Source organism: Glycine soja, chromosome 5, assembly GCF_004193775.1.
Source record: "Glycine soja cultivar W05 chromosome 5, ASM419377v2, whole genome shotgun sequence".
NCBI lineage: Eukaryota > Viridiplantae > Streptophyta > Magnoliopsida > Fabales > Fabaceae > Glycine > Glycine soja.
Window position 1 is genome coordinate 22,151,225 of NC_041006.1, and position 144,179 is coordinate 22,295,403.

The following is a 144,179-nucleotide window of genomic DNA, read 5'->3' on the forward strand; positions in this document are numbered from 1 at the left end:
TGATAACAAATAAGATAATAGATAGAATAACAGATAAGATAACAAATATGACAAGTAAACTTCAAATGCTCATAACTTTTGCTACGGGTTTGAGGCCCACTTTATATCAAAATGCTCAGAATTCAGAGGAGAATCTAGATAAGGGATTTGGTACACGATTTTTTGCCAAAAAAAAAAGCCTCTAACTGCCTCAATTTCGTGTTCAAAGATCAAACACCCACTTTCTCTTTTTTCTCTTTCTTCTTTTCTTCTCTTTTTTTTTCAAAATTTCTGCAACTTTTTTTTTTACTTGAAATAGAACCCAAACAATTTTTTTTTATGACACAGTCTGAAAGACACTAGAAACAAGAACAACAACAAGAACACAAACGTGACAAGAACAAGAACGAAACAAAGACACAAACAAGAACGCAACAAGACGCAAACAAGAAAACAAATAACAGAACAAGGAAAAACACGAACCTAGACAAATTACGAAGAAAAAAAAAAGGATAGGATAGAACCTGTATCAAGAGCCGAAGCTATGATACCAGATGATGTGAACCTTACGGGGTGGATCGTTTGATACAGGCTACGAAGGTTTGGATGACGCCACTTCCGGAGAAGGAAAATGCCAAAAGTTTTCTTTATTGAAAATAAAAACCAATACTTATAGTGTATCTGAACAAAAAGATAAAAATAGACATGGGCCTTCTAAATAGGTTGGGCCAAAACTACAATAAATAAAAATTATAACTAAAAACATATTTAACATGGGCCTTCAAATTAGTTTGGGCCTTCAGCAACAATTAATTGTCTTGATAGTGTCTCTGCCTCTGGGCCTTCATCCATCTACACTTGAGCCTTCATCCTTCTCCACTCGGGGGCTTTGTCCTTCTCCACTTACGCCTTCGTCCTTCTCCACTTGGGCCTTTAACCTGTATTTGGCTAGATTCATGATTCTCATCATCGGGGCTATTTAACGACCAATGTCCGCTATTGTTTTTTTGCCGAGTCAGGCCAATGTTTTTCTAGCCGAGTAAATGAGAACATGCCAGTGTCGGCCGAAACACAACTTCGGTTCCGCTCGAACGAAAAGTCAACACCGACCTACATTGTAAGTTTTGTAGGCGACACCGAACAATAAAACTTCCTATACCGTAAAAAAATATTATCGGCCAGTGTTTGGAAATGAAATTCCGCAATGTCGACAGAAAAATATCAGTCGGGGCTATTTAACGACCGATGTCGGGTATTTTTTTTTTTCAATTCAATCCCTCAATAATATTTGGATGATGTCGATGAGGAAATGTTCGATCGGCGTCGTCAGGTGATTCTTTCTATTTTAGACCTAGATCGGTTGTGTTTGCTGGCCGACATCGACTATCATTTTTTTTATCAGTATCGGTGAATAATGTTTTTTTGCCGAGGTGGGGTGATGTTTTTCAAGCATAGTAAATGAGAACATGCCAGTGTCGGCCGAAACACAACTTCGGTTGAGCTCGCACGAAAAAACAACGCCGACCTATATTGTAAGTTTTGTAGGCGACACCGAACAACAAAACTTCTTATACCGTAAAAAAATATTATCAGCCAGCGTTTGGAAATGAAATTCCACAATGTCGACAGAAAAATATTAGTCAGGGCTATTTAACGACCAATGTCCGCTATTGTTTTTTTGTCGAGTCAGGCCAATGTTTTTCTAGCCGAGTAAATGAGAACATGCCAGTGTCGGCCGAAACACAACTTCGGTTCCGCTCGCACGAAAAGACAACGCCGACCTACATTGTAAGTTTTGTAGGCGACACCGAACAACAAAATTTCCTATACTGTAAAAAAATATTATCGGCCAGCGTTTGGAAATGAAATTCCACAATGTCGACAGAAAAATATTAGTCGGGGTTATTTAACGACCAATGTCCGCTATTGTTTTTTTGCCGAGTCAGGCCAATGTTTTTCTAGCCGAGTAAATGAAAACATGCCAGTGTCGGCCGAAACACAACTTCGGTTCCGCTCGCACAAATAAACAACGCCGACCTACATTGTAAGTTTTGTAGGCGACACCGAAAAACAAAACTACCTATACCGTAAAAAAATATTATCGGCCAGCGTTTGGAAATGATATTCCGCAATGTCGACAGAAAAATATCAGTCGGGGCTATTTAACGACCGATGTCGGGTATTTTTTTTAAAATTCAATCCTTCAATAATATTTGGATGATGTCGATGAGGAAATGTTCGATCGGCGTCGTCAGGTGATTCTTTCTATTTTGGACCTGGATCGGTCATCTTTCCTGGCCGACATCGACTATTATTTTTTTTATCAGTATCGGTGAATAATGTTTTTTTGCCGAGGTGGACCGATGTTTTTCTAGCGGAGTAAATGAGAACATGCCAGTGTCGGCCGAAACACAACTTCGGTTGAGCTCACACGAAAAAACAACGCCGACCTATATTATAAGTTTTGTAGGCGACACCGAACAACAAAACTTCCTATACCGTAAAAAAATATTATCGGCCAGCGTTTGGAAATGAAATTCCACAAAGTCGACAGGACAATATTAGTCGGGGCTATTTAACGACCAGTGTTCGCTATTATTTTTTTGCCGAGTCAGGCCAATGTTTTTCTAGCCGAGTAAATGAGAACATGTCAGTGTCGGCCGAAACACAACTTCGGTTCCGCTCGCACGAAAAGACAACGCCGTCCTACATTGTAAGTTTTGTAGGCGAATCCGAACAACAAAACTTCCTATACCGTAAAAATATATTATCGGCCAGCGTTTGGAAATGAAATTCCGCAATGTCGACAGAAAAATATCAGTCGGGGCTATTTAACGACCGATGTCGGGTATTTTTTTTTCAATTCAATCCCTCAATAATATATGGATGATGTCGATGAAGAAATGTTCGATCGGCGTCGTCAGGTGATTCTTTCTATTTTAGACCTGGATCGGTCATCTTTCTTTGCCGACATCGACTATTATTTATTTTATCAGTATCGGTGAATAATGTTTTTTTGCCGCGGTGGGGTGATGTTTTTCTAGCGGAGTAAATGAGAACATGCCAGTGTCGGCCGAAACACAACTTCGGTTGAGCTCGCACGAAAAAACAACGCCGACCTATATTGTAAGTTCTGTAGGCGACACCGAACAACAAAACTTCCTATACGGTAAAAAAATATTACCGGCCAGCGTTTGGAAATGAAATTCCACAATGTCGATAGAAAAATATCAGTCGGGTATTTTTTTTTCAATTCAATCCCTCAATAATATATGGATGATGTCGATGAAGAAATGTTCGATCGGCGTCGTCAGGTGATTCTTTTTATTTTAGACCTGGATCGGTCATCTTTCTTTGCCGACATCGACTATTATTTATTTTATCAGTATCGGTGAATAATGTTTTTTTGCCGAGGTGGGGTGATGTTTTTCTAGCGGAGTAGATGAGAACATGCCAGTGTCGGCCGAAACACAACTTCGGTTGAGCTCGCACGAAAAAACAACGCCGACCTATATTGTAAGTTCTGTAGGCGACACCGAACAACAAAACTTCCTATACGGTAAAAAAATATTATCGGCCAGCGTTTGGAAATGAAATTCCACAATGTCGACAGAAAAATATCAGTCGGGTATTTTTTTTTCAATTCAATCCCTCAATAATATTTGGATGATGTCGATGAGGAAATGTTCGATCAGCGTCGTCAGGTGATTCTTTCTATTTTAGACCTGGATCGGTCATCTTTGCTGGCCGACATCGACTATCATTTTTTTTATCAGTATCGGTGAATAATGTTTTTTTGCCGAGGTGGGGTGATGTTTTTAAAGCGGAGTAAATGAGAACATGTCAGTGTCGGCCGAAACAGAACTTCGGTTGAGCTCGCACGAAAAGACAACGCCGACCTACATTGTAAGTTTTGTAGGCGACACCGAACAACAAAACTTCCTATGCCGTAAAAAAATATTATCGGCCAGCATTTGGAAATGAAATTCCACAATGTCGATAGAAAAATATTAGTCGGGGCTATTTAACGACCAATGTCCGCTATTGTTTTTTTGCGGAGTCAGGCCAATGTTTTCCTAGCCGAGTAAATGAGAACATGCCAGCGTCGGCCGAAACACAACTTCGGTTCCGCTCGCACGAAAAGGCAACGCCGACCGACATTGTACGTTTTGTAGGCGACACCGAACAACAAAACTTCCTATACCGTAAAAAAATATTATCGGCCAGCGTTTGGAAATTAAATTCCACAATGTCGACAGAAAAATATCAGTCGGGGCTATTTAGCGACCGATGTCGGGTATTTTTTTTAAAATTCAATCCTTCAATAATATTTGGATGATGTCGATGTCATAGGTCCTCCAAGTCCTTCAAGTGGATCCTTGCCCTTGCTCTTGGTCATGTCCTCATCAGATCTATTTTGTAAGTTTTGTAGGCGACACCGAACAACAAAACTTCCTATACCGTAAAAAAATATTATCGGACAGCATTTGGAAATGAAATTCCACAATGTCGACAGAAAAATATTAGTCGGGGCAATTTAACGACCAATGTCCGCTATAGTTTTTTTGCCGAGTCAGGCCAATGTTTTTCTAGCCGAGTAAATGAGAAAATGTCAGTGTCGGCCGAAACACAACTTCGGTTCCGCTCGAACGAAAAGACAACGCAGACCTCCATTGTAAGTTTTGTAGGCGACACCGAACAACAAAACTTCCTATACCGTAAAAAAATATTATCGGCCAGCTTTTGGAAATGAAATTCCGCAATGTCGACAGAAAAATATCAGTCGGGGCTATTTAACGACCGATGTCGGGTATTTTTTTTTTCAATTCAATCCCTCAATAATATTTGGATGATGTCGATGAGGAAATCTTCGATCGGCGTCGTCAGGTGATTCTTTCTATTTTAGACCAGGATCGGTCATCTTTCCTGGCCAACATCGACCATCATTTATTTTATCAGTATCGGTGAATAATGTTTTTTTGCCGAGGTGGGATGATGTTTTTCTAGCGGAGTAAATGAGAACATGACAGTGTCGGCCGAAACACAACTTCGGTTGAGCTCGCACGAAAAAACAACGCCGATCTATTTTGTAAGTTTTGTAGGCGACACCGAACAACAAAACTTCCTATACCGTAAAAAAATATTATCGGCCAGTGTTTGGAAATGCAATTCCGCAATGTCGACAGAAAAATATCAGTCGGGGCTATTTAACGACCGATGTCGGGTATTTTTTTTTCAATTCAATCCCTCAATAATATTTGGATGATGTCGATGAGGAAATGTTCGATCGGCGTCGTCAGGTGATTCTTTCTATTTTAGATCTGGATTGGTCATCTTTGCTGGCCGACATCGACTATCATTTTTTTTATCAGTATCGGTGAATAATGTTTTTTTGCCGAGGTTGACCGATGTTTTTCTAGCGGAGTAAATGAGAACATGCATGTGTCGGCCGAAACACAACTTCGGTTGAGCTCGCACGAAAAAACAACGCCGACCTATATTGTAAGTTCTGTAGGCGACACCGATAAACAAAACTTCCTATATGGTAAAAAAATATTATCGGCCAGCGTTTGGAAATGAAATTCCACAATGTCGACAGAAAATATCAGTCGGGGCTATTTAACGACCGATGTCGGGTAATTTTTTTTTAAATTCAATCCCTCAATAATATTTGGATGATGTTGATGAGAAAATGTTCGATCGGCGTCGTCAGGTGATTCTTACTATTTTAGACCTGGATCGGTCATCTTTCCTGGCCGACATCGACCATCATTTATTTTATCAATATCGGTGAATAATGTTTTTTTGCCGAGGTGGGGTGATGTTTTTCTAGTGGACTAAATGAGAAAATGCCAGTGTCGGCCGAAACACAACTTCGGTTGAGCTCGCACGAAAAAACAGCGCCGACCTATATTGTAAGTTTTGTAGGCGACACCGATCAACAAAACTTCCTATACCGTAAAAAAATATTATCGGCCAGCGTTTGGAAATGAAATTCCACAATGTCGACAGAAAAATATTAGTCGGGGCTATTTAAAGATGAATGTCCGCTATTGTTTTTTTGTCGAGTCAGACCAATGTTTTTCTAGCCGAGTAAATGAGAACATGCCAGTGTCGGCCGAAACACAACTTCGGTTCCGCTCGCACGAAAAGACAAGGCCGACCTACATTGTAAGTTTTGTAGGCGACACCGAACAACAAAACTTCCTATACCGTAAAAAAATATTATCGGCCAGCGTTTGGAAATGAAATTCCACAATGTCGATAGAAAAATATCAGTCGGGGCTATTTAACGACCGATGTTGGGTATTTTTTTTTTTCAATTCAATCCCTCAATAATATTTGGATGATGTCGATGAGGAAATGTTCGATCGGCGTCGTCAGGTGATTCTTTCTATTTTAGACCTAGATCGGTCATCTTTCCTGGCCGACATCGACTATCATTTTTTTTTTATCAGTATTTGTGAATAACGTTTTTTTGCCGAGGTGGGGTGATGTTTTTCAAGCGGAGTAAATGAGAACATGCCAGTGTCGGCCGAAACGCAACTTCGGTTGAGCTCGCACGAAAAAACAGCGCCGACCTATAATGTAAGTTTTGTAGGCGACACCGAACAACAAAACTTCCTATTCCGTAAAAAAATATTATCGGCCAGCGTTTGGAAATGAAATTCCACAATGTCGACAGAAAAATATTAGTCGGGCCTACTTAACGACCAATGTCCTTTATTGTTTTTTTGCCGAGTCAGGCCAATGTTTTTCTAGCAGAGTAAATGAGAACTTGCCAGTGTCGGCCGAAACACAACTTCGGTTCCGCTCGCACGAAAAGACAACGCCGACATACATTGTAAGTTTTGTAGGCGACATCGAACAACAAAACTTCCTATACCGTAAAAAAATATTATCGGCCAGTGTTTGGAAATGAAATTCCGCAATGTCGACAGAAAAATATCAGTCGGGGCTATTTAACGACCGATGTCGGGTATTTTTTTTTTCAATTCAATCCCTCTATAATATTTGGATGATGTCGATGAGGAAATGTTCGATCGGCGTTGTCAGGTGATTCTTTCTATTTTAGACCTCGATCGGTCATCTTTCCTGGCCGACATCGACTATCATTTTTTTTTTATCAGTATCGGTGAATAACGTTTTTTTGCCGAGGTGGGGTGATGTTTTTCAAGCGGAGTAAATGAGAACATGCCAGTGTCGGCCGAAACGCAACTTCGGTTGAGCTCGCACGAAAAAACAGCGCCGACCTATAATGTAAGTTTTGTAGGCGACACCGAACAACAAAACTTCCTATTCCGTAAAAAAATATTATCGGCCAGCGTTTGGAAATGAAATTCCACAATGTCGACAGAAAAATATTAGTCGGGGCTACTTAACTGATATGAACCCTCATGGCACAAGGGCTGACTTAGGATCGTCTAGGATTAAACCTTGATGGAAAATGCGGAAATTGATTAAGGAAATGATGCAAAATAAGGTGGCTAATTTCGTGGGTCTTAATAAGGTGGTTCTTGGCATAAAATGGATGAATGGGATGGTAAAACGTAGGTTAAGTGGTGGCTGGACAGAAATATAGAAATGGCAATAACTGAAGCTACAGGGCTCCAAATAAGGTGATTCCAAAACGAGGTGAAAGGTCTCGTTTTGAAATTCAATTTAGGCTCAAGAATAACTTAATTTGAGTGCGTAAAATGGGAGTTATGGCCACGAGATAATTCTGGGCAGAGGTGGATTTTCTGGAATTGTGGTTTGAAAGAACAAGGGTGATGATGAAAGGAAGGAAAGAATCACTCTTTCCAGCGAGGGCAACACACAAAGGTTGTGAAAGTCCTTTGATACAGCCAAGGTGTTCTTGAATCACTCAAGAATTTAGGAGAATCACTCTCACTAAGATAAAAGAGATAAACTCTAATTTTCTGAATAAAACTCAACTTGTGTTTATTGATAAAATGGTTCAGCTTATATAGAAGCTTTACAGCAGATTTTAGTAATGACCCACTAACCTAGAATTAAAATAACTTAATGCCATTAACCTAGGGAATTAAAACAAACTAAATGACTGAGTGTAACTGAAATTGTTGGCAACCAAAAGTCACCCCCAACAGCCAACAAGTCAGCCACCATTTGGTCTCCCAAAAGGCTGATGCCTAGGTTGCCAATTGGGCCCTTATTACAACTTGAACTAAAGCCCTTTTAGTTGATTAACCCAAAACATATTTTTAGTCAGCCAACTTTACAAGGATTGGGCCATTATTTAGACAAACTAAACACTCTAAAATTGAAATAAAGTGGTGTCATTTAGTCCTCCATTTGGGCCATGATACAACTCACAACCTTGGACTTTTCTCCTTGAAACTTGGGCTTGTATTCAAATAGTATGGACAGCACTTGTTGAAGAGCTTCCTTGGCTTTCCTTGCTCTAGCCCTTGTCATAGGTCCTCCAAGTCCTTCAAGTGGATCCTTGCCCTTGCTCTTGGTCATGTCCTCATCAATAGGTCCTCCAAGTCCTTCAAGTGGATCCTTGCCCTTGCTCTTGGTCATGTCCTCATCATTAACGCCCAATGTCCTTTATTGTTTTTTTGCCGAGTCAGGCCAATGTTTTTCTAGCAGAGTAAATGAGAACTTGCCAGTGTCGGCCGAAACACAACTTCGGTTCCGCTCGCACGAAAAGACAACGCCGACATACATTGTAAGTTTTGTAGGCGACATCGAACAACAAAACTTCCTATACCGTAAAAAAATATTATCGACCAGTGTTTGGAAATGAAATTCCGCAATGTCGACAGAAAAATATAAGTCGGGGCTATTTAACGACCGATGTCGGGTATTTTTTTTTTTTCAATTCAATCCCTCAATAATATTTGGATGATGTCGATGAGGAAATGTTCGATCGGCGTCGTCAGGTGATTCTTTCTCTTTTAGACTTGGATCAGTCATCTTTGTTGGCCGACATCGACTATCATTTTTTTTATCAGTATCGGTGAATAATGTTTTCTTGCCGAGGTGGGGTGATGTTTTTCAAGCAGAGTAAATGAGAACATGCCAGTGTCGGCCGAAACACAACTTCGGTTGAGCTCGAAGGAAAAAACAGCGCCGACCTATATTGTAAGATTTTTTGGCGACACCGAACAACAAAACTTCCTATACCGTAAAAAAATATTATCGGCCAGCGTTTGGAAATGAAATTCCACAATGTCGACAGAAAAATATTAGTCGGGGCTATTTTACGACCAATGTCCGCTATTGTTTTTTTGCCGAGTCAGGCCAATGTTTTTCTAGCCGAGTAAATGAGAACATGCCAGTGTCGGCCGAAACACAACTTCGGTTCCGCTCGCACGAAAAGACAACGCCGACCGACATTGTAAGTTTTGTAGGCGACACCGAACAACAAAACTTCCTATACCGTAAAAAAATATTATCGGCCAGCGTTTGGAAATGAAATTCCACAATGTCAACAGAAAAATATTAGTCGGGGATAAATAACGACTAATGTCCGCTATTGTTTTTTTGTCGAGTCAGGCCAATGTTTTTCTAGCGGAGTAAATGAGAACATGCCAGTGTCGGCCGAAACACAACTTCGGTTCCGCTCGCACGAAAAGACAACGCCGACCTACATTGTAAGTTTTGTAGGCGACACCGAAAAACAAAACTTCCTATACTGTAAAAAAATATTATCGGCCAGCGTTTGGAAATGAAATTCCACAATGTCGATAGAAAAATATTAGTCGGGGCTCTTTAACGACCAATGTCCGCTATTGTTTTTTTGCGGAGTCAGGCCAATGTTTTTCTAGCCGAGTAAATGAGAACATGCCAGTGTCTGCCAAAACACAAATTCGGTTCCGCTCGCACGAAAAGACAACGCTGACTTACATTGTAAGTTTTGTAGGCGACACCGAACAACAAAACTTCCTATACCGTAAAAAAATATTATCGGCCAGCTTTTGGAAATGAAATTCCGCAATGTCGACAGAAAAATATCAGTCGGGGCTATTTAACGACCGATGTCGGGTATTTTTTTTTCAATTCAATCCCTCAATAATATTTGGATGATGTCGATGAGGAAATCTTCGATCGGCGTCATCAGGTGATTCTTTCTATTTTAGACCTGGATCGGTCATCTTTCCTGGCCAACGTCGACCATCATTTATTTTATCAGTATCGGTGAATAATGTTTTTTTGCCGAGATGGGGTGATGTTTTTCTAGCGGAGTAAATGAGAACATGACAGTGTCCGCCGAAACACAACTTCGGTTGAGCTCGCACGAAAAAACAACGCTGATCTATTTTGTAAGTTTTGTAGGCGACACCGAACAACAAAACTTACTATACTGTAAAAAAATATTATCGGCCAGCGTTTGGAAATGAAATTCCGCAATGTCGACAGAAAAATATCAGTCGGGGCTATTTAACGACCGATGTCGGGTATTTTTTTTTCAATTCAATCCCTCAATAATATTTGGATGATGTCGATGAGGAAATGTTGGATCCGCGTCGTCAGGTGATTCTTTCTATTTTAGACCTGGATCGGTGATCTTTCCTGGCCGACGTCGACCATCATTTATTTTATCAGTATCGGTGAATAATGTTTTTTTGCCGAGATGGGGTGATGTTTTTCTAGCGGAGTAAATGAGAACATGACAGTGTCCGCCGAAACACAACTTCGGTTGAGCTCGCACGAAAAAACAACGCCGATCTATTTTGTAAGTTTTGTAGGCGACACCGAACAACAAAACTTACTATACTGTAAAAAAATATTATCGGCCAGCGTTTGGAAATGAAATTCCGCAATGTCGACAGAAAAATATCAGTCGGGGCTATTTAACGACCGATGTCGGGTATTTTTTTTTCAATTCAATCCCTCAATAATATTTGGATGATGTCGATGAGGAAATGTTCGATCGGCGTCGTCAGGTGATTCTTTCTATTTTAGACCTGGATCGGTCATCTTTCCTGGCCGACATCGACCATCATTTATTTTATCAGTATCGGGGAATAATGTTTTTTTGCCGAGGTGGGGTGATGTTTTTCTAGCGGAGTAAATGAGAACATGACAGTGTCGGTGGAAACACAACTTCGGTTGAGCTCGCACGAAAAAACAACGCCGACCTATATTGTAAGTTTTGTAGGCGACACCAAACAACAAAACTTCCTATACCGTACAAAATTATTATCGGCCAGCGTTTGGAAATGAAATTCCACAATGTCGACAGAAAAATATTTGTCGGGGCTATTTAACGACCAATGTCCGCTATTGTTTTTTTGCCGAGTCAGGCCAATGTTTTTCTAGCCGAGTAAATGAGAACATGCCAGTGTCGGCCGAAACACAACTTCGGTTCCCCTCGCACGAAAAGACAACGCGGACTTACATTGTAAGTTTTGTAGGCGACACCGAACAACAAAACTTCCTATACCGTAAAAAAATATTATCGGTCAGCGTTTGGAAATGAAATTCCGCAATGTCGACAGAAAAATATCAGTCGGGGCTATTTAACGACCGATGTCGGGTATTTTTTTTTCAATTCAATCCCTCAATAATATTTGGATGATGTCGATGAGGAAATGTTCGATCGACGTCGTCAGGTGATTCTTTCTATTTTAGACCTGGATCGGTGATCTTTCCTGGCCGACGTCGACCATCATTTATTTTATCAGTATCGGTGAATAATGTTTTTTTGCCGAGATGGGGTGATGTTTTTCTAGCGGAGTAAATTAGAACATGACAGTGTCCGCTGAAACACAACTTCGGTTGAGCTCGCACGAAAAAACAACGCCGATCTATTTTGTAAGTTTTGTAGGCGACACCGAACAACAAAACTTACTATACTGTAAAAAAATATTATCGGCCAGCGTTTGGAAATGAAATTCCGCAATGTCGACAGAAAAATATCAGTCGGGGCTATTTAACGACCGATGTCGGGTATTTTTTTTTCAATTCAATCCCTCAATAATATTTGGATGATGTCGATGAGGAAATGTTGGATCGGCGTCGTCAGGTGATTCTTTCTATTTTAGACCTGGATCGGTGATCTTTCCTGGCCAACGTCGACCATCATTTATTTTATCAGTATCGGTGAATAATGTTTTTTTGCCGAGATGGGGTGATGTTTTTCTAGCGGAGTAAATGAGAACATGACAGTGTCCGCCGAAACACAACTTCGGTTGAGCTCTCACGAAAAAACAATGCTGATCTATTTTGTAAGTTTTGTAGGCGACACCGAACAACAAAACTTACTATACTGTAAAAAAATATTATCGGCCAGCGTTTGGAAATGAAATTCCGCAATGTCGACAGAAAAATATCAGTCGGGGCTATTTAACGACCTATGTCGGGTATTTTTTTTTCAATTCAATCCCTCAATAATATTTGGATGATGTCGATGAGGAAATGTTGGATCGGCGTCGTCAGGTGATTCTTTCTATTTTAGACCTGGATCGGTGATCTTTCCTGGCCGACGTCGACCATCATTTATTTTATCAGTATCGGTGAATAATGTTTTTTTGCCGAGATGGGGTGATGTTTTTCTAGCGGAGTAAATGAGAACATGACAGTGTCCGCCGAAACACAACTTCGGTTGAGCTCGCACGAAAAAACAACGCCGATCTATTTTGTAAGTTTTGTAGGCGACACCGAACAACAAAACTTACTATACTGTAAAAAAATATTATCGGCCAGCGTTTGGAAATGAAATTCCGCAATGTCGACAGAAAAATATCAGTCGGGGCTATTTAACGACCGATGTCGGGTATTTTTTTTTCAATTCAATCCCTCAATAATATTTGGATGATGTCGATGAGGAAATGTTCGATCGGCGTCGTCAGGTGATTCTTTCTATTTTAGACCTGGATCGGTCATCTTTCCTGGCCGACATCGACCATCATTTATTTTATCAGTATCGGGGAATAATGTTTTTTTGCCGAGGTGGGGTGATGTTTTTCTAGCGGAGTAAATGAGAACATGACAGTGTCGGTGGAAACACAACTTCGGTTGAGCTCGCACGAAAAAACAACGCCGACCTATATTGTAAGTTTTGTAGGCGACACCGAACAACAAAACTTCCTATACCGTAAAAAATTATTATCGGTCAGCGTTTGGAAATGAAATTCCGCAATGTCGACAGAAAAATATCAGTCGGGGCTATTTAACGACCGATGTCTTGTATTTTTTTTTCAATTCAATCCCTCAATAATATTTGGATGATGTCGATGAGGAAATGTTCGATCGACGTCGTCAGGTGATTCTTTCTATTTTAGACCTGGATCGGTGATCTTTCCTGGCCGACGTCGACCATCATTTATTTTATCAGTATCGGTGAATAATGTTTTTTTGCCGAAATGGGGTGATGTTTTTCTAGCGGAGTAAATGAGAACATGACAGTGTCCGCCGAAACACAACTTCGGTTGAGCTCGCACGAAAAAACAACGCTGATCTATTTTGTAAGTTTTGTAGGCGACACCGAACAACAAAACTTACTATACTGTAAAAAAATATTATCGGCCAGCGTTTGGAAATGAAATTCCGCAATGTCGACAGAAAAATATCAGTCGGGGCTATTTAACGACCGATGTCGGGTATTTTTTTTTCAATTCAATCCCTCAATAATATTTGGATGATGTCGATGAGGAAATGTTCGATCGGCGTCGTCAGGTGATTCTTTCTATTTTAGACCTGGATCGGTGATCTTTCCTGGCCGACGTCGACCATCATTTATTTTATCAGTGATGAGAATCATGAAACTGGCCAAATACAGGCTAAAGGCCCAAGTGGAGAAGGACGAAGGCCCAAGTGGAGAAGCACAAAGCCCCCAAGTGGAGAAGGATGAAGGCTCAAGTGGAGAAGGATGAAGGCCCAGAGGCAGAGACACTATCAAGACAATTAATTGTTGTTGAAGGCCCAAACTAATTTGAAGGCCCAAGTTAAATATGTTTTTTAGTTATAATTTTTATTTATTGTAATTTTGGCCCAACCTGTTTAGAAGGCCCATGTCTATTTTTATCTTTTTGTTCAGATACACTATAAGTATTGGTTTTTGTTTTGAATAAAAAAAACTTTTGGCATTTGACAAAATTGGGTGAGAGTTTCTCTCTGGGTTCCTTGTTGAACCAATTATCAGACTTATCAAGGTAATCCTTGTGGCGTCTAGCCAGACTTATCTTCCTTCATTGGAAGTGGCGTCTACCCAGACTTATCTTCCTTAACCGGAAGTGGCGTCTACCCAGACTTATCTTCCTTCACCGGAAGTGGCGTCTACCCGGACTTATCTTCCTTCATTGGAAGTGGCGTCTACCCAGACTTATCTTCCTTCACCGGAAGTGGCGTCTATCCTGACTTATCTTCCTTCACTGGAAGTGGCGTCATCCAAAACCTCCGTAGCCTGTATCAAACAATCCGCCCCGTAAGATTCACATCATCTGGTATCAGAGCTTCGGCTCTTGATACAGGTTCTATCTTATCCTATTATTTTTCTTTGTAATTTTTCTAGGTTCGTGTTTTGTCCTTGTTCTGTTATTTGTTTTCTTGTTTGCGTCTTGTTGCGTTCTTGTTTGTGTCTTTGTTTCGTTCTTGTTCTTGTCACGTTTGTGTTCTTGTTGTTGTTCTTGTTTCTAGTGTCTTTCAGACTTTGTGTCAAAAAAAAAATTGTTTCAGTTCTGTTTCAAGTAAAAAAAAAAGTTACAGAAATTTTGAAAAAAAAAAGAGAAGAAAAGAGGAAAGAGAAAAAAGAGAAAGTGGGTGTTTGATCTTTGAACACGAAATTGAGGCAGTTAGAGGCTTTTTTTTTTTTGGCAGAAAATCGTGTACCAAATCCCCTTATCTGGATTCTCTTCTGAATTCTGAGCGTTTTGATATATAGTGGGCCTCAAACAGACAATCGTAGCAAAAGTTATGAGCATTTGAAGTTTACTTGTCATATCTGTTATCTTATCTGCTATGCTATCTATTATCTTATTTGTTATCATATCTGTTATCCAAATTAAATCTAATTTGTTATCCAAATCTGATCTGTTATCCAAATCAAATCAAAATTTGTTATCCAAATCAAATCAAGTCTAATCTGTTATCCAAATCAAATCCAATATGCTATCCAAATCAAATCTAAATCCAAATCAAGTCTAATCTGTAAACCAAAGTCAAATCTGATTTGTTATCCAAATTAAATCTGCTACACAGTCTGTGATAATTAAACTGTCTTTCCTGTTATATACCTTGTGTGTCTAATTTGATTCATCCAGGAACTTAAGAGGGAGTGAGTGGTAAAAGGCAAGAGTGAAAACATCACACAAAAGCCTATATTGAGAGCATCAAACACGAGTGAACTACCATTAAAGAGAGAAACACGTGAGTAGAGTGTGGTGAGGTCCTAAATTTTTTTTAATTTACTGCAAAATTCTTTGTTCCTTAATCATGGCAAGAGCTGGTGACAATGGTGGTGTATATCATCAACTGGACGAATCTCAACGCTTATTTCTGGACGCGTGGACTACACAAATGCAACGTTTGTTGAACCGTAACAAAGAAAAGCCCTACAGACGAATAGCCAAATCCTCCTCATTTACTCTTAAACCTCTATCCCCTAGAGAAGTGTGTGATGACCAAATCAGAATTGGAGAAAAGAGAGAACAAGAGAAAGAAAATAGTGAGGCACCACAAAGGAATATGAAAAAGAAGAGTGATACACATGAGAGAAAATTTAATTATTTTGCAGAGGCGAGTGAAGTGAGGAAAGTGTTACCTGCTCATGAACCACTCAATCTACAGTATTGCAAAGACAGTAAAATTTCTACTGATAATTCTAATGAGTTTACTATTTCTATTTCTCCTAGTGTTCAACCATTATTGCAAGAATTTAAAAATGTCTTTCCTAAGGAGATTCCTCATGGACTACCACCTTCAAGAGGCATAGAACATCAAGTTGATCTCCTCCCCGGAGCTTCATTGCCTAACAGGCCAACTTACAAAAGCAATCCCCAAGAGACTCAACGTAAGGATGCACATGCCAAAGTTGAGTATGTGAAAAGATTGTATGACCAAGTGAAGGTGCAAATTGCAAAGAAGAATGAAAGCTATGTCAAGCAAGCCCACAAGAAAAGGAAGGAAGTGGTACTTGAACACGGTGATGATCCTGAACATTTGAGGACAAATGTTTTCCAAGAAGGAGGGAATGATGAGAATCATGAAACTGGCCAAATACAGGCTAAAGGCCCAAGTGGAGAAGGACGAAGGCCCAAGTGGAGAAGGACAAAGCCCCCAAGTGGAGAAGGATGAAGGCTCAAGTGGAGAAGGATGAAGGCCCAGAGGCAGAGACACTATCAAGACAATTAATTGTTGTTGAAGGCCCAAGTTAAATATGTTTTTTAGTTATAATTTTTATTTATTGTAATTTTGGCCCAACCTGTTTAGAAGGCCCATGTCTATTTTTATCGTTTTGTTCAGATACACTATAAGTATTGGTTTTTGTTTTGAATAAAAAAAACTTTTGCCATTTGACAAAATTGGGGGAGAGTTTCTCTCTGGGTTCCTTGTTGAACCAATTATCAGACTTATCAAGGTAATCCTTGTGGCGTCTACCCAGACTTATCTTCCTTCATTGGAAGTGGCGTCTACCCAGACTTATCTTCCTTAACCGGAAGTGGCGTCTACCCAGACTTATCTTCCTTCACTGGAAGTGGCGTCTACCCTGACATATCTTCCTTCACTGGAAGTGGCGTCATCCAAACCTTCGTAGCCTGTATCAAACGATCCACTCCTACTCAGGTTCACATCACATCATTTGGTATCATAAAAATAGACATGGGCCTTCTAAACAGGTTGGGCCAAAATTACAATAAATAAAAATTATAACTAAAAAACATATTTAACTTGGGCCTTCAAATTAGTTTGGGCCTTCAACAACAATTAATAGTCTTGATAGTGTCTCTGCCTCTGGGCCTTCATCCTTCTCCACTTGAGCCTTCATCCTTCTCCACTTGGGGGCTTTGTCCTTCTCCACTTGGGCCTTCGTCCTTCTCCACTTGGGCCTTTAGCCTGTATTTGGCCAGTTTCATGATTCTCATCAATCAGTATCGGTGAATAATGTTTTTTTGCCGAGATGGGGTGATGTTTTTCTAGCGGAGTAAATGAGAACATGACAGTGTCCGCCGAAACACAACTTCGGTTGAGCTCGCACGAAAAAACAACGCCGATCTATTTTGTAAGTTTTGTAGGCGACACCGAACAACAAAACTTACTATACTGTAAAAAAATATTATCGGCCAGCGTTTGGAAATGAAATTCCGCAATGTCGACAGAAAAATATCAGTCGGGGCTATTTAACGACCGATGTCGGGTATTTTTTTTTCAATTCAATCCCTCAATAATATTTGGATGATGTCGATGAGGAAATGTTCGATCGGCGTCGTCAGGTGATTCTTTCTATTTTAGACCTGGATCGGTCATCTTTCCTGGCCGACATCGACCATCATTTATTTTATCAGTATCGGGGAATAATGTTTTTTTGCCAAGGTGGGGTGATGTTTTTCTAGCGGAGTAAATGAGAACATGACAGTGTCGGTGGAAACACAACTTCGGTTGAGCTCGCACGAAAAAACAACGCCGACCTATATTGTAAGTTTTGTAGGCGACACCGAACAACAAAACTTCCTATACCGTAAAAAATTATTATCGGCCAGCGTTTGGAAATGAAATTCCACAATGTCGACAGAAAAATATTAGTCGGGGCTATTTAACGACCAATGTCCGCTATTGTTTATTTGCCGAGTCAGGCCAATGTTTTTCTAGCCGAGTAAATGAGAACATGCCAGTGCCGGCCGAAACACAACTTCGGTTCCCCTCGCACGAAATGACAACGCGGACTTACATTGTAAGTTTTGTAGGCGACACCGAACAACAAAACTTCCTATACTGTAAAAAAATAGTATCGGTCAGCGTTTGGAAATGAAATTCCGCAATGTCGACAGAAAAATATCAGTCAGGGCTATTTAACGACCGATGTCGGGTATTTTTTTTTTCAATTCAATCCCTCAATAATATTTGGATGATGTCGATGAGGAAATGTTCGATCGGCGTCGTCAGGTGATTCTTTCTATTTTAGACCTGGATCGGTGATCTTTCCTGGCCGACGTCGACCATCATTTATTTTATCAGTATCGGTGAATAATGTTTTTTTGCCGAGATGGGGTGATTTTTTTCTAGCGGAGTAAATGAGAACATGACAGTGTCCGCCGAAACACAACTTCGGTTGAGCTCGCACGAAAAAACAACGCCGATCTATTTTGTAAGTTTTGTAGGCGACACCGAACAACAAAACTTACTATACTGTAAAAAAATATTATCGGCCAGCGTTTGGAAATGAAATTCCGCAATGTCGACAGAAAAATATCAGTCGGGGCTATTTAACGACCGATGTCGGGTATTTTTTTTTCAATTCAATCCCTCAATAATATTTGGATGATGTCGATGAGGAAATGTTCGATAGGCGTCGTCAGGTGATTCTTTCTATTTTAGACCTGGATCGGTCATCTTTCCTGGCCGACATCGACCATCATTTATTTTATCAGTATCGGGGAATAATGTTTTTTTGCCGAGGTGGGGTGATGTTTTTCTAGCGGAGTAAATGAGAACATGACAGTGTCGGCGGAAACACAACTTCGGTTGAGCTCGCACGAAAAAACAACGCCGACCTATTTTGTAAGTTTGTAGGCGACACCGAACAACAAAACTTCCTATACTGTAAACAAATGTTATCGGCCAGCGTTTGGAAATGAAATTCCGCAATGTCGACAGAAAAATATCAGTCGGGGCTATTTAACGACCGATGTCGGGTATTTTTTTTTCAATTCAATCCCTCAATAATATTTGGATAATGTCGATGAGGAAATGTTCGATCGGCGTCGTCAGGTGATTCTTTCTCTATTAGACTTGGATCAGTCATCTTTGCTGGCCGACATCGACTATCATTTTTTTTATCAGTATCGGTGAATAATGTTTTTTTGCCGAGGTGGGCTGATGTTTTTCTAGCGGAGTAAATGAGAACATGCAAGTGTCGGCCGAAACACAACTTCGGTTGAGCTCGCACGAAAAAACAACGCCGACCTATATTGTAAGTTTTGTAGGCGACACCGAACAACAAAACTTCCTATACCGTAAAAAAATATTATCGGCCAGCGTTTGGAAATGAAATTCCACAATGTCGACAGAAAAATATTAGTCGGGGTTATTTAACGACCAATGTCCGCTTTTGTTTTTATGCCGAGTCAGGCCAATGTTTTCTAGCCGAGTAAATGAGAACATGCCAGTGTCAGCCGAAACACAACTTCGGTTGAGCTCGCACGAAAAAACAAAGCCGACCTACATTGTAAGTTTTGTAGGTGACACCGAACAACAAAACTTCCTATACTGTAAAAAAATATTATCGGCCAACGTTTGGAAATGAAATTCGGCAATGTCGACAGAAAAATATCAGTCGGGTCTATTTAACGACCGATGTCGGGTATTTTTTTTTTCAATTCAATCCCTCAATAAAATTTGGATGATGTTGATGAGGAAATGTTCGATCGGTGTCGTCAGGTGATTCTTTCTATTTTAGACCTGGATCGGTCATCTTTCTTGGCCGACATCGACTATCAATATTTTTATCAGTATCGGTGAATAATGTTTTTTTGCCGAGGTGGGGTGGTGTTTTTCTAGCGGAGTAAATGAGAACATGCCAGTGTCGGCCGAAACACAACTTCGGTTGAGCTCGCACGAAAAAACAACGCCGACCTATATTGTAAGTTTTGTAGGCGACACCGAACAACAAAACTTCCTATACTGTAAAAAAATATTATCGGCCAGCGTTTGGAAATGAAATTCCACAATGTCGACAGAAAAATATTAGTCGGGGTTATTTAACGACCAATGTCCGCTTTTGTTTTTTTGCCGAGTCATGCCAATGTTTTCTAGCTGAGTAAATGAGAACATGCCAGTGTCGGCCGAAACACAACTTCGGTTCCGCTCGCACGAAAAGACAACGTCGACCTACATTGTAAGTTTTGTAGGCGACACCGAACAACAAAACTTCCTATACCGTAAAAAAATATTATCAGCCAGCGTTAGGAAATGATATTCCACAATGTCGACAGAAAAATATCAATCGGGGCTATTTAACGACCGATGTCGGGTATATTTTTTTTCAATTCAATCCCTCAATAATATTTGGATGATGTCGATGAAGAAATGTTCAATCGGCGTCGTCAGGTGATTCTTTCTATTTTAGACCTGGATCGGTCATCTTTCTTGGCCGACATCGACTATCATTTTTTTATCAGTATCGGTGAATAATTTTTTTTTGCCGAGGTGGGGTGGTGTTTTTCTAGCGGAGTAAATGAAAACACGCCAGTGTCGGCCGAAACTCAACTTCGGTTGAGCTCGCAGGAAAAAACAACGCCGACCTACATTGTAAGGTTTGTAGACGACACCGAACAACAAAACTTCCTATACCGTAAAAAAATATTATCGGCCAGCGTTTGGAAATGAAATTCCACAATGTCGACAGAAAAATATTAGTCGGGGTTATTTAACGACCAATGTCCGCTTTTGTTTTTTTGCCGAGTCATGCCAATGTTTTCTAGCTGAGTAAATGAGAACATGCCAGTGTCGGCCGAAACACAACTTCGGTTCCGCTTGCACGAAAAGACAACGTCGACCTACATTGTAAGTTTTGTAGGCAACACCGAACAACAAAACTTCCTATACCATAAAAAAATATTATCAGCCAGCGTTAGGAAATGATATTCCACAATGTCGACAGAAAAATATCAATCGGGGCTATTTAACGACCGATGTCGGGTATATTTTTTTTCAATTCAATCCCTCAATAAAATTTGGATGATGTCGATGAGGAAATGTTCGATCGGCGTCGTCAGGTGATTCTTTCTATTTTAGACCTGGATCGGTCATCTTTCTTGGCCGACATCGACTATCATTTTTTTTATCAGTATCGGTGAATAATTTTTTTTTGCCGAGGTGGGGTGGTGTTTTTCTAGCGGAGTAAATGAGAACATGCCAGTGTCGGCCGAAACACAACTTCGGTTGAGCTCGCACGAAAAAACAACGCCGACCTATATTGTAAGTTTTGTAGGCGACACCGAACAACAAAACTTCCTATACCGTAAAAAAATATTATCGGCCAGCGTTTGGAAATGAAATTCCACAATGTCGACAGAAAAATATTAGTCGGGGTTATTTAACGACCAATGTCCGCTTTTGTTTTTATGCCGAGTCAGGCCAATGTTTTCTAGCCGAGTAAATGAGAACATGCCAGTGTCGGCCGAAACACAACTTCGGTTCCGCTCGCACGAAAAGACAATGTCGACCTACATTGTAAGTTTTGTAGGCGACACCGAACAACTAAACTTCCTATACCGTAAAAAAATATTATCGGCCAGCTTTTGGAAATGAAATTCCACAATGTCGACAGAAAAATATTAGTCGGGGTTATTTAACGACCAATGTCCGCTTTTGTTTTTTTGCCGAGTCAGGCCAATGTTTTCTAGCCGAGTAAATGAGAACATGCCAGTGTCGGCCGAAACAAAACTTCGGTTCCGCTCGCACGAAAAGACAACGTCGACCTACATTGTAAGTTTTGTAGGCGACACCGAACAACAAAACTTCCTATACCGTAAAAAAATATTATCGGCCAGCGTTTTGAAATGAAATTCCACAATGTCGACAGAAAAATATCAGTCGGGGCTATTTAATGACCGATGTCGGGTATTTTTTTTTTCAATTCTAACCCTCAATAATATTTGGATGATGTCGATGAGGAAATGTTCGATCGGCGTCGTCAGGTGATTCTTTCTATTTTAGACCTGGATCGGTCATCTTTCTTGGCCGACATCGACTATAATTTTTTTTTATCAGTATCGGTGAATAATGTTTTTTTGCCGAGGTGGAGTGGTGTTTTTCAAGCGGAGTAAATGAGAACATGCCAGTGTCGGCCGAAACACAACTTCGGTTGAGGTCGCACGAAAAAACAACGCCGACCTACATTGTAAGTTTTCTAGGCGACACCGAACAACAAAACTTCCTATACCTTAAAAAAATATTATCGGCCAGCGTTTGGAAATGAAATTCCACAATGTCGACAAAAAATATTAGTCGGGGTTATTTAACGACCAATGTCCGCAATTGTTTTTTTGCCGGGTCAGGCCAATGTTTTTCTAGCCGAGTAAACAAAAGCATGCCAGTGTCGGCCGAAACACAACTTCGGTTCCGCTCGCACGAAAAGACAACGCCCACCTACATTGTAACTTTTGTAGGCGACACCGAACAACAAAACTTCCTATACCGTAAAAAAATATTATCGGCCAGCGTTTGGAAATGAAATTCCACAATGTCGACAGAAAAATATTAGTCGGGGCTATTTAACGACCAATGTCCGTTATTGTTTTTTTGTTGAGTCAGGCCAATGTTTTTCTAGCCGAGTAAATGTGAACATGCCAGTGTCGGCCGAAACACAACTTCGGTTCCACTCGCACGAAAAGACAACGCCGACCTACATTGTAAGTTTTGTAGGCGACACCGAACAACAAAACTTCCTATACTGTAAAAAAATATTATCGGCCAGCGTTTGGAATTGAAATTCCACAATGTCGACAGAAAAATATTAGTCGGGGTTATTTGACGAACAATGTCCGCTTTTGTTTTTTTGCCGAGTCAGGCCAATGTTTTTCTAGCCGAGTAAATGAGAACATGCCAGTGTCGGCCGAAACAAAACTTCGGTTCCGCTCGCACGAAAAGACAACGTCGACCTACATTGTAAGTTTTGTAGGCGACACCGAACAACAAAACTTCCTATACCGTAAAAAAATATTATCGGCCAGCGTTTTGAAATGAAATTCCACAATGTCGACAGAAAAATATCAGTCGGGGCTATTTAACGACCGATGTCGGGTATTTTTTTTTTCAATTCTAACCCTCAATAATATTTGGATGATGTCGATGAGGAAATGTTCGATCGGCGTCGTCAGGTGATTCTTTCTATTTTAGACCTGGATCGGTCATCTTTCTTGGCCGACATCGACTATAATTTTTTTTTATCAGTATCGGTGAATAATGTTTTTTTGCCGAGGTGGAGTGGTGTTTTTCAAGCGGAGTAAATGAGAACATGCCAGTGTCGGCCGAAACACAACTTCGGTTGAGGTCGCACGAAAAAACAACGCCGACCTACATTGTAAGTTTTCTAGGCGACACCGAACAACAAAACTTCCTATACCTTAAAAAAATATTATCGGCCAGCGTTTGGAAATGAAATTCCACAATGTCGACAAAAAATATTAGTCGGGGTTATTTAACGACCAATGTCCGCAATTGTTTTTTTGCCGGGTCAGGCCAATGTTTTTCTAGCCGAGTAAACAAAAACATGCCAGTGTCGGCCGAAACACAACTTCGGTTCCGCTCGCACGAAAAGACAACGCCCACCTACATTGTAACTTTTGTAGGCGACACCGAACAACAAAACTTCCTATACCGTAAAAAAATATTATCGGCCAGCGTTTGGAAATGAAATTCCACAATGTCGACAGAAAAATATTAGTCGGGGCTATTTAACGACCAATGTCCGTTATTGTTTTTTTGTTGAGTCAGGCCAATGTTTTTCTAGCCGAGTAAATGTGAACATGCCAGTGTCGGCCGAAACACAACTTCGGTTCCACTCGCACGAAAAGACAACGCCGACCTACATTGTAAGTTTTGTAGGCGACACCGAACAACAAAACTTCCTATACTGTAAAAAAATATTATCGGCCAGCGTTTGGAATTGAAATTCCACAATGTCGACAGAAAAATATTAGTCGGGGTTATTTGACGAACAATGTCCGCTTTTGTTTTTTTGCCGAGTCAGGCCAATGTTTTTCTAGCCGAGTAAATGAGAACATGCCAGTGTCGGCCGAAACACAACTTCGGTTCCGCTCGCACGAAAAAACAACGCCGACCTACATTGTAAGTTTTGTAGGCGACACCGAACAACAAAACTACTTATACTGTAAAAAAATATTATCGGCCAGCGTTTGGAAATGAAATTCCACAATGTCGACAGAAAAATATTAGTCGGGGTTATTTGACGACCAATGTCCGCTTTTGTTTTTTTGCCGAGTCAGGCCAATGTTTTTCTAGCCGAGTAAATGAGAAAATGCCAGTGTCGGCCGAAACACAACTTCGGTTCCGCTCGCACGGGTGATGTTTTTCAAGCGGAGTAAATGAGAACATGCCAGTGTCGGCCGAAACACAACTTCGGTTGAGCTCGCACAGAAAAACAACGCCGACCTATATTGTAAGTTTTGTAGGCGACACCGAACAACAAAACTTCCTATACTGTAAAAAAATATTATCGGCCAGCGTTTGGAATTGAAATTCCACAATGTCGACAGAAAAATATTAGTCGGGGTTATTTGACGAACAATGTGATGAGAATCATGAAACTGGCCAAATACAGGCTAAAGGCCCAAGTGGAGAAGGGCAAAGGCCCAAGTGGAGAAGGATAAAGCCCCCGAGTGGAGAAGGATGAAGGCCCAAGTGGAGAAGGATGAAGGCCCAGAGGCAGAGACACTATCAAGACTATTAGTTGTTGCTGAAGGCCCAAACTAATTTGAAGGCCCAAGTTAAATAAGTTTTTAGTTATAATTTATTTTTATTGTAATTTTGGCCCAAACTGTTTAAAAGGCCCATGTCTATTTTTATCTTTTTGTTCAGCTACACTATAAGTATGGGTTTTTGTTTTGAATAAAAAAACTTTTGACATTTGATAAAATTGGGTGAGAGTTTCTCTTTGGGTTCCTTGTTGAACCAATATCAGACTTATCAAGGTAATCCTTGTGGCGTCTATCCTGACTTATCTTCCTTCACCGGAAGTGGCGTCTACCCTGACTTATCTTCCTTCACCGGAAGTGGCGTCTACCCAGACTTATCTTCCTTCACCGGAAGTGGCGTCTACCCTGACTTATCTTCCTTCACCGGAAGTGGCGTCATCAAAACCTTCGTAGCCTGTATCAAACAATCCGCTCCTACTCAGGTTCACATCATTTGGTATCAGAGCTTCGGCTCTTGATACAGGTTCTATCGTATCCTATCCTATTTTTTTTTTCTTCGTAATTTGTCTAGGTTCGTGTTTTTGTCCTTGTTCTGTTATTTGCGTTCTTGTTCTTGTTCTTGTTCTTGTCACGTTCTTGTTCTTGTTTCTTGTGTCTTTCAAACTTTGTGTCAAAAAATAAAATTGCAAAAAAAATTTGAAAAAAAAAAGTGGGTGTTTGATCTTTGAACACGAAATTGAGGCATTTAGAGGTGTTTTTTTTGAAAGAAAATCGTGGAACAAATCCCCTTATCTAGATTCTCCTCTGAATTCTGAGCGTTTTGATATATAGTGGGCCTCAAACGGACAACCGTAGCAAAAGTTATGAGCATTTGAAGTTTACTGGTCATATCTGTTATCTTATCTGTTATCCTATCTGTTATCTTATTTGTTATCATATCTGTTATCCAAATTAAATCTAATTTGTTATCCAAATCTGATCTATTATCCAAATCAAATCAAATCAAAATTTTTATCCAAATCAGATTTGTTATCCAAATCAAATCAAATCTAATCTGTTATCCAAATCAAATCCAATCTGCTATCCAAATCAAGTCCAAGTTGTTATCCCAAATCAAATCTGTTACTCTGATAATTATATTGTCTTTCCTTTTATTTTATATTACCTTGTGTGTCTAATTCGGTCCATCTAGGAACTTAAGAAGGAGCACGAGTGGTAAAAGGCTAGAGGGAATACATTACACAAAAGCCTATATTGAGAGCATCAAACACGAGTGAACTACCATCCAAGAGAGAAACATGTGAGTAGAGTGTGGTGAGGTCCTGAATTTAATTTTTTTTAATTTACTGCAAAATTCTTTGTTCCTTAATCATGGCAAGAGCTGGTGACAATGGGGGTGTATATCATCAATTGGACGAATCTCAGCGCTTATTTCTGGACGCGTGGACTACACAAATGCAACGTTTGTTGAACCGTAACAAAGAAGAGCCCTATAGACGAATAGCCAAATCTTCCTCGTTTACTCTTAAACGTCTATCCCCTAGAAAAGTGTGTGATGACCAAATCAGAATGAGAGAAAAGAGAGAACAAAAGAAAGAAAATAGTGAGGCACCACAAAGGAATATGAAAAAGAAGAGTGATACACCCAAGGAAAAGAGTGATACACAAGAGAGAGAGAGTGATAATTCTAATCAGTTAACTATTTATGTTTCTCCTAGTGTTCAACCCTTATTGCAGGAATTTAAAGATGTCTTTCCCAAGGAGATTCCTCATGGACTGCCACCTTCAAGAAGCATAGAACATCAAGTTGATCTCCTTCTAGAAGCTTCATTGCCTAACAAGCCAACTTACAACAGCAAGCCCCAAGAGACTCAACATAAGGATGCACAGGTCAAAGTTGAGTATGAGAAAAGATTGTATGACCAAGTGAAGGTGCAAATTGCAAAGAAGAATGAAAGCTATGCCAAGCAAGCCAACAAGAAAAGGAAGGAAGTGGTAGTTGAACCCGGTGATGATCCTGGACATTTGAGGACAAATGTTTTCCAAGAAGGAGGGAATGATGAGAATCCTGAAATTGGCCAAATACAGGCTAAAGGCCCAAGTGGAGAAGGGCAAAGGCCCAAGTGGAGAAGGCTAAAGCCCCCGAGTGGAGAAGGATGAAGGCCCAAGTGGAGAAGGATGAAGGCCCAGAGGCAGAGACACTATCAAGACTATTAATTGTTGCTGAAGGCCCAAACTAATTTGAAGGCCCAAGTTAAATAAGTTTTTAGTTATAATTTATTTTTATTGTAATTTTGGCCCAAACTGTTTAAAAGGCCCATGTCTATTTTTATCTTTTTGTTCAGCTACACTATAAGTATGGGTTTTTGTTTTGAATAAAAAAACTTTTGACATTTGATAAAATTGGGTGAGAGTTTCTCTTTGGGTTCCTTGTTGAACCAATATCAGACTTATCAAGGTAATCCTTGTGGCGTCTATCCTGACTTATCTTCCTTCACCGGAAGTGGCGTCTACCCTGACTTATCTTCCTTCACCGGAAGTGGCGTCTACCCAGACTTATCTTCCTTCACCGGAAGTGGCGTCTACCCTGACTTATCTTCCTTCACCGGAAGTGGCGTCTACCCAGACTTATCTTCCTTCACCGGAAGTGGCGTCTACCCTGACTTATCTTCCTTCACCGGAAGTGGCGTCATCAAAACCTTCGTAGCCTGTATCAAACAATCCGCTCCTACTCAGGTTCACATCACAATGTCCGCTTTTGTTTTTTTGCCGAGTCAGGCCAATGTTTTTCTAGCCGAGTAAATGAGAACATGCCAGTGTCGGCCGAAACACAACTTCGGTTCCGCTCGCACGAAAAAACAACGCCGACCTACATTGTAAGTTTTGTAGGCGACACCGAACAACAAAACTTCCTATACCGTAAAAAAATATTATCGGCCAGCGTTTTGAAATGAAATTCCACAATGTCGACAGAAAAATATCAGTCGGGGCTATTTAACGACCGATGTCGGGTATTTTTTTTTTCAATTCAAACCCTCAATAATATTTGGATGATGTCGATGAGGAAATGTTCGATCGGCGTCGTCAGGTGATTCTTTCTATTTTAGACCTGGATCGGTCATCTTTCTTGGCCGACATCGACTATCATTTTTTTTATCAGTATCGGTGAATAATGTTTTTTTTGCCGAGATGGGCTGATGTTTTTCTAGCGGAGTAAATGAGAACATGCAAGTGTCGGCCGAAACACAACTTCGGTTGAGCTCGCACAAAAAAAACACGCCGACCTTTATTGTAAGTTTTCTAGGCGACACCGAACAACAAAACTTCCTATACCTTAAAAAAATATTATCGGCCAGCGTTTGGAAATGAAATTCCACAATGTCGACAAAAAATATTAGTCGGGGCTATTTAACGACCAATGTCCGCAATTGTTTTTTTGCCGGGTCAGGCCAATGTTTTTCTAGCCGAGTAAACAAAAACATGCCAGTGTCGGCCGAAACACAACTTCGGTTCCGCTCGCACGAAAAGACAACGCCCACCTACATTGTAACTTTTGTAGGCGACACCGAACAACAAAACTTCCTAAACCGTAAAAAAATATTATCGGCCAGCGTTTGGAAATGAAATTCCACAATGTCGATAGAAAAATATTAGTCGGGGCTATTTAACGACCAATGTCCACTATTTTTTTTTTGCCGGGTCAGGCCAACGTTTTTCCAGCCGAGTAAATAAAAACATGCCAGTGTCGGCCGAAACACAACTTCGGTTCCGCTCGCACGAAAAGACAACGCCGACCTATATTGTAAGTTTTGTAGGCGACACCGAACAACAAAACTTCCTATACCGTAAAAAAATATTATCGGCCAGCAATTTGGAAATGAAATTCCACAATGTCGACAGAAAAATATTAGTCGGGGCTATTTAACGACCAATGTCCGTTATTGTTTTTTTGTTGAGTCAGGCCAATGTTTTTCTAGCCGAGTAAATGAGAACATGCCAGTGTCGGCCGAAACACAACTTCGGTTCCGCTCGCACGAAAAGACAACGCCGACCTACATTGTAAGTTTTGTAGGCGACACCGAACAACAAAACTTCCTATACTGTAAAAAAATATTTGCGGCCAGCGTTTGGAATTGAAATTCCACAATGTCGACAGTAAAATATTAGTCGGGGTTATTTGACGAACAATGTCCGCTTTTGTTTTTTTGCCGAGTCAGGCCAATGTTTTTCTAGCCGAGTAAATGAGAACATGCCAGTATCGGCCGAAACACAACTTCGGTTCCGCTCGCACGAAAAAACAACGCCGACCTACATTGTAAGTTTTGTAGGCGACACCGAACAACAAAACTACCTATACTGTAAAAGAATATTATCGGCCAGCGTTTGGAAATGAAATTCCACAATGTCGACAGAAAAATATTAGTCGGGGTTATTTGACGACCAATGTCCGCTTTTGTTTTTTTGCCGAGTCAGGCCAATGTTTTTCTAGCCGAGTAAATGAGAACATGCCAGTGTCGGCCGAAACACAACTTCGGTTCCGCTCGCACGAAATGCCAACGCCGACCTATATTGTGAGTTTTGTAGGCGACACCGAACAACAAAACTTCCTATACTGTAAAAAAATATTATCGGACAGCGTTTGGAATTGAAATTCCACAATGTCGACAGAAAAATATTAGTCGGGGTTATTTGACGACCAATGTCCGCTTTTGTTTTTTTGCCGAGTCAGGCCAATGTTTTTCTAGCCGAGTAAATGAGAACATGCCAGTGTCGGCCGAAACACAACTTCGGTTCCGCTCGCACGGGTGATGTTTTTCAAGCGGAGTAAATGAGAACATGCCAGTGTCGGCCGAAACACAACTTCGGTTGAGCTCGCACGAAAAAACAACGCCGACCTATATTGTAAGTTTTGTAGGCGACACCGAACAACAAAACTTCTTATACTGTAAAAAAATATTATCGGCCAGCGTTTCGAAATGAAATTCCGCAATGTCGACAGAAAAATATCATTCGAGGCTATTTAACGACCAATGTCCGCTATTGTTTTTTTGTCGAGTCAGGCCAATGTTTTTCTAGCCGAGTAAATGAGAACATGCCAGTGTCGGCCGAAACACAACTTCGGTTCCGCTCGCACGAAATGACAACGCCGACCTACATTGTAAGTTTTGTTGGCGACACCGAACAACAAAACTTCCTATACTGTAAAAAAATATTATCGGCCAGCGTTTGGAAATGAAATTCCACAAAGTCGACAGAAAAATATTAGTCGGGGTTATTTGACGAACAATGTCCGCTTTTGTTTTTTTGCCGAGTCAGGCCAATGTTTTTCTAGCCGAGTAAATGAGAACATGCCAGTGTCGGCCGAAACACAACTTCGGTTCCGCTCGCACGAAAAAACAACGCCGACCTACATTGTAAGTTTTGTAGGCGACACCGAACAACAAAACTACCTATACTGTAAAAAAATATTATCGGCCAGCATTTGGAAATGAAATTCCACAATGTCGACAGAAAAATATTAATCGGGGTTATTTGACGACCAATGTCCGCTTTTGTTTTTTTGCCGCGTCAGGCCAATGTTTTTCTAGCCGAGTAAATGAGAAAATGCCAGTGTCGGCCGAAACACAACTTCGGTTCCGCTCGCACGGGTGATGTTTTTCAAGCGGAGTAAATGAGAACATGCCAGTGTCGGCCGAAACACAACTTCGGTTGAGCTCGCACGAAAAAACAACGCAGACCTATATTGTAAGTTTTGTAGGCGACACCGAACAACAAAACTTCTTATACTGTAAAAAAATATTATCGGCCAGCGTTTCGAAATGAAATTCCGCAATGTCGACAGAAAAATATCATTCGAGGCTATTTAACGACCAATGTCCGCTATTGTTTTTTTGTCGAGTCAGGCCAATGTTTTTCTAGCCAAGTAAATGAGAACATGCCAGTGTCGGCCGAAACACAACTTCGGTTCCGCTCGCACGAAATGACAACGCCGACCTACATTGTAAGTTTTGTTGGCGACACCGAACAACAAAACTTCCTATACTGTAAAAAAATATTATCGGCCAGCGTTTGGAAATGAAATTCCACAAAGTCGACAGAAAAATATTAGTCGGGGTTATTTGACGAACAATGTCCGCTTTTGTTTTTTTGCCGAGTCAGGCCAATGTTTTTCTAGCCGAGTAAATGAGAACATGCCAGTGTCGGCCGAAACACAACTTCGGTTCCGCTCGCACGAAAAAACAACGCCGACCTACATTGTAAGTTTTGTAGGCGACACCGAACAACAAAACTACCTATACTGTAAAAGAATATTATCGGCCAGCGTTTGGAAATGAAATTCCACAATGTCGACAGAAAAATATTAGTCGGGGTTATTTGACGACCAATGTCCGCTTTTGTTTTTTTGCCGAGTCAGGCCAATGTTTTTCTAGCCGAGTAAATGAGAACATGCCAGTGTCGGCCGAAACACAACTTCGGTTCCGCTCGCACGAAAAAACAACGCCGACCTACATTGTAAGTTTTGTAGGTGACACCGAACAACAAAACTACCTATACTGTAAAAAAATATTATCGGCCAGCGTTTGGAAATGAAATTCCACAATGTCGACAGAAACATATTAGTCGGGGTTATTTGACGACCAATGTCCGCTTTTGTTTTTTTGCCGAGTCAGGCCAATGTTTTTCTAGCCGAGTAAATGAGAACATGCCAGTGTCGGCCGAAACACAACTTCGGTTCCGCTCACACGGGTGATGTTTTTCAAGCGGAGTAAATGAGAACATGCCAATGTCGGCCGAAACACAACTTCGGTTGAGCTCGCACGAAAAAACAACGCAGACCTATATTGTAAGTTTTGTAGGCGACACCGAACAACAAAACTTCTTATACTGTAAAAAAATATTATCGGCCAGCGTTTCGAAATGAAATTCCGCAATGTCGACAGAAAAATATCATTCGAGGCTATTTAACGACCAATGTCCGCTATTGTTTTTTTGTCGAGTCAGGCCAATGTTTTTCTAGCCGAGTAAATGAGAACATGCCAGTGTCGGCCGAAACACAACTTCGGTTCCGCTCGCACGAAATGACAACGCCGACCTACATTGTAAGTTTTGTTGGCGACACCGAACAACAAAACTTCCTATACTGTAAAAAAATATTATCGGCCAGCGTTTGGAAATGAAATTCCACAAAGTCGACAGAAAAATATTAGTCGGGGTTATTTGACGAACAATGTCCGCTTTTGTTTTTTTGCCGAGTCAGGCCAATGTTTTTCTAGCCGAGTAAATGAGAACATGCCAGTGTCGGCCGAAACACAACTTCGGTTCCGCTCGCACGAAAACACAACGCCGACCGACATTGTAAGTTTTGTAGGCGACACCGAACAACAAAACTTCGTATACCGTAAAAAAATTTTATCGGCCAGCGTTTGGAAATGAAATTCCACAATGTCGACAGAAAAATATTAGTCGGGGTTATTTAACGACCAATGTCCGCTTTTGTTTTTATGCCGAGTCAGGCCAATGTTTTCTAGCCGAGTAAATGAGAACATGCCAGTGTCGGCCGAAACACAACTTCGGTTCCGCTCGCACGAAAAGACAACGTCGACCTACATTTTAAGTTTTGTAGGCGACACCGAACAACAAAACTTCCTATACCGTAAAAAAATATTATCGGCCAGCGTTTGGAAATGAAATTCCACAATGTCGACAGAAAAATATTAGTCGGAGCTATTTAACGACCAATGTTCGCTATTGTTTTTTTGCCGAGTCAGGCCAATGTTTTTCTAGCCGAGTAAATGAGAACATGCCAGTGTCGGCCGAAACAGAACTTCGGTTGAGCTCGCACGAAAAAACAACGCCGACCTATATTGTAAGTTTTCTAGGCGACACCGAACAACAAAACTTCTTATACTGTAAAAAAATATTATCGGCCAGCGTTTCGAAATGAAATTCCGCAATGTCGACAGAAAAATATCATTCGAGGCTATTTAACGACCAATGTCCGCTATTGTTTTTTTGTCGAGTCAGGCCAATGTTTTTCTAGGCGAGTAAATGAGAACATGCCAGTGTCGGCCGAAACACAACTTCGGTTCCGCTCGCACGAAATGACAACGCCGACCTACATTGTAAGTTTTTTTGGCGACACCGAACAACAAAACTTCCTATACTGTAAAAAAATATTATCGGCCAGCGTTTGGAAATGAAATTCCACAATGTCGACAGAAAAATATTCGTCGGGGTTATTTAACGACCAATGTCCGCTTATGTTTTTTTGCCGAGTCAGGCCAATGTTTTTCTAGCCGAGTAAATGAGAACATCCCAGTGTCGGCCGAAACACAACTTCGGTTCCGCTCGCACGAAAAGACAACGCCCACCGACATTGTAAGTTTTGTAGGCGACACCGAACAACAAAACTTCCTATACCGTATAAAAATATTATCGGCCAGCGTTTGGAAATGAAATTCCACAATGTAGACAGAAAAATATTAGTCGGGGCTATTTAACGACCAATGTCCGCTATTGTTTTTTTGTCGAGTCAGGCCAATGTTTGTCTAGCCGAGTAAATCAGAACATGCCAGTGTCGGCCGAAACACAACTTCGGTCCCGCTCGCACGAAAAGACAACGCCGACCTACATTGTAAGTTTTGTAGGCGACACCGAACAACAAAACTTCCTATACGGTAAAAAAATATTATCGGCCAGCGTTTGGAAATGAAATTCCACAATGTCGACAGAAAAATATTAGTCGGGGTTATTTAACGACCAATGTCCGCTTTTGTTTTTTTGCGGAGTCAGGCCAATGTTTTTCTAGCCGAGTAAATGAGAACATGCCAGTGTCGGCCGAAACACAACTTCGGTTCCGCTCGCACGGGTGATGTTTTTCAAGCGGAGTAAATGAGAACATGCCAGTGACGGCCGAAACACAACTTCGGTTGAGCTCGCACGAAAAGACAACGCCGACCTACATTGTAAGTTTTGTAGGCGACACCGAACAACAAAACTTCATATACCGTAAAAAAATATTATCAGCCAGCGTTTGGACATGAAATTCCACAATGTCGATAGATAAATATTAGTCGGGACTATTTAACGACCAAGGTCCGCTATTGTTTTATTGCGGAGTCAGGCCAATGTTTTTCTAGTCGAGTAAATGAGAATATGCCAGTGTCGGCCGAAACACAACTTCGGTTCCCCTCGCACGGGTGATGTTTTTCAAGCGGAGTAAATGAGAACATGCCAGTGACGGCCGAAACACAACTTCGGTTGAGCTCGCACGAAAAGACAACGCCGACCTATATTGTAAGTTTTGTAGGCGACACCGAACAACAAAACTTCTTATACTGTAAAAAAATATTCTCGGCCAGCGTTTCGAAATGAAATTCCGCAATGTCGACAGAAAAATATCATTCGAGGCTATTTAACGACCAATGTCCGCTATTGTTTTTTTGTCGAGTCAGGCCAATGTTTTTCTAGCCGAGTAAATGAGAACATGCCAGTGTCGGCCGAAACACAACTTCGGTTCCGCTCGCACGAAAAGACAACGTCGACCTACATTTTAAGTTTTATAGGCGACACCGAACAACAAAACTTCCTATACCGTAAAAAAATATTATCGGCCAGCGTTTGGAAATGAAATTCCACAATGTCGACAGAAAAATATTAGTCGGAGCTATTTAACGACCAATGTTCGCTATTGTTTTTTTGCGGAGTCAGGCCAATGTTTTTCTAGCCGAGTAAATGAGAACATGCCAGTGTCGGCCGAAACAGAACTTCGGTTGAGCTCGCACGAAAAAACAACGCCGACCTATATTGTAAGTTTTCTAGGCGACACCGAACAACAAAACTTCTTATACTGTAAAAAAATATTATCGGCCAGCGTTTCGAAATGAAATTCCGCAATGTCGACAGAAAAATATCATTCGAGGCTATTTAACGACCAATGTCCGCTATTGTTTTTTTGTCGAGTCAGGCCAATGTTTTTCTAGGCGAGTAAATGAGAACATGCCAGTGTCGGCCGAAACACAACTTCGGTTCCGCTCGCACGAAATGACAACGCCGACCTACATTGTAAGTTTTGTTGGCGACACCGAACAACAAAACTTCCTATACTGTAAAAAAATATTATCGGCCAGCGTTTGGAAATGAAATTAAACAAAGTCGACAGAAAAATATTAGTCGGGGTTATTTGACGAACAATGTCCGCTTTTGTTTTTTTGCCGAGTCAGGCCAATGTTTTTCTAGCCGAGTAAATGAGAACATGCCAGTGTCGGCCGAAACACAACTTCGGTTCCGCTCGCACGAAAAGACAACGCCGACCGACATTGTAAGTTTTGTAAGCGACACCGAACAACAAAACTTCCTATACCGTAAAAAAATATTATCGGCCAGCGTTTGGAAATGAAATTCCACAATGTCGACAGAAAAATATTAGTCGGGGCTATTTAACGACCAATGTCCGCTATTGTTTTTTTGTCGAGTCAGGCCAATGTTTGTCTAGCCGAGTAAATCAGAACATGCCAGTGTCGGCCGAAACACAACTTCGGTCCCGCTCGCACGAAAAGACAACGCCGACCTACATTGTAAGTTTTGTAGGCGACACCGAACAACAAAACTTCCTATACGGTAAAAAAATGTTATCGGCCAGCGTTTGGAAATGAAATTCCACAATGTCGACAGAAAAATATTAGTCGGGGTTATTTAACGACCAATGTCCGCTTTTGTTTTTTTGCGGAGTCAGGCCAATGTTTTTCTAGCCGAGTAAATGAGAACATGCCAGTGTCGGCCGAAACACAACTTCGGTTCCGCTCGCACGGGTGATGTTTTTCAAGCGGAGTAAATGAGAACATGCCAGTGACGGCCGAAACACAACTTCGGTTGAGCTCGCACGAAAAGACAACGCCGACCTACATTGTAACTTTTGTAGGCGACACCGAACAACAAAACTTCCTATACCGTAAAAAAATATTATCAGCCAGCGTTTGGACATGAAATTCCACAATGTCGATAGATAAATATTAGTCGGGACTATTTAACGACCAATGTCCGCTATTGTTTTATTGCGGAGTCAGGCCAATGTTTTTCTAGCCGAGTAAATGAGAATATGCCAGTGTCGGCCGAAACACAACTTCGGTTCCGCTCGCACGGGTGATGTTTTTCAAGCGGAGTAAATGAGAACATGCCAGTGACGGCCGAAACACAACTTCGGTTGAGCTCGCACGAAAAGACAACGCCGACCTATATTGTAAGTTTTGTAGGCGACACCGAACAACAAAACTTCTTATACTGTAAAAAAATATTCTCGGCCAGCGTTTCGAAATGAAATTCCGCAATGTCGACAGAAAAATATCATTCGAGGCTATTTAACGACCAATGTCCGCTATTGTTTTTTTGTCGAGTCAGGCCAATGTTTTTCTAGCCGAGTAAATGAGAACATGCCAGTGTCGGCCGAAACACAACTTCGGTTCCGCTCGCACGAAATGACAACACCGACCTACATTGTAAGTTTTGTTGGCGACACCGAACAACAAAACTTCCTATACTGTAAAAAAATATTATCGGCCAGCGTTTGGAAATGAAATTAAACAAAGTCGACAGAAAAATATTAGTCGGGGTTATTTGACGAACAATGTCCGCTTTTGTTTTTTTGCCGAGTCAGGCCAATGTTTTTCTAGCCGAGTAAATGAGAACATGCCAGTGTCGGCCGAAACACAACTTCGGTTCCGCTCGCACGAAAACACAACGCCGACCGACATTGTAAGTTTTGTAGGCGACACCGAACAACAAAACTTCGTATACCGTAAAAAAATTTTATCGGCCAGCGTTTGGAAATGAAATTCCACAATGTCGACAGAAAAATATTAGTCGGGGTTATTTAACGACCAATGTCCGCTTTTGTTTTTATGCCGAGTCAGGCCAATGTTTTCTAGCCGAGTAAATGAGAACATGCCAGTGTCGGCCGAAACACAACTTCGGTTCCGCTCGCACGAAAAGACAACGTCAACCTACATTGTAAGTTTTGTAGGCGACACCGAACAACAAAACTTCCTATACCGTAAAAAAATATTATCGGCCAGCGTTTGGAAATGAAATTCCACAATGTCGACAGAAAAATATTAGTCGGAGCTATTTAACGACCAATGTTCGCTATTGTTTTTTTGCCGAGTCAGGCCAATGTTTTTCTAGCCGAGTAAATGAGAACATGCCAGTGTCGGCCGAAACAGAACTTCGGTTGAGCTCGCACGAAAAAACAACGCCGACCTATATTGTAAGTTTTCTAGGCGACACCGAACAACAAAACTTCTTATACTGTAAAAAAATATTATCGGCCAGCGTTTGGAAATGAAATTCCGCAATGTCGACAGAAAAATATCATTCGAGGCTATTTAACGACCAATGTCCGCTATTGTTTTTTTGTCGAGTCAGGCCAATGTTTTTCTAGGCGAGTAAATCAGAACATGCCAGTGTCGGCCGAAACACAACTTCGGTTGAGCTCGCACGAAAAAACAACGCCGACCTATATTGTAAGTTTTGTAGGCGACACCGAACAACAAAACTTCCTATACCGTAAAAAAATATTATCGGCCAGCGTTTGGAAATGAAATTCCACAATGTCGACAGAAAAATATTAGTCGGGGTTATTTAACGACCAATGTCCGCTTTTGTTTTTATGCCGAGTCAGGCCAATGTTTTCTAGCCGAGTAAATGAGAACATGCCAGTGTCGGCCGAAACACAACTTCGGTTCCGCTCGCACGAAAAGACAACGTCGACCTACATTGTAAGTTTTGTAGGCGACACCGAACAACAAAACTTCGTATACCGTAAAAAAATATTATCGGCCAGCGTTTGGAAATGAAATTCCACAATGTCGACAGAAAAATATTAGTCGGGGTTATTTAACGACCAATGTCCGCTTTTGTTTTTATGCCGAGTCAGGCCAATGTTTTCTAGCCGAGTAAATGAGAACATGCCAGTGTCGGCCGAAACACAACTTCGGTTCCGCTCGCACGAAAAGACAACGCCGACCGACATTGTAAGTTTTGTAAGCGACACCGAACAACAAAACTTCCTATACCGTAAAAAAATATTATCGGCCAGCGTTTGGAAATGAAATTCCACAATGTCGACAGAAAAATATTAGTCGGGGCTATTTAACGACCAATGTCCGCTATTGTTTTTTTGTCGAGTCAGGCCAATGTTTGTCTAGCCGAGTAAATCAGAACATGCCAGTGTCGGCCGAAACACAACTTCGGTCCCGCTCGCACGAAAAAACAACGCCGACCTACATTGTAAGTTTTCTAGGCGACACCGAACAACAAAACTTCCTATACGGTAAAAAAATATTATCGGCCAGCGTTTGGAAATGAAATTCCACAATGTCGACAGAAAAATATTAGTCGGGGCTATTTAACGACCAATGTCCGCTATTGTTTTTTTGTCGAGTCAGGCCAATGTTTTTCTAGTCGAGTAAATGAGAACATGCCAGTGTCGGCCGAAACACAACTTCGGTTCCGCTCGCACGAAATGCCAACGCCGACCTACATTGTAAGTTTTGTTGGCGACACCGAACAACAAAACTTCCTATACTGTAAAAAAATATTATCGGCCAGCGTTTGGAAATGAAATTCCCCAATGTCGACAGAAAAATATCAGTCGGGGCTATTTAACGACCGATGTCGGGTATTTTTTTTTTAAATTCAATCCCTCAATAATATTAGGATGATGTCGATGAGGAAATGTTCGATCGGCGTCGCCAGGTGATTCTTTCTGTTTTAGACCTGGATCGGTCATCTTTCCTGGCCGACATCGACTATCATTTTTTTTATCAGTATCGGTGAATAATGTTTTTTTGCCGAGGTGGGGTGGTGTTTTTCTAGCGGGGTAAATGAGAACATGCCAGTGTCGGCCGAAACACAACTTCGGTTGAGCTCGCACGAAAAGACAACGCCGACCTACATTGTAAGTTTTGTAGGCGACACTGAACAGCAAAACTTCCTATACCGTAAAAAAATATTATCGGCCAGCGTTTGGAAATGAAATTCCACAATGTCGACAGAAAAATATCAGTCGGGGCTATTTAACGACCGATGTCGGGTATTTTTTTATTTAAATTCAATCCCTCAATAATATTAGGATGATGTCGATGAGGAAATGTTCGATCGGCGTCCTCAGGTGATTCTTTCTATTTTAGACCTGGATCGGTCATCTTTCCTGGCCGACATCGACTATCATTTTTTTTATCAGTATCGGTGAATAATGTTTTTTTGCCGAGGTGGGGTGGGGTTTTTCTAGCGGAGTAAATGAGAACATGCCAGTGTCGGCCGAAACACAACTTCGGTTGAGCTCGCACGAAAAAACAACGGCGACCTATATTGTAAGTTTTGTAGGCGACACCAAACAACAAATTTCCTATACCGTAAAAAAATATTATCGGCCAGCGTTTGGAAATGAAATTCCACAATGTAGACAGAAAAATATTAGTCGGGGCTATTTAATAACCAATGTCCGCTATTGTTTTTTTGCCCAGTCAGGCCAATGTTTTTCTAGCTGAGTAAAGGAGAACATGCGAGTGTCGGCCGAAACACAACTTCGGTTCCGCACGCACGAAAAGACGACGCCGACCTACATTGTAAGTTTTGTAGGCGACACCGAACATCAAAACTTCCTATACCGTAAAAAATATTATCGGCCAGCGTTTGGAAATGAAATTCCACAATGTCGACAGAAAAATATTTGTCGAGGCTATTTAACGACCAATGTCCGCTATTGTTTTTTTGTCGAGTCAGGCCAATGTTTTTCTAGCCGAGTAAATGAGAACATGCCAGTGTCGGCCGAAACACAACTTCGGTTCCGCTCGCACGAAATGCCAACGCCGACCTACATTGTAAGTTTTGTTGGCGGCACCGAACATCAAAACTTCCTATACCCTAAAAAAATATTATCGGCCAGCGTTTGGAAATGAAATTCCACAATGTCGACAGAAAAATATTAGTCGGGGTTATTTAACGACCAATGTCCGCTTATGTTTTTTTGCCGAGTCAGGCCAATGTTTTTCTAGCCGAGTAAATGAGAACATGCCAGTGTCGGCCGAAACACAACCTTGGTTCCGCTCGCACGAAAAGACAACACCGACCGACATTGTAAGTTTTGTAGGCGACACCGAACAACAAAACTTCCTATACCGTAAAAAAATATTATCGGCCAGCGTTTGGAAATGAAATACCACAATATGGACAGAAAAATATTAGTCGGGGCTATTTAACGACCAATGTCCGCTACTGTTTTTTTGTCGAGTCAGGCCAATGTTTTTCTAGCCGAGTAAATGAGAACATGCCAGTGTCGGCCGAAACACAACTTCGGTTGAGCTCGCACGAAAAAACAACGCCGACCTATATTGTAAGTTTTGTAGGCGACACCGAACAACAAAACTTCCTATACCGTAAAAAAATATTATCGGCCAGCATGTGGAAATGAAATTCCACAATGTCAACAGAAAAATATTAGTCGGGGCTATTTAACGACCAATGTCCGCTATTGTTTTTTTGTCGAGTCAGGCCAATGTTTGTCTAGCCGAGTAAATCAGAACATGCCAGTGTCGGCCGAAACACAACTTCGGTCCCGCTCGCACGAAAAGACAACGCCGACCTACATTGTAAGTTTTGTAGGCGACACCGAAAAACAAAACTTCCTATACGGTAAAAAAATATTATCGGCCAGCGTTTGGAAATGAAATTCCACAATGTCGACAGAAAAATATTAGTCGGGGTTATTTAACGACCAATGTCCGCTTTTGTTTTTTTGCCGAGTCAGGCCAATGTTTTTCTAGCCGAGTAAATGAGAACATGCCAGTGTCGGCCGAAACACAACATCGGTTCCGCTCGCACGAAAAGACAACGCCGACCTACATTGTAAGATTTGTAGGCGACACCGAACAACAAAACTTCCTATACTGTAAAAAAATATTATCGGCCAGCGTTTGGAAATGAAATTCCACAATGTCGACAGAAAAATATTAGTCGGGGCTATTTAACGACCAATGTCCGCTATTGTTTTTTGTTCGAGTCAGGCCAATGTTTTTCTATCCGAGTAAATGAGAACATGCCAGTGTCGGCCGAAACACAACTTCGGTTCCGCTCGCACGAAAAGACAACGCCGACCTACATTGTAAGTTTTGTAGGCGACACCGAACAACAAAACTTCCTATACCGTAAAAAAATATTATCGGCCAGCGTTTGGAAATGAAATTCCACAATGTCGATAGACAAATATTAGTCGGGACTATTTAACGACCAATGTCCGCTATTGATTTTTTGCGGAGTCAGGCCAATGTTTTTCTAACCGAGGTAATGAGAACATGCCAGTGTCGGCCGAAACACAACTTCGGTTCCGCTCGCACGAAATGCCAACGCCGACCTACATTGTAAGTTTTGGTTGCGACACCGAACATCAAAACTTCCTATACCGTAAAAAAATATTATCGGCCAGCGATTGGAAATGAAATTCCACAATGTCGACAGAAAAATATTAGTCGGGGCTATTTAACGACCAATGTCCGCTATTGTTTTTTTGTCGAGTCAGGCCAATGTTTGTCTAGCCGAGTAAATCAGAACATGCCAGTGTCGGCCGAAACACAACTTCGGTCCCGCTCGCACGAAAAGACAACGCCGACCTACATTGTAAGTTTTGTAGGCGACACCGAACAACAAAACTTCCTATACCGAAAAAAATATTATCGGCCAGCGTTTGGAAATGAAATTCCACAATGTCGATAGATAAATATTAGTCGGGGCTATTTAACGACCAATGTCCGCTATTGTTTTTTTGTCGAGTCAGGCCAATGTTTTTCTAGCGGAGTAAATGAGAACATGCCAGTGTCGGCCGAAACACAACTTCGGTTGAGCTCGCACGAAAAAACAACGCCGACCTACATTGTAAGTTTTGTAGGCGACACCGAACAACAAAACTTCCTATACCATAAAAAATATTATCGGCCAGCGTTTGGAAATGAAATTTCACAATGTCGACAGAAAAATATCAGTCAGGGCTATTTAACGACCGATGTCAGGTATTTTTTTTTAAATTCAATCCCTCAATAATATTTGGATGATGTCGATGAGGAAATGTTCGATCGGCGTCGTCAGGTGATTCTTTCTATTTTAGACCTGGATCGGTGATCTTTCCTGGCCGACATCGACCATCATTTATTTTATCAGTATCGTTGAATAATGTTTTTTTGCCGAGGTGGGGTGATGTTTTTCTAGCGGAGTAAATGAGAACATGCCAGTGTCTGCCGAAACACAACTTCGGTTGAGCTCGCACGAAAAGACAACGCCGACCTATATTGTAAGTTTTGTAGGCGACACCGAACAACAAAACTTCCTATACCGTAAAAAAATATTATTGGCCAGCGTTTGGAAATGAAATTCCACAATGTCGACATAAAAATATTAGTCGAGGCTATTTAACGACCAATGTCCGCTATTGTTTTTTTGCCGAGTCAGGCCAATGTTTTTCTAGCCGAGTAAATGAGAATATGCTAGTGTCGGCCGAAACACAACTTCGGTTCCGCTCGCACCAAAAGACATCGCCGACCTACATTGTAAGTTTTGTAGGCGACACCGAACAACAAAACTTCCTATATCGTAAAAAAATATTATCGGCCAGCGTTTGGAAATGAAATTCCGCAATGTCGACAGAAAAATATCAGTCGGGGCTATTTAACGACCGATGTCGGGTATTTTTTTTTTCAATTCAATCCCTCAATAATATTTGGATGATGTCGATGAGGAAATGTTCGATCGGCGTCGTCAGGTGATTCTTTCTATTTTAGACCTGGATCGGTGATCTTTCCTGGCCGACATCGACCATCATTTATTTTATCATTATCGTTGAATAATGTTTTTTTGCCGAGGTGGGGTGATGTTTTTGTAGCGGAGTAAATGAGAACATGACAGTGTCGGCCGAAGCACAACTTCGGTTGAGCTCGCACGAAAAAACAACGCCGACCTATTTTGTAAGTTTTGTAGTCGACACCGAACAACAAATCTTCCTATACCGTAAAAAAATATTATCGGCCAGTGTTTGGAAATGGAATTCCGCAATGTCGACAGAAAAATATCAGTCGGGGCTATTTAACGACCGATGTCCGGTATTTTTTTTTCAATTCAATCCCTCAATAATATTTGGATGATGTCGATGAGGAAATGTTCGATTGGCGTCGTCAGGTGATTCTTTCTATTTCTCGATAACTTTCGTTGTTAAATTTCGAGCGTCTCTATATTGGATGCGCCTAAATCGGACATCCGAGTTACAAGTTATGACCATTTGAATTTCTCAAGATATTCCGTTGTTCAATGTCGAGCGTCTTGATATATTATGATCCTGAATATGATATCCGTGTGAAAAGTTATGACCATTTGAATTTCTCGAGAGCTTCCGTTGTTCAATTTCGAGCGGCTCGACATATTATGCGCCCGAATCGGACATCCGAGTTACAGGTTATGACCATTTGAATTTCTCGAGAGATTACGTTGTTCAATGTCGACCGCCTCGATATATTATGCGGCTGAATCTGACCTCCGTGTGGAAAGTTATGACCATTTGAATTTCTCGAGAGCTTCCGACGTTTAATTTCGAGCGTCTTCATATGTGATGCGCCTGAATCGGGCATCTGAGTGAAAAGTTATGACCATTTGAATTTTTCGAGAGCTTCCGTTGTTCAATTTCAAGCGTCTCGATATATTATTAGTCTGAATTGGACCTCCGTGTTAAAAGTTATGACCATTTGAATTTCTCGAGAGCTTCCGATGTTTAATTTCTAGTGTCTTGATATGTAATGCGCCTGAATCGGGCATCCGAGTGAAAAGTTATGACCATTTGAATTTTTCGAGAGCTTCCATTGTTCAATTTCAAGCGTCTCGACATATTATAAGTCTGAACTGGACCTCCGTGTGAAAAGTTATGACCATTTGAATTTCTCGAGAGCTTCCGATGTTTAATTTCGAGCGTCTCGATATATTGTAAGTCTGAACCGGAGCTCCGTGTGAAAAGTTATGACCATTTCAATTTCTCGAGAGCTTCTGATGTTTAATTTCTAGCGTCTAGATATGTGATGCGCCTGAATCTGATATCCGTGTGGGAAAGTTATGATCATTTGAATTTCTCGAGAGCTTCCGTTGTTCAATTTAGAGTGGCTCGACATATTATGTGTCCGAATCAGACATCCGTGTGAAAAGTTATGACCATTTGAATTTCTTGAGAGCTTACGATGTTTAATTTCAAGCGTGTCTATATTGGATGCGCCTAAATCGGACATCCGTGTGAAAAGTTATGACCATTTGAATTTCTCGAGAGCTTCCGTTGTTCAATTTCAAGCGTCTGGACATCTTATGCGCCTGAATCAGATATCCGTGTGAAAAGTTATGACCATTTGAATTTTTCGAGAGCTTCCGTTGTTCAATTTCGAGCGTCTCGCAATGTGATGCGCCTGAATCGGGCATCCGTGTGAAAAGTTATGACCATTTGAATTTCTCGATAACTTCCGTTGTTCAATTTCGAGCGTCTCTATATTGGATGCGTCTAAATCGGGCATCCGAGTTACAAGTTATGACCATTTGAATTTCTTGAGATATTCCGTTGTTCAATGTCGAGCGCCTTGATATATTATGCGCCTGAATCTGATCTTCGTGTGGAAAGTTATGACCATTTGAATTTCTCGAGAGCTTCCGTTGTTCAATTTCGAGCGTCTCGATATATTATGCGTGATATGAACCCTCATGGCACAAGGGCTGACTTAGGATCGTCTAGGATTAAACCTTGATGGAAAATGCGGAAATTGATTAAGGAAAGGATGGAAAATAAGGTGGTTAATTTCGTGGGTCTTAATAAGGTGGTTTTTGGCATAAAATGGATGAATGGGATGGTAAAACGTAGGTTAAGTGGTGGCTGGACAGAAATATAGAAATGGCAATAACGGAAGCTACCGGGCTCCAAATGAGGTGATTCCAAAACGAGGTGGAAGCTCTCATTTTGAAATTCAATTTAGGCTCAAGAATCACTTAATTTGAGTGCGTAAAATGGGAGTTATGGCCACGAGATAATTCTGGGCAGAGGTGGATTTTCTGGAATTGTGGTTTGAAAGAACAAGGGTGAAGATGAAAGGAAGGAAAGAATCACTCTTTCCAGCGAGGGCAACACACAAAGGTTGTGAAAGTCCTTTGATACAGCCAAGGTGTTCTTGAATCACTCAAGAATTTAGGAGAATCACTCTCACTAAGATAAAAGAGATAAACTCTAATTTTCTGAATAAAACTCAACTTGTGTTTATTGATAAAATGGTTCAGTTTATATAGAAGCTTTACAGCAGATTTTAGTAATGACCCACTAACCTAGAATTAAAATAACTTAATGCCATTAACCTAGGGAATTAAAAAAAACTTAATGGCTGAGTGTAACTGAAATTGTGGCAACCAAAAGTCACCCCCAACAGCCAACAAGTCAGCCACCATTTGGTCTCCCAAAAGGCTGATGCCTAGGTTGCCAATTGGGCCCTTATTACAACTTGAACTAAACCTAACTAAAGCCCTTTTAGTTGATTAACCCAAAACATATTTTTGGTCAGCCAACTTTACAAGGATTGGGCCATTATTTAGACAAACTAAACACTCTAAAATTGAGACAAAGTGGTGTCATTTAGTCCTCCTCCATTTGGGCCATGATACAACTCACAACCTTGGACTTTTCTCCTTGAAACTTGGGCTTGTATTCAAATAGTATGGACAACACTTGTTGAAGAGCTTCCTTGGCTTTCCTTGCTCTAGCCCTTGTCATAGGTCCTCCAAGTCCTTCAAGTGGATCCTTGCCCTTGCTCTTGGTCATGTCCTCATCAATGCGCCTGAATATGATATCCGTGTGAAAAGTTATGACCATTTGAATTTCTCGAGAGCTTCCGTTGTTCAATTTCGAGCGGCTCGACATATTATGCGCTCGAATCGGACATCCGTGTGAAAAGTTATGACCATTTGAATTTCTCAAGAGCTTACGATGTTTAATTTCGAGCGCGTCTATATTGGATGCGCCTAAATCGGACATCCGAGTTACAGGTTATGACCATTTGAATTTCTCGAGAGATTACGTTGTTCAATATCGAGCGCCTCGATATATTATGCGCCTGAATCTGACCTCCGTGTGGAAAGTTATGACCATTTGAATTTCTCGAGAGCTTCCGATGTTTAATTTCGAGCGTCTTGATATGTGATGCGCATGAATCAGGCATATGAGTGAAAAGTTATGACCATTTGAATTTTTCGAGAGCATCCGTTGTTCAATTTCAAGCGTCTCGATATATTATTAGTCTGAACTGGACCTCCGTGTGAAAAGTTATGACCATTTGAATTTATCGAGAGCTTCTAATGTTTAATTTCTAGCGACTTGATATGTGATGCGCCCGAATCGGACATCCGTGTGAAAAGTTATGACCATTTGAATTTCTCGAGAGCTTCTGTTGTTCAATGTCGAGCATCTCCACATATTATGCGCCAGAATCGGACATCCGTGTGAAAAGTTATGACCATTTGAATTTCTCGAGAGTTTCCGTTGTTCATTTTCGAGCGTCTCTATATGTGATGCACCTTAATCGGACATCCGTGTGAAAAGTTATGACCAATTGAATTTCTCGAGAGCTTCCGTGGTTCAATTCCGAGCATCTCGACATATTATGTGCCCGAATCTGACCTCCGTGTGGAAAGTTATGACCATTTGAATTTCTCGAGAGCTTCTGTTGTTCAATGTCGAGCATCTTGACATATTATGCGCCCGAATCGGACATCCGTGTGAAAAGTTATGACCATCTGAATTTCTCGAGAGCTTCCGTTGTTCATTTTCGAGCGTCTCTATATGTGATGCACCTTAATCGGACATCAGTTTGAAAAGTTATGACCATTTGAATTTCTCGAGAGCTTCCGTTGTTCAATTTCGAGCGCGTCGATTTATTGTAAGCCTGAATCGGACCTCAGTGTAAAACGTTATGACCATTTGAATTTCTCGAGAGCTTCTGTTGTTCAATGTCGAGCATCTCGACATATTATGTGCCCGAATCTGACCTCCGTGTGAAAAGTTATGACCATTTGAATTTCTCGATAGCTTCCGTGGTTCAATTCTAGGCATCTAGACATATTATGTGCCCGAATTAAACCTCCGTGTGGAAAGTTATGACCATTTGAATTTCTCGAGAGCTTCTGTTGTTCAATGTCGAGCATCTCGACATATTATGCGCCCGAATCGGACATCCGTGTGAAAAGTTATGACCATCTGAATTTCTCGAGAGCTTCCGTTGTTCATTTTCGATCGTCTATATATGTGATGCACCTTAATCGGACATCCGTGTGAAAAGTTATGACCATTTGAATTTCTCGAGAGCTCCCGTCGTTCAATTTCGAGCATCTGTATATGTGATACGCCTGAATCGAACATCCGTGTGAAAAGTTATGACCATTTGAATTTTCGCGAGCTTCCGTGGTTCAATTCCGAGCATCTCGACATATTATGTTCCCGAATCTGACCTCCGAGTGAAAAGTTATGACCATTTGAATTTCTCGAGAGCTTCCATTGTTCATTTTCGAGCGTCTCTATATGTGATGCACCTTAATCGGACACCGTGTGAAAAGTTATGACCAATTGAATTTCTCGAGAGCTTCCGTGGTTCAATTCCGAGCATCTCGACATATTATGTGCCCGAATCTGACCTCCGTGTGGAAAGTTATGACCATTTGAATTTCTCGAGAGCTTCTGTTGTTCAATGTCGAGCATCTCAACATATTATGCTCCCGAATCGGACATCCGTGTGAAAAGTTATGACCATCTGAATTTCTCGAGAGCTTCCGTTGTTCATTTTCGAGCGTCTCTATATGTGATGCACCTTAATCGGACATCAGTTTGAAAAGTTATGACCATTTGAATTTCTCGAGAGCTTCCGTTGTTCAATTTCGAGCGCGTCGATTTATTGTAAGCCTGAATCGGACCTCAGTGTAAAACGTTATGACCATTTGAATTTCTCGAGAGCTTCTGTTGTTCAATGTCGAGCATCTCGACATATTATGTGCCCGAATCTGACCTCCGTGTGAAAAGTTATGACCATTTGAATTTCTCGATAGCTTCCGTGGTTCAATTCTAGGCATCTAGACATATTATGTGCCCGAATTAAACCTCCGTGTGGAAAGTTATGACCATTTGAATTTCTCGAGAGCTTCTGTTGTTCAATGTCGAGCATCTCGACATATTATGCGCCCGAATCGGACATCCGTGTGAAAAGTTATGACCATCTGAATTTCTCGAGAGCTTCCGTTGTTCATTTTCGATCGTCTATATATGTGATGCACCTTAATCGGACATCCGTGTGAAAAGTTATGACCATTTGAATTTCTCGAGAGCTCCCGTCGTTCAATTTCGAGCATCTGTATATGTGATACGCCTGAATCGAACATCCGTGTGAAAAGTTATGACCATTTGAATTTTCGCGAGCTTCCGTGGTTCAATTCCGAGCATCTCGACATATTATGTTCCCGAATCTGACCTCCGAGTGAAAAGTTATGACCATTTGAATTTCTCGAGAGCTTCCATTGTTCATTTTCGAGCGTCTCTATATCTGATGCACCATAATCGGACATCCGTTTGAAAAGTTATGACCATTTGAATTTCTTGAAATCTTCCGTGGTTCAATTCCGAGCATCTCGACATATTATGTGCCCGTATCTGACCTCCGTGTGAAAGTTATGACCATTTGAATTTCTCGAGAGCTTCTGTTGTTCAATGTCGAGCATCTCAACATATTATGCGCCCGAATCGGACCTCCGTGTGAAAAGTTATGACCATTTGAATTTCTCGAGAGCTTCCGTTGTTCATTTTCGAGCGTCTCTATATGTGATGCACCTTAATCGAACATCCGTGTGAAAAGTTATGACCATTTGAATTTCTCGAGAGCTTCCGTCGTTCAATTTCGAGCATCTGTATATGTGATACGCCTGAATCGAACATCCGTGTGAAAAGTTATGACCATTTGAATTTTCGCGAGCTTCCGTGGTTCAATTCCGAGCATCTCGACATATTATGTTCCCGAATCTGACCTCCGAGTGAAAAGTGATGACCATTTGAATTTCTCGAGAGCTTCCGTTGTTCAATTTCGAGCATCTCGACATATTATGTGCCCGAATCTGACCTCCGTGTGAAAAGTTATGACCATTTGAATTTCTCGAGAGCTTCCGTTGTTCATTTTCGAGCGTCTCTATATGTGATGCACCATAATCGGACATCCGTTTGAAAAGGTATGACCATTTGAATTTCTCGAGAGCTTCCGTGGTTCAATTCCGAGTATCTCGACATATTATGTGCCCGAATCTGACCTCCGTGTGGAAAGTTATGGCCATTTGAATTTCTCGAGAGCTTCTGTTGTTCAATGTCGAGCATCTCAACATATTATGCGCCCAACTCGGACCTCCGTGTGAAAAGTTATGACCATTTGAATTTCTCGAGAGCTTCCGTTGTTCATTTTCGAGCGTTTCTATATGTGATGCACCTTAATCGGACATCCGTGTGAAAAGTTATGACCATTTGAATTTCTCGAGAGCTTCCGTCGTTCAATTTCGAGCATCTGTATATGTGATACGCCTGAATCGAACATCCGTGTGAAAAGTTATGACCATTTGAATTTTCGCGAGCTTCCGTGGTTCAATTCCGAGCATCTCGACATATTATGTTCCCGAATCCGACCTCCGAGTGAAAAGGGATGACCATTTGAATTTCTCGAGAGCTTCCGTTGTTCAATTTCGAGCATCTCGACATATTATGTGCCCGAATCTGACCTCCGTGTGAAAAGTTATGACCATTTGAATTTCTCGAGAGCTTCCGTTGTTCATTTTCGAGCGTCTCTATATGTGATGCACCTTAATCGGACATCCGTTTGAAAAGGTATGACCATTTGAATTTCTCGAGAGCTTCCGTGGTTCAATTCCTAGCATCTCGACATATTATGTGCCCGAATCTGACCTCCGTGTGGAAAGTTATGACCATTTGAATTTCTCGAGAGCTTCTGTTGTTCAATGTCGAGCATCTTCACATATTATGCGCCTGAATCGGACATCCGTGTGAAAAGTTATGACCATTTGAATTTCTCGAGAGCTTCCGTTGTTCATTTTCGAGCGTCTCTATATGTGATGCACCTTAATCGGACATCCGTGTGAAAAGTTATGACCATTTGAATTTCTCGAGAGCTTCCGTCGTTCAATTTCGAGCATCTGTATATGTGATACGCCTGAATCGAACATCCGTGTGAAAAGTTATGACCATTTGAATTTTTGCGAGCTTCCGTGGTTCAATTCCGAGCATCTCGACATATTATGTTCCCGAATCTGACCTCCGAGTGAAAAGTTATGACCATTTGAATTTCTCGAGAGCTTCCGTTGTTCAATTTCGAGGATCTCGACATATTATGTGCCCGAATCTGACCTCCGTGTGAAAAGTTATGACTATTTGAATTTCTCGAGAGCTTCCGTTGTTCATTTTCTAGCGTCTCTATATGTGATGCACCATAATCGGACATCCGTTTGAAAAGTTATGACCATTTGAATTTCTCGAGAGCTTCCGTGGTTCAATTCCGAGCATCTCGACATATTATGTGCCCGAATCTGACCTCCATGTGGAAAGTTATGACCATTTGAATTTCTCGAGAGCTTCTGTTGTTCAATGTCGAGCATCTCCACATATTATGCGCCCGAATCGGACATCCGTGTGAAAAGTTATGACCATTTGAATTTCTCGAGAACTTCCGTTGTTCATTTTCGAGCGTCTCTATATGTGATGCACCTTTATCGGACATTCGTGTGAAAAGTTATGACCATTTGAATTTCTCGAGAGCTTCCGTTGTTCATTTTCGAGCGTCTCTATATGTGATGCACTTTAATCAGACATCCATTTGAAAAGTTATGACCATTTGAATTTCTCGAGAGTTTCCGTTGTTCAATTTCGAGAGCGTCGATTTATTATAAGCCTGAATCGGACCTCAGTGTAAAAAGTTATGACCATTTGAATTTCTCGAGAGCTTCCGTTGTTCATTTTCTAGCGTCTCTATATGTGATGCACCATAATCGGACATCCGTTTGAAAAGTTATGACCATTTGAAATTCTCGAGAGCTTCCGTGGTTCAATTCCGAGCATCTCGACATATTATGTGCCCGAATATAACCTCCGTGTGGAAAGTTATGACCATTTGAATTTCTCGAGAGCTTCTGTTGTTCAATGTCGAGCATCTCGACATATTATGCTCCCGAATCGGACATCCGTGTGAAAAGTTATGACCATTTGAATTTCTCGAGAGCTTCCGTTGTTCATTTTCGATCGTCTCTATATGTGATGCACCTTAATCGGACATCCGTGTGAAAAGTTATGACCATTTGAATTTCTCAAGAGCTTCCGTCGTTCAATTTCGAGCATCTGTATATGTGATACGCCTGAATCGAACATCCGTGTGAAAAGTTATGACCATTTGAATTTTCGCGAGCTTCCGTGGTTCAATTCCGAGCATCTCGACATATTATGTTCCCGAATCTGACCTCCGAGTGAAAAGTTATGACCATTTGAATTTCTCGAGAGCTTCCGTTGATCAATTTCGAGCATCTCGACATATTATGTGCCCGAATCGGACATCTGTGTGAAAAGTTATGACCATTTGAATTTGACGAGAGCTTCCGTTGTTCATTTTCTAGCGTCTCTATATGTGATGCACCATAATCGGACATCCGTTTGAAAAGTTATGACCATTTGAATTTCTCGAGAGCTTCCGTAGTTCAATTCCGAGCATCTCGTCATATTATGTGCCCGAATCTGACCTCCGAGTGGAAAGTTATGACCATTTGAATTTCTCGAGAGCTTCTGTTGTTCAATGTCGAGCATCTCGACATATTATGCGCCCGAATCGGACATCCGTGTGAAAAGTTATGACCACTTGAATTTCTCGAGAGCTTTCGTTGTTCATTTTCGAGCGTCTCTATATGTGATGCACCTTAATCGGACATCCGTTTGAAAAGGTATGACCATTTGAATTTCTCGAGAGCTTCCGTGGTTCAATTCCTAGCATCTCGACATATTATGTGCCCGAATCTGACCTCCGTGTGGAAAGTTATGGCCATTTGAATTTCTCGAGAGCTTCTGTTGTTCAATGTCGAGCATCTTCACATATTATGCGCCCGAATCGGATATCCGTGTGAAAAGTTATGACCATTTGAATTTCTCGAGAACTTCCGTTGTTCATTTTCGAGCGTCTCTATATGTGATGCACCTTAATCGGACATCCGTGTGAAAAGTTATGACCATTTGAATTTCTCGAGAGCTTCCGTTGTTCATTTTCGAGCGTCTCTATAAGTGATGCACCATAATCGGACATCCGTTTGAAAAGTTATGACCATTTGAATTTCTTGAGATCTTCCGTGGTTCAATTCCGAGCATCTCGACATATTATGTGCCCGAATCTGACCTCCGTGTGAAAGTTATGACCATTTGAATTTCTCGAGAGCTTCTGTTGTTCAATGTCGAGCATCTCGACATATTATGCGCCCAAATCGGACCTCCGTGTGAAAAGTTACGACCATTTGAATTTCTCGAGAGCTTCCGTTGTTCATTTTCGAGCGTCTCTATATGTGATGCACCTTAATCGGACATCCGTTGGAAAAGTTATGACCATTTGAATTTCTCGAGAGCTTCCGTGGTTCAATTCCGAGCATCTCGACATATTATGTGCCCGAATCTGACCTACGTGTGGAAAGTTATGACCATTTGAATTTCTCGAGAGCTTCTGTTGTTCAATGTCGAACATCTTGACATATTATGCGCCCGAATCAGACATCCGTGTGAAAAGTTATGACCATCTGAATTTCTCGAGAGCTTCCGTTGTTCATTTTCGATCGTCTATATATGTGATGCACCTTAATCGGACATCCGTGTGAAAAGTTATGACCATTTGAATTTCTCGAGAGCTCCCGTCGTTCAATTTCGAGCATCTGTATATGTGATACGCCTGAATCGAACATCCGTGTGAAAAGTTATGACCATTTGAATTTTCGCGAGCTTCCGTGGTTCAATTCCGAGCATCTCGACATATTATGTTCCCGAATCTGACCTCCGAGTGAAAAGTTATGACCATTTGAATTTCTCGAGAGCTTCCATTGTTCATTTTCGAGCGTCTCTATATGTGATGCACCTTAATCGGACACCGTGTGAAAAGTTATGACCAATTGAATTTCTCGAGAGCTTCCGTGGTTCAATTCCGAGCATCTCGACATATTATGTGCCCGAATCTGACCTCCGTGTGGAAAGTTATGACCATTTGAATTTCTCGAGAGCTTCTGTTGTTCAATGTCGAGCATCTCAACATATTATGCTCCCGAATCGGACATCCGTGTGAAAAGTTATGACCATCTGAATTTCTCGAGAGCTTCCGTTGTTCATTTTCGAGCGTCTCTATATGTGATGCACCTTAATCGGACATCAGTTTGAAAAGTTATGACCATTTGAATTTCTCGAGAGCTTCCGTTGTTCAATTTCGAGCGCGTCGATTTATTGTAAGCCTGAATCGGACCTCAGTGTAAAACGTTATGACCATTTGAATTTCTCGAGAGCTTCTGTTGTTCAATGTCGAGCATCTCGACATATTATGTGCCCGAATCTGACCTCCGTGTGAAAAGTTATGACCATTTGAATTTCTCGATAGCTTCCGTGGTTCAATTCTAGGCATCTAGACATATTATGTGCCCGAATTAAACCTCCGTGTGGAAAGTTATGACCATTTGAATTTCTCGAGAGCTTCTGTTGTTCAATGTCGAGCATCTCGACATATTATGCGCCCGAATCGGACATCCGTGTGAAAAGTTATGACCATCTGAATTTCTCGAGAGCTTCCGTTGTTCATTTTCGATCGTCTATATATGTGATGCACCTTAATCGGACATCCGTGTGAAAAGTTATGACCATTTGAATTTCTCGAGAGCTCCCGTCGTTCAATTTCGAGCATCTGTATATGTGATACGCCTGAATCGAACATCCGTGTGAAAAGTTATGACCATTTGAATTTTCGCGAGCTTCCGTGGTTCAATTCCGAGCATCTCGACATATTATGTTCCCGAATCTGACCTCCGAGTGAAAAGTTATGACCATTTGAATTTCTCGAGAGCTTCCATTGTTCATTTTCGAGCGTCTCTATATCTGATGCACCATAATCGGACATCCGTTTGAAAAGTTATGACCATTTGAATTTCTTGAAATCTTCCGTGGTTCAATTCCGAGCATCTCGACATATTATGTGCCCGTATCTGACCTCCGTGTGAAAGTTATGACCATTTGAATTTCTCGAGAGCTTCTGTTGTTCAATGTCGAGCATCTCAACATATTATGCGCCCGAATCGGACCTCCGTGTGAAAAGTTATGACCATTTGAATTTCTCGAGAGCTTCCGTTGTTCATTTTCGAGCGTCTCTATATGTGATGCACCTTAATCGAACATCCGTGTGAAAAGTTATGACCATTTGAATTTCTCGAGAGCTTCCGTCGTTCAATTTCGAGCATCTGTATATGTGATACGCCTGAATCGAACATCCGTGTGAAAAGTTATGACCATTTGAATTTTCGCGAGCTTCCGTGGTTCAATTCCGAGCATCTCGACATATTATGTTCCCGAATCTGACCTCCGAGTGAAAAGTGATGACCATTTGAATTTCTCGAGAGCTTCCGTTGTTCAATTTCGAGCATCTCGACATATTATGTGCCCGAATCTGACCTCCGTGTGAAAAGTTATGACCATTTGAATTTCTCGAGAGCTTCCGTTGTTCATTTTCGAGCGTCTCTATATGTGATGCACCATAATCGGACATCCGTTTGAAAAGGTATGACCATTTGAATTTCTCGAGAGCTTCCGTGGTTCAATTCCGAGTATCTCGACATATTATGTGCCCGAATCTGACCTCCGTGTGGAAAGTTATGGCCATTTGAATTTCTCGAGAGCTTCTGTTGTTCAATGTCGAGCATCTCAACATATTATGCGCCCAACTCGGACCTCCGTGTGAAAAGTTATGACCATTTGAATTTCTCGAGAGCTTCCGTTGTTCATTTTCGAGCGTTTCTATATGTGATGCACCTTAATCGGACATCCGTGTGAAAAGTTATGACCATTTGAATTTCTCGAGAGCTTCCGTCGTTCAATTTCGAGCATCTGTATATGTGATACGCCTGAATCGAACATCCGTGTGAAAAGTTATGACCATTTGAATTTTCGCGAGCTTCCGTGGTTCAATTCCGAGCATCTCGACATATTATGTTCCCGAATCCGACCTCCGAGTGAAAAGGGATGACCATTTGAATTTCTCGAGAGCTTCCGTTGTTCAATTTCGAGCATCTCGACATATTATGTGCCCGAATCTGACCTCCGTGTGAAAAGTTATGACCATTTGAATTTCTCGAGAGCTTCCGTTGTTCATTTTCGAGCGTCTCTATATGTGATGCACCTTAATCGGACATCCGTTTGAAAAGGTATGACCATTTGAATTTCTCGAGAGCTTCCGTGGTTCAATTCCTAGCATCTCGACATATTATGTGCCCGAATCTGACCTCCGTGTGGAAAGTTATGACCATTTGAATTTCTCGAGAGCTTCTGTTGTTCAATGTCGAGCATCTTCACATATTATGCGCCTGAATCGGACATCCGTGTGAAAAGTTATGACCATTTGAATTTCTCGAGAGCTTCCGTTGTTCATTTTCGAGCGTCTCTATATGTGATGCACCTTAATCGGACATCCGTGTGAAAAGTTATGACCATTTGAATTTCTCGAGAGCTTCCGTCGTTCAATTTCGAGCATCTGTATATGTGATACGCCTGAATCGAACATCCGTGTGAAAAGTTATGACCATTTGAATTTTTGCGAGCTTCCGTGGTTCAATTCCGAGCATCTCGACATATTATGTTCCCGAATCTGACCTCCGAGTGAAAAGTTATGACCATTTGAATTTCTCGAGAGCTTCCGTTGTTCAATTTCGAGGATCTCGACATATTATGTGCCCGAATCTGACCTCCGTGTGAAAAGTTATGACTATTTGAATTTCTCGAGAGCTTCCGTTGTTCATTTTCTAGCGTCTCTATATGTGATGCACCATAATCGGACATCCGTTTGAAAAGTTATGACCATTTGAATTTCTCGAGAGCTTCCGTGGTTCAATTCCGAGCATCTCGACATATTATGTGCCCGAATCTGACCTCCATGTGGAAAGTTATGACCATTTGAATTTCTCGAGAGCTTCTGTTGTTCAATGTCGAGCATCTCCACATATTATGCGCCCGAATCGGACATCCGTGTGAAAAGTTATGACCATTTGAATTTCTCGAGAACTTCCGTTGTTCATTTTCGAGCGTCTCTATATGTGATGCACCTTTATCGGACATTCGTGTGAAAAGTTATGACCATTTGAATTTCTCGAGAGCTTCCGTTGTTCATTTTCGAGCGTCTCTATATGTGATGCACTTTAATCAGACATCCATTTGAAAAGTTATGACCATTTGAATTTCTCGAGAGTTTCCGTTGTTCAATTTCGAGAGCGTCGATTTATTATAAGCCTGAATCGGACCTCAGTGTAAAAAGTTATGACCATTTGAATTTCTCGAGAGCTTCCGTTGTTCATTTTCTAGCGTCTCTATATGTGATGCACCATAATCGGACATCCGTTTGAAAAGTTATGACCATTTGAAATTCTCGAGAGCTTCCGTGGTTCAATTCCGAGCATCTCGACATATTATGTGCCCGAATATAACCTCCGTGTGGAAAGTTATGACCATTTGAATTTCTCGAGAGCTTCTGTTGTTCAATGTCGAGCATCTCGACATATTATGCTCCCGAATCGGACATCCGTGTGAAAAGTTATGACCATTTGAATTTCTCGAGAGCTTCCGTTGTTCATTTTCGATCGTCTCTATATGTGATGCACCTTAATCGGACATCCGTGTGAAAAGTTATGACCATTTGAATTTCTCAAGAGCTTCCGTCGTTCAATTTCGAGCATCTGTATATGTGATACGCCTGAATCGAACATCCGTGTGAAAAGTTATGACCATTTGAATTTTCGCGAGCTTCCGTGGTTCAATTCCGAGCATCTCGACATATTATGTTCCCGAATCTGACCTCCGAGTGAAAAGTTATGACCATTTGAATTTCTCGAGAGCTTCCGTTGATCAATTTCGAGCATCTCGACATATTATGTGCCCGAATCGGACATCTGTGTGAAAAGTTATGACCATTTGAATTTGACGAGAGCTTCCGTTGTTCATTTTCTAGCGTCTCTATATGTGATGCACCATAATCGGACATCCGTTTGAAAAGTTATGACCATTTGAATTTCTCGAGAGCTTCCGTAGTTCAATTCCGAGCATCTCGTCATATTATGTGCCCGAATCTGACCTCCGAGTGGAAAGTTATGACCATTTGAATTTCTCGAGAGCTTCTGTTGTTCAATGTCGAGCATCTCGACATATTATGCGCCCGAATCGGACATCCGTGTGAAAAGTTATGACCACTTGAATTTCTCGAGAGCTTTCGTTGTTCATTTTCGAGCGTCTCTATATGTGATGCACCTTAATCGGACATCCGTTTGAAAAGGTATGACCATTTGAATTTCTCGAGAGCTTCCGTGGTTCAATTCCTAGCATCTCGACATATTATGTGCCCGAATCTGACCTCCGTGTGGAAAGTTATGGCCATTTGAATTTCTCGAGAGCTTCTGTTGTTCAATGTCGAGCATCTTCACATATTATGCGCCCGAATCGGATATCCGTGTGAAAAGTTATGACCATTTGAATTTCTCGAGAACTTCCGTTGTTCATTTTCGAGCGTCTCTATATGTGATGCACCTTAATCGGACATCCGTGTGAAAAGTTATGACCATTTGAATTTCTCGAGAGCTTCCGTTGTTCATTTTCGAGCGTCTCTATAAGTGATGCACCATAATCGGACATCCGTTTGAAAAGTTATGACCATTTGAATTTCTTGAGATCTTCCGTGGTTCAATTCCGAGCATCTCGACATATTATGTGCCCGAATCTGACCTCCGTGTGAAAGTTATGACCATTTGAATTTCTCGAGAGCTTCTGTTGTTCAATGTCGAGCATCTCGACATATTATGCGCCCAAATCGGACCTCCGTGTGAAAAGTTACGACCATTTGAATTTCTCGAGAGCTTCCGTTGTTCATTTTCGAGCGTCTCTATATGTGATGCACCTTAATCGGACATCCGTTGGAAAAGTTATGACCATTTGAATTTCTCGAGAGCTTCCGTGGTTCAATTCCGAGCATCTCGACATATTATGTGCCCGAATCTGACCTACGTGTGGAAAGTTATGACCATTTGAATTTCTCGAGAGCTTCTGTTGTTCAATGTCGAACATCTTGACATATTATGCGCCCGAATCAGACATCCGTGTGAAAAGTTATGACCATCTGAATTTCTCGAGAGCTTCCGTTGTTCATTTTCGAGCATCTCTATATGTGATGCACCTTAATCGGACATCAGTTTGAAAAGTTATGACCATTTCAATTTCTCGAGAGCTTCCGTTGTTCATTTTCGAGCGTCTCTATATGTGATGCACTTTAATCAGACATCCATTTGAAAAGTTATGACCATTTGAATTTCTCGAGAGTTTCCGTTGTTCAATTTCGAGAGCGTCGATTTATTATAAGCCTGAATCGGACCTCAGTGTAAAAAGTTATGACCATTTGAATTTCTCGAGAGCTTCCGTTGTTCATTTTCTAGCGTCTCTATATGTGATGCACCATAATCGGACATCCGTTTGAAAAGTTATGATCATTTGAAATTCTCGAGAGCTTCCGTGGTTCAATTCCGAGCATCTCGACATATTATTTGCCCGAATATAACCTCCGTGTGGAAAGTTATGACCATTTGAATTTCTCGAGAGCTTCTGTTGTACAATGTCGAGCATCTCGACATATTATGCTCCCGAATCGGACATCCGTGTGAAAAGTTATGACCATTTGAATTTCTCGAGAGCTTCCGTTGTTCATTTTCGATCGTCTCTATATGTGATGCACCTTAATCGGACATCCGTGTGAAAAGTTATGACCATTTGAATTTCTCGAGAGCTTCCGTCGTTCAATTTCGAGCATCTGTATATGTGATACGCCTGAATCGAACATCCGTGTGAAAAGTTATGACCATTTGAATTTTCGCGAGCTTCCGTGGTTCAATTCCGAGCATCTCGACATATTATGTTCCCGAATCTGACCTCCGAGTGAAAAGTTATGACCATTTGAATTTCTCGAGAGCTTCCGTTGTTCAATTTCGAGGATCTCGACATATTATGTGCCCGAATCGGACATCTGTGTGAAAAGTTATGACCATTTGAATTTGACGAGAGCTTCCGTTGTTCATTTTCTAGCGTCTCTATATGTGATGCACCATAATCGGACATCCGTTTGAAAAGTTATGACCATTTGAATTTCTCGAGAGCTTCCGTAGTTCAATTCCGAGCATCTCGTCATATTATGTGCCCGAATCTGACCTCCGAGTGGAAAGTTATGACCATTTGAATTTCTCGAGAGCTTCTGTTGTTCAATGTCAAGCATCTCGACATATTATGCGCCCGAATCGGACATCCGTGTGAAAAGTTATGACCACTTGAATTTCTCGAGAGCTTTCGTTGTTCATTTTCGAGGGTCTCTATATGTGATGCACCTTAATCGGACATCCGTTTGAAAAGGTATGACCATTTGAATTTCTCGAGAGCTTCCGTGGTTCAATTCCTAGCATCTCGACATATTATGTGCCCGAATCTGACCTCCGTGTGGAAAGTTATGGCCATTTGAATTTCTCGAGAGCTTCTGTTGTTCAATGTCGAGCATCTTCACATATTATGCGCCCGAATCGGATATCCGTGTGAAAAGTTATGACCATTTGCATTTCTCGAGAGCTTCCGTTGTTCATTTTCGAGCGTCTCTATATGTGATGCACCATAATCGGACATCCGTTTGAAAAGTTATGACCATTTGAATTTCTTGAGATCTTCCGTGGTTCAATTCCGAGCATCTCGACATATTATGTGCCCGAGTCTGACCTCCGTGTGAAAGTTATGACCATTTGAATTTCTCGAGAGCTTCTGTTGTTCAATGTCGAGCATCTCGACATATTATGCGCCCAAATCGGACCTCCGTGTGAAAAGTTACGACCATTTGAATTTCTCGAGAGCTTCCGTTGTTCATTTTCGAGCGTCTCTATATGTGATGCACCTTAATCGGACATCCGTTGGAAAAGTTATGACCATTTGAATTTCTCGAGAGCTTCCGTGGTTCAATTCCGAGCATCTCGACATATTATGTGCCCGAATCTGACCTACGTGTGGAAAGTTATGACCATTTGAATTTCTCGAGAGCTTCTGTTGTTCAATGTCGAACATCTTGACATATTATGCGCCCGAATCGGACATCCGTGTGAAAAGTTATGACCATCTGAATTTCTCGAGAGCTTCCGTTGTTCATTTTCGAGCATCTCTATATGTGATGCACCTTAATCGGACATCCGTGTGAAAAGTTATGACCATTTGAATTTCTCGAGAGCTTCCGTTGTTCATTTTCGAGCGTCTCTATATGTGATGCACTTTAATCGGACATCCATTTGAAAAGTTATGACCATTTGAATTTCTCGAGAGCTTCCGTTGTTCAATTTCGAGCGCGTCGATTTATTATAAGCCTGAATCGGACCTCAGTGTAAAAGGTTATGACCATTTGAATTTCTCGAGAGCTTCCGTTGTTCATTTTCTAGCGTCTCTATATGTGATGCACCATAATCGGACATCCGTTTGAAAAGTTATGACCATTTGAATTTCTCGAGAGCTTCCGTGGTTCAATTCCGAGCATCTCGATATATTATAATCCTGAATCGGACCTCCGTGTGAATAGTTATGACCATTTGAATTTCTCGAGAACTTCCGTTGTTCAATTTCGAGCGCCTCTATATGTGATGCGCCAGAATTGGACATCCGAGTTAAAAGTTATGACCATCTAAATTTCTCCAGAGCTTCCGTTGTTCAATTGTGAGCGTCTCAATATGCGATGCGTCTGAATTGGGGATCCATGTGAAAAGTGATGACCATTTGAATTTCTCAAGAGCTTCCGTTGATCATTTTCGAGCCTCTCGACATACTATGCGCCCGAATCGGACATCCGTGCGAAAAGTTATGACCATTTGAATTTCGCGAGAGTTTCCGATGTTTAATTTCGAGTGTATCGATATATTATAAGCCTGAATCGGACCTCAGTGTGAAAAGTTATGACCATTTGAATTTCACGAGAGCTTCCGTTGTTCAATTTCGAGTGTCACTATATGTGATGCGCCTAAATTGGACATTCGAGTTAAATGTTATGACCATTTGAATTTCTCGAGAGCTTCCGTTGTTCAATTTCGAGCCTCTCGACATATTATACGCCCGAATCGGACATCCGTGTGAAAAGTTATGACCATTTGAATTTCTCGAGAGCTTCCGGTTTTCAATTGCGTGCGTCTCTATATGTGATGCTCCTTAATCAGACATCCGTGTGACAAGTGATGACCATTTGAATTTTTCGAGAGTTACAATGTTTAATTTCGAGCGTATCAATATATTATAAGCCTGAATCGGAATTCAATGTGAAAAGTTATGACCATTTTAATTTCCCGAGAGCTTCCGTTGTTCATTTTTGAGCGTCTCGATATGTGATTTGCCTGAATCGGACATCCGTGTGAAAAGTTATGACCATTTGAATTTCTCAAGAGCTTCCGTTGTTCAATTTCGAGCCTCTCGACATATTATGCGCCCGAATCGGACATCCGTGTGAAAAGTTATGACCATTTGAATTTCGCGAGAGTTTCCGATGTTTAATTTCGAGCATATCGATATATTATAAGCCTGAATCGGACCTCAGTGTGAAAAGTTATGACCATTTGAATTTCACGAGAGCTTCCGTTGTTCAATTTCGAGTGTCACTATATGTGATGCGCCTAAATTGGACATTCGAGTTAAATGTTATGACCATTTGAATTTCTCGAGAGCTTCTGTTGTTCAATTTTGAGCCTCTCGATATGTAATTCGCCTGAATCGGACATCCGTGTGAAAAGTTTTGACCATTAGAATTTCTCTATAGCTTCCGTTGTTTAGTTATGAGCGTCTCGATATGTTATTTGCCCGAATCGGACATCCGTGTGAAAAGTTATGACCATTTGAATTTCTCGAGAGCTTACAATGTTTAATTTCGAGCATATCAATATATTATAAGCTTGAATCGGAATTCAATGTGAAAAGTTATGACTATTTTAATTTCCCGAGAGCTTCCGTTGTTCATTTTCGAGCGTCTCTATATGTGATGCGCCTTAATCTAACATCCGTGCGAAAAGTTATGACCATTTGAATTTCTCAAGAGCTTCCGTTGTTCAATTTTGAGCGTCTCGATATGTGATTTGCCTGAATCGTACATCCGTGTGAAAAGTTATGACCATTTGAATTTCTCAAGAGCTTCCGTTGTTCAATTTCGAGCCTCTCGAAATATTATGCGCCCGAATCGGACATCCGTGTGAAAAGTTATGACCATTTGAATTTCGCGAGAGTTTCCGATGTTTAATTTCGAGCGTATCGATAAATTATAAGCCTCAACCAGACATCCGTGTGAAAAGTTATGACCATTTGAATTTCTCAAGAGCTTCTGTTGTTCAATTTCGAACCTCTCGACATATTATGCGCCCGAATCGGACATCCGTGTGAAAAGTTATGACCATTTGAATTTCGCGAGAGTTTCCGATGTTCAATTTCGCGCGTATCGATATATTATAATCCTGAATCGGACCTCAGTGTGAAAAGTTATGACCATTTGAATTTCTCGAGAGCTTCCGTTGTTCATTTTCGAGTGCCTCTATATGTGATGCGCCTGAATTGGACATCCGAGTTAAATGTTATGACCATTTAAATTTCTCAAGAGCTTCCGTTGTTCAATTTTGAGCGTCTCGATATGTAATTCGCCTGAATCGGACATCCGTGTGAAAAGTTTTGACCATTAGAATTTCTCTATAGCTTCCGTTGTTCAGTTATGAGCGTCTCGATATGTGATTTGCCCGAATCAGACATCCGTGTGAAAAGTTATGACCATTTGAATTTCTTGAGAGCTTACAATGTTTAATTTCGAGCATATCAATATATTATAAGCCTGAATCGGAATTCAATGTGAAAAGTTATGACCATTTTAATTTCCCGAGAGCTTCCGTTGTTCATTTTCGAGCGTCTCTATATGTGATGCGCCTTAATCTAACATCCGTGCGAAAAGTTATGACCATTTGAATTTCTCAAGAGCTTCCGTTGTTCAATTTTGAGCGTCTCGATATGTGATTTGCCTGAATCGTACATCCGTGTGAAAAGTTATGACCATTTGAATTTCTCAAGAGCTTCCGTTGTTCAATTTCGAGCCTGTCGACATATTATGTGCCCGAATCGGACATCCGTGTGAAAAGTTATGACCATTTGAATTTCGCGAGAGTTTCCGATGTTTAATTTCGAGCGTATCGATAAATTATAAGCCTGAATCGGACATCCGTGTGAAAAGTTATGACCATTTGAATTTCTCAAGAGCTTCCGTTGTTCAATTTCGAGCCTCTCGACATATTATGCGCCCGAATCGGACATTCGTGTGAAAAGTTATGACCATTTGAATTTCGCGAGAGTTTCCGATGTTTAATTTCGGGCGTATCGATATATTATAATCCTGAATCGGACCTCAGTGTGAAAAGTTATTTCCATTTGAATTTCACGAGAGCTTCTGTTGTTCAATTTCGAGTGTCACTATATGTGATGCGCCTAAATTGGACATTCGAGTTAAATGTTATGACCATTTGAATTTCTCGAGAGCTTCCGTTTTTCAATTGCGTGCGTCTCTATATGTGATGCTCCTTAATCGGACATCCGTGTGAAAAGTGATGACCATTTGAATTTTTCGAGAGCTTCCGTTGTTCAATTTCGAGCGTCTGTATATGTGATACGCCTGAATCGGACATCCGAGTGAAAAGTTAAGACCATTTGAATTTCTCGAGAACTTCCGTTGTTCAATTTCGAGCGTGTGGACATATTATGCACCCGAATAGGACATCCGTGTGAAAAGTGATGGCCAATTGAATTTCTCGAGAGCTTCCAATGTTTAATTTCGAGCGTCTCAATATATTATAAGGCTGAATCGAACCTCAGTGTGAAAAGTTATGACCATTTGAATTTCTCAAGAGCTTCTGTTGTTCATTTTCGAGCGTCCCTATATGTGATGCGCCTTAATCTAACATCCGTGTGAAAAGTTATGACCATTTGAATTTCTCAAGAGCTTCCGTTGTTCATTTTCGAGCGTCTATATATGTGATGCGCCTTAATCTAACATCCGTGTGAAAAGTTATGATCATTTGAATTTCTCAAGAGCATCGTTTGTTCAATTTTGAGCGCCTCGATATGTGATTTTCCTGAATCGGACATCCGTGTGAAAAGTTATGACCATTTGAATTTCTCAAGAGCTTCCGTTGTTCAATTTCGAGCCTGTCGAAATATTATGCGCCCGAATCGGACATCCGTGTGAAAAGTTATGACGATTTGAATTTCGCGAGAGTTTCCGATGTTTAATTCCGAGCGTATCGATAAATTATAAGCCTGAATCGGACATCCGTGTGAAAAGTTATGACCATTTGAATTTCTCAAGAGCTTCCGTTGTTCAATTTCGAGCCTCTCGACATATTATGCGCCCGAATCGGACATCCGTGTGAAAAGTTATGACCATTTGAAATTCGCGAGAGTTTCCGATGTTTAATTTCGGGCGTATCAATATATTATAATCCTGAATCGGACCTCAGTGTGAAAAGTTATGACCATTTGAATTTCACCAGAGCTTCTGTTGTTCAATTTCGAGTGTCACTATATGTGATGCGCCTAAATTGGACATTCGAGTTAAATGTTATGACCATTTGAATTTCTCGAGAGCTTCCGTTATTCAATTGCGTGCGTCTCTATATGTGACGCTCCTTAATCGGACATCCGTGTGAAAAGTGATGACCATTTGAATTTTTCGAGAGCTTCCGTTGTTCAATTTCGAGCGTCCGTATATGTGATACACCTGAATCGGACATCCGAGTGAAAAGTTAAGACCATTTGAATTTCTCGATAACTTCCGTTGTTCAATTTCGAGCGTGTGGACATATTATGCACCCGAATCGGACATCCGTGTGAAAAGTGATGGCCAATTGAATTTCTCGAGAGCTTCCAATGTTTAATTTCGAGCGTCTTGATATATTATAATCCTGAATCGGACCTCAGTGTGAATAGTTATGACCATTTGAATTTCTCGAGAGCTTCCGTTGTTCAATTTCGAGCGCCTCTATATGTGATGCGCCAGAATTGGACATCCGAGTTAAAAGTTATGACCATCTAAATTTCTCCAGAGCTTCCGTTGTTCAATTGTGAGCGTCTCAATATGCGATGCGTCTGAATTGGGGATCCATGTGAAAAGTGATGACCATTTGAATTTTTCGAGAGCTTCCGTTGTTCAATTTCGAGTGTGTCAACATATTATGCGCTCGAATCAGATATCCGAGCGAAAAGTGATGACCAATTGAATTTATCAAGAGCTTCCGATGTTTAATTTCGAGCGTCTCAATATATTATAAGGCTGAATCGGACCTCAGTGTGAAAAGTTATGACCATTTGAATTTCTCAAGAGCTTCCGTTGTTCATTTTCGAGCCTCTCGACATACTATGCGCCCGAATCGGACATCCGTGCGAAAAGTTATGACCATTTGAATTTCGCGAGAGTTTCCGATGTTTAATTTCGAGTGTATCGATATATTATAAGCCTGAATCGGACCTCAGTGTGAAAAGTTATGACCATTTGAATTTCACGAGAGCTTCCGTTGTTCAATTTCGAGTGTCACTATATGTGATGCGCCTAAATTGGACATTCGAGTTAAATGTTATGACCATTTGAATTTCTCGAGAGCTTCCGTTGTTCAATTTCGAGCCTCTCGACATATTATACGCCCGAATCGGACATCCGTGTGAAAAGTTATGACCATTTGAATTTCTCGAGAGCTTCCGGTTTTCAATTGCGTGCGTCTCTATATGTGATGCTCCTTAATCAGACATCCGTGTGACAAGTGATGACCATTTGAATTTTTCGAGAGTTACAATGTTTAATTTCGAGCGTATCAATATATTATAAGCCTGAATCGGAATTCAATGTGAAAAGTTATGACCATTTTAATTTCCCGAGAGCTTCCGTTGTTCATTTTTGAGCGTCTCGATATGTGATTTGCCTGAATCGGACATCCGTGTGAAAAGTTATGACCATTTGAATTTCTCAAGAGCTTCCGTTGTTCAATTTCGAGCCTCTCGACATATTATGCGCCCGAATCGGACATCCGTGTGAAAAGTTATGACCATTTGAATTTCACGAGAGTTTTCGATGTTTAATTTCAAGCGTATCGATAAATTATAAGCCTGAATCGGACATTCGTGTGAAAAGTTATGACCATTTGAATTTCTCAAGAGCTTCTGTTGTTCAATTTCGAGCCTCTCGACATACTATGCGCCCGAATCGGACATCCGTGTGAAAAGTTATGACCATTTGAATTTTGCGAGAGTTTCCGATGTTTAATTTCGAGCATATCGATATATTATAAGCCTGAATCGGACCTCAGTGTGAAAAGTTATGACCATTTGAATTTCACGAGAGCTTCCGTTGTTCAATTTCGAGTGTCACTATATGTGATGCGCCTAAATTGGACATTCGAGTTAAATGTTATGACCATTTGAATTTCTCGAGAGCTTCTGTTGTTCAATTTTGAGCGTCTCGATATGTAATTCGCCTGAATCGGACATCCGTGTGAAAAGTTTTGACCATTAGAATTTCTCTATAGCTTCCGTTGTTTAGTTATGAGCGTCTCGATATGTGATTTGCCCGAATCGGACATCCGTGTGAAAAGTTATGACCATTTGAATTTCTCGAGAGCTTACAATGTTTAATTTCGAGCATATCAATATATTATAAGCTTGAATTGGAATTCAATGTGAAAAGTTATGACTATTTTAATTTCCCGAGAGCTTCCGTTGTTCATTTTCGAGCGTCTCTATATGTGATGCGCCTTAATCTAACATCCGTGCGAAAAGTTATGACCATTTGAATTTCTCAAGAGCTTCCGTTGTTCAATTTTGAGCATCTCGATATGTGATTTCCCTGAATCGTACATCCGTGTGAAAAGTTATGACCATTTGAATTTCTCAAGAGCTTCCGTTGTTCAATTTCGAGCCTCTCGAAATATTATGCGCCCGAATCGGACATCCGTGTGAAAAGTTATGACCATTTGAATTTCGCGAGAGTTTCCGATGTTTAATTTCAAGCGTATCGATAAATTATAAGCCTCAACCGGAAATCCGTGTGAAAAGTTATGACCATTTGAATTTCTCAAGAGCTTCTGTTGTTCAATTTCGAACCTCTCGACATATTATGCGCCCGAATCGGACATCCGTGTGAAAAGTTATGACCATTTCAATTTCGCGAGAGTTTCCGATGTTTAATTTCGCGCGTATCGGTATATTATAATCCTGAATCGGACGTCAGTGTGAAAAGTTATGACCATTTGAATTTCTCGAGAGCTTCCGTTGTTCATTTTCGAGTGCCTCTATATGTGATGCGCCTGAATTGGACATCCGAGTTAAATGTTATGACCATTTAAATTTCTCAAGAACTTCCGTTGTTCAATTTTGAGCGTCTCGATATGTAATTCGCCTGAATCGGACATCCCTGTGAAAAGTTTTGACCATTAGAATTTCTCTATAGCTTCCGTTGTTCAGTTATGAGCGTCTCGATATGTGATTTGCCCGAATCAGACATCCGTGTGAAAAGTTATGACCATTTGAATTTCTCGAGAGCTTACAATGTTTAATTTCGAGCATATCAATATATTATAAGCCTGAATCGGAATTCAATGTGAAAAGTTATGACCATTTTAATTTCCCGAGAGCTTCCGTTGTTCATTTTCGAGCGTCTCTATATGTGATGCGCCTTAATCTAACATCCGTGCGAAAAGTTATGACCATTTGAATTTCTCAAGAGCTTCCGTTGTTCAATTTTGAGCGTCTCGATATGTGATTTGCCTGAATCGTACATCCGTGTGAAAAGTTATGACCATTTGAATTTCTCAAGAGCTTCCGTTGTTCAATTTCGAGCCTCTCGAAATATTATGCGCCCGAATCGGACATCCGTGTAAAAAGTTATGACCATTTGAATTTCGCGAGAGTTTCCGATGTTTAATTTCGAGCGTATCGATATATTATAAGCCTCAACCGGACATCCGTGTGAAAAGTTATGACCATTCGAAATTCTCTAGAGCTTCCGTTGTTCAATTTCGAACCTCTCGACATATTATGCGCCCGAATCGGACATCCGTGTGAAAAGTTATGACCATTTGAATTTCGCGAGAGTTTCCGATGTTTAATTTCGAGCGTATCGATATATTATAATCCTGAATCGGACCTCAGTGTGAAAAGTTATTACCATTTGAATTTCACGAGAGCTTCTGTTGTTCAATTTCGAGTGTCACTATATGGGATGCGCCTAAATTGGACATTCGAGTTAAATGTTATGACCATTTGAATTGCTCGAGAGCTTCCGTTTTTCAATTACGTGCGTCTCTATATGTGATGCTCCTTAATCGGACATCCGTGTGAAAAGTGATGACCATTTGAATTTTTCGAGAGCTTCCGTTGTTCAATTTCGAGCGTCTGTATATGTGATACGCCTGAATCGGGCATCCGAGTGAAAAGTTAAGACCATTTGAATTTCTCGAGAACTTCCGTTGTTCAATTTCGAGCGTGTCGACATATTATGCACCCGAATCGGACATCCGTGTGAAAAGTGATGACCAATTGAATTTCTCGAGAGCTTCCGATGTTTAATTTCGAGCGTCTTGATACATTATAATCCTGAATCGGACCTCAGTGTGAATAGTTATGACCATTTGAATTTCTCGAGAGCTTCCGTTGTTCAACTTCGAGCGCCTCTATATGTGATGTGCCTGAATTGGACATCCAAGTTAAAAGTTATGACCATCTAAATTTCTCAAGAGCTTCCGTTGTTCAATTTTGAACGTCTCGATATGCGATGCGTCTGAATTGGGGATCCATGTGAAAATTTTTGACCATTTGAATTTTTCGAGAGCTTCCGTTGTTCAATTTCGAGTGTGTCGACATATTATGCGCTCGAATCGGACATCCGAGCGAAAAGTGATGACCAATTGAATTAATCAAGAGCTTCCGATGTTTAATTTCGAGCGTGTCAATATATTATAAGGCTGAATCAGACCTCAGTGTGAAAAGTTATGACCATTTGAATTTCTCAAGAGCTTCTGTTGTTCATTTTCGAGGGTCCCTATATGTGATGCGCCTTAATCTAACATCCGTGTGAAAAGTTATGACCAATTGAATTTCTCAAGAGCATCCGTTGTTCAATTTTGAGCGTCTCGATATGTGATTTGCCTGAATCGGACATCCGTGTGAAAAGTTATGACCATTTGAATTTCTCAAGAGCTTCCGTTGTTCAATTTCGAGCCTGTCGACATATTATGTGCCCGAATCGGACATCCGTGTGAAAAGTTATGACCATTTGAATTTCGCGAGAGTTTCCGATGTTTAATTTCGAGCGTATCGATAAATTATAAGCCTGAATCGGACATCCGTGTGAAAAGTTATGACCATTTGAATTTCTCAAGAGCTTCCGTTGTTCAATTTCGAGCCTCTCGACATATTATGCGCCCGAATCGGACATCCGTGTGAAAAGTTATGACCATTTGAATTTCGCGAGAGTTTCCGATGTTTAATTTCGGGCGTATCGATATATTATAATCCTGAATCGGACCTCAGTGTGAAAAGTTATTTCCATTTGAATTTCACGAGAGCTTCTGTTGTTCAATTTCGAGTGTCACTATATGTGATGCACCTAAATTGGACATTCGAGTTAAATGTTATGACCATTTGAATATCTCGAGAGCTTCCGTTTTTCAATTGCGTGCGTCTCTATATGTGATGCTCCTTAATCGGACATCCGTGTGAAAAGTGATGACCATTTGAATTTTTCGAGAGCTTCCGTTGTTCAATTTCGAGCGTCTGTATATGTGATACGCCTTAATCGGACATCCGAGTGAAAAGTTAAGACCATTTGAATTTCTCGAGAACTTCCGTTGTTCAATTTCGAGCGTGTGGACATATTATGCACCCGAATAGGACATCCGTGTGAAAAGTGATGGCCAATTGAATTTCTCGAGAGCTTCCAATGTTTAATTTCGAGCGTCTTGATATATTATAATCCTGAATCGGACCTCAGTGTGAATAGTTATGACCATTTGAATTTCTCAAGAGCTTCCGTTGTTCAATTTCGAGCCTCTCGACATACTATGCGCCCGAATCGGACATCCGTGTGAAAAGTTATGACCATTTGAATTTCGCGTGAGTTTCCGATGTTTAATTTCGAGCGTATAGATATATTATAAGCCTGAATCGGACCTCAGTGTGAAAAGTTATGACCATTTGAATTTCTTGAGAACTTCCGTTGTTCAATTTCGAGCGCCTCTATATGTGATGCGCCAGAATTGGACATCCGAGTTAAAAGTTATGACCATCTAAATTTCTCAAGAGCTTCCGTTGTTCAATTTTGAGTATCTCGATATGCGATGCGTCTGAATTAGGGATCCGCGTGAAAAGTTATGACCATTTGAATTTCTCAAGAGCTTCCGTTGTTCAATTTCGAGCCTCTCGACATACTATGCGCCCGAATCGGACATCCGTGTGAAAAGTTATGACCATTTGAATTTCGCGTGAGTTTCCGATGTTTAATTTCGAGCGTATCGATATATTATAAGCCTGAATCGGACCTCAGTGTGAAAAGTTATGACCATTTGAATTTCTCGAGAGCTTCCGTTGTTCAATTTCGAGCGCCTCTATATGTGATGCGCCAGAATTGGACATCCGAGTTAAAAGTTATGACCATCTAAATTTCTCAAGAGCTTCCGTTGTTCAATTTTGTGCTCTCGATATGCGATGCGTCTGAATTGGGGATCCATGTGAAAAGTGATGACCATTTGAATTTTTCGAGAGCTTTAGTTGTTCAATTTCGAGTGTGTCAACATATTATGCGCTCCAATCGGACATCCGAGCGAAAAGTGATGACCAATTGAATTTATCAAGAGCTTCCGATGTATAATTTCGAGCGTCTCAATATATTATAAGGCTGAATCGGACCTCAGTGTGAAAAGTTATGACCATTTGAATTTCTCAAGAGCTTCCGTTGTTCATTTCCGAGCCTCTCGACATACTATGCGCCCGAATCGGACATCCGTGCGAAAAGTTATGACCATTTGAATTTCGCGAGAGTTTCCGATTTTTAATTTCGAGCGTATCGATATATTCTAAGCCTGAATCGGACCTCAGTGTGAAAAGTTATGACTATTTGAATTTCACGAGAGCTTCCGTTGTTCAATTTCGAGTGTCACTATATGTGATGCGCCTAAATTGGACATTCGAGTTAAATGTTATGACCATTTGAATTTCTCGAGAGCTTTCGTTGTTCAATTTCGAGCCTCTCGACATATTATGCGCCCGAATTGGACTTCCGTGTGAAAAGTTATGACCATTTGATTTTCACGAGAGTTTCCGATGTTTAATTTCGAGCGTATCGATATATTATAAGCCTGAAACGGACCTCAGTGTGAAAAGTTATGACCATTTGAATTTCCCTAGAGCTTCCGTTGTTCAATTTCGAGTGTCACTATATGTGATGCGCCTAAATTGGACATTCGAGTTAAATGTTATGACCATTTGAATTTCTCGAGAGCTTTCGTTGTTCAATTTCGAGCCCCTCGACATATTATGCGCCCGAATCGGACATCCGTGTGAAAAGTTATGACCATTTGAATTTCTCGAGAGCTTCCGGTTTTCAATTGCGTGCGTCTCTATATGTGATGCTCCTTAATCAGACATCCGTGTGACAAGTGATGACCATTTGAATTTTTCGAGAGCTTACAATGTTTAATTTCGAGCGTATCAATATATTATAAGCCTCAATCGGAATTCAATGTGAAAAGTTATGACCATTGTAATTTCCCGAGAGCTTCCGTTGTTCATTTTCGAATGTCTCTATATGTGATGCGCCTTAATCTAGCATCCGTGTGAAAAGTTATGACCATTTGAATTTCTCAAGAGCTTCCGTTGTTCAATTTTGAGCGTCTCGATATGTGATTTGCCTGAATCGGACATCCGTGTGAAAAGTTATGACCATTTGAATTTCTCAAGAGCTTCCGTTGTTCAATTTCGAGCCTCTCGACATACTATGCGCCCGAATCGGACATCCGTGTGAAAAGTTATGACCATTTGAATTTCGCGAGAGTTTCCGATGTTTAATTTCGAGCGTATCGATATATTATAAGCCTGAATCGGACCTCAGTGTGAAAAGTTATGACCATTTGAATTTCACGAGAGCTTCCGTTGTTCAATTTCGAGTGTCACTATATGTGATGCGCCTAAATTGGACATTCGAGTTAAATGTTATGACCATTTGAATTTCTCGAGAGCTTCCGTTTTTCAATTGCGTGCGTCTCTATATGTGATGCTCCTTAATCGGACATCCGTGTGAAAAGTGATGACCATTTGAATTTTTCGAGAGCTTACAATGTTTAATTTCGAGCGTATCAATATATTATAAGCCTGAATCGGAATTCAATGTGAAAAGTTATGACCATTTTAATTTCCCGAGAGTTTCCGTTATTCATTTTCGAGCGTCTCTATATGTGATACGCCTGAATCGGACATCCGAGTGAAAAGTTAAGACCATTTGAATTTCTCGACAGCTTCCGTTGTTCATTTTCGAGCGTGTCGACATATTTTGCACCCGAATCGGACATCCGTGTGAAAAGTGATGACCAATTGAATTTCTCGAGAGCTTCCGATGTTTAATTTCGAGCGTCTTGATATATTATAATCCTCAATCGGACCTCAGTGTGAATAATTATGACCATTTGAATTTCTCGAGAGCTTCCGCTGTTCATTTTCGAGCGCCTCTATATGTGATGCGCCCGAATTGGACATCCGAGTTAAAAGTTATGACCATCTAAATTTCTTAAGATCTTCCGTTGTTCAATTTTGAGCGTCTCGATATGCGATGCATCTGAATTGGGGATCCGTGTGAAAAATTATGACCATTTGAATTTCTCAAGAGCTTCCGTTGTTCAATTTCGAGCCTCTCGACATATTATGCGCTCGAATCGGACATCCGTGTGAAAAGTTATGACCATTTGAATTTTGCGAGAGTTTCCGATGTTTAATTTCGAGCGTATCGATAAATTATAAGCCTGAATCGGACATCCGTGTGAAAAGTTATGACCATTTGAATTTCGCGAGAGTTTCCGATATTTAATTTCGAGCGTATCGATATATAATAAGCCTGAATCGGACCTCAGTGTGAAAAGTTATGACCATTTGAATTTCACCAGAGCTTCCGTTGTTCAATTTCGAGTGTCACTATATGTGATGCGCCTAAATTGGACATTCGAGTTAAATGTTATGACCATTTGAATTTCTCGAGAGCTTCCGTTGTTCAATTTCGAGCCTCTCGACATATTATGCGCCCGAATCGGACATCCATGTGAAAAGTTATGACCATTTGAATTTCACGAGAGTTTCCGATGTTTAATTTCGAGCGTATCGATATATTATAAGCCTGAAACGGACCTCAGTGTGAAAAGTTATGACCATTTGAATTTCCCGATAGCTTCCGTTGTTCAATTTCGAGTGTCACTATATGTGATGCGCCTAAATTGGACATTCGAGTTAAATGTTATGACCATTTGAATTTCTCGAGAGCTTCCGTTGTTCAATTTCGAGCCTCTCGACATATTATGCGCTCGAATCGGACATCCGTGTGAAAAGTTATGACCATTTTAATTTCCCGAGAGCTTCCGTTGTTCATTTTCGAGCGTCTCTATATGTGATGCGCCTTAATCTAACATCCGTGTGAAAAGTTATGACCATTTGAAATTCTCAAGAGCTTCTGTTGTTCAATTTTGAGCGTCTCGATATGTGATTTGCCTGAATCGGACATCCGTGTGAAAAGTTATGACCATTTGAATTTCTCAAGAGCTTCCGTTGTTCAATTTCGAGCCTCTCGACATATTATGCGCCCGAATCGGACATCCGTGTGAAAAGTTATGACCATTTGAATTTCACGAGAGTTTTCGATGTTTAATTTCGAGCGTACCGATAAATTATAAGCCTGAATCGGACATCCGTGTGAAAAGTTATGGCCATTTGAATTTCTCAAGAGCTTCCGTTGTTCAATTTCGAGCCTCTCGACATATTATGCGCCCGAATCGGACATCCGTGTGAAAAGTTATGACCATTTGAATTTCGCGAGTGTTTCCGATGTTTAATTTCGAGTGTCTCGATATATTATATGCCTGAATCGGACCTCAGTGTGAAAGGTTATGACCATTTGAATTTCACGAAAGCCTCCGTTGTTCAACTTCGAGTGCCACTATATGTGATGCGCCTAAATTGGACATTCGAGTTAAATGTTATGACCATTTGAATTTCTCGAGAGCTTCCGTTTTTCAATTGTGTGCGTCTCTATATGTGATGCTCCTTAATTAGACATCCGTGTGAAAAGTGATGACCATTTGAATTTTTCGAGACCTTCCGTTGTTCAATTTTGAGCGTCTGTATATGTGATACGCCTGAATCGGACATCCGAGTGAAAAGTTAAGACCATTTGAATTTCTCGAGAGCTTCCGTTGTTCAATTTCGAGCGTGTCGACATATTTTGCACCCGAATCGGACATCCGTGTGAAAAGTGATGACCAATTGAATTTCTCGAGAGCTTCCGATGTTTAATTTTGAGCGTCTTGATATATTATAATCCTGAATCGGACCTCAGTGTGAATAGTTATGACCATTTGAATTTCTCGAGAGCTTCCGTTGTTCATTTTCGAGCGCCTCTATATGTGATGCGCCTGAATTGGACATCCGAGTTAAAAGTTATGACCATCTAAATTTCTCAAGAGCTTCCGTTGTTCAATTTTGAGTGTCTCGATATGCGATGCGTCTGAATTAGGGATCCGCGTGAAAAGTTATGACCATTTGAATTTCTCAAGAGCTTCCGTTGTTCAATTTCGAGCCTCTCGACATACTATGCGCCCGAATCGGACATCCGTGTGAAAAGTTATGACCATTTGAATTTCGCGTGAGTTTCCGATGTTTAATTTCGAGCGTATCGATATATTATAAGCCTGAATCGGACCTCAGTGTGAAAAGTTATGACCATTTGAATTTCACGAGAGCTTCCGTTGTTCAATTTCGAGTGTCACTATATGTGATGCGCCTAAATTGGACATTCGGGTTAAATGTTATGACCATTTGAATTTCTCGAGAGCTTCCGTTTTTCAATTGCGTGCGTCTCTATATGTGATGCTCCTTAATCAGACATCCGTGTGAAAAGTGATGACCATTTGAATTTTTCGAGAGCTTACAATGTTTAATTTCGAGCGTATCAATATATTATAAGCCTGAATCGGAATTCAATGTGAAAAGTTATGACCATTTTAATTTCCTCAGAGCTTCCGTTGTTCATTTTCGAGCGTCTCTATATGTGATACGCCTGAATCGGACATCCGAGTGAAAAGTTAAGACCATTTGAATTTCTCGACAGCTTCTGTTGTTCAATTTCGAGCGTGTCGACATATTTTGCACCCGAATCGGACACCTGTGTGAAAAGTGATGACCAATTGAATTTCTCGAGAGCTTCCGATTTTTAATTTTGAGCGTCTTGATATATTATAATCCTGAATCGGACCTGAGTGTGAATAGTTATGACCATTTGAATTTCTCGAGAGCATCCGTTGTTCATTTTCGAGCACCTCTATATGTGATGCGCCCGAATTGGACATCCGAGTTAAAAGTTATGAGCATCTAAATTTCTCAAGAGCTTCCGTTGTTCAATTTTGAGCGTCTTGATATGCGATGCATCTGAATTGGGGATCCGTGTGAAAAGTTATGACCATTTGAATTTCTCAAGAGCTTCCGTTGTTCAATTTCGAGCCTCTCGACATATTATGCGCCCGAATCGGACATCCGTGTGAAAAGTTATGACCATTTGAATTTCACGAGAGTTTCGGATGTTTAATTTCGAGAGTACCGATAAATTATAAGCCTGAATCGGACATCCGTGTGAAAAGTTATGACCATTTGAATTTCTCAAGAGCTTCCGTTGTTCAATTTCAAGCCTCTCGACATACTATGCGCCCGAATCGGACATCCGTGTGAAAAGTTATGACCATTTGAATTTCGCGAGAGTTTCCGATGTTTAATTTCGAGCGTATCGATATATTATAAGCCTGAATCGGACCTCAGTGTGAAAAGTTATGACCATTTGAATTTCACGATAGCTTCAGTTGTTCAATTTCGAGTGTCACTATATGTGATGCGCCTAAATTGGACATTCGAGTTAAATGTTATGACCATTTGAATTTCTTGAGAGCTTCCGTTGTTCAATTTCGAGCCTCTCGACATATTATGCGCCCGAATCGGACATCCGTGTGAAACGTTATGACCATTTGAATTTCACGAGAGTTTTCGATGTTTAATTTCGAGAGTACCGATAAATGATAAGCCTGAATCGGACATCCGTGTGAAAAGTTATGACCATTTGAATTTCTCAAGAGCTTCCGTTGTTCAATTTTGAGCGTCTCGATATGTGATTTGCCTGAATCGGACATCCGTGTGAAAAGTTATGACCATTTGAATTTCTCAAGAGCTTCCGTTGTTCAATTTCGAGCCTCTAGACATATTATGCGCCCGAATCGGAAATCCGTGTGAAAAGTTATGACCATTTGAATTTCACGAGAGTTTTCGATGTTTAATTTCAAGCGTACTGATAAATTATAAGCCTGAATCGGACATCCGTGTGAAAAGTTATGACCATTTGAATTTCTCAAGAGCTTTCGTTGTTCAATTTCGAGCCTCTCGACATATTATGCACCCGAATCGGACATCCGTGTGAAAAGTTATGACCACTTGAATTTCGCGAGAGTTTCCGATGTTTAATTTCGAGTGTATCGATATATTATATGCCTGAATCGGACCTCAGTGTGAAAAGTTATGACCATTTGAATTTCACGAGAGCTTCCGTTGTTCAATTTCTAGCATCTCGACATATTATGCTCCCGAATCGGACATCCGTGTGAAAAGTTATGGCCACTTGAATTTCGCGAGTGTTTCCGATGTTTAATTTCGAGTGTATCGATATATTATATGCCTGAAACGAACCTCGGTGTGAAAAGTTATGACCATTTGAATTTCACGAAAGCTTTCGTTGTTCAACTTCGAGTGCCACTATATGTGATGCGCCTAAATTGGACATTCGAGTTAAATGTTATGACCATTTGAATTTCTCGATAGCTTCCGTTTTTCAATTGTGTGCGTCTCTATATGTGATGCTCCTTAATCAGACATCCGTGTGAAAAGTGATGACCATTTGAATTTTTCGAGAGCTTCCGTTGTTCAATTTTGAGCGTCTGTATATGTGATACGCCTGAATCGGACATCCGAGTGAAAAGTTAAGACCATTTGAATTTCTCGAGAGCTTCCGTTGTTCAATTTCGAGCGTGTCGACATATTTTGCACCCGAATCGGACATCCGTGTGAAAAGTGATGACCAATTGAATTTCTCGAGAGCTTCCGATATTTAATTTTGAGCGTCTTGATATATTATAATCCTGAATCGGACCTCAGTGTGAATAGTTATGACCATTTGAATTTCTCGAGAGCTTCCGTTGCTCATTTTCGAGCACCTCTATATGTGATGCGCCTGAATTGGACATCCGAGTAAAAAGTTATGACCATCTAAATTTCTCAAGAGCTTCCGTTGTTCAATTTTGAGTGTCTCGATATGCGATGCGTCAGAATTAGGGATCCGTGTGAAAAGTTATGACCATTTGAATTTCTCAAGAGCTTCCGTTGTTCAATTCAGAGCCTCTCGACATACTATGCGCCCGAATCGGACTTCCGTGTGAAAAGTTATGACCATTTGAATTTCGCACGAGTTTCCGATGTTTAATTTCGAGGGTATCGATATATGATAAGCCTGAATCGGACCTCAGGGTGAAAAGTTATGACCATTTGAATTTCACGAGAGCTTCCGTTGTTCAATTTCGAGTGTCACTATATGTGATGCGCCTAAATTGGACATTCGAGTTAAATGTTATGACCATTTGAATTTCTCGAGAGCTTCCGTTTTTCAATTGCGTGCGTCTCTATATGTGATGCTCCTTAATCAGACATTCTTGTGAAAAGTTATGACCATTTGAATTTCTCAAGAGCTTTCGTTGTTCAATTTCGAGCCTCTCGACATATTATGCGCCCGAATCGGACATCCGTGTGAAAAGTTATGACCACTTGTATTTCGCGAGAGTTTCCGATGTTTAATTTCGAGTGTATCGATATATTATATGCCTGAATCGGACCTCAGTGTGAAAAGTTATGACCATTTGAATTTCACGAAAGCTTCTGTTGTTCAACTTCGAGTGTCACTATATGTGATGCGCCTAAATTGAACATTCGAGTTAAATGTTATGACCATTTGAATTTCTCGAGAGCTTCCGTTTTTCAATTACGAGCGTGTCGACATATTTTGCACCCGAATCGGACATCCGTGTGAAAAGTGATGACCAATTGAATTTCTCGAGAGCTTCCGATGTTTAATTTCGAGCGTCTTGATATATTATAATCCTGAATCGGACCTCAGTGTGAATAGTTATGACCATTTGAATTTCTCGAGAGCTTCCGTTGTTCATTTTCGAGCGCCTCAATATGTGATGCGCCCGAATTCGACATCCGAGTTAAAAGCTATGACCATCTAAATTTCTCAAGAACTTCCGTTGTTCAATTTTGAGCGTCTCGATATGTGATGCGCCTTAATCTAACATCCATGTCAAAAGTTATGGCCATTTGAAATTCTCAAGAGCTTCCGTTGTTCAATTTTGAGCGTCTCGATATGTGATTTGCCTGAATCGGACATCCGTGTGAAAAGTTTTGACCATTTGAATTTCTCAAGAGCTTCCGTTGTTCAATTCCGAGCCTCTCGACATATTATGCGCCCGAATCGGACATCCGTGTGAAAAGTTATGACCATTTGAATTTTGCGAGAGTTTCCGATTTTTAATTTCGAGCGTATCGATTATTTATAAGCCTGAATCAGACATCCGTGTGAAAAGTTATGACCATTTGAATTTCTCAAGAGCTTCCGTTGTTCAATTTCGAGCTTCTCGACATACTATACGCCCGTATCGGACATCCGTGTGAAAAGTTATGACCATTTGAATTTCGCGAGAGTTTCCGATGTTTAATTTCGAGCGTATCGATATATTATAAGCCTGAATCGGACCTCAGTGTGAAAAGTTATGACCATTTGAATTTCACGAGAGCTTCCGTTGTTCAATTTCGAGTATCACTATATGTGATGCGCCTAAATTGGACATTCGAGTTAAATGTTATGACCATTTGAATTTCTCGAGATCTTCCGTTGTTCAATTTCGAGCCTCTCGACATATTATGTGCTCGAATCGGACATCCGTGTGAAAAGTTATGACCATTTGAATTTCACGAGAGTTTCCGAAGTTTAATTTCGAGCGTATCGATATATTATAAGCCTGAAACGGACCTCAGTGTGAAAAGTTATGACCATTTGAATTTCCCGAGAGCTTCCGTTGTTCAATTTCGAGTGTCACTATATGTGATGCGCCTAAATTGGACATTCTAGTTAAATGTTATGACCATTTGAATTTCTCGAGAGCTTCCGTTGTTCAATTTCGAGCCTCTCGACATATTATGCGCCTGAATCGGACATCCGTGTGAAAAGTTATGACCATTTGAATTTCTCGAGAGCTTCCGTTTTTCAATTGCGTGCGTCTCTATATGTGATGCTCCTTAATCAGACATCCGTGTGAAAAGTGATGATCATTTGAATTTTTCGAGAGCTTACAATGTTTAATTTCGAGCGTATCAATATATTATAAGCCTGAATCGGAATTCAATGTGAAAAGTTATGACCATTTTAATTTTCCGAGAGCTTCCATTGTTCATTTTCGAGCGTCTCTATATGTGATGCGCCTTAATCTAACATCCGTGTCAAGAGTTATGACCATTTGAAATTCTCAAGAGCTTCCGTTGTTCAATTTTGAGCGTCTCGATATGTGATTTGCCTGAATCGGACATCCGTGTGAAAAGTTATGACCATTTGAATTTCTCAAGAGCTTCTGTTGTTCAATTTCGAGCCTCTCGACATATTATGCGCCCGAATCGGACATCCGTGTGAAAAGTTATGTCCATTTGAATTTCACGAGAGTTTTCGATGTTTAATTTCAAGCGTACCGAAAATTATAAGCCTGAATCGAACATCCGTGTGAAAAGTTATGACCATTTGAATTTCTCAAGAGCTTTCGTTGTTCAATTTCGAGCCTCTCGACATATTATGCGCCCGAATCGGACATCCGTGTGAAAAGTTATGACCATTTGAATTTCTCAAGAGCTTTTGTTGTTCAATTTCGAGCCTCTCGACATATTATGCGCCCGAATCGGACATCCGTGTGAAAAGTGATGACCATTTGAGTTTCACAAGAGCTTTCGTTGTTCAATTTCGAGCCTCTCGACATATTATGCGCCCGAATCGGACATCCGTGTGAAAAGTGATGACCAGTTGAATTTTTCGAGAGCTTCTGTTGTTCAATTTTGAGCGTCTGTATATGTGATACGTCTGAATCGGACATCCGAGTGAAAAGTTAAGACCATTTGAATTTCTCGACAGCTTCTGTTGTTCAATTTCGAGCGTGTCGACATATTTTGCACCCGAATCGGACATCCGTGTGAAAAGTGATGACCAATTGAATTTCTCGAGAGCTTCCGATGTTAAATTTCGAGCGTCTTGATATATTATAATCCTGAATCGGACCTCAGTGTGAATAGTTATGACCATTTGAATTTCTCTAGAGCTTCCGTTGTTCATTTTCGAGCGCCTCAATATGTGATGCGCCCGAATTCGACATCCGAGTTCAAAGTTATGACCATCTAAATTTCTCAAGAACTTCCGTTGTTCAATTTTGAGCGTCTCGATATGTGATGCGCCTTAATCTAACATCCGTGTCAAAAGTTATGGCCATTTGAAATTCTCAAGAGCTTCCGTTGTTCAATTTTGAGCGTCTCGATATGTGATTTGCCTGAATCGGACATCCGTGTGAAAAGTTTTGACCATTTGAATTTCTCAAGAGCTTCCGTTGTTCAATTTCGAGCCTCTCGACATATTATGCGCCCGAATCGGACATCCGTATGAAAAGTTATGACCATTTGAATTTTGCGAGGGTTTCCGATTTTTAATTTCGAGCGTATCGATAAATTATAAGCCTGAATCGGACATCCGTGTGAAAAGTTATGACCATTTGAATTTCTCAAGAGCTTCCGTTGTTCAATTTCGAGCTTCTTGACATACTATACGCCCGTATCGGACATCCGTGTGAAAAGTTATGACCATTTGAATTTCGCGAGAGTTTCCGATGTTTAATTTCGAGCGTATCGATATATTATAAGCCTGAATCGGACCTCAGTGTGAAAAGTTATGACCATTTGAATTTCACGAGAGCTTCCGTTGTTCAATTTCGAGTATCACTATATGTGATGCGCCTAAATTGGACATTCGAGTTAAATGTTATGACCATTTGAATTTCTCGAGATCTTCCGTGGTTCAATTTCGAGTCTCTCGACATATTATGTGCTCGAATCGGACATCCGTGTGAAAAGTTATGACCATTTGAATTTCACGAGAGTTTCCGAAGTTTAATTTCGAGCGTATCGATATATTATAAGCCTGAAACGGACCTCAGTGTGAAAAGTTATGACCATTTGAATTTCCCGAGAGCTTCCGTTGTTCAATTTCGAGTGTCACTATATGTGATGCGCCTAAATTGGACATTCTAGTTAAATGTTATGACCATTTGAATTTCTCGAGAGCTTCCGTTGTTCAATTTCGAGCCTCTCGACATATTATGCGCCTGAATCGGACATCCGTGTGAAAAGTTATGACCATTTGAATTTCTCGAGAGCTTCCGTTTTTCATTTGCGTGCGTCTCTATATGTGATGCTCCTTAATCAGACATCCGTGTGAAAAGTGATGACCATTTGAATTTTTCGAGAGCTTACAATGTTTAATTTCGAGCGTATCAATATATTATAAGCCTGAATCGGAATTCAATGTGAAAAGTTACGACCATTTTAATTTCCCGAGAGCTTCCGTTGTTCATTTTCGAGCGTCTCTATATGTGATGCGCCTTAATCTAACATCCGTGTCAAAAGTTATGGCCATTTGAAATTCTCAAGAGCTTCCGTTGTTCAATTTTGAGCGTCTCGATATGTGATTTGCCTGAATCGTACATCCGTGTGAAATGTTTTGACCATTTGAATTTCTCAAGAGCTTCCGTTGTTCAATTTCGAGCCTCTCGACATATTATGCGCCCGAATCGGACATCCGTGTGAAAAGTTATGACCATTTGAATTTTGCGAGAGTTTCCGATTTTTAATTTCGAGCGTATCGATAAATTATAAGCCTGAATCGGACATCCGTGTGAAAAGTTATGACCATTTGAATTTCTCAAGAGCTTCCGTTGTTCAATTTCGAGCTTCTCGACATACTATACGCCCGTATCGGACATCCGTGTGAAAAGTTATGACCATTTGAATTTCGCGAGAGTTTCCGATGTTTAATTTCGAGTGTATCGATATATTATATGCCTGAATCGGACCTCAGTGTGAAAAGTTATGACCATTTGAATTTCACGAAAGCTTCCGTTGTTCAACTTCGAGTGCCACTATATGTGATGCGCCTAAATTGGACATTCGAGTTAAATGTTATGACCATTTGAATTTCTCGAGAGCTTCCGTTTTTCAATTGTGTGCGTCTCTATATGTGATGCTCCTTAATCAGACATCCGTGTGAAAAGTGATGACCATTTGAATTTTTCGAGAGCTTCCGTTGTTCAATTTTGAGCGTCTGTATATGTGATACGCCTGAATCGGACATCCGAGTGAAAAGTTAAGACCATTTGAATTTCTCGAGAGCTTCCGTTGTTCAATTTCGAGCGTGTCGACATATTTTGCACCCGAATCGGACATCCGTGTGAAAAGTGATGACCAATTGAATTTCTCGAGAGCTTCCGATGTTTAATTACGAGCGTATCGTTATATTATAAGCCTGAATCAAACCTCAGTGTGAAAAGTTATGACCATTTGAATTTCACGAGAGCTTCCGTTGTTCAACTTTGAGCATCTCGACATATTATGCACCCGAATCGGACATCCGTGTGAAAAGTTATGACCATTTGAATTTCTCGAGAGCTTCCGATGTTTAGTTTCGAGCATATCAATATATTATAAGCTTGAATCGGACCTCAGTGTGAAAAGTTATGACCATTTTAATTTCCTAAGAGCTTCCGTTGTTCATTATCGAGTGTCTCTATATGTGATGCGTCTTAATCTAACATCCGTGTGAAAAGTTATGACCATTTGAATTTCTCAAGAGCTTCCGTTGTTCAATTTCGAGCCTCTCGACATATTATGCGCCTGAATCGGACATCCGTGTGAAAAGTTATGGCCATTTGAATTTGTCAAGAGTTTCCGATGTTTAATGTCGAGCGTATCAATATATTATAAGCCTGAATCGGAGATCTGTGGGAAAAGTTATGACCATTTGAATTTCTCAAGAGCTTCCGTTGTTCAATTTCGAGCCTCTCGACATATTATGCGCCCGAATCGGACATCCGTGTGAAAAGTTAAGACCATTTGAATTTCTCAAGAGTTTCCGATGTTTAATTACGAGCGTATCAATATATTATAAGCTTGAATCAGACCTCAGTGTGAAAAGTTATGACCATTTGAATTTCACGAGAGCTTCCGTGTTTCAATTTCTAGCATCTCGACATATTATGCGCCCGAATCGGACATCCGTGTGAAATGTTATGACCATTTGAATTTCTCGAGAGCTTCCGATGTTTAATTTCGAGCGTATCGATTTATTGTAAGCCTGAACCGGACATCCGAGTGAAAATTTATGACCATTTGAATTTCACGAGAGCTTCCGTTGTTCAATTTCGAGTGTCACTATATGTGATGCGCCCAAATTAGACATTCGAGTTAAATGTTATGACCATTTGAATTTCTCAAGAGCTTCCGTTGTTCAATTCTGAGCGTCTCGTTATGTGATTTGCTCGAATCGAAAATCCGTGTGAAAAGTTATGACCATTTGAATTTCTCAAGAGCTTCCGTTGTTCAATTTCGAGCCTCTCGACATATTATGCGCCTGAATCGGAGATCCGTGTGAAAAGTTATGGCCATTTGAATTTGTCAAGAGTTTCCGATGTTTAATGTCGAGCGTATCGATATATTATAAGCCTGAATCGGAGATCTGTGGGAAAAGTTATGACCATTTTAATATCCTAAGAGCTTCCGTTGTTCATTATCGAGTGTCTCTATATGTGGTGCGCCTTAATCTAACATCCGTGTGAAAAGTTATGACCATTTGAATTTCTCAAGAGCTTCCGTTGTTCAATTTCGAGCCTCTCGACATATTATGCGCCTGAATCGGACATCCGTGTGAAAAGTTATGGCCATTTGAATTTCTCAAGAGCTTCTGTTGTTCAATTTCGAGCCTCTCGACATATTATGCGCCCGAATCGGACATCCGTGTGAAAAGTTATGACCATTTGAATTTCTCAAGAGTTTCCGATGTTTACTTACGAGCGTATCGTTATATTATAAGCCTGAATCAAACCTCAGTGTGAAAAGTTATGACCATTTGAATTTCACGAGAGCTTCCGTTGTTCAACTTTGAGCATCTCGACATATTATGCACCCGAATCGGACATCCGTGTGAAAAGTTATGACCATTTGAATTTCTCGAGAGCTTCCGATGTTTAGTTTCGAGCATATCAATATATTATAAGCTTGAATCGGACCTCAGTGTGAAAAGTTATGACCATTTTAATTTCCTAAGAGCTTCCGTTGTTCATTATCGAGTGTCTCTATATGTGATGCGTCTTAATCTAACATCCGTGTGAAAAGTTATGACCATTTGAATTTCTCAAGAGCTTCCGTTGTTCAATTTCGAGCCTCTCGACATATTATGCGCCTGAATCGGACATCCGTGTGAAAAGTTATGGCCATTTGAATTTGTCAAGAGTTTCCGATGTTTAATGTCGAGCGTATCAATATATTATAAGCCTGAATCGGAGATCTGTGGGAAAAGTTAAGACCATTTGAATTTCTCAAGAGCTTTCGTTGTTCAATTTTGAGCGTCTCGATATGTGATTTGCCTGAATCGGACAACCGTGTCAAAAGTTATGACCATTTGAATTTCTAAAGACCTTCAGTTGTTCAATTTCGAGCCTCTCGACATATTATGCGCCCGAATCGGACATCCGTGGGAAAAGTTATGGCCATTTGAATTTCTCGAGAGTTTCCGATGTTTAATTTCGAGCGTATCGATTTATTGTAAGCCTGAACCGGACATCCGTGTGAAAATTTATGACCATTTGAATTTCACGAGAGCTTCCGTTGTTCAATTTCGAGTGTCACTATATGTGATGCGCCCAAATTAGACATTCGAGTTAAATGTTATGACCATTTGAATTTCTCAAGAGCTTCCGTTGTTCAATTCTGAGCGTCTCGATATGTGATTTGCTCGAATCGGAAATCCGTGTGAAAAGTTATGATCATTTGAATTTCTCAAGAGCTTCCGTTGTTCAATTTCGAGCCTCTCGACATATTATGCGCCCAAATCGGACATCCGTGTGAAAATTTATGACCATTTGAATTTCTGGAGAGCTTCCGATGTTTAATTTCGAGCGTATCAATATATTATAAGCCTGAATCGGACCTCAGTGTGAAAAGTTATTACCATTTTAATTTCCTAAGAGCTTCCGTTGTTCATTATCGAGTGTCTCTATATGTGATGCGCCTTAATCTAACATCCGTGTGAAAAGTTATGACCATTTGAATTTCTCAAGAGCTTCCGTTGTTCAATTTCGAGCCTCTCGACATATTATGCGCCCGAATCGGACATCCGTGTGAAAAGTTAAGACCATTTGAATTTCTCAAGAGTTTCCGATGTTTAATTACGAGCGTATCGATATATTATAAGCTTGAATCAGACCTCAGTGTGAAAAGTTATGACCATTTGAATTTCACGAGAGCTTCCGTTGTTCAATTTCTAGCATCTCGACATATTATGCGCCCGAATCGGACATCCGTGTGAAATGTTATGACCATTTGAATTTCTCGAGAGCTTCCGATGTTTAATTTCGAGCGTATCGATTTATTGTAAGCCTGAACCGAACATCCGAGTGAAAATTTATGACCATTTGAATTTCACGAGAGCTTCCGTTGTTCAATTTCGAGTGTCACTATATGTGATGCGCCCAAATTAGACATTCGAGTTAAATGTTATGACCATTTGAATTTCTCAAGAGCTTCCGTTGTTCAATTCTGAGCGTCTCGTTATGTGATTTGCTCGAATCGAAAATCCGTGTGAAAAGTTATGACCATTTGAATTTCTCAAGAGCTTCCGTTGTTCAATTTCGAGCCTCTCGACATATTATGCGCCCAAATCGGACATCCGTGTGAAAAGTTATGACCATTTGAATTTCTGGAGAGCTTCCGATGTTTAATTTCGAGCGTATCAATATATTATAAGCCTGAATCGGACCTCAGTGTGAAAAGTTATGACCATTTTAATTTCCTAAGAGCTTCCGTTGTTCATTATCGAGTGTCTCTATATGTGATGCGCCTTAATCTAACATCCGTGTGAAAAGTTATGACCATTTGAATTTCTCAAGAGCTTCCGTTGTTCAATTTCGAGCCTCTCGACATATTATGCGCCTGAATCGGACATCCGTGTGAAAAGTTATGGCCATTTGAATTTGTCAAGAGTTTCCGATGTTTAATGTCGAGCGTATCGATATATTATAAGCCCGAATCGGAGATCTGTGGTAAAAGTTATGACCATTTGAATTTCTCAAGAGCTTCCGTTGTTCAATTTCGAGCCTCTCGACATATTATGCGCCCGAATCGGACATGCGTGTGAAAAGTTAAGACCATTTAAATTTCACGAGAGTTTCCGATGTTTAATTTCGAGCGTATCGATATATTATAAGCCTGAATCAAACATCCGTGTTAAAAGTTATGACCATTTGAATTTCTCAAGAGCTTCTGTTGTTCAATTTCGAGCCTCTCGACATATTATGCGCCCGAATCGGACATCCGTGTGAAAAGTTATGACCATTCGAATTTCTCGAGAGATTTCGATGTTTAATTTCCAGCGCATCGATATATTATAAGCCTGAATCGGACATCCGTCTGAAAAGTTATGACCATTTGAATTTCTCAAGAGCTTCCGTTGTTCAATTTCGAGCCTCTCGACATCTAATGCGATCGAATCGGACATCCGTGTGAAAAGTTATAACCATTTGAATTTCTCGAGAGTTTCCGATGTTAAATTTTGAGCGTATCGATATATTATAAGCCTGAATCGGTCCTCAGTGTGAAAAGTTATGACCATTTGAATTTCTCAAGAGCTTCCGTAGTTCAATTTCGAGCCTCTCGACAAATTATGCGCCCGAATCGGACATCCGTGGGAAAAGTTATGGCCATTTGAATTTCTCGAGAGTGTCGGATGTTTAATTTGGAGCGTATCGATTTATTGTAAGCCTGAATCGGACATCCTTGTGAAAATTTATGACCATTTGAATTTCACGAAAGCTTCCGTCGTTCAATTTCGAGTGTCACTATATGTGATGCGCCTAAATTAGAAGTTCGAGTTAAATGTTATGACCATTTGAATTTCACGAGAGCTTCCGTTGATCAATTTCGAGCATCTCGACATATTATGCGCCCGAATCGGACATCCGTGTGAAAAGTTATGACCATTTGAATTTCTCGAGAGCTTCCGATGTTTAGTTTCGAGCATATCAATATATTATAAGCCTGAATCGGACCTCAGTGTGAAAAGTTATGACCATTTTAATTTCTCGAGAGCTTCCGTTGTTTATTTTCGAGCGTCTCTATATGTGATGCGCCTTAATCTAAAATCCGTGTGAAAAGTTATGACCATTTGAATTTCTCAAGAGCTTTCGTTGTTCAATTTTGAGCGTCTCGATATGTGATTTGCCTGAATCGGACAACCGTGTCAAAAGTTATGACCATTTGAATTTCTAAAGACCTTCAGTTGTTCAATTTCGAGCCTCTCGACATATTATGCGCCCGAATCGGACATCCGTGGGAAAAGTTATGGCCATTTGAATTTCTCGAGAGTTTCCGATGTTTAATTTCGAGCGTATCGATTTATTGTAAGCCTGAACCGGACATCCGTGTGAAAATTTATGACCATTTGAATTTCACGAGAGCTTCCGTTGTTCAATTTCAAGTGTCACTATATGTGATGCGCCCAAATTAGACATTCGAGTTAAATGTTATGACCATTTGAATTTCTCAAGAGCTTCCGTTGTTCAATTCTGAGCGTCTCGATATGTGATTTGCTCGAATCGGAAATCCGTGTGAAAAGTTATGATCATTTGAATTTCTCAAGAGCTTCCGTTGTTCAATTTCGAGCCTCTCGACATATTATGCGCCCAAATCGGACATCCGTGTGAAAATTTATGACCATTTGAATTTCTGGAGAGCTTCCGATGTTTAATTTCGAGCGTATCAATATATTATAAGCCTGAATCGGACCTCAGTGTGAAAAGTTATGACCATTTTAATTTCCTAAGAGCTTCCGTTGTTCATTATCGAGTGTCTCTATATGTGATGCTCCTTAATCTAACATCCGTGTGAAAAGTTATGACCATTTGAATTTCTCAAGAGCTTCCGTTGTTCAATTTCGAGCCTCTCGACATATTATGCGCCTGAATCGGACATCCGTGTGAAAAGTTATGGCCATTTGAATTTGTGAAGAGTTTCCGATGTTTAATGTCGAGCGTATCGATAGATTATATGCCCGAATCAGAGATCTGTGGGAAAGGTTATGACCATTTGAATTTCTCAAGAGCTTCCGTTGTTCAATTTCGAGCCTCTCGACATATTATGCGCCCGAATCGGACATCCGTGTGAAAAGTTAAGACCATTTAAATTTCACGAGAGTTTCCGATGTTTAATTTCGAGCGTATCGATATATTATAAGCCTGAATCGGACATCCGTGTTAAAAGTTATGACCATTCGAATTTCTCGAGAGATTTCGATGTTTAATTTCCAGCGCATCGATATATTATAAGCCTGAATCGGACATCCGTCTGAATAGTTATGACCATTTGAATTTCCCAAGAGCTTCCGTTGTTCAATTTCGAGCCTCTCGACATCTAATGCGATCGAATCGGACATCCGTGTGAAAAGTTATAACCATTTGAATTTCTCGAGAGTTTCCGATGTTAAATTTTGAGCGTATCGATATATTATAAGCCTGAATCGGTCCTCAGTGTGAAACGTTATGACCATTTGAATTTCTCAAGAGCTTCCGTTGTTCAATTTCGAGCCTCTCGACAAATTATGCGCCCGAATCGGACATCCGTGGGACAAGTTATGGCCATTTGAATTTCCCGAGAGTGTCGGATGTTTAATTTGGAACGTATCGATTTATTGTAAGCCTGAATCGGACATCCTTGTGAAAATTTATGACCATTTGAATTTCACGAAAGCTTCCGTCGTTCAATTTCGAGTGTCACTATATGTGATGCGCCAAAATTAGAAGTTCGAGTTAAATGTTATGACCATTTGAATTTCACGAGAGCTTCCGTTGTTCAATTTCGAGCATCTCGACATATTATGCGCCCGAATCGGACATCCGTGTGAAAAGTTATGACCATTTGAATTTCTCAAGAGCTTCCGATGTTTAGTTTCGAGCATATCAATATATTATAAGCCTGAATCGGACCTCAGTGTGAAAAGTTATGACCATTTTAATTTCCTAAGAGCTTCCGTTGTTCATTATCGAGTGTCTCTATATGTGATGCGCCTTAATCTAACATCCGTGTGAAAAGTTATGACCATTTGAATTTCTCAAGAGCTTCTGTTGTTCAATTTCGAGCCTCTCGACATATTATGCGCCCGAATCGGACATCCGTGTGAAAAGTTATGACCATTTGAATTTCTGGAGAGCTTCCGATGTTTAATTTCGAGCGTATCAATATATTATAAGCCTGAATCGGACCTCAGTGTGAAAAGTTATGACCATTTTAATTTCCTAAGAGCTTCCGTTGTTCATTATCGAGTGTCTCTATATGTGATGCGCCTTAATCTAACATCCGTGTGAAAAGTTATGACCATTTGAATTTCTCAAGAGCTTCTGTTGTTCAATTTCGAGCCTCTCGACATATTATGCGCCCGAATCGGACATCCGTGTGAAAAGTTAAGACCATTTAAATTTCACGAGAGTTTCCGATGTTTAATTTCGAGCGTATCGATATATTATAAGCCTGAATCGGACATCCGTGTTAAAAGTTATGACCATTCGAATTTCTCGAGAGTTTTCGATGTTTAATTTCGAGCATATCAATATATTATAAGCTTGAATCGGACCTCAGTGTGAAAAGTTATGGCCATTTTAATTTCTCGAGAGCTTCCGTTGTTCATTTTCGAGCGTCTCTATATGTGATGCGCCTTAATCTAACTTCCGTGTGAAAAGTTATGACCATTTGAATTTCTCAAGAGCTTCCTTTGTTCAATTTTGAGCGTCTCGATATGTGATTTGCCTGAATCGGACATCCGTGTCAAATGTTATGACCATTTGAATTTCTAAAGAGCTTCCGTTGTTCAATTTCGAGCCTCTCGACATATTATGCGCCCCAATCGGACATCCGTGGGAAAAGTTATGGCCATTTGAATTTCTCGAGAGTTTCCGATGTTTAATTTCGAGCGTATCGATTTATTGTAAGCCTGAACCGGACATCCGTGTGAAAATTTATGACCATTTGAATTTCACGAGAGCTTCCGTTGTTCAATTTCGAGTGTCACTATATGTGATGCGCCCAAATTAGACATTCGAGTTAAATGTTATGACCATTTGAATTTCTCAAGAGCTTCCGTTGTTCAATTCTGAGCGTCTCGATATGTTATTTGCTCGAATCGGAAATCCGTGTGAAAAGTTATGACCATTTGAATTTCTCAAGAGCTTCCGTTGTTCAATGTCGAGCCTCTCGACATATTATGCGCCCGAATCGGGCATCCGTGTGAAAAGTTATGACCATTTGAATTACTGGAGAGCTTCCGATGTTTAATTTCGAGCGTATCAATATATTATAAGCCTGAATCGGACCTCAGTGTCAAAAGTTATGACCATTTTAATTTCCTAAGAGCTTCCATTGTTCATTATCGAGTGTCTCTATATGTGATGCGCCTTAATCTAACATCCGTGTGAAAAGTTATGACCATTTGAATTTCTCAAGAGCTTCCGTTGTTCAATTTCGAGTCTCTCGACATATTATGCGCCCGAATCGGACATCCGTGTGAAAAGTTATGCCAATTTGAATTTGTCAAGAGTTTCCGATGTTTAATTTCGAGCGTATCGATATATTATAAGCCTGAATCGGAGATCTGTGGGAAAAGTTATGACCATTTGAATTTCTCAAGAGCTTCCGTTGTTCAATTTCGAGCCTCTCGACATATTATGCGCCCGAATCGGACATCCGTGTGAAAAGTCAAGACCATTTAAATTTCACGAGAGTTTCCGATGTTTAATTTCGAGCGTATCGATATATTATTTGCCTGAATCGGACATCCGTGTTAAAAGTTATGACCATTCGAATTTCTCGAGAGTTTTCGATGTTTAATTTCGAGCCTCTCGACATATTATGCGCCCGAATCGGACATCCGTGTGAAAAGTTATGACCATTTGTATTTCTCGAGAGTTTTCGATGTTTAATTTCGAGCGTATCGATATATTATAAGCCTGGATCGAACATCCGTGTTAAAAGTTATGACCATTTGAATTTCTCAAGAGCTTCTATTGTTCAATTTTGAGCCTCTCGACATATTATGCGCCCGAATCTGACAGTCGTGTGAAAAGTTATGACCATTTGAATTTCTCGAGAGTTTTCGATGTTTAATTTCGAGCGTATCGATATATTATAAGCCTGAATCGGAGATCTGTGGGAAAAGTTATGACCATTTGAATTTCTCAAGAGCTTCCGTTGTTCAATTTCGAGCCTCTCGACATATTATGCGCCCGAATCGGACATCCGTGTGAAAAGTCAAGACCATTTAAATTTCACGAGAGTTTCCGATGTTTAATTTCGAGCGTATCGATATATTATTTGCCTGAATCGGACATCCGTGTTAAAAGTTATGACCATTCGAATTTCTCGAGAGTTTTCGATGTTTAATTTCGAGCCTCTCGACATATTATGCGCCCGAATCGGACATCCGTGTGAAAAGTTATGACCATTTGTATTTCTCGAGAGTTTTCGATGTTTAATTTCGAGCGTATCGATATATTATAAGCCTGGATCGAACATCCGTGTTAAAAGTTATGACCATTTGAATTTCTCAAGAGCTTCTATTGTTCAATTTTGAGCCTCTCGACATATTATGCGCCCGAATCTGACAGTCGTGTGAAAAGTTATGACCATTTGAATTTCTCGAGAGTTTTCGATGTTTAATTTCGAGCGTATCGATATATTATAAGCCTGAATCAGACATCCGTCTGAAAAGTTATGACCATTTGAATTTCTCAAGAGCTTCCGTTGTTCAATTTCGAGCCTCTTGACATCTAATGCGATCGAATCTGACATCCGTTTGAAAAGTTATAACCATTTGAATTTCTCGACAGTTTCCGATGTTAAATTTTGAGCGTATCGATATATTATAAGCCTGAATCGGTCCTCAGTGTGAAAAGTTATGACCATTGGAATGTCTCAAGAGCTTCCGTTGTTCAATTTCGAGCCTCTCGACATATTATGCGCCCGAATCGGACATCCGTGGGAAAAGTTATGGCCATTTGAATTTCTCGAGAGTTTCCGATGTTTAATTTCGAGCGTATCGATTTATAGTAAGCCTAAATCGGACATCCGTGTGAAAATTTATGACCATTTGAATTTGACGAAAGCTTCCGTTGTTCAATTTCGAGTGTCACTATATGTGATGCGCCTAAATTAGAAGTTCGAGTTAAATGTTATGACCATTTGAATTTCACAAGAGCTTCCGTTGTTCAATTCTGAGCATCTCGATATGTGATTTGCTCGAATCGGACATCCGTGTGAAAAGTTATGACCATTTGAATTTCTCAAGAGCTTCCGTTGTTCAATTTCGAGCCTCTCGACATATTATGCGCCCGAATCGGACATCCGTGTGAAAAGTTATGACCATTTGAATTTCTGGAGAGCTTCCGATGTTTAATTTCGAGCGTATCAATATATTATAAGCCTGAATCGGACCTCAGTGTGAAAAGTTATGACCATTTTAATTTCCCAAGAGCTTCCGTTGTTCATTATCGAACGTCTCTATATGTGATGCGCCTTGATCTAACATCCGTGTGAAAAGTTATGACCATTTGAATTTCTCAAGAGCTTCCGTTGTTCAATTTCGAGCCTCTCGACATATTATGCGCCCGAATCGGACATCCGTGAGAAATGTTATGGCCATTTGAATTTCTCAAGAGCTTCCAATGTTTAATTTCGAGCGTATCGATTTATTGTAAGCCTGAATCGGACATCCGTGTGAAAAGTTATGACCATTTGAATTTCTCAAGAGCTTCCGTTGTTCAATTTCGAGCCTCTCGACATATTATGCGCCCGAATCGGACATCCGTGTTAAAAGTTATGACCATTCGAATTTCTCGAGAGTTTTCGATGTTTAATTTCGAGCATATCAATATATTATAAGCTTGAATCGGACCTCAGTGTGAAAAGTTATGAGCATTTTAATTTCTCGACAGCTTCCGTTGTTCATTTTCGAGCGTCTCTATATGTGATGCGCCTTAATCTAACTTCCGTGTGAAAAGTTATGACCATTTGAATTTCTCAAGAGCTTCCTTTGTTCAATTTTGAGCGTCTCGATTTGTGATTTGCCTGAATCGGACATCCGTGTCAAATGTTATGACCATTTGAATTTCTAAAGAGCTTTCGTTGTTCAATTTCGAGCCTCTCGACATATTATGCGCCCGAATCGGGCATCCGTGTGAAAATTTATGGCCATTTGAATTTCTCAAGAGTTTCCGATGTTTAATTTCGAGCTTATCGATATATTATAAGCCTGAATCGGACATCTGTGTGAAAATTTATGACCATTTGAATTTATCAAGAGGTTCCGTTGTTCAATTTCGAGCCTCTCGACATATTATGCGCCCGAATCAGACATCCGTGTGAAGAGTTAAGACCATTTAAATTTCGCGAGAGTTTCCGATGTTTAATTTCGAGCTTATCGATATATTATAAGCCTGAATCGGACATCCGTGTTAAAAGTTATGACAATTCGAATTTCTCGAGAGATTTCGATGTTTAATTTCCAGCGCATCGATATATGATAAGCCTGAATCGGACATCCGTCTGAAAAGTTATGACCATTTGAATTTCTCAAGACCTTCCGTTGATCAATTTCGAGCCTCTCGACATCTAATGCGATCGAATCGGACATCCGTGTGAAAAGTTATAACCATTTGAATTTCTCGAGAGTTTCCGATGTTAAATTTTGAGCGTATCGATATATTATAAGCCTGAATCGGTCCTCAGTGTGAAATGTTATGACCATTTGAATTTCTCAAGACCTTCCGTTGTTCAATTTCGAGCCTCTCGACAAATTATGCGCTCGAATCGGACATCCGTGGGAAAAGTTATGGCCATTTGAATTTCTCGAGAGTGTCGGATGTTTAATTTGGAGCGTATCGATTTATTGTAAGCCTGAATCGGACATCCGTGTGAAAATTTATGACCATTTGAATTTCACGAAAGCTTCCGTCGTTCAATTTCGAGTGTCACTATATGTGATGCGCCTAAATTAGAAGTTCGAGTTAAATGTTATGACCATTTGAATTTCACGAGAGCTTCCGTTGTTCAATTTCGAGCATCACGACATATTATGCGCCCGAATCGGACATCCGTGTGAAAAGTTATGACCATTTGAATTTCTCGAGAGCTTCCGATGTTTAGTTTCGAGCATATCAATATATTATAAGCCTGAATCGGACCTCAGTGTGAAAAGTTATGACCATTTTAATTTCTCGAGAGCTTTCGTTGTTTATTTTCGAGCGTCTCTATATGTGATGCGCCTTAATCTAAAATCCGTATGAAAAGTTATGACCATTTGAATTTCTCAAGAGCTTTCGTTGTTCAATTTTGAGCCTCTCGATATGTGATTTGCCTGAATCGGACATCCGTGTCAAAAGTTATGACCATTTGAATTTCTAAAGAGCTTCCGTTGTTCAATTTCGAGCCTCTCGACATATTATGCGCCCGAATCGGACATCCGTGTGAAAAGTTATGGCCATTTGAATTTCTCAAGAGTTTCCGATGTTTAATTTCGAGCGTATCAATATATTATAAGCCTGAATCGGACGTCCGTGTTAAAAGTTATGGCCATTCGAATTTCTCGAGAGTTTTCGATGTTTAATTTCGAGCCTCTCGACATATTATGCGCCCGAATCGGACATCCGTGTGAAAAGTTATGACCATTTGAATTTCTCGAGAGTTTTCGATGTTTAATTTCGAGCGTATCGATATATTATAAGCCTGGATCGAACATCCGTGTTAAAAGTTATGACCATTTGAATTTCTCAAGAGCTTCTATCGTTCAATTTTGAGCCTCTCGACATATTATGCGCCCGAATCGGACATTCGTGTGAAAAGTTATGACCATTTGAATTTCTCGAGAGTTTTCGATGTTTAATTTCGAGCGTATCGATATATTATAAGCTTGAATCAGACATCCGTCTGAAAAGTTATGACCATTTGAATTTCTCAAGAGCTTCCATTGTTCAATTTCGAGCCTCTCGACATCTAATGCGATCGAATCTGACATCCCTGTGAAAAGTTATAACCATTTGAATTTCTCGACAGTTTCCGATGTTAAATTTTGAGCGTATCGATATATTATAAGCCTGAATCGGTCCTCAGTGTGAAAAGTTATGACCATTTGAATTTCTCAAGAGCTTCGGTTGTTCAATTTCGAGCCTCTCGACATATTATGCGCCCGAATCGGACATCCGTGGGAAAAGTTATGGCCATTTGAATTTCTCGAGAGTTTCCGATGTTTAATTTCGAGCGTATCGATTTATTGTAAGCCTGAATCGGACATCCGTGTGAAAATTTATGACCATTTGAATTTCACGAAAGCTTCCGTTGTTCAATTTCGAGTGTCACTATATGTGATGCGCCTAAATTAGAAGTTCGAGTTAAATGTTATGACCATTTGAATTTCACAAGAGCTTCCGTTGTTCAATTCTGAGCATCTCGATATGTGATTTGCTCGAATCGGACATCCGTGTGAAAAGTTATGACCATTTGAATTTCTCAAGAGCTTCCGTTTTTCAATTTCGAGCCTCTCGACATATTATGCGCCCGAATCGGACATCCGTGTGAAAAGTTATGACCATTTGAATTTCTGGAGAGCTTCCGATGTTTAATTTCGAGCGTATCAATATATTATAAGCCTGAATCGGACCTCAGTGTGAAAAGTTATGACCATTTTAATTTCCCAAGAGCTTCCGTTGTTCATTATCGAGCGTCTCTATATGTGATGCGCCTTAATCTAACATCCGTGTGAAAAGTTATGACCATTTGAATTTCTCAAGAGCTTCCGTTGTTCAATTTCGAGCCTCTCGACATATTATGCGCCCGAATCGGACATCCGTGTGAAATGTTATGGCCATTTGAATTTCTCAAGAGCTTCCAATGTTTAATTTCGAGCGTATCGATTTATTGTAAGCCTGAATCGGACATCCGTGTGAAAAGTTATGACCATTTGAATTTCTCAAGAGCTTCCGTTGTTCAATTTCGAGCCTCTCGACATATTATGCGCCCGAATCGGACATCCGTGTTAAAATTTATGGCCATTTGAATTTCTCAAGAGTTTCCGATGTTTAATTTCGAGCGTATCGATATATTATAATCCTGAATCGGACATCTGTGTGAAAATTTATGACCATTTGAATTTCTCAAGAGGTTCCGTTGTTCAATTTCGAGCCTCTCGACATATTATGCGCCCGAATCGGACATCCGTGTCAAGAGTTAAGACCATTTAAATTTCGCGAGAGTTTCCGATGTTTAATTTTGAGCTTATCGATATATTATAAGCCTGAATCGGACGTCCGTGTTAAAAGTTATGACCATTCGAATTTCTCGAGAGATTTCGATGTTTAATTTCCAGCGCATCGATATATTATAAGCCTGAATCGGACATCCGACTGAAAAGTTATGACCATTTGAATTTCTCAAGAGCTTCCGTTGTTCAATTTCTACCCTCTCGACATCTAAGGCGATCGAATCGGACATCCGTGTGAAAAGTTATAACCATTTGAATTTCTCGAGAGTTTCCGATGTTAAATTTTGAGCGTAACGATATATTATAAGCCTGAATCGGTCCTCATTGTGAAAAGTTATGACCATTTGAATTTCTCAAGAGCTTCCATTGTTCAATTTCGAGCCTCTCGACAAATTATGCGCCCGAATCGGACATCCGTGGGAAAAGTTATGGCCATTTGAATTTCTCGAGAGTGTCCGATGTTTAATTTCGAGCGTATCGATTTATTGTAAGCCTGAATCGGACATCCGTGTGAAAATTTATGACCATTTGAATTTCACGAAAGCTTCCGTCGTTCAATTTCGAGTGTCACTATATGTGATGCACCTAAATTAGAAGTTCAAGTTAAATGTTATGACCATTTGAATTTCACGAGAGCTTCCGTTGTTCAATTTTGAGCATCTCGACATATTATGCGCCCGAATCGGATATCCGTGTGAAAAGTTATGACCATTTGAATTTCTCGAGAGCTTCCGATGTTTAGTTTCGAGCATATCAATATATTATAAGCCTGAGTCGGACCTCAGTGTGAAAAGTTATGACCATTTTAATTTCTCGAGAGCTTCCGTTGTTCATTTTCGAGCGTCTCTATATGTGATGTGCCTTAATCTAATATCCGTGTGAAAAGTTATGACCATGTGAATTTATCAAGAGCTTTCGTTGTTCAATTCTAAGCGTCTCGATATGTGATTTGCTCGAATCGGAAATCCGTGTGAAAAGTTATGACCATTTGAATTTCTCAAGAGCTTCCGTTGTTCAATTTCGAGCCTCTCGACATATTATGCGCCCGAATCGGACATCCGTGTGAAAAGTTATGACCATTTGAATTTCTGGAGAGCTTCCGATGTTTAATTTCGAGCGTATCAATATATTATAAGCCTGAATCGGACCTCAGTGTGAAAAGTTATGACCATTTTAATTTCCTAAGAGCTTCCGTTGTTCATTATCGAGTGTCTCTATATGTGATGCACCTTAATCTAACATCCGTGTGAAAAGTTATGACCATTTGAATTTCTCAAGAGCTTTCGTTGTTCAATTCCGAGCCTCTCGACATATTATGCGCCTGAATCGGACATCCGTGTGAAAAGTATTGCCATTTGATTTTGTCAAGAGTTTCCGATATTTAATTTCGAGCGTATCGATATATTATAAGCCTGAATCGGAGATCTGTGGGAAAAGTTATGACCATTTGAATTTCTCAAGAGCTTTCGTTGTTCAATTTCGAGCCTCTCGACATATTATGCGCCCGAATCGGACATCCGTGTGAAAAGTTAAGACTATTTAAATTTCACGAGAGTTTCCGATGTTTAATTTCGAGCGTATCGATATATTATAAGCCTGAATCGAACATCCGTGTTAAAAGTTATGACCATTTGAATTTCTCAAGAGCTTCTGTTGTTCAATTTCGAGCCTCTCGACATATTATGCGCCCGAATCGGACATCCGTGTGAAAAGTTATGACCATTTGAATTTCTCGAGAGTTTCAAATGTTTAATTTCGAGCGTATCGATATATTATAAGCCTGCATCGAACATCCGTGTTAAAAGTTATGACCATTTGAATTTCTCAAGAGCTTCTGTTGTTCAATTTTGAGCCTCTCGACATATTATGCGCCCGAATCGGACATTCGTGTGAAAAGTTATGACCATTTGAATTTCTCGAGAGTTTTCGATGTTTAATTTCGAGCGTATCGATATATTATAAGCCTGAATCAGACATACATCTGAAAAGTTATGACCATTTGAATTTCTCAAGAGCTTCTGTTGTTGAATTTCGAGGCTCTCGACATATTATGCACCCGAATCGGACATCCGTGGGAAAAGTTATGGCCATTTGAATTTCTCGAGAGTTTCCGATGTTTAATTTCGAGCGTATCAATTTATTGTAAGCTTGAATCGGACATCCGTGTGAAAATTTATGACCATTTGAATTTCACGAAAGCTTCCGTTGATCAATTTCGAGTGTCACTATATGTGATGCGCTTAAATTAGAAGTTCGAGTTAAATGTTATGACCATTTGAATTTCACAAGAGCTTCCGTTGTTCAATTCTGAGCATCTCGATATGTGATTTGCTCGAATCGGACATCCGTGTGAAAAGTTATGACCATTTGAATTTCTCAAGAGCTTCCGTTGTTCAATTTCGAGCCTCTCTACATATTATGCGCCCGAATCGGACATCCGTGTGAAAAGTTATGACCATTTGAATTTCTGGAGAGCTTCCGATGTTTAATTTCGAGCGTAAAAATATATTATAAGCCTTAATCGGACCTGAGTGTGAAAAGTTATGACCATTTTAATTTTCCAAGAGCTTCCGTTGTTCATTATCGAGCGTCTCTATATGTGATGCGCCTTAATCTAAAATCCGTGTGAAAAGTTATGACCATTTGAATATCTCAAGAGCTTCCGTTGTTCAATTTCGAGCCTCTCGATATATTATGCGCCCGAATCGTACATCCGTGTGAAATTTTATGGCCATTTGAATTTCTCAAGAGTTTCCGATGTTTAATTTCGAGCGTATCGATTTATTGTAAGCTTGAATCGGACATCCGTGTGAAAAGTTATGACCATTTGAATTTCTCAAGAGCTTCCGTTGTTCAATTTCGAGCCTCTCGACATATTATGCGCCCGAATCGGACATCCGTGTGAAAAGTTAAGACTATTTAAATTTCACGAGAGTTTCCGATGTTTAATTTCGAGCGTATCGATATATTATAAGCCTGAATCGAACATCCGTGTTAAAAGTTATGACCATTTGAATTTCTCAAGAGCTTCTGTTGTTCAATTTCGAGCCTCTCGACATATTATGCGCCCGAATCGGACATCCGTGTGAAAAGTTATGACCATTTGAATTTCTCGAGAGTTTCAAATGTTTAATTTCGAGCGTATCGATATATTATAAGCCTGCATCGAACATCCGTGTTAAAAGTTATGACCATTTGAATTTCTCAAGAGCTTCTGTTGTTCAATTTTGAGCCTCTCGACATATTATGCGCCCGAATCGGACATTCGTGTGAAAAGTTATGACCATTTGAATTTCTCGAGAGTTTTCGATGTTTAATTTCGAGCGTATCGATATATTATAAGCCTGAATCAGACATACATCTGAAAAGTTATGACCATTTGAATTTCTCAAGAGCTTCTGTTGTTGAATTTCGAGGCTCTCGACATATTATGCACCCGAATCGGACATCCGTGGGAAAAGTTATGGCCATTTGAATTTCTCGAGAGTTTCCGATGTTTAATTTCGAGCGTATCAATTTATTGTAAGCTTGAATCGGACATCCGTGTGAAAATTTATGACCATTTGAATTTCACGAAAGCTTCCGTTGATCAATTTCGAGTGTCACTATATGTGATGCGCTTAAATTAGAAGTTCGAGTTAAATGTTATGACCATTTGAATTTCACAAGAGCTTCCGTTGTTCAATTCTGAGCATCTCGATATGTGATTTGCTCGAATCGGACATCCGTGTGAAAAGTTATGACCATTTGAATTTCTCAAGAGCTTCCGTTGTTCAATTTCGAGCCTCTCTACATATTATGCGCCCGAATCGGACATCCGTGTGAAAAGTTATGACCATTTGAATTTCTGGAGAGCTTCCGATGTTTAATTTCGAGCGTAAAAATATATTATAAGCCTTAATCGGACCTGAGTGTGAAAAGTTATGACCATTTTAATTTCCCAAGAGCTTCCGTTGTTCATTATCGAGCGTCTCTATATGTGATGCGCCTTAATCTAAAATCCGTGTGAAAAGTTATGACCATTTGAATATCTCAAGAGCTTCCGTTGTTCAATTTCGAGCCTCTCGATATATTATGCGCCCGAATCGTACATCCGTGTGAAATTTTATGGCCATTTGAATTTCTCAAGAGTTTCCGATGTTTAATTTCGAGCGTATCGATTTATTGTAAGCGTGAATCGGACATCCGTCTGAAAAGTTATGACCATTTGAATTTCTCAAGAGCTTCCATTGTTCAATTTCGAGCCTCTCGACATCTAATGCGATCGAATCTGACATCCCTGTGAAAAGTTATAACCATTTGAATTTCTCGACAGTTTCCGATGTTAAATTTTGAGCGTATCGATATATTATAAGCCTGAATCGGTCCTCAGTGTGAAAAGTTATGACCATTTGAATTTCTCAAGAGCTTCCGTTGTTCAATTTCGAGCCTCTCGACATATTATGCGCCCGAATCGGACATCCGTGGGAAAAGTTATGGCCATTTGAATTTCTCGAGAGTTTCCGATGTTTAATTTCGAGCGTATCGATTTATTGTAAGCCTGAATCGGACATCCGTGTGAAAATTTATGACCATTTGAATTTCACGAAAGCTTCCGTTGTTCAATTTCGAGTGTCACTATATGTGATGCGCCTAAATTAGAAGTTCGAGTTAAATGTTATGACCATTTGAATTTCACAAGAGCTTCCGTTGTTCAATTCTGAGCATCTCGATATGTGATTTGCTCGAATCGGACATCCGTGTGAAAAGTTATGACCATTTGAATTTCTCAAGAGCTTCCGTTTTTCAATTTCGAGCCTCTCGACATATTATGCGCCCGAATCGGACATCCGTGTGAAAAGTTATGACCATTTGAATTTCTGGAGAGCTTCCGATGTTTAATTTCGAGTGTATCAATATATTATAAGCCTGAATCGGACCTCAGTGTGAAAAGTTATGACCATTTTAATTTCCCAAGAGCTTCCGTTGTTCATTATCGAGCGTCTCTATATGTGATGCGCCTTAATCTAAAATCCGTGTGAAAAGTTATGACCATTTGAATTTCTCAAGAGCTTCCGTTGTTCAATTTCGAGCCTCTCGACATATTATGCGCCCGAATCGGACATCCGTGTGAAATGTTATGGCCATTTGAATTTCTCAAGAGCTTCCAATGTTTAATTTCGAGCGTATCGATTTATTGTAAGCCTGAATCGGACATCCGTGTGAAAAGTTATGACCATTTGAATTTCTCAAGAGCTTCCGTTGTTCAATTTCGAGCCTCTCGACATATTATGCGCCCGAATCGGACATCCGTGTGAAAATTTATGGCCATTTGAATTTCTCAAGAGTTTCCGATGTTTAATTTCGAGCGTATCGATATATTATAATCCTGAATCGGACATCTGTGTGAAAATTTATGACCATTTGAATTTCTCAAGAGGTTCCGTTGTTCAATTTCGAGCCTCTCGACATATTATGCGCCCGAATCGGACATCCGTGTGAAGAGTTAAGACCATTTAAATTTCGCGAGAGTTTCCGATGTTTAATTTTGAGCTTATCGATATATTATAAGCCTGAATCGGACGTCCGTGTTAAAAGTTATGACCATTCGAATTTCTCGAGAGATTTCGATGTTTAATTTCCAGCGCATCGATATATTGTAAGCCTGAATCGGACATCCGACTGAAAAGTTATGACCATTTGAATTTCTCAAGAGCTTCCGTTGTTCAATTTCTACCCTCTCGACATCTAAGGCGATCGAATCGGACATCCGTGTGAAAAGTTATAACCATTTGAATTTCTCGAGAGTTTCCGATGTTAAATTTTGAGCGTAACGATATATTATAAGCCTGAATCGGTCCTCATTGTGAAAAGTTATGACCATTTGAATTTCTCAAGAGCTTCCATTGTTCAATTTCGAGCCTCTCGACAAATTATGCGCCCGAATCGGACATCCGTGGGAAAAGTTATGGCCATTTGAATTTCTCGAGAGTGTCCGATGTTTAATTTCGAGCGTATCGATTTATTGTAAGCCTGAATCGGACATCCGTGTGAAAATTTATGACCATTTGAATTTCACGAATGCTTCCGTCGTTCAATTTCGAGTGTCACTATATGTGATGCACCTAAATTAGAAGTTCGAGTTAAATGTTATGACCATTTGAATTTCACGAGAGCTTCCGTTGTTCAATTTTGAGCATCTCGACATATTATGCGCCCGAATCGGATATCCGTGTGAAAAGTTATGACCATTTGAATTTCTCGAGAGCTTCCGATGTTTAGTTTCGAGCATATCAATATATTATAAGCCTGAGTCGGACCTCAGTGTGAAAAGTTATGACCATTTTAATTTCTCGAGAGCTTCCGTTGTTCATTTTCGAGCGTCTCTATATGTGATGTGCCTTAATCTAATATCCGTGTGAAAAGTTATGACCATGTGAATTTATCAAGAGCTTTCGTTGTTCAATTCTAAGCGTCTCGATATGTGATTTGCTCGAATCGGAAATCCGTGTGAAAAGTTATGACCATTTGAATTTCTCAAGAGCTTCCGTTGTTCAATTTCGAGCCTCTCGACATATTATGCGCCCGAATCGGACATCCGTGTGAAAAGTTATGACCATTTGAATTTCTGGAGAGCTTCCGATGTTTAATTTCGAGCGTATCAATATATTATAAGCCTGAATCGGACCTCAGTGTGAAAAGTTATGACCATTTTAATTTCCTAAGAGCTTCCGTTGTTCATTATCGAGTGTCTCTATATGTGATGCACCTTAATCTAACATCCGTGTGAAAAGTTATGACCATTTGAATTTCTCAAGAGCTTTCGTTGTTCAATTTCGAGCCTCTCGACATATTATGCGCCTGAATCGGACATCCGTGTGAAAAGTATTGCCATTTGATTTTGTCAAGAGTTTCCGATATTTAATTTCGAGCGTATCGATATATTATAAGCCTGAATCGGAGATCTGTGGGAAAAGTTATGACCATTTGAATTTCTCAAGAGCTTTCGTTGTTCAATTTCGAGCCTCTCGACATATTATGCGCCCGAATCGGACATCCGTGTGAAAAGTTAAGACTATTTAAATTTCACGAGAGTTTCCGATGTTTAATTTCGAGCGTATCGATATATTATAAGCCTGAATCGAACATCCGTGTTAAAAGTTATGACCATTTGAATTTCTCAAGAGCTTCTGTTGTTCAATTTCGAGCCTCTCGACATATTATGCGCCCGAATCGGACATCCGTGTGAAAAGTTATGACCATTTGAATTTCTCGAGAGTTTCAAATGTTTAATTTCGAGCGTATCGATATATTATAAGCCTGCATCGAACATCCGTGTTAAAAGTTATGACCATTTGAATTTCTCAAGAGCTTCTGTTGTTCAATTTTGAGCCTCTCGACATATTATGCGCCCGAATCGGACATTCGTGTGAAAAGTTATGACCATTTGAATTTCTCGAGAGTTTTCGATGTTTAATTTCGAGCGTATCGATATATTATAAGCCTGAATCAGACATACATCTGAAAAGTTATGACCATTTGAATTTCTCAAGAGCTTCTGTTGTTGAATTTCGAGGCTCTCGACATATTATGCACCCGAATCGGACATCCGTGGGAAAAGTTATGGCCATTTGAATTTCTCGAGAGTTTCCGATGTTTAATTTCGAGCGTATCAATTTATTGTAAGCTTGAATCGGACATCCGTGTGAAAATTTATGACCATTTGAATTTCACGAAAGCTTCCGTTGATCAATTTCGAGTGTCACTATATGTGATGCGCTTAAATTAGAAGTTCGAGTTAAATGTTATGACCATTTGAATTTCACAAGAGCTTCCGTTGTTCAATTCTGAGCATCTCGATATGTGATTTGCTCGAATCGGACATCCGTGTGAAAAGTTATGACCATTTGAATTTCTCAAGAGCTTCCGTTGTTCAATTTCGAGCCTCTCTACATATTATGCGCCCGAATCGGACATCCGTGTGAAAAGTTATGACCATTTGAATTTCTGGAGAGCTTCCGATGTTTAATTTCGAGCGTAAAAATATATTATAAGCCTTAATCGGACCTGAGTGTGAAAAGTTATGACCATTTTAATTTCCCAAGAGCTTCCGTTGTTCATTATCGAGCGTCTCTATATGTGATGCGCCTTAATCTAAAATCCGTGTGAAAAGTTATGACCATTTGAATATCTCAAGAGCTTCCGTTGTTCAATTTCGAGCCTCTCGATATATTATGCGCCCGAATCGTACATCCGTGTGAAATTTTATGGCCATTTGAATTTCTCAAGAGTTTCCGATGTTTAATTTCGAGCGTATCGATTTATTGTAAGCTTGAATCGGACATCCGTGTGAAAAGTTATGACCATTTGAATTTCTCAAGAGCTTCCGTTGTTCAATTTCGAGCCTCTCGACATATTATGCGCCCGAATCGGACATCCGTGTGAAAATTTATGGCAATTTGAATTTCTCAAGAGTTTCCGATGTTTAATTTCGAGCGTATCGATATATTATAAGCCTGAATCGGACGTCTGTGTGAAAATTTATGACCATTTGAATTTCTCAAGAGGTTCCGTTGTTCAATTTCGAGCCTCTCGACATATTATGCGCCAGAATCGGACATCCGTGTGAAGAGTTCAGACCATTTAAATTTCGCGAGAGTTTCCGATGTTTAATTTCGAGCTTATTGATATATTATAAGCCTGAATCGGACATCCGTGTGAAAATTTATGGCCATTTGAATTTCTCAAGAGTTTCCGATGTTTAATTTCGAGCGTATCGATATATTATAAGCCTGAATCAGACATCTGTGTGAAAATTTATGACCATTCGAATTTCTCAAGAGCTTCTGTTGTTCAATTTCGAGTCTCTCGACATATTATGCGCCCGAATCGGACATTCGTGTGAATAGTTATAACCATTTGAATTTCTCGAGAGCTTCCGATGTTTAATTTCTAGCATATCAATATATTATAAGCCTAAATCGAACCTCAGTGTGAAAAGTTATGACCATTTTAATTTCTCGAGAGCTTCCGTTGTTTATTTTCGAGCGTCTCTATATGTGATTCGCCTTAATCTAACATCCGTGTGAAAAGTTATGACCATTTGAATTTCCCGAGAGTTTCCGACGTTTAATTTCGAGCGTATCGATACATTACAAGCCTGAATCGTACATCCGTGTGAAAAGTTATGACCATTTGAATTTCTCAAGAGCTTCCGTTGTTCAATTCTGAGCGTGTCGATATGTGAATCGCTCGAATCGGACATCTGTGTGAAAAGTTATGACCATTTGAATTTCTCAAGAGCTTCCGTTATTCAATTTCGAGCCTCTCGACATATTATGCGCTCGAATCGGACATCCGTGTGAAACGTTATGACCATTTGAATTTCTGGAGAGCTTCCGATGTTTAATTTCGAGTGTATCAATATATTATAAGCCTGAATCGGACTTCAGTGTGAAAAGTTATGACCATTTTAATTTCCTAAGAGCTTCCGTTGTTCATTATCGAGTGTCTCTATATGTGATGCGCCTTAATCTAACATCCGTGTGAAAAGTTATGACCATTTGAATTTCTCAAGAGCTTCCGTTGTTCAATTTGGAGCCTCTCGACATATTATGCGCCCGAATCGGACATCCGTGTGAAAAGTTATGGCCATTTCAATTTGTTAAGAGTTTCCGATGTTTAATTTCGAGCGTATCGATATATTATAAACCTGAATCGGAGATCTGTGGGAAAAGTTATGACCATTTGAATTTCTCAAGAGCTTCCGTTGTTCAATTTCGAGCCTCTCGACATATTATGCGCCTGAATCGGACATCCGTGTGAAAAGTTAAGACCATTTAAATTTCGCAAGAGTTTCCGATGTTTAATTTTGAGCGTATCGATATATTATAAGCCTGAATCGGACATCCGTGTGAAAAGTTAGGACCATTTGCATTTCTCAAGAGCTTCCGTTGTTCAATTTCGAGCTTCTCGACATATTATGCGCCCGAATCAGACACTTGTGTGAAATGTTATGACCAGTTGAATTTCTCGAGAGCTTCCGATGTTTAGTTTCGAGCATATGAATATATTATAATCCTGAATCGGACCTCAGTGTGAAAAGTTATGACCATTTTAATTTCTCAAGAGCTTCCGTTGTTCATTTTCGAGCGTCTCTATATGTGATGCGCCTTAATCTAACATCCGTGTGAAAAGTTATGACCATTTGAATTTCTCAAGAGCTTCCGTTGTTCAATTTAGAGCGTCTCGATATGTGATTCGCAATAATCAGACATCCGTGTGAAAAGTTATGACCATTTGACTTTCTCGAGAGCTTCTGATGTTTAATTTCGAGCGTATCAATATATTATAAGCCTGAATCGGACCTCAGTGTGAAAAGTTATGACCATTTTAATTTCTCGAGAGCTTCCGTTGTTCATTTTCGAGCGTCTCTATATGTGATGCGCCTTAATCTAACATCCGTGTGAAAAGTTATGACCATTTGAATTTCTCAAGAGCTTCCGTATTCAATTTTGAGCGTCTCGATATGTGATTTGCCTGAATCGGACATCCGTGTGAAAAGTTATGACCATTTGAATTTCTCAAGAGCTTCCGTTGTTCAATTTCGAGCCTCTCGACATATTATGCGCCCGAATCGGACATCCGTGTGAAAAGTTATGACCATTTGAATTTCGCGAGAGTTTCCGATGTTTAATTTCGAGCGTATCGATATATTATAAGCCTGAATAGGACATCCGTGTGAAACGTTATGACCATTTGAATTTCTCAAGAGCTTCCGTTGTTCAATTTCGAGGCTCTCGACATATTATGCGCCCGAATCGGGCATCCGTGTGAAAAGTTACGACCATTTGAATTTATCGAGAGTTTCCAATGTTTAATTACGAGCGTATCGATATATTATAAGCCTGAATCAGACCTCAGTGTGAAAAGTTATGACCATTTGAATTTCATGAGAGCTTCCGTTGTTCAATTTCGAGCATCTCGACATATTATGCGCCCGAATCGGACATCCGTGTGAAAAGTTATGACCATTTGAATTTCTCGAGAGCTTCCGATGTTTAGTTTCGAGCATATCAATATATTATAAGCCTGAATCGGACCTCAGTGTGAAAAGTTAGGACCATTTGAATTTCTCGAGAGCTTCTGTTGTTCATTTTCGAGCGTCTCTATATGTGATGCGCCTTAATCTAACATCCGTGTGAAAAGTTATGACCATTTGAATTTCTCAAGAGCTTCCGTTGTTCAATTTTGAGCGTCTCGATATGTGATTTGCCTGAATCGGACATCCGTGTCAAAAGTTATGACCATTTGAATTTCTAAAGAGCTTCTGTTGTTCAATTTCGAGCCTCTCGACATATTATGCGCCCGAATCGGACATCCGTGGGAAAAGTTATGGCCATTTGAATTTCTCGAGAGTTTCCGATGTTTAATTTCGAGTGTATCGATTTATTGTAAGCCTGAATCGGACATCCGTGTCAAAAGTTATGACCATTCTGTTTTTTTTTTCCTTTTTCTTTTTCATTTCTTTCTCTTTTCACCATAACAAGGTTTAGAAGGAAAATCCTCACTATAGAGTCCTGAATGGCCAGTTCACAACTCTATTCGGAGTCATTTCTTTCTTACCGCTCATAATCTCTAAACTATTTTGCTGTTTCAAAAGGAAGAATATACCAGCCATTACTTTAGGTCGTCACGTGAAAATAAAAGAATAAAATACGGTCGATAAACTCTTTTACAAATAGAGTTGCAAATGCTTTCTTTTCGAGTAACAAGATTGATCATAAATACATTCATCATTTAAAGCTGTTCAAAATATGGGAGTTTTACAAAATACAGTGTCATCCAGAGCAAAGGTGTCCATGGTGGTGGCTTCAGCCACATGTATACAATCATCAAATTCCTATACATCAGGTCTACCCATACAAAAACAAAAGAGTAAACCTAACCATCAGTCCTAGATACACCCACCCTCAAAAGTATACAAAACTAATCCAAAAAGCTGTCCACTAGGATGAAGAGCCTCCGCTGATCGCCATCTCCCCCGGGCCACTATCCTCCGTAGAGTCTGCCTCAGATGCCGACATGACTTCCTCGGGAGAATCCACCTCAAGAAGTGGATCCTCATCACCCTCTAGAAAGTCAAGGGCATCCACAGCAGGCTCAGGAGGTAGCTCCTCCAGATCCTCCTCGGGGTCTTCCTCGGATGACGTTACCTCGATCACTTGGACAGGCTCCACTAGACGATATGGTGTAGGCGTGGGTAGTATCCACTCCACCGTGCGCTGAAGCATCTGTGCGGGCTCATCTGGATGCACTAAAGAAGTCGCCGTAAATCGAATAGTGCCCCGAAATCGGCACCTCGTGTTGCCTTCGAGGGTCTCCCAAGCTCCCTCTAGGCACTCCATCTCTACTCGATCACGGATTAGCTGCGCCGCCATCACGATCTACAAGGAAGAAAAGAAAGGGGTAGACTCTTTCACAAGAATCTAACTATGCCGCAACACAAAGCTTCTCATAACCATTACATGCAAGTAAAAGGGGTATCTTAAGGCTTTTCATCTCTGGTAATCAATTACACAGCCTTGGTAATCGATTACCAAAGGCTAAACTTGAATTACACAGCCTCAGAAAATGAAATCTGCAAAAAATGCACTGTGTAATCGATTACACATACCTGGTAATCGATTACCAGTGACCCATCCCTCTGTGTAATCGATTACACAGCCTGGTAATCGATTACCAGAGGCCTCCACAATGTTCCAGCCCCCTTTCTAAGCCTGGTAATCGATTACACCCCCTTGGTAATCGATTACCAGAAGCCCTCATGGCTTCCTGACCTCGTTTTCAAGCCTGGTAATCGATTACACCCCGTGGTAATCGATTACCAGAGACCATCTTAGCCTCCTGTCTTCACTTTTAAGCCTTGTAATCGATTACCCACCCTTGGTAATCGATTACCAGAGGCCATAATCCACATATCACACAAAATTCACAGCTGGCCAGCCACCACAAGCCTCCTTGCTTTGTGGTCTTTGTTCCTTTTATCTGTTGACTGCCAGGAGCTCGCCTGTTTAGGTACATCACAGGTTCTCACTGACCGACTATGCCCGGGTTGGGTCGGGATTGGTCAAGCTTGGTTTTGGGCAATAGCACCCCACCTGACGTCCCCAAGGTCTCCTGACCCCCGCAACATATCTCCAGGTACCACTCTGTGGTCAACAATAAAAGCAGGAAGTTTCACCCTTCAACACTTCCTCATCTCAAGCTTGTAGGATTATGGGGTACCCATCACATGTGGTACTAGGTGGCGGTCGGGCGATGGTGCACAACAAGTTTTCCACATCCACAATGCGCGCATAAACCCACCATCCCCTGTTGCCCACCTCCAACTGAGCTCACGTACTTCCACGTAGCCCATATCCTCGTTTCTCTCAACACCGGGTCCCCATCAATCCTCCCAAGCTTCCACAACATCCAAGCAAAACAACATTCAAACAGCACAAGCTATCGCGGCCAAGCAAAACAGAGCAAAGGCAGAAAACTCTGCCAAAACACCAACCAAATCACAACTTTTCTCACTTAAAGACCCCAATAACAATTCCTTCGATCCAATTCGTTAACCGTTGGATCGACTCCAAAATTTTACTGGAAGTCTATAGTACATGAACCTACATTGTGACCGTTGGGATCTACTAGCAAACATCCAGAACTCATTCTGTACTACTCTTTCCACAGCCAACCACACACAAGCATTTTTCTGCACAAAGCCAAAATCCTGCTGCACCTATTTTGACAGCAAAATTCTGCATAAGTGCAGATTTCGAAAATCACACTTCCCCTCATCCAATCTTGCCCAAATCAAATCCTACAAGTCCCAAATCATGTATCAATCATGTCTAAACCAAAATCAAGCCTTACAGCACAGCAACACAGAATCTAGGTGTCCAACACCCCTCAATTCAATGGGGTTTCTAGGTTTGAGAAGTGAAATTTAGAATGGAAAAAATTTGAAGCAAACTCTCACCTCACACAAGTCTATACCATCAATTTAGACTTGTTCAAACTGGATTTACACCCAAAATTCCAGCAACTCAAAATTTGACTCTTCAACACCTAATTTTGCCCTAGAAATGGCTCTTTGTTCACTTTGATCATTTGTTTTTCTCTCTAGCACAAGTCCTAAATGACATTTCAAGCTAGTATTAACTCACTTTAACCTCCATTTACCACAGAATTCAGACTTAGCATTCCAACTCTCAAAGCCTCACTCTTTTTCCACTCATAACATCACATTCTCACTTTCTAACCCTAAGTTAACTCTACCCTTCACCTCTAACAGTTTTCCATAAGAAATCTCAGCATATAAACATCACAAACATCATCACAAAAACCCTAAAACAGAATGGGTATGTCTAACTCATCCAAACATGGCAATTTCAACAAGCTTTCAACAAGAGTCTTCACAAATAACCATCATGAAGCAGAAAACTAACAAAACTACCCATCATATCTCCCAAAACCCCATACCCACGAAAATCAAAGGAGAAAGAAGTCCACCCAAACCTGAATTTTCGAAGTCCCACTCGTAGCCACGCACTTCACGACCCCGAAAATGCTCTCCTTTCACGATTTGGGGCAGAAATGATGGCCAAAGGTTGAAGCTTTGCTTGGAGCTTCAATGGAGAATGAAGAAGAGAATGGCAACGTGAGGGAGAGAGAGGGCTGTCTGAAATTTTGTGGGGCTGAGTGAAGAGAGAGAGAGTTGCTTTTTGGTTTTAAATGAAAGGGTTTTCTCTTTTTTCTATTATTTTATTCAAGCTATGCCACATGTCTTCATTTGAGTGGAGCAAGAAGGGCCCACTTTCCCTTTTTAATTGTGACTCATACTCAGCCACAAAAAGTGAGAAAAACCTGACCTTTGAAACGCTAAAATCCTGCCTTGGTTTGCGTGCCGTTTCTCTGGTTCCAGTTCCTCACGTTTCTCTGCGTCCGTCGGGGCCAGTTTTCGAAAGCAAGCAATATATATATCAAAATGCTCAGAATAAAACCCCGAGCGTGGTTCAGAGGTTGGTTTTGTTAAATTCTAAGTCGCACGCAAAACGATGATTTTTAGACTAATTACTTAAGAATTAACCCATAACCTCCCAGTTATGGACTTCTCTTCCTTAATTAGCCTAACCCGCATATCTTGCCCCCGCTATTCCTACTTCTACCAAGAACATATAGGCATATACACTGAATAATACTTATATATATATAATCATTCAAAATACATCTTTTTCGAAAATTCCGGGTAGAAATTTCCAGGATGTTACATGAAAAGTTATGACCATTTGAATTTCTGGAGAGCTTCTGATGTTTAATTTCGAGCGTATCAATATATTATAAGCCTGAATCGGACCTCAGTGTGAAAAGTTATAACCATTTTAATTTCCTAAGAGCTTCCGTTGTTCATTATCGAGTGTCTCTATATGTGATGCGCCTTAATCTAACATCCGTGTAAAAAGTTATGACCATTTGAATTTCTCAAGAGCTTCCGTTGTTCAATTTCGAGCCTCTCGACATATTATGCGCCCGAATCGGACATCCGTGTGAAAAGTTATGGCCATTTGAATTTGTCAAGAGTTTCCGATGTTTAATTTCGAGCGTATCAATATATTATAAGCCTGAATCGGAGATCTGTGGGAAAAGTTATGACCATTTGAATTTCTCAAGAGCTTCCGTTGTTCAATTTCGAGCCTCTCGACATATTATGCGCCCGAATCGGACATCCGTGTGAAAAGTTATGACCATTTGAATTTCTGGAGAGCTTCCGATGTTTAATTTCGAGCGTATCGATATATTATAAGCCTGAATCGGACATCCGTGTGAAACGTTATGACCATTTGAATTTCTCAAGAGCTTCTGTTGTTCAATTTCGAGCCTCTCGACATATTATGCGCCCGAATCGGACATCCGTGTGAAAAGTTATGACCATTTGAATTTCTCGAGAGCTTCCGATGTTTAGTTTCGAGCATATCAATATATTATAAGCCTGAATCAGACCTCAGTGTGAAAAGTTATGACAATTTTAATTTCTCGAGAGCTTCTGTTGTTCATTTTCGAGCGTCTCTGTATGTGATGCGCCTTAATCTAACATCCTTGTGAAAAGTTATGACCATTTGAATTTCTCAAGAGCTTCCGTTGTTCAATTTTGAGCGTCTCGATATGTGATTTGCCTGAATCGGACATCCATGTCAAAAGTTATGACCATTTGAATTTCTAAAGAGCTTCCGTTGTTCAATTTCGAGCCTCTCGACATATTATGCGCCCGAATCGGACATCCGTGGGAAAAGTTATTGCCATTTGAATTTCTCGAGAGTTTCCGATGTTTAATTTCGAGCGTATCGATTTATTGTAAGCCTGAATCGGACATCCGTGTGAAAATTTATGACCATTTGAATTTCACGAGAGCTTCCGTTGTTCAATTTCGAGTTACACTATATGCGATGCGCCCAAATTAGACATTCGAGTTAAATGTTATGACCATTTGAATTTCTCAAGAGCTTCCGTTGTTCAATTCTGAGCGTCTCGATAAGTGATTTGCTCGAATCGGAAATCCGTGTGAAAAGTTATGACCATTTGAGTTTCTCAAGAGCTTCCGTTGTTCAATTTCGAGCCTCTCGACATATTATGCGCCCGAATCAGACATCCGTGTGAAAAGTTATGACCATTTGAATTTCTGGAGAGCTTCCGATGTTTAATTTCGAGCGTATCAATATATTATAAGCCTGAATCGGACCTCAGTGTGAAAAGTTATGACCATTTTAATTTCCTAAGAGCTTCCTTTGTTCATTATCGAGTGTCTCTATATGTGATGCGCCTTAATCTAACATCCGTGTGAAAAGTTATGACCATTTGAATTTCTCAAGAGCTTACGTTGTTCAATTTCGAGCCTCTCGGCATATTATGCGCCCGAATTGGACATCTGTGTGAAAAGTTATGGCCATTTGAATTTGTCAAGAGTTTCTGGTGTTTAATTTCGAGCGTATCGATATCTTATAAGCCTGAATCGGAGATCTGTGGGAAAAGTTATGACCATTTGAATTTCTCAAGAGCTTTCGTTGTTCAATTTCGAGCCTCTCGACATATTATGCGCCCGAATCGGATATCCGTGTGAAAAGTTAAGACCATTTAAATTCCACGAGAGTTTCCGATGTTTAATTTCGAGCGTATCGATATATTATAAGCCTGAATCGGACATCCGTGTTAAAAGTTATGACCATTTGAATTTCTCAAGAGCTTCTGTTGTTCAATTTCTAGCCTCTCGACATATTATGCGCCCGAATCGGACATTCGTGTGAAAAGTTATGACCATTTGAATTTCTCGAGAGTTTTCGATGTTTAATTTCGAGTGTATCGATATATTATAAGCCTGAATCGGATATCCGTCTGAAAAGTTATGACCATTTGGATTTCTCAAGAGCTTCCATTGTTCAATTTCGAGCCTCTCGACATCTAATGCGATCGAATCGGACATCCGTGTGAAAAGTTATAACCATTTGAATTTCTCGACAGTTTCCGATGTTTAATTTCGAGCGTATCGATATATTATAAGCCTGAATCGGACATCCGTGTTAACAGTTATGACCATAAGAATTTCTCAAGAGCTTCTGTTGTTCAATTTCTAGCCTCTCGACATATTATGCGCCCGAATCGGACATTCGTGTGAAAAGTTATGTCCATTTGAATTTCTCGAGAGTTTTCGATGTTTAATTTCGAGCGTATCGATATATTATGAGCCTGAATCGGACATCCGTGTGAAAATTTATGACCATTTGAATTTCACGAGAGCTTCCGTTGTTCAATTTCGAGTGTCACTATATGTGATGCGCCTAAATTAGAAGTTCGAGTTAAATGTTATGACCATTTGAATTTCAAAAGAGCTTCCGTTGTTCAATTCTGAGTATGTCGATATGTGATTTGCTCGAATCGGACATCCGTGTGAAAAGTTATGACCATTTGAATTTCTGGAGAGCTTCCGATGTTGAATTTCGAGCGTATCAATATATTATAAGCCTGAATCGGACCTCAGCGTGAAAAGTTATGACCATTTTAATTTCCCAAGAGCTTCCGTTGTTCATTATCGAGCGTCTCTATATGTGATGCGCCTTAATCTAACATCCGTGTGAAAAGTTATGACCATTTGAATTTCTCAAGAGCTTCTGTTGTTCAATTTCGAGCCTCTCGACATATTATGCGCCCGAATCGGACATTTTTGTGAAAAGTTATGACCATATGAATTTCTCGAGAGCTTTCAATGTTTAATTTCGAGCATATCAATATATTATAAGCCTAAATCGGACCTCAGTGTGAAAAGTTATGACCATTTTAATTTCTCGAGAGCTTCCGTTGCTCATTATCGAGTATCTCTATATGTGATGCGCCTTAATCTAACATCCGTGTGAAAAGTTATGACCATTTGAATTTCCCGAGAGTTTCCAACGTTTAATTTCGAGCGTATCGATATATTATAAGCCTGAATCGGACATTCGTGTGAAAAGTTATGACCATTTGAATTTCTCAAGAGCTTCCGTTGTTCAATTTCGAGCCTCTCGACATATTATGCGCCCGAATCGGACATCCGTGTGAAAAGTTATGACCATTTGAATTTCTGGAGAGCTTCCGATGTTTAATTTTGAGCGTATCAATATATTATAAGCCTGAATCGGACCTTAGTGTGAAAAGTTATGACCATTTTAATTTCCTAAGAGCTTCCATTGTTCATTATCGAGTGTCTCTATATGTGATGCGTGTTAATCTAACATCCGTTTCAAAAGTTATGACCATTTAAATTTCTCAAGAGCTTCTGTTGTTCAATTTCGGGCCTCTCGACATATTACGCACCCGAATCGGACATCCGTTTGAAAAGTTAAGACCATTTAAATTTTGCGAGAGTTTCCGATGTTTAATTTCGAGCGTATCCATATATTATAAGCCTGAATCGGACATCCGTGTTAAAAGTTATGACCATTTGAATTTCTCAAGAGCTTTTGTTGTTCAATTTCGAGCCTGTCGACATATTATGCGCCCGAATTGGACATCCGTGTGAAAAGTTATGACCATTTGAATTTCTGGAGAGCTTCCGATGTTTAATTTCGAGCGTATCAATATATTATAAACCTCAATCGGACCTTAGTGTGAAAAGTTATGACCATTTTAATTTCCTAAGAGCTTCCGTTGTTCATTACCGAGTGTCTCTATATGTGATGCGCCTTAATCTAACATCCGTGTGAAAAGTTATGACCATTTGAATTTCTCAAGAGCTTATCGACATCTAATGCGCCCGAATCGGACATTCGTGGGAAAAGTTATGGCCATTTGAATTTCTCGAGAGTTTTGGATGTTTAATTTCGAGCGTATCGATTTATTGTAAGCCTGAATCGGACATCCTTGTGAAAATTTATGACCATTTGAATTTCACGAGAACTTCCGTTGTTCAATTTCGAGTGTCACTATATGTGATGCGCCTAAATTAGAAGTTCGAGTTAAATGTTATGACCATTTGAATTTCACAAGAGCTTTTGTTGTTCAATTCTGAGCATCTCGACATGTGATTTGCTCGAATCAAACATCCGTGTGAAAAGTTATGACCATTTGAATTTCTCAAGAGCTTCCGTTGTTCAATTTCGAGCCTCTCGACATATTATGCGCCCGAATCGGACATCCGTGAGAAAAGTTAGGACCATTTGAATTTCTGGAGAGCTTCCGATGTTTAATTTCGAGCGTATCAATATATTATAAGCCTGAATCGGACCTCAGTGTGAAAAGTTATGACCATTTTAATTTCCTAAGAGCTTCCGTTGTTCATTATCAAGTGTCTCTATATGTGATGCGCCTTAATCTAACATGCGTGTGAAAAGTTATGACCATTTGAATTTTTCAAGAGCTTCCGCTGTTCAATTTCGAGCCTCTCGACATATTATGCGCCCGAATCGGACATCCGTGTGAAAAGTTATGGCCATTTGAATTTGTCAAGAGTTTCCGATGTTTAATTTCGAGCGTATCGATATATTATAAGCCTGAATCGGAGATCTGTGTGAAAAGTTATGACTATTTGAATTTCTCAAGAGCTTCTGTTGTTCAATTTCGAGCCTCTTGACATATTATGCGCCCGAATCGGACATCCGTGTGAAAAGTTAAGACCATTTAAATTTCGCGAGAGTTTCCGATGTTTAATATCGAGCATATCGATATATTATAAGCCTGAATCGGACATCCGTGTTAAAAGTTATGACCATTTGAATTTCTGAAGAGCTTCTGTTGTTCAATTTCGAGCCTCTCGACATATTATGCGCCCGAATCGGACATTCGTGTGAAAAGTTATGACCATTTGAATTTCTCGAGAGTTTTCGATGTTTAATTTCGAGCGTATCTATATATTATGAGCCTGAATTGGACATCCGGGTGAAAATTTATGACCATTTGAATTTCACGAGAACTTCCGTTGTTCAATTTCGAGTGTCACTATATGTGATGCGCCTAAATTAGAAGTTCGAGTTAAATGTTATGACCATTTGAATTTCACAAGAGCTTCTATTGTTCAATTCTGAGCATCTCGATATGTGATTTGCTCGAATCGGACATCCGTTTGAAAAGTTATGACCATTTGAATTTCTCAAGAGCTTCCGTTGTTCAATTTTGAGCCTCTCGACATATTATGCGCCCGAATCGGACATCCGTGTGAAAAGTTATGACCATTTGAATTTCTGGAGAGCTTCCGATGTTTAATTTCGAGCGTATCAATATATTATAAGCCTGAATCGGACCTCAGTGTGAAAAGTTATGACCATTTTAATTTCCTAAGAGCTTCCGATGTTCATTATCGAGTGTCTCTATATGTGATGCGCCTTAATCTAACATGCATGTGAAAAGTTATGACCATTTGAATTTTTCAAGAGCTTCCGCTGTTCAATTTCGAGCCTCTCGACATATTATGCGCCCGAATCGGACATCCGTGTGAAAAGTTATGGCCATTTGAATTTGTCAAGAGTTTCCGATGTTTAATTTCGAGCGTATCGATATATTATAAGCCTGAATCGGAGATCTGTGTGAAAAGTTATGACTATTTGAATTTCTCAAGAGCTTCTGTTGTTGAATTTCGAGCCTCTCGACATATTATGCGCCCGAATCGGACATCCGTGTGAAAAGTTAAGACCATTTAAATTTCGCGAGAGTTTCCGATGTTTAATTTCGAGCTTATCGATATATTATAAGCCTGAATCGGACATCCGTGTTAAAAGTTATGACCATTTGAATTTCTCAAGAGCTTCTGTTGTTCAATTTCGAGCCTCTCGACATATTATGCGCCCGAATCGGACATTCGTCTGAAAAGTTATGACCATTTGAATTTCTCGAGAGTTTTCGATGTTTAATTTCGAGCGTATCGATATATTATGAGCCTGAATCGGACATCCGTGTGAAAATTTATGACCATTTCAATTTCACGAGAACTTCCGTTGTTCAATTTCGAGTGTCACTATATGTGATGCGCCTAAATTAGAAGTTCGAGTTAAATGTTATGACCATTTGAATTTCACAAGAGCTTCTATTGTTCAATTCTGAGCATCTCGACATGTGATTTGCTCGAATCGGACATCCGTGTGAAAAGTTATGACCATTTGAATTTCTCAAGAGCTTCCGTTGTTCAATTTCGAGCCTCTTGACATATTATGCGCCCGAATCGGACATCCGTGTGAAAAGTTAGGACCATTTGAATTTCTGGAGAGCTTCCGATGTTTAATTTCGAGCGTATCAATATATTATAAGCCTGAATCGGACCTCAGTGTGAAAAGTTATGACCATTTTAATTTCCTAAGAGCTTCCGTTGTTCATTATCGAGTGTCTCTATATGTGATGCGCCTTAATCTAACATGCGTGTGAAAAGTTATGACCATTTGAATTTTTCAAGAGCTTCCGCTGTTCAATTTCGAGCCTCTCGACATATTATGCGCCCGAATCGGACATCCGTGTGAAAAGTTATGGCCATTTGAATTTGTCAAGAGTTTCCGATGTTTAATTTCGAGCGTATCGATATATTATAAGCCTGAATCGGAGATCTGTGTGAAAAGTTATGACTATTTGAATTTCTCAAGAGCTTCTGTTGTTCAATTTCGAGCCTCTTGACATATTATGCGCCCGAATCGGACATCCGTGTGAAAAGTTAAGACCATTTAAATTTCGCGAGAGTTTCCGATGTTTAATTTCGAGCGTATCGATATATTATAAGCCCTAATCGGACATCCGTGTTAAAAGTTATGACCATTTGAATTTCTCAAGAGCTTCTGTTGTTCAATTTCGAGCCTCTCGACATATTATGCGCCCGAATCGGACATTCGTGTGAAAAGTTATGACCATTTGAATTTCTCGAGAGTTTTCGATGTTTAATTTCGAGCGTATCGATATATTATGAGCCTGAATCGGACATCCGTGTGAAAATTTATGACCATTTCAATTTCACGAGAACTTCCGTTGTTCAATTTCGAGTGTCACTATATGTGATGCGCCTAAATTAGAAGTTCGAGTTAAATGTTATGACCATTTGAATTTCACAAGAGCTTCTATTGTTCAATTCTGAGCATCTCGACATGTGATTTGCTCGAATCGGACATCCGTGTGAAAAGTTATGACCATTTGAATTTCTCAAGAGCTTCCGTTGTTCAATTTCGAGCCTCTTGACATATTATGCGCCCGAATCGGACATCCGTGTGAAAAGTTAGGACCATTTGAATTTCTGGAGAGCTTCCGATGTTTAATTTCGAGCGTATCAATATATTATAAGCCTGAATCGGACCTCAGTGTGAAAAGTTATGACCATTTTAATTTCCTAAGAGCTTCCGTTGTTCATTATCGAGTGTCTCTATATGTGATGCGCCTTAATCTAACATGCGTGTGAAAAGTTATGACCATTTGAATTTTTCAAGAGCTTCCGCTGTTCAATTTCGAGCCTCTCGACATATTATGCGCCCGAATCGGACATCCGTGTGAAAAGTTATGGCCATTTGAATTTGTCAAGAGTTTCCGATGTTTAATTTCGAGCGTATCGATATATTATAAGCCTGAATCGGAGATCTGTGTGAAAAGTTATGACTATTTGAATTTCTCAAGAGCTTCTGTTGTTCAATTTCGAGCCTCTCGACATATTATGCGCCCGAATCGGACATCCGTGTGAAAAGTTAAGACCATTTAAATTTCACAAGAGTTTCCGATGTTTAATTTCGAGCGTATCGATATATTATATGCCTGAATCGGACATCCGTGTTAAAAGTTATGACCATTTGAATTTCTCAAGAGCTTCTGTTGTTCAATTTCGAGCCTCTCGACATATTATGCGCCCGAATCGGACATTCGTGTGAAAAGTTATGACCATTTGAATTTCTCGAGAGTTTTCGATGTTTAATTTCGAGCGTATCTATATATTATGAGCCTGAATCGGACATCCGGGTGAAAATTTATGACCATTTGAATTTCACGAGAACTTCCGTTGTTCAATTTCGAGTGTCACTATATGTGATGCGCCTAAATTAGAAGTTCGAGTTAAATGTTATGACCATTTCAATTTAACAAGAGCTTCTATTGTTCAATTCTGAGCATCTCGATATGTGATTTGCTCGAATCGGACATCCGTGTGAAAAGTTATGACCATTTGAATTTCTCAAGAGCTTCCGTTGTTCAATTTTGAGCCTCTCGACATATTATGCGCCCGAATCGGACATCCGTGTGAAAAGTTATGACCATTTGAATTTCTGGAGAGCTTCCGATGTTTAATTTCGAGCGTATCAATATATTATAAGCCTGAATCGGACCTCAGTGTGAAAAGTTATGACCATTTTAATTTCCTAAGAGCTTCCGTTGTTCATTATCGAGTGTCTCTATATGTGATGCGCCTTAATCTAACATGCATGTGAAAAGTTATGACCATTTGAATTTTTCAAGAGCTTCCGCTGTTCAATTTCGAGCCTCTCGACATATTATGCGCCCGAATCGGACATCCGTGTGAAAAGTTATGGCCATTTGAATTTGTCAAGAGTTTCCGATGTTTAATTTCGAGCGTATCGATATATTATAAGCCTGAATCGGAGATCTGTGTGAAAAGTTATGACTATTTGAATTTCTCAAGAGCTTCTGTTGTTCAATTTCGAGCCTCTCGACATATTATGCGCCCGAATCGGACATCCGTGTGAAAAGTTAAGACCATTTAAATTTCGCGAGAGTTTCCGATGTTTAATTTCGAGCGTATCGATATCTTATAAGCCTGAATCGGACATCCGTGTTAAAAGTTATGACCATTTGAATTTCTCAAGAGCTTCTGTTATTCAATTTCGAGCCTCTCGACATATTATGCGCCCGAATCGGACATTCGTGTGAAAAGTTATGACCATTTGAATTTCTCGAGAGTTTTCGATGTTTAATTTCGAGCGTATCGATATATTATGAGCCTGAATCGGACATCCGTGTGAAAATTTATGACCATTTGAATTTCACGAGAACTTCCGTTGTTCAATTTCGAGTGTCACTATATGTGATGCGCCTAAATTAGAAGTTCGAGTTAAATGTTATGACCATTTGAATTTCACAAGAGCTTCTATTGTTCAATTATGAGCATCTCGATATGTGATTTGCTCGAATCGGACATCCGTGTGAAAAGTTATGACCATTTGAATTTCTCAAGAGCTTCCGTTGTTCAATTTCGAGCCTCTCGACATATTATGCGCCCGAATCGGACATCCGTGTGAAAAGTTATGACCATTTGAATTTCTGGAGAGCTTCCGATGTTTAATTTCGAGCGTATCAATATATTATAAGCCTGAATCGGACCTCAGTGTGAAAAGTTATGACCATTTTAATTTCCTAAGAGCTTCCGTTGTTCATTATCGAGTGTCTCTATATGTGATGCGCCTTAATCTAACATGCATGTGAAAAGTTATGACCATTTGAATTTTTCAAGAGCTTCCGCTGTTCAATTTCGAGCCTCTCGACATATTATGCGCCCGAATCGGACATCCGTGTGAAAAGTTATGGCCATTTGAATTTGTCAAGAGTTTCCGATGTTTAATTTCGAGCGTATCGATATATTATAAGCCTGAATCGGAGATCTGTGTGAAAAGTTATGACTATTTGAATTTCTCAAGAGCTTCTGTTGTTCAATTTCGAGCCTCTTGACATATTATGCGCCCGAATCGGACATCCGTGTGAAAAGTTAAGACCATTTAAATTTCGCGAGAGTTTCCGATGTTTAATTTCGAGCGTATCGATATATTATAAGCCCTAATCGGACATCCGTGTTAAAAGTTATGACCATTTGAATTTCTCAAGAGCTTCTGTTGTTCAATTTCGAGCCTCTCGACATATTATGCGCCCGAATCGGACATCCGTGTGAAAAGTTAAGACCATTTAAATTTCGCGAGAGTTTCCGATGTTTAATTTTGAGCGTATCGATATATTATAAGCCTGAATCGGACATCCGTGTTAAAAGTTATGACCATTTGAATTTCTCAAGAGCTTCTGTTGTTCAATTTCGAGCCTCTCGACATATTATGCGCCCGAATCGGACATTCGTGTGAAAAGTTATGACCATTTGAATTTCTCAAGAGTTTTCGATGTTTAATTTCGAGCGTATCGATATATTATGAGCCTGAATCGGACATCCGTGTGAAAATTTATGACCATTTGAATTTCACGAGAACTTCCGTTGTTCAATTTCGAGTGTCACTATATGTGATGCACCTAAATTAGAAGTTCGAGTTAAATGTTATGACCATTTGAATTTCACAAGAGCCTCTATTGTTCAATTCTGAGCATCTCGATATGTGATTTTCTCGAATCGGATATCCGTGTGAAAAGTTATGACCATTTGAATTTCTCAAGAGCTTCCGTTGTTCAATTTCGAGCCTCTCGACATATTATGCGCCCGAATCGGACATCCGTGTGAAAAGTTAAGACCATTTAAATTTCACAAGAGTTTCCGATGTTTAATTTCGAGCGTATCGATATATTATATGCCTGAATCGGACATCCGTGTTAAAAGTTATGACCATTTGAATTTCTCAAGAGCTTCTGTTGTTCAATTTCGAGCCTCTCGACATATTATGCGCCCGAATCGGACATTCGTGTGAAAAGTTATGACCATTTGAATTTCTCGAGAGTTTTCGATGTTTAATTTCGAGCGTATCTATATATTATGAGCCTGAATCGGACATCCGGGTGAAAATTTATGACCATTTGAATTTCACGAGAACTTCCGTTGTTCAATTTCGAGTGTCACTATATGTGATGCGCCTAAATTAGAAGTTCGAGTTAAATGTTATGACCATTTCAATTTAACAAGAGCTTCTATTGTTCAATTCTGAGCATCTCGATATGTGATTTGCTCGAATCGGACATCCGTGTGAAAAGTTATGACCATTTGAATTTCTCAAGAGCTTCCGTTGTTCAATTTTGAGCCTCTCGACATATTATGCGCCCGAATCGGACATCCGTGTGAAAAGTTATGACCATTTGAATTTCTGGAGAGCTTCCGATGTTTAATTTCGAGCGTATCAATATATTATAAGCCTGAATCGGACCTCAGTGTGAAAAGTTATGACCATTTTAATTTCCTAAGAGCTTCCGTTGTTCATTATCGAGTGTCTCTATATGTGATGCGCCTTAATCTAACATGCATGTGAAAAGTTATGACCATTTGAATTTTTCAAGAGCTTCCGCTGTTCAATTTCGAGCCTCTCGACATATTATGCGCCCGAATCGGACATCCGTGTGAAAAGTTATGGCCATTTGAATTTGTCAAGAGTTTCCGATGTTTAATTTCGAGCGTATCGATATATTATAAGCCTGAATCGGAGATCTGTGTGAAAAGTTATGACTATTTGAATTTCTCAAGAGCTTCTGTTGTTCAATTTCGAGCCTCTCGACATATTATGCGCCCGAATCGGACATCCGTGTGAAAAGTTAAGACCATTTAAATTTCGCGAGAGTTTCCAATGTTTAATTTCGAGCGTATCGATATCTTATAAGCCTGAATCGGACATCCGTGTTAAAAGTTATGACCATTTGAATTTCTCAAGAGCTTCTGTTATTCAATTTCGAGCCTCTCGACATATTATGCGCCCGAATCGGACATTCGTGTGAAAAGTTATGACCATTTGAATTTCTCGAGAGTTTTCGATGTTTAATTTCGAGCGTATCGATATATTATGAGCCTGAATCGGACATCCGTGTGAAAATTTATGACCATTTGAATTTCACGAGAACTTCCGTTGTTCAATTTCGAGTGTCACTATATGTGATGCGCCTAAATTAGAAGTTCGAGTTAAATGTTATGACCATTTGAATTTCACAAGAGCTTCTATTGTTCAATTCTGAGCATCTCGATATGTGATTTGCTCGAATCGGACATCCGTGTGAAAAGTTATGACCATTTGAATTTCTCAAGAGCTTCCGTTGTTCAATTTCGAGCCTCTCGACATATTATGCGCCCGAATCGGACATCCGTGTGAAAAGTTATGACCATTTGAATTTCTGGAGAGCTTCCGATGTTTAATTTCGAGCGTATCAATATATTATAAGCCTGAATCGGACCTCAGTGTGAAAAGTTATGACCATTTTAATTTCCTAAGAGCTTCCGTTGTTCATTATCGAGTGTCTCTATATGTGATGCGCCTTAATCTAACATGCATGTGAAAAGTTATGACCATTTGAATTTTTCAAGAGCTTCCGCTGTTCAATTTCGAGCCTCTCGACATATTATGCGCCCGAATCGGACATCCGTGTGAAAAGTTATGGCCATTTGAATTTGTCAAGAGTTTCCGATGTTTAATTTCGAGCGTATCGATATATTATAAGCCTGAATCGGAGATCTGTGTGAAAAGTTATGACTATTTGAATTTCTCAAGAGCTTCTGTTGTTCAATTTCGAGCCTCTTGACATATTATGCGCCCGAATCGGACATCCGTGTGAAAAGTTAAGACCATTTAAATTTCGCGAGAGTTTCCGATGTTTAATTTCGAGACTATCGATATATTATAAGCCCTAATCGGACATCCGTGTTAAAAGTTATGACCATTTGAATTTCTCAAGAGCTTCTGTTGTTCAATTTCGAGCCTCTCGACATATTATGCGCCCGAATCGGACATCCGTGTGAAAAGTTAAGACCATTTAAATTTCGCGAGAGTTTCCGATGTTTAATTTTGAGCGTATCGATATATTATAAGCCTGAATCGGACATCCGTGTTAAAAGTTATGACCATTTGAATTTCTCAAGAGCTTCTGTTGTTCAATTTCGAGCCTCTCGACATATTATGCGCCCGAATCGGACATTCGTGTGAAAAGTTATGACCATTTGAATTTCTCAAGAGTTTTCGATGTTTAATTTCGAGCGTATCGATATATTATGAGCCTGAATCGGATATCCGTGTGAAAATTTATGACCATTTGAATTTCACGAGAACTTCCGTTGTTCAATTTCGAGTGTCACTATATGTGATGCACCTAAATTAGAAGTTCGAGTTAAATGTTATGACCATTTGAATTTCACAAGAGCCTCTATTGTTCAATTCTGAGCATCTCGATATGTGATTTTCTCGAATCGGACATCCGTGTGAAAAGTTATGACCATTTGAATTTCTCAAGAGCTTCCGTTGTTCAATTACGAGCCTCTCGACATATTATGCGCTCGAATCAGATATTCGTTTGAAAAGTGATGACCAATTGAATTTATCGAGAGCTTCCGATGTTTAATTTCGAGCGTCTTGATATATTATAATCCTGAATCGGACCTCAGTGTGAAAAGTTATGACCATTTGAATTTCAAGAGAGCTTCCGTTGTTCATTTTTTAGCGTCTCTATATGTGATGCGCCTTAATCTAACATCTGTGTGAAAAGTTATGACCATTTTAATTTCTCGAGAGCTTCTGTTGTTCAATTTCGAGCGTCTGTATACGTGATACGCCTGAATCGGACATCCGAGTGAAAAGTTATGACCATTTGAATTTCTCAAGAGCTTCCGTTGTTCAATTTCGAGCGTGTCGAGATATTATGCGCCCGAATTGGACATCCATGTGAAAAGTGATAACCAATTGAATTTCTCGAGAGCTTCCGATGTTTAATTTCGAGCGTCTTGATATATTATATTCTTGAATCGGACCTCAGTGTGAAAAGTTATGATTATTTGAATTTCTCGAGAGCTTCCGTTGTTCATTTTCGAGCGCCTTTATATGTAATGCGCCTGAATCAGACATCCAAGTTAAAAGTTATGACCATCTGAATTTCTTAAGAGCTTCCGTTGCCCAATTTTGAGCGTCTATATATGTGATTCGCCTGGATAGGACATCCGTGTGAAAAGTTATGACCATTTGAATTTCTCGAGAGCTTCCGATGTTTAATTTCGAGCGTCTTGATATATTATATTCCTGAATCGGACCTCAGCGTGAAAAGTTATGACCATTTGAATTTCTCGAGAGCTTCCGTTTTTCGTTTTCTAGCGCCTCTATATGTGATGCGCCTTAATCGGACCTCAGCGTGAAAAGGTTTGACCGTTTGAATTTCTCGAGAGCTTCCGTTGTTCATTTTCGAGCGTCTCTATATTTGATGCGCCTGAATCGGACATCCGAGTTAAAAGTTATGACCATTTGAATTTCTCGAGAGCTTCCGTTGTTCATTTTTTAGCGTATCAATATATTATAAGCCTAAATCGGACCTCAGTGTGTAAGGTTATGACCATTTGAATTTCTCAAGAGCTTCCGTTGTTCAATTTTGAGCTTCTCGATATGTGATTCGCCCGAATCGGACATCCGTGTGAAGAGTTATGACCATTTGAATTTCTCGAGAGCTTCCGATGTTTAATTTCGAGCGTCACAATATATTATAAGCCTGAATCGGACCTCAGAGTGAAAAGTTATGACCATTTGAATTTCTTAAGAACTTCCATGGTTGATTTTCGAGCGTCTCTATATGTGAGTCGACTGAATTGGACATCCGAGTTCAAAGTTATGACCATTTAAATTTCTCAAGAGCTTCCGTTGTTCAATTTCGAGTGTCTTGATATGCGATGCGTTTGAACTCAGGATCCGTGTGAAAAGTTATGACCATTTGAATTTCTCGAGAGTTTCCGTTGTCCAATTTCGAGCGTGTCGACATATTATGCGCCCGAATCGGACATCCGTGTGAAAAGTGATAACACATTGAATTTCTCGAGAGCTTCCGATGTTTAATTTCGAGCGTCTTGATATATTATAATCCTGAATCGGACCTCGGTGTGAAAAGTTATGACCATTTGAATTTCTCGATAGCTTCCGCGGTTCATTTTCCAGCGCCTCTATATGTGATGCGCCTGAATTGGACATCCGAGTTAAAATTTATGACCATTTGAATTTCTCAAGAGCTTCTGTTGTTCAATTTTGAGCGTCTCGATATGTCATTCGCCTGAATCGGACATCTTTGTGAAAAGCTATGACCATTTGAATTTCTCAAGAGTTTCCGTTGTTCAATTTTGAGAATCTCGATATGTGATTCGCCTGAATCGGACATCCGTGTGAAAAGCTATGACCATTTGAATTTCTCAAGAGCTTCCAATATTCAATTTTGAGCGTCTCGATATGTGATTCGCCCGAATCGGACATCCGTGTGAAAAGTTATGACTATTCGAATATCTCGAGAGCTTCCAATGTTTAATTTCGAGCGTATCAATATATTATAAGCCTGAATCGTACCTCGGTGTGAAAAGTTATGACCATTTGAATTTCTCGAGAGCTTTGGTTGTTCATTTTCGAGCGCCTCTATATGTGATGCGCCTGAATCGGACCTCAGTGTGAAAACTTTTGACCGTTTAAATTTCTCGAGGGCTTTCGATGTTTAATTCTAGCGTATCAATATATTATAAGCCTGAATCCGACCCCAGTGTGAAAAGTTATGACCATTTGAATTTCCCGAGAGCTTCCGTTGTTCATTTTTTAGCGTCTCTATAAGTGATGCGCCTGAATCGGACATCCGAGTTAAATGTTATGACCATTTTGAATTTCTCAGAGCATCCGTTGTTCAATTTTGAGCGTATCAATATATTATAAGCCGGAATCGGACCTCAGTGTGTAAGGTTATGACCATTTCAATTTCTTAAGAGCTCCCGTTGTTCATTTTTTAGCGTCTCGATATGTGATGCGTCTGAATTGGAGATCCGTGTGGAAAGTTCTGACCATTTGAATTTTTTGAGAGCTTCCGTTATTCAATTTCGAGCGTGTCGACATATTATGCGCTCGAATCAGATATTCGTTTGAAAAGTGATGACCAATTGAATTTATCGAGAGCTTCCGATGTTTAATTTCGAGCGTCTTGATATATTATAATCCTGAATCGGACCTCAGTCTGAAAAGTTATGACCATTTGAATTTCAAGAGAGCTTCCGTTGTTCATTTTTTAGCGTCTCTATATGTGATGCGCCTTAATCTAACATCCGTGTGAAAAGTTATGACCATTTTAATTTCTCGAGAGCTTCTGTTGTTCAATTTTGAGCGTCTGTATATGTGATACGCCTGAATCGGACATCCGAGTGAAAAGTTATGACCATTTGAATTTCTCAGGAGCTTCCGTTGTTCAATTTCGAGCGTGTCGACATATTATGCGCCCGAATCGGACATCCGTTCTAAAAGTGATAACCAATTGAATTTCTCGAGAGCTTCCGATGTTTAATTTCGAGCGTCTTCATATATTATATTCTTAAATCGGACCTCAGTGTGAAAAGTTATGATCATTTGAATTTCTTGAGAGCTTCCATTGTTCATTTTGGAGCGCCTTTATATGTGATGCGCCTGAATCACACATCCAAGTTAAAAGTTATGACCATCTGAATTTCTTAAGAGCTTCCGTTGCCCAATTTTGAGCGTCTCGATATGTGATTCGCCTGAATCGGACATCCATGTGAAAAGTTATGACCATTTGAATTTCTCGAGAGCTTCCGATGTTTAATTTCGAGCGTCTTGATATATTATATTCATGAATCGGAACTCAGCGTGAAAAGTTATGACCATTTGAATTTCTCGAGAGCTTCCGTTGTTCATTTTCTAGCGCCTGTATATGTGATGCGCCTGAATCGGACCTCAGCGTGAAAAGTTTTGACCGTTTGAATTTCTCGAGAGCTTCCGTTGTTCATTTTCGAGCGTCTCTATATTTGATGCGCCTGAATCAGACATTCGAGTTAAAAGTTATGACCATTTGAATTTCTCGAGAGCTTCCGTTGTTCATTTTTTAGCGTATCAATATATTATAAGCCTAAATCGGACTTCAGTGTGTAAGGTTATGACCATTTGAATTTCTCCAGAGCTTCCGGTTTTCAATTTTGAGCTTCTCGATATGTGATTCGCCCGAATCGGACATCCGTGTGAAGAGTTATGACCATTTGAATTTCTCGAGAGCTTCCGATGTTTAATTTCGAGCGTCACGATATATTATAAGCCTAAATCGGACCTCAGAGTGAAAAGTTATGACCATTTGAATTTCTCAAGAACTTCCATGTTGATTTTCGAGCGTCTCTATATGTGAGTCAACTAAATCGGACATCCGAGTTCAAAGTTATGACCATTTAAATTTCTCAAGAGCTTCCGTTGTTCAATTTCGAGTGTCTTGATATGCGATGCGTTTGAATTCGAGATCCGCGTGAAAAGTTATGACCATTTGAATTTTTTGAGAGCTTCCGTTGTTCAATTTCGAGCATGTCGACATATTATGCGCTCGAATCAGATATTCGTTTTAAAAGTGATGACCAATTGAATTTATCGAGAGCTTCCGATGTTTAATTTCGAGTGTCTTGATATATTATAATCCTGAATCGGACCTCAGTGTGAAAAGTTATGACCATTTGAATTTCAAGAGAGCTTCCGTTGTTCATTTTTGAGCTTCTCTATATGTGATGCGCCTTAATCTAACATCTGTGTGAAAAGTTATGACCATTTTAATTTCTCGAGAGCTTCTGTTGTTCAATTTCGAGCGTCTGTATACGTGATACGCCTGAATCGGACATCCAAGTGAAAAGTTATGACCATTTGAATTTCTCAAGAGCTTCCGTTGTTCAGTTTCGAGCGTGTCGACATATTATGCGCCCGAATCGGACATCCGTGTGAAAAGTGATAACCAATTGAATTTCTCGAGAGCTTCCGATGTTTAATTTCGAGCGTCTTGATATATTATATTCTTGAATCGGACCTCAGTGTGAAAAGTTATGATCATTTGAATTTCTCGAGAGCTTCCGTTGTTCATTTTCGAGCGCCTCTATATGTGATGCGCGTGAATCAGACATCCAAGTTAAAAGTTATGACCATTTGAATTTCTCAAGAGCTTCCGTTGCCCAATTATGAGCGTCTCGATATGTGATTCGCCTGAATCGGACATCTGTGTGAAAAGTTATGACCATTTGAATTTCTCGAGAGCTTCCGATGTTTAATTTCGAGCGTCTTGATATATTATATTCTTGAATCGAACGTCAGCGTGAAAAGTTATGACCATTTGAATTTCTCGAGAGCTTCCGTTGTTCATTTTCGAGCGCCTCTATATGTGATGCGCCTGAATCGGACCTCAGTGTGAAAAGTTTTGACCGTTTGAATTTCGTGAGAGCTTCCGTTGTTCATTTTCGAGCGTCTCTATATTTGATGCGCCAGAATCGGACATCCGAGTTAAAAGTTATGACCATTTGAATTTCTCGAGAGCTTCCGTTGTTCATTTTTTAGCGTATCAATATATTATAAGCCTGAATCGGACCTCAGTGTGTAAGGTTATGACCATTTGAATTTCTCAAGAGCTTCCGTTGTTCAATTTTGAGCTTCTCGATATGTGACTCGCCCGAATCCGACATCCGTGTGAAAAACTATGACCATTTGAATTTCTCAAGAGTTTCCGTTGTTCAATTTTGAGCATCTCGATATGTGATTCGCCTAAATCGGACATCCGTGTGAAAAGCTATGACCATTTGAATTTCTCAAGAGCTTCCAATATTCAATTTTGTGCGTCTCGATATGTGATTCGCCCGAATCGGACATCCGTGTGAAAAGTTATGAATATTCGAATTTCTCGAGAGCTTCCAATGTTTAATTTCAAGCGTATCAATATATTATAAGCCTGAATCGTACCTCAATGTGAAAAGTTATGACCATTTGAATTTCCTGAGAGCTTCCGTTGTTCATTTTCGAGCGTCTCTATAAGTGATGCGCCTGAATCGGACATGCGAGATAAAAGTTATGACCATTTTAATTTCTCGAGAGCTTCCGTTGTTCAATTTCGAGCATCTGTATATGTGATACGCCTGAATCGGACATCCGAGTGAAAAGTTATGACCATTTGAATTTCTCGAGAGCTTCTGTTGTTCAATTTCGAGCGTCTGTATATGTGATACGCCTGAATCGGACATCCGAGAGAAAAGTTATGACCATTTAAATTTCTCGAGAGTATCCGTTGTTCAATTTCGAGCGTGTCGACATATTATGCGCCCGAATCGGAAATCCATGTGAAAAGTGATAACCAATTGAATTTCTCGAGAGCTTCCGATGTTTAATTTCGAGCATCTTGATATATTATAATCCTGAATCGGACCTCGGTGTGAAAAGTTATGACCATTTGAATTTCTCGAGAGCTTCCGTTGTTCATTTTCCAGCGCCTCTATATGTGATGCGCCTGAATCGGACATCCGAGTTAAAAGTTATGACCATTTGAATTTCTCAAGAGCTTCCGTTGTTCAATTTTGAGCATCTCGATATGTCATTCGCCTGAATCGGACATCCGTGTGAAAAGCTATGACCATTTGAATTTCTCAAGAGTTTCCGTTGTTCAATTTTGAGCATCTCGATATGTGATTCGCCTGAAACGGAGATCCGTGTGAAAAGCTATTACCATTTGAATTTCTCAAGAGCTTCCAATATTCAATTTTGAGCGTCTCGATATGTGATTCGCCAGAATCAGACATCCGTGTGAAAAGTTATGAATATTCGAATTTCTCGAGAGCTTCCAATGTTTAATTTCGAGCGTATCAATATATTATAAGCCTGAATCGTACCTCAATGTGAAAAGTTATGACCATTTAAATTTCCTGAGAGCTTCCGTTGTTCATTTTCGAGCGTCTCTATAAGTGATGCGCCTGAATCGGACATTCGAGATAAATGTTATGACCATTTTAATTTCTCAAGAGCTTCCGTTGTTCAATTTCGAGCGTCTGTATATGTGATACGCCTGAATCGGACATCCGAGAGAAAAGTTAAGACCATTTAAATTTCTCGAGAGCTTCCGTTGTTCAATTTCGAGCGTGTCGACATATTATGTGCCCGAATCGGACATCCGTGTGAAAAGTGATGACCAATTGAATTTCTCGAGAGCTTTCTATGTTTAATTTCGAGCGTCTTGATATATTATAATGCTGAATCAGACCTCAGCGTGAAATGTTATGACCATTTGAATTTCTCGAGAGCTTCAGTTGTTCATTTTCGAGGGCCTCTATATGTGATGCGCCTGAATCGAACCTCAGTGTGAAATGTTTTGACCGTTTAAATTTCTCGAGGGCTTTCGATGTTTAATTCTAGCGTATCAATATATTATAAGCCTGAATCGGACCCCAGTGTGAAAAGTTATGACCATTTGAATTTCCCGAGCTTCCGTGTTCATTTCGAGCGTCTCTATATGTGATGGCCTGACTCGGACATCGAGTTAATGTTATGACCATTTGAATTTCTCAGAGCTTCCGTGTTCAATTTGAGTGTATCAATATATTATAAGCCGGAATCGGACCTCAGTGTGTAAAGTTATGACCATTTGAATTTCTCAAGACCTTCCGTTGTTCATTTTTTAGCGTCTCGATATGCGATGCGTCTGAATTGGAGATCCGTGTCAAAAGTTATGACCATTTGAATTTTTTGAGAGCTTCCGATATTTAATTTCGAGCGTCTTGATATATTATATTCTTGAATCGGACCTCAGCGTGAAAAGTTTGACCATTTGAATTTCTCGAGAGCTCCCGTTGTTCATTTTCGAGCGCCTCTATATGTGATGCGCCTGAATCAGACATCCGAGTTAAAAGTTATGACCATTTGAATTTCTCAAGAGCTTCCGTTTTTCATTTTCAGCGCCTCTATATGTGATGCGCCTGAATCGGACATCCGAGTTAAAAGTTATGACCATTTGAATTTCTCAAGAGCTTCCGTTGTTTCAATTTGAGCATCTCGATATCTCATTCGCCTGAATCGAACATCCATGTGAAAAGCTATGACCATTTGAATTTCTCAAGAGTTTCCGTTGTTCAATTTGAGCACTCGATATGTGATTCGCCTGAATCGGACATCCGTGGCGAAAAGGTTATGACCATTTGAATTTCTCAAGAGCTTCCAATATTCAATTTTGAGCGTCTCGATATGTGATTCGCCGAATTGGACATCCGTGTGAAAAGTTATGACTATTCAAATTTCTCGAGAGCTTCCAATGTTTAATTTCGAGCGTATCAATATATTATAAGCCTGAATCGACCTCAGTGTGAAAAGTTATGACCATTTGAATTTCTCGAGAGCTTCGTTTTCATTTTCGAGCGCCTCTATATTTGATGCGCATGAATCGGACTCCGTGTGAAAGTTATGACCTTTAATTTCTGAGGCTTCGATGTTTAATTCGAGCGTATCAATATTATAGCCTGAATCGACCCAGTTGAAAAGTTATGACCATTTGAATTTCTCGAGACTTCCGTTGTTCATTTTCGAGCGTCTCTATATTGATGCCTGAATCGGACATCGAGTTAAAAGTTATGACCATTTGAATTTCTCAAGCTTCCGTTGTTCAATTTTGAGCGATCAATATATTATAAGCCTGAATCGAACCTCAGTGTGAAGGTTATGACCATTTGAATTTCTCAAGAGCTTCCGTTGTTCAATTTTGAGCGTCTCGATATGTGATTGCGCCTGAATCGGACATCCGTGTGAAAAGTTATGACCATTTGAATTTCTCGAGAGCTTCCCGTTTCAATTTCGAGCGTTCGATATTATGCGCCGAATCGGACTCCGTGTGAAAAGTATGACCATTGAATTTCTCGAGAGCTTCCGTTGTTTATTTTCGAGCGTCTCTATATTTATCCCTGAATCGACCTCAGTTAAAAGTTATGACCATTTAATTTCTCGAGAGCTTCCGTTGTTCATTTCGGAGCGTCCTCTATATGTGATGCGCTGAATCGACATCCGTGTGAAAAGTTATGACCATTTGAATTTCTCAGGAGCTTCCGTTGTCAATTTGAGCGTGTCGACTATTATGCGCCCGAATCGGACATCCGTGTGAAAAGTGATACCATTGAATTTCTCGAGAGCTTCCGATGTTTAATTTCGAGGTCTTGATATATTATATTCTGAATCGGACCTCAGTGTGAAAAGTTATGACCATTTGAATTTCTCGAGAGCTTCCGTTGTTCATTTTGAGCGCCTCTATATGTGATGCGCGTGAATCGACATCCAGTTAAAAGTTATGACCATTTGAATTTCTCAAGAGCTTCCGTTGTCATTTTGAGCGTCTCGATATGTGATTCGCCTGAATCGGACATCCGTGTGAAAAGTTATGACCATTTGAATTTCTCGAGAGCTTCCGATGTTCAATTTCGAGCGTCTCGATATATTATACGCCTCGAATCGGTACGCGTGTGAAAGTTAATGACCATTGAATTTCTCAAGAGACTTCCGTTGTTCAATTTCGAGCGTCTTATATTTATCGCCTGAATCGACATCCGAGTTAAAGTTATGACCATTTGAATTTCTCAGAGCTTCGTTGTTCATTTCGAGCGTCTCATTATATGCCTGAATCGACATCGTGTGAAAAGTTATGACCATTTTAATTTCTCGAGAGCTTCCGTTGTTCAATTTCGAGCGTCTGTATATGTATACGCCTGAATCGGACATCCGAGTGAAAAGTTATGACCATTTGAATTTCTCGAGAGCTTCCGTTGTTCATTTCGAGTCTGTATATTATGCCTGAATCGACATCGGTGAAAAAGTTATGACCAATTGAATTTCTCGAGAGCTTCCGATTTTAATTTCGAGCGTCTTGATATATTATAATCCTGAATCGGACCTCAGTGTGAAAAGTTATGACCATTTGAATTTCTCAGAGCTTCCGTTGTTCATTTTCGAGCGTCTCTATATGTGATCGCCTGAATCGGACATCCGAGTTAAAGTTATGACCATTTGAATTTCTCAGAGCTTCCGTTGTTCAATTTTGAGCGTCTCGATATGTGATGCGTCTGAATTGGACATCCGTGTGAAAAGTTATGACCATTTGAATTTCTCAGAGCTTCCATTGTTCATTTGAGCGTCTCGAATATTATGCGCTCGAATCAGACATCCGTGTGAAAAGTATGACCATTGAATTTCTCTGAGAGCTTCCGATGTTTAATTTCGAGCGTCTTGATATATTATAACCTGAATCGGACCTCATGTGAAAAGTTATGACCATTTGAATTTCTCAGAGCTTCCGTTGTTCATTTTCGAGCGTCTCTATGTGATCGCCTGAATCGACATCCGATTAAAGTTATGACCATTTAAATTTCTCAAGAGCTTCCGTTGTTCAATTTCGAGCGTCTGATATGTGATACGCTGAATCGGACATCGTGTGAAAATTATGACCTTTGAATTTCTCAGAGCTTCCGTTTTCAATTCGAGCTGTCGACATATTTGCCCCAATCGGACATCCGTGTGAAAAGTGATAACCAATTGAATTTCTCGAGAGTTTCCGATGTTTATTTCGAGCGTCTGATATATTATAATCCTGAATCGGACCTCAGTGTGAAAAGTTATGACCATTTGAATTTCTCGAGAGCTTCCGTTGTTCATTTTCGAGCGTCTCTATATGTGATGCCCTGAATCGGACATCCGAGTTAAAGTTATGACCATTTAAATTTCTCAGAGCTTCCGTTGTTCAATTTGAGCGTTCGATATTATGCGCTCGAATCGGACTCCGTGTGAAAAGTTATGACCATTTGAATTTCTCAGAGCTTCCGATGTTAATTTCGAGCGTTCATATTATATGCCTGAATCGGACTCGTGTGAAAGTTATGACCATTTGAATTTCTCGAGCTTCCGTTGTTCCATTTCGAGCGTTTATTTGCCGATGACTCGTTGAGTATGCCTGAATGCCGTCTCTTATCGATGGCCTGATCGGATCTGTTAAAAGTTATGACCATTTAATTTCTCAGAGCTTCCGTTGTTCATTTTAGCGTCAATTGATGATGCCTGAATCGGACTCCGTGTGAAAGTTATGACCATTTTAATTTCTCGAGAGCTTCGTTGTTCAATTTCGAGGGTCCGATCATATCATGAATGCGATACGTTATGCCTGAATTCGGGACGATCCGAGGTGAAAGTTATGACCATTTGAATTTTCAGAGCTCCGTTGTTCAATTTCGAGGAAGCTCTCCGATATGAAAAGAATTGAATTTTCAAGCCGAGCTCGATGTGACATATTATGCGCCGAATCGACATCGTGTGAAAAGTGATACCATTGATTTCTCGAGAGCTTCCGATGTTTAATTTAGCGTCCTGATATATTATTCCTGAATCGGACCTCGGTGTGAAAAGTTATGACCATTTGAATTTCTGAGAGCTTCCGTTGTTCATTTTCGAGCGCTCTATATGTGATGCGCTGAATCGGACATCCAGTTAAAAGTTATGACCATTTGAATTTCTCAGAGCTTCCGTTTTCAATTTGAGCGTCTCGATATGTGATTCGCCTGAATCGGACATCCGTGTGAAAAGTTATGACCCATTGAATTTCTCGAGGCTTTCGATGTTTAATTTCGAGCGTATGATATATTATAGCTGAATCGGACCTCAGTGTAAAGTTATGACCATTTGAATTTCTCGAGACTTCCGTTGTTCATTTTCGAGGTCTCTATATGTGAGTCGCCTGAATCGGACATCGAGTTAAAAGTTATGACCATTTAAATTTCTCAGAGCTTCCGTTGTTCAATTTCGAGCGTCTCGATATGCATGCGTCTGAATTGGAGATCGTGTGAAAAGTTATGACCATTTGAATTTCTCGAGAGCTTCCGTTTTCAATTTCGAGCGTCTCGACATATTATGCGCCAATGGACATCGTGTGAAAGTTATGACCATTGAATTTCTCGAGAGCTTCGATGTTTAATTTCGAGCGTTGATATATTATAGCCTGAATCGGACCTCAGTGTGAAAAGTTATGACCATTTGAATTTCTCGAGAGCTTCCGTTGTTCATTTCGAGCGTCTAATATGTGATGCGCCTGAATCGGACATCCGAGTGAAAAGTTATGACATTTGAATTTCTCAAGAGCTTCCGTTTCAATTTGAGCGTCTCGATATGTGATTCGCCTAATCGACATCCGTGTGAAAATATGACCATTGAATTTCTCGAGAGCTTCCGATGTTTAATTTCGAGCGTCTCGATATATTATAAGTCCTGAATGGACCTCAGTGTGAAAAGTTATGACCATTTGAATTTCTCAAGAGCTTCCGTTGTTCATTTTCGAGCGCTCTATATGTGATCGCCTGAATCGGACATCCGAGTTAAAAGTTATGACCATTTGAATTTCTCAAGAGCTTCCGTTGCAATTTCGAGCGTCTCGATATTATGCCTGAATCGGACTCGTGTGAAAAGTTATGACCATTTGAATTTCTCAGAGCTTCCGATGTTCATTTCGACGTGTCGAATATTATGCCCGAATCAGACATCCGTGTGAAAGTTATGACCAATTGAATTTCTCGAGAGCTTCCGATGTTTAATTTCGAGCGTCTTGATATATTAATCCTGAATGGACCTCAATGTGAAAAGTTATGACCATTTGAATTTCTCGAGAGCTTCCGTTGTTCCATTTCGAGCGCCTCTATATGTGATGCGCCTGAATCGGACATCCGAGTTAAAGTTATGACTATTTGAATTTCTCTAGAGCTTCCGTTGCCCAATTTGAGCGTCTCGATATGTGATTCGTCTGAATTGTAGATCCGTGTGAAAAGTTATGACCATTTGAATTTCTCAAGAGCTTCCGTTGTTCAATTTTGAGCATCTCGATATGTGATTCGCCCGAATCAGACATCCGTGTGAAAAGTTATGATCATTTGAATTTCTCGAGAACTTCCGATGTTTAATTTCGAGCGTCTCGATATATGATAAGCCTGAATCGGACCTCAGTGTGAAAAATTATGACCATTTGAATTTCTCAAGAACTTCCATTGTTGATTTCGAGCGTCTCTATATGTGAGTCGCCTGAATCGGACATCTGAGTTAAAAGTTACGACCATTTAAATATCTCAAGAGCTTCCGTTGTTCAATTTCGAGTGTCTCGATATGCGATGCGTCTGAATTCGAGATCCGTGTGAAAAGTTATGACCATTTGAATTTCTCCAGAGCTTCAGTATTTCAATTACGAGCGTGTCAACATATTTGGCCCCCGAAACGAACATCCGTGTGAAAAGTGATAACCAATTGAATTTCTCGAGAGTTTCCGATGTTTAATTTCGAGCGTCTTGATATATTATAATCCTGAATCGGACCTTAGTGTCAAAAGTTACGACCATTTGAATTTATCGGGAGCTTCCGTTTTTCATTTTTGAGCGTGTCGACATATTATAATCCTGAATCGGACCTCAGTGTGAAAAGTTATGACCATTTGAATTTCTCGAGAGCTTCCGTTGTTCAATTTCGAGCGTCTTGACATATTATGCGCTCGAATCGGACATCCGTGTGAAAAATTATGACCAATTGAATTTCTCGAGAGCTTCCGATGTTTAATTTCAAGCATCTGGATATATTATAAGCCTGAATTGGACCTCAGTGTGAAAAGTTTTGACCATTTACATTTCTCGAGAGCTTCCGTTGTTCAATTTCGTGCGTCTCTATATGTGAGTCGCCTGAATCGGACATCCGAGTTAAAAGTTATGACTATTTAAATTTCTCAAGAGCTTCCGTTGTTCAATTTCTAGCGTCTCGATATGCGATGCTTCTGAATTGGAGATCCGTGTGAAAAGTTATGACCATTTGAATTTCTCGAGAGCTTCCGTTGTTCAATTTCGAGCGTGTCGACATATTATGCGCCCGAATCGGACATCCGATTGAAAAGTGATGACCAATTGAATTTCTCGAGAGCTTCCGATTTTTAATTTCGAGCGTCTTGATATATTATAATCCTGAATCGGACCTCAGTCTGAAAAGTTATGACCATTTGAATTTCTCGAGAGCTTCCGTTGTTCCTTTTCGAGTGCCTCAATATGTGATGCGCCTGAATCGGACATCCGAGTTAAAAGTTATGACCATTAGAATTTCTCAAGAGCTTACGTTGCTCAATTTTGAGCGTCTCGATATGTGATTTGCCATAATCGGACATCCGGGTGAAAAGTTATGACCATTTGAATTTCTCGAGTTCTTCTGATGTTTAATTTCGAGCATATCAATATATTATAAGCCTGAATCGGACCTCGGTGTGAAAAGTTATGACCATTTGAACTTCTTGAGAGCTTCCGTTGTTCAATTTTGAGCGTGTCGATATATTATGTGCCAGAATCGGACATCCGTGTGAAAAGTGATGACCAATTGAATTTCTCGAGAGCTTCCGATGTTTAATTTCGAGCGTATTGATATATTATAATCTTGAATCGGACGTCAGTGTGAAATGTTATGACCATTTGAATTTCTCGAGAGCTTCCGTTGTTCCTTTTCGAGCGCCTCTATATGTGAGTCGCCTGAATCGGACATCCGAGTCAAAAGTTATGACCATTTAAATTTCTCAAGAGCTTCCGTTGTTCAATTTCGAGCGTCTCGATATGCGATGCGTCTGAATTGGAGATCCGTGTGAAAACTTAAGACCATTTGAATTTCTCGAGAGCTTCCGTTGTTCAATTTCGAGCGTGTCGACATATTATGCGCCCGAATTGGACATCCGTGTGAAAAGTGATGACCAATTGAATTTCTCGAGAGCTTTCGATGTTTAATTTCGAGCGTCTTGATATATTATAATCCGTAATCGGACCTCAGTGTGGAAAGTTATGACCATTTGAATTTGTCGAGAGCTTCCGTTGTTCCTTTTCGAGCGCCTCTATATGTGATGCGCCTGAATCGGACATCCGAGTTAAAAGTTATGACCATTTGAATTTCTCAAGAGCTTCCGTTTCCCAATTTTGAGCGTCTCGATATGTGATTCGCCATAATCGGACATCCGTGTGAAAAGTTATGACCATTTGAATTTCTCGAGAGCTTCCGATGTTTAATTCCGAGCGTCTCGATATATTATAAGCCTGAATAGGACCTCGGTGTGAAAAGTTATGACCATTTGAATTTCTCAAGAACTTCCGTTGTTGATTTTCGAGTGTCTCTATATGTGAGTCGCCTGAATCGGACATCAGAGTTAAAAGTTGTCACCATTTAAATTTCTCAAGAGCTTCCGTTGTTCAATTTCGAGTGTCTCGATATGCGATGCGTCTGAATTGGAGATGCGTGTGAAAAGTGATAACCAATTGAATTTCTCGAGAGCTTTCGATGTTTAATTTCGAGCATCTTGATATATTATAATCCTGAATCGGACCTCAGTGTTAAAAGTTATGACCATTTGAATTTCTCTAGAGCTTCCGATGTTCATTTTCGAACGTGTCGACATATTATGCGCCCGAATAAGACATCCGTGTGAAAAGTGATGACCAATTGAATTTCTCGAGGGCTTCCGATGTTTAATTTCGAGCGTCTTGATATATTATAATCCTGAATAGGACCTCAATGTGAAAAGTTATGACCATTTGAATTTCTCGAGAGCTTCCGTTGTTCCATTTCGAGCGCCTCTATATGTGATGCGCCTGAATCGGACATCCGAGTTACAAGTTATGACTATTTGAATTTCTCTAGAGCTTCCGTTGCCCAATTTTGAGCGTCTCGATATGTGATTCGTCTGAATTGTAGATCCGTGTGAAAAGTTATGACCATTTGAATTTCTCAAGAGCTTCCGTTGTTCAATTTTGAGCATCTCGATATGTGATTCGCCCGAATCAGACATCCGTGTGAAAAGTTATGATCATTTGAATTTCTCGAGAACTTCCGATGTTTAATTTCGAGCGTCTCGATATATGATAAGCCTGAATCGGACCTCAGTGTGAAAAATTATGACCATTTGAATTTCTCAAGAACTTCCATTGTTGATTTTCGAGCGTCTCTATATGTGAGTCGCCTGAATCGGACATCTGAGTTAAAAGTTACGACCATTTAAATATCTCAAGAGCTTCCGTTGTTCAATTTCGAGTGTCTCGATATGCGATGCGTCTGAATTCGAGATCCGTGTGAAAAGTTATGACCATTTGAATTTCTCCAGAGCTTCAGTATTTCAATTACGAGCGTGTCAACATATTTGGCCCCCGAAACGAACATCCGTGTGAAAAGTGATAACCAATTGAATTTCTCGAGAGTTTCCGATGTTTAATTTCGAGCGTCTTGATATATTATAATCCTGAATCGGACCTTAGTGTCAAAAGTTACGACCATTTGAATTTATCGGGAGCTTCCGTTTTTCATTTTTGAGCGTGTCGACATATTATAATCCTGAATCGGACCTCAGTGTGAAAAGTTATGACCATTTGAATTTCTCGAGAGCTTCCGTTGTTCAATTTCGAGCGTCTTGACATATTATGCGCTCGAATCGGACATCCGTGTGAAAAATTATGACCAATTGAATTTCTCGAGAGCTTCCGATGTTTAATTTCAAGCATCTGGATATATTATAAGCCTGAATTGGACCTCAGTGTGAAAAGTTTTGACCATTTACATTTCTCGAGAGCTTCCGTTGTTCAATTTCGTGCGTCTCTATATGTGAGTCGCCTGAATCGGACATCCGAGTTAAAAGTTATGACTATTTAAATTTCTCAAGAGCTTCCGTTGTTCAATTTCTAGCGTCTCGATATGCGATGCTTCTGAATTGGAGATCCGTGTGAAAAGTTATGACCATTTGAATTTCTCGAGAGCTTCCGTTGTTCAATTTCGAGCGTGTCGACATATTATGCGCCCGAATCGGACATCCGATTGAAAAGTGATGACCAATTGAATTTCTCGAGAGCTTCCGATTTTTAATTTCGAGCGTCTTGATATATTATAATCCTGAATCGGACCTCAGTCTGAAAAGTTATGACCATTTGAATTTCTCGAGAGCTTCCGTTGTTCCTTTTCGAGTGCCTCAATATGTGATGCGCCTGAATCGGACATCCGAGTTAAAAGTTATGACCATTAGAATTTCTCAAGAGCTTACGTTGCTCAATTTTGAGCGTCTCGATATGTGATTTGCCATAATCGGACATCCGGGTGAAAAGTTATGACCATTTGAATTTCTCGAGTTCTTCTGATGTTTAATTTCGAGCGTATCAATATATTATAAGCCTGAATCGGACCTCGGTGTGAAAAGTTATGACCATTTGAACTTCTTGAGAGCTTCCGTTGTTCAATTTTGAGCGTGTCGATATATTATGTGCCAGAATCGGACATCCGTGTGAAAAGTGATGACCAATTGAATTTCTCGAGAGCTTCCGATGTTTAATTTCGAGCGTATTGATATATTATAATCTTGAATCGGACGTCAGTGTGAAATGTTATGACCATTTGAATTTCTCGAGAGCTTCCGTTGTTCCTTTTCGAGCGCCTCTATATGTGAGTCGCCTGAATCGGACATCCGAGTCAAAAGTTATGACCATTTAAATTTCTCAAGAGCTTCCGTTGTTCAATTTCGAGCGTCTCGATATGCGATGCGTCTGAATTGGAGATCCGTGTGAAAACTTAAGACCATTTGAATTTCTCGAGAGCTTCCGTTGTTCAATTTCGAGCGTGTCGACATATTATGCGCCCGAATTGGACATCCGTGTGAAAAGTGATGACCAATTGAATTTCTCGAGAGCTTTCGATGTTTAATTTCGAGCGTCTTGATATATTATAATCCGTAATCGGACCTCAGTGTGGAAAGTTATGACCATTTGAATTTGTCGAGAGCTTCCGTTGTTCCTTTTCGAGCGCCTCTATATGTGATGCGCCTGAATCGGACATCCGAGTTAAAAGTTATGACCATTTGAATTTCTCAAGAGCTTCCGTTTCCCAATTTTGAGCGTCTCGATATGTGATTCGCCATAATCGGACATCCGTGTGAAAAGTTATGACCATTTGAATTTCTCGAGAGCTTCCGATGTTTAATTCCGAGCGTCTCGATATATTATAAGCCTGAATAGGACCTCGGTGTGAAAAGTTATGACCATTTGAATTTCTCAAGAACTTCCGTTGTTGATTTTCGAGTGTCTCTATATGTGAGTCGCCTGAATCGGACATCAGAGTTAAAAGTTGTCACCATTTAAATTTCTCAAGAGCTTCCGTTGTTCAATTTCGAGTGTCTCGATATGCGATGCGTCTGAATTGGAGATGCGTGTGAAAAGTGATAACCAATTGAATTTCTCGAGAGCTTTCGATGTTTAATTTCGAGCATCTTGATATATTATAATCCTGAATCGGACCTCAGTGTTAAAAGTTATGACCATTTGAATTTCTCTAGAGCTTCCGATGTTCATTTTCGAACGTGTCGACATATTATGCGCCCGAATAAGACATCCGTGTGAAAAGTGATGACCAATTGAATTTCTCGAGGGCTTCCGATGTTTAATTTCGAGCGTCTTGATATATTATAATCCTGAATAGGACCTCAATGTGAAAAGTTATGACCATTTGAATTTCTCGAGAGCTTCCGTTGTTCCATTTCGAGCGCCTCTATATGTGATGCGCCTGAATCGGACATCCGAGTTACAAGTTATGACTATTTGAATTTCTCTAGAGCTTCCGTTGCCCAATTTTGAGCGTCTCGATATGTGATTCGTCTGAATTGTAGATCCGTGTGAAAAGTTATGACCATTTGAATTTCTCAAGAGCTTCCGTTGTTCAATTTTGAGCATCTCGATATGTGATTCGCCCGAATCAGACATCCGTGTGAAAAGTTATGATCATTTGAATTTCTCGAGAACTTCCGATGTTTAATTTCGAGCGTCTCGATATATGATAAGCCTGAATCGGACCTCAGTGTGAAAAATTATGACCATTTGAATTTCTCAAGAACTTCCATTGTTGATTTTCGAGCGTCTCTATATGTGAGTCGCCTGAATCGGACATCTGAGTTAAAAGTTACGACCATTTAAATATCTCAAGAGCTTCCGTTG